The following is a 118637-nucleotide window of genomic DNA, read 5'->3' as shown; positions in this document are numbered from 1 at the left end:
TAGATACATTGCATTTGCCTCCGGCCCCTCCCCACAGTCATCTAGTCAGACCCCATCTAGTTACCCAATGTCTCAGCCATGCCCATTTGCTTGTTCTTGAAAGGGTTCCTTGGTTATACCCTCTCACCCACCCCCACGGGGGGACTCTCCTTCTGGCAAGGAGGGCTGCATGCCACCCTTCCTTTCATCAGCCACAGGGAGGCAGTTCCTGGCACATGTTGCTAAGCCTTGTCACTCCTGAGCTGTCTGCACAGCACCCCCAGCCCAGAACAGCGTGGGGCCCTTCCCTCCCTTCAGATGTAGTTTGCAGATTGAAAGGCGCTGAAAAACCATCTGCCCAGCTGTTGTCACAACCACCACCGTTGTGGTGTGAAGCGTCCCGCCTCTTCTTCAGCAAGGGCTTGTCCTCAGTGCCAGTGGCCAGGCTGCCCCGGTTACCAACGTGTGGGAGACCCACTCGACACCTGGGAGAGACCAGCGGGTGAGGCTGCCTACCCCTCAGGAGGCCGTATTCTCTAATTGCTTGGCGAACCCACGCCAGCCCCGCATTCTCAGGGGTCTAAATTGAGCTCAGCACTTGTAAAAGGTGCTGCCCAAGTGCTGGGCGGCTGTATCACCCACAACAAATAGGGCCAGTGCAAGCTTCCCCTGCACACCACCCTGCCCATATGCCTCAGCCCCGCTGCGAAGGAATGTCCTTTGGGATGAGCAGGGAGTTCCTCCTCTGTGCTCCATTCTGCCCTGGGCTTTGGAGGTAGGAATGTTAACAAGGGGGCCGATCACTGGACACAAGTCTCCCTAGGACGTGAACATTGCAGCTCATTGCCGTCCCGATGGCTGAAGTTCTCCCTTCCTGCCAGTGGGCGCCAAAGAAGGCCAGCTCAGGGTTGCACTTTAATATGTACAGACAGATGGAGAATGGCAGAGGCACTTCAAGGGATTAAAGGGGTGAACACAACCGCAGGATCCCCCCTAGACAGGGCTGTTCTAAGCCGATAACAGCTGAATGCAGCTCTGCATCTGCCTCAGTTAAGTCAAGGCTGTGTGTGCGTGTGCGTCACTGGAAAGAGATGGGTAAATGCACCAACATAGAACAGCAAAGCTGGGCCTTATCTCATGTCATCTAATTTCCGTGCAGTCTCTAGCAGCTGCAGGATGCTTTTAAGATCAACAATAGCTGATAAGTCATGTGACCACTGGGTGGCAAAGCAGCTACATTTGCAGGGTGGAGAATCCTCCTTCAGCAACAGAAAGTCCCCAGCACCTATGGGCAGGGTGACCCCAGGCAGCAGGAGGAGATGGCAAGGGGACCAGCTGGATGCAGTGACTGCCCCGTCTCCACCAGCTGTATTCTCAGATGCCCAACTTGCTTTTGGCAGGTCTGCCCTATCCCCACACTAGGCTCCATAGTGAGCTCGGTCCTGGCAAGAGGCACCAGTTCAGTGGTCTGGGGGACCTGAGAGTCCTCTCTATGCACAGCACGGGAACAGGACAAACAGCAAAACTGCCGGCTTCCCACATATATCACCCACTGTAGGGGACACGTACAGGCTAGAATGGGGAATTCACTTGAGCTCCGGCCACCTTTAATGTTTCTGCTTGGACTGTCGCTAAGGGAGGCAAGTGGGCTAAGATTTCCAAAAGTGACTAGCAATTTTGCATGCCTTGGTTAAGAGGAACCCAACTTGAGACAACTTTAGGGGGTCTGATTTTCAGAAAGTGCTGAGCACTCAGCCTCTGCAAATCAGACCCTGCTAAGATGCCACACGTCCCTAATTAGGTACCCAGAATCACAGATAACTTTGGCAGATCTTGGCCTTAGCTGGCGAATGGGGTTTACGTGGCATAGCCACCTACTGGAGGTGGACTGAGACCACCAACAGCCTTGACAACAGAGGTTGTGCATCAAGTCCCACAACTATTCCAGAGCAAACAACAAAAGAAAGAGAGGGAAAGCTGCACTTCCTAATTCATTCTCCACATAGGACACTGCCCCATGGGATGAGGGCAGCCACAGGACCCCTTCTTTACCCCCATTGCCACATGCTCCTACAACCACAAAGACAAGCTCGACCCAGCTCCCTCAGGAGGGCTTGTCGCTGGGAAGTGAGGCAAGGTTTTTCCCTGCCATACCCCCCACCCCAGCTCCTTTGAGGTTCCCATTGATCAAGAACAGAGAGATGGGTCCAGTCCAGCAGAGCCTCTCTTGAGGCACCTTCCCCAGCAAGAGGATGCTTTGCAATTTGAAAACAGCTGAAACATCTTTTAGGCAGCAGCAGTTGCCCTAACCACGACATTTGGCTTTCCTTTATCCTGTGGCCAGGGTGTCCCAGGTACTCCACAATGAGAGGAGACAGCACAACCCTCAGCAGGAGGTGGCCCCACCCTCTCCCCGGATTGCACTCTCTTAGCCACCCTTGCACACCGCTTGGCAATGCACACCAACCTCCTATATGGAGGTCAGCGCTTACGAAACTTGTCAGGCTGTCAGCACGACGACCTGGACGGCTCTGTTAATACACAGAACAGGTAGTGGCAATGCAAGCTTCCCACATGCACCCTCCTCCGCCGGCCACCATGCCTCACCCCTGTTCTGGAGGAACCATCCATCGGGCCAAGCAGGGAGTTCACACTTCATGGCCCATGCTGCTGTTGGCTTTGTGACTGATGCTGCCAATGAGGGGGCCGGTTAGGCCCAGACCCTCAAAGGTATTTAGGTGCCTAACACACTGATTTCACACAGAAGTGAGGTGCTGATATACCTTTGAGGATCTGGATCTTAGTACCTACTAAAGGGCACAAGTCTCACTAAAATGGCCACAGCTCACTGCAGTCTCAGTGACTACGATCCTGCACGTATAGCCCCTGCCCCCTGGAAACTAACCAGATGGCCCAGTAAAGAAGGCTAATTTCTGCCTAAGATCCCATTCTACTCTGTATAGACAGAGGAGTATCACCTCATGGGCTTCTAGGGGAGATTATTGGATTAAACTCCCCCAGCTCATTCTCCTGTACATGCCCATGGCTTAAAGCAACACAGGCTGGATTTTGCTCCCCAGATGCTTCAGCTGAGTGCAGGTATGTGTGCGTGCTGTCTGCATGCATTACTGCAAATGATACTGCATGACCCTCTGCATGTACAGACCCCACCAGCACCATAGAGAAAATTGAGGACCCTACCTCATAGCCCCTCTTTGCACAAAGGAGATGCTTTTTAGGTCAACAGTAGCTGTTAAATCACGAGTGGCAAAGAAAGTAACTTTGTAAAGAATCCTTTTTATATTTCAGTCCCTGTGCCTTTCGGTAGGGCGTCCCAGTTAATAAAGAGTGGGAGGAGATAGCAAAACTCCCTGCTGGGGGCAACAACTGACCTGTCCCCCTAGCCCCTATTCATCCCTCCCCTCCTCTTGCTTCCTGCAAATCTGCCCCAGCCCCATTCTCAGTGCTCCATGGTGAGTCCGGATCAGATTTATCCAAGTATTTCGCCAGCTTGAGATGCAGAGAGGCACCAGATGGGAGATACAGAAGGGCCTAAACAGATTAGGCCACTGGCTCCCATTGTTTTCCCTCTTTGCCAATCTGGCCCATTAGTTTTAAGGAAACATGCCTATTCCACAGGCTGGAGTTCTGTAGTAGAGAGCAGAGACAGAACAAACAGCAGGACTGCAAGCTTCGTCCTCGCACTGCCTGAACGGGCCACCTATAGTACCTCCCACAGGATGGCGATGAGGGCTCCAAGCTGCTACAAGAATGAACGTGAGGGAAAGAAATGTCCTCTCCCTCTGATTCTACCTCTCGCCTTTCTGCTGAGCCTGACCTCTAGGGGAACACTAGTGCGAGCAGGGTTTGTGTGTCTCACTCTGAACTGGCCTAAGATCCCCATCTCATTACCCTAGTCCAGTAACTGTACCACACTCCTAATCGTAGCAGCTGCATGCCTTGCAGCAGTGCGCTTGGTGATGTTGCTGCCATCTGTCATGCAGGCTGATTTCCCTCCTCCTCTCCTTCCTTCCCCAGGGGAAGTTGCAGGTGGAATTAAAATAACCTTTTCTCTTAGTCTGAGCTATGCGCGAGGATGATGAAAGGCAGGGTTAAAGCAGCAGTGCACTTTCTGCTTGGAGTGGAAAGTGCAGAGGCTTGTGGTGAATGCATTAGCCTTGATAACACCACTCCCCGCTCCTCTCCACAACTATCCTCATGTAAACACAGGAGATAGCAGGAGAATACCACCTGATGTATCCTCTGCGTGGAGAGCCAAAGTACAGGGTACACAGGGTGCATGTGACCAAAGGACCCAGTCTCTTATCCATCTTCCCATGCCCCAGCCCTTGGAGACTCGATGCAACTCACTCAGGGCCTCATCCACCCTGCTCCTTCAGTTGGCCAAAGGAGGGTTTGTCAGTGGAAAGGCACATGAGGCTCCTCCACTCTGCATGCACAGCTCCCACTGAGTCAGGGGAGCAAATTGGGTTCTTTAACACAGAGCCTCCTTTGGGGCCACAGCAGGAGGATGCTTTGCAGGTTGCAAACAGATACCCCATCTCAACAACAGCTGTCACAACAACCAGATGTGTCTCAAGAATCCCCTCCCTCCTTCAACAGTGGAAAGGCTGCAACACCTCTGGCCACAGCATCCCCATTAGCCAAAGACAGCATGACAGGTTGAGCCCTGCAGCTAGTCTGTCCCTGCACTGGAAAAGGGCAAGCATCCTACACACACCACGCCCTGGGGTCTGGAACCACCCTTCCAGAAGAGAAAGGAGACCCTTCTCCCTAGGGCACTGGTGGTAGCTTTGGTACTAACAAGAAAAGGGCTGCTTAGCACCAAGGGGTATCAGTCCTACTAGCAACTACACCAAAGCCATCAGCTCATGTCATTTCCGAAATGTAAATCCTCCATGTGCCCACATAACTGTCTCTGTGGAAACCCCTGCAATGGCAGAATAGGAAAAAAAGGTCTGACACAGTCACCCTTATTCTGTACAGAAAGATGGTGTCAGAGAAACAAGCACCGAAACAGAGGGTTGAATTCCTCAACCTCCTCCTTCCCCACCATACACATCCCTGCCCTGAAGCTGAATGCAGGTCCCTGAAGGCTTCATTAACAGTGCTGCTGCCAATGCCTGGGGATGGGTAACTTGAAAGCCTTCCTACTGTAGCTGACTATGGAGCAGATGTGATGAGCCCTGGGAAAGTGGTGCAAGGCATCTCCAGCCTACCAGGCTCTCACTCATCACCTCAGCAGCCCAAGCGCTGACCAAGAATCCTTAGAGTCAAAGCTCCATAGCAAGAGACTGCTTTGTGAATCAAAAGTAGTTGTAAAGCCTTGGGAAGTGCTGGTGGCCCAGCAACCACACGCAGTGGACATCTTCACACCTGGGAGCAAGGCACCCCTGTCACTGCAGGGGAGGGAGACATCAGTAGCTCCAGAGGGTTTCAGCCACTCTTTACACTCCTTGGGTTTCCTCCTTCCCTTTGCTTGCCCCTCTCATTTACAAGAATGCAGGCTGCATGCCGGACACCTGTTTATCCACAGAAGAGGTGCAGCACACAAGGCATCCTAGGACAATGCTGAAGAAGCCACCTCCCCTCCAGGGGACAGATGGAGGTTTATACTTCATGTCCTCTCCAGTGCTTGAGATTTAGAGTAGATAAGGATAAAATGTTAAAAGCTTTATTCAAAAGGTGCTTTAAGTCTTTTCTTGAGAGAGATCAGTGCTTCAGAGCTGTGGTTCTCAACCCGCAGGAAGCCCAATCAGCCTACAGCGGCAGCCCACGTGACATCCTCAGGGCCACACCAGTAGTATACATAGTGTGGTTGCAGCCCACATAACAGAGAGAGCTGCATGTAAACGGTAAATAGGTTGAGAACCACTTCTTCAGAGTCACGTTCCATTAACCTTAGCTCTCAGCGCACAAGAGCCTGGAACAATTTGGGAGACCCTGATGAGTTGCTACAGATGCCTGACAGATACGAAACCATTTGATTAGCAGCTAGCTCAGCATCCACGCATGTGAGGCAGAGTCATGCTTCCTCAGCCAGAGCCCTGAAGATCTGTGGCCAAGACATCGCTCTCATTCCAGCGTGGAAAGGAAACAGGCAGTGGAATCACATGGCCAATCCACTGAGCTTGGGTTGTATTCTTGTAGCCACCCTCAGATGCAAGCCAACCAAGCCTAATTCAGACACCTAGCATGTGCGTGTGCAATTAAAGGTGCCAGATAGCCACACCAACCGGAGGCCATCATCGCGCCAGGCAGCAGTAGCATAAGCTTCCAATACGCCCCACCCCATGTCCTAGGGCAAGAAAGGGATTCCCGTTACATAATCCATTCAGTCCTCAAATGGGGAAGGACCAACAACTCCTGCCCCCTAGAAACTTGACTAAGACCTCCTAATTTCAGTCCTACATTCGTCATGTTTCTCTCCCTCCCGCCCCTCCGCCCACCAGAGATGGGGGAATGAAGGAGGCCAATTCCAGCTCACGCTTGCACTTTATTATATGCTGAAAAATGGCGAGTGTCAAAGAACCACAACAATATAGGACAGAAGCAGCGAGAGGGGCCCAAAAGCACCGTCCCCACCCCCGGCACAGCCAATCAGCAATAATTTATACAAACACTTCCATAAATAAGTTAATTCATAAATAAAATTGTAAAAAGACAAAGCAGCAAGGAATGATTTCTGGGGCTGTGGCATGTTCACAGCACTGACAATACCAACGCTATCCCGCACACAGCCACACAACAGCAGCGAGGTAGGGACACATCCCTTTCCCACTGTAGTCGTGGGATCACAACCCATCAGACACAGGCAAAAGCTACACAGTTTGTTACTGATACACTTCACTGGTCTGGCCAGAAGAGCCTTTTCCCTACACTTTCCTCCACGCACAGGAAAGGGTGTTTGGAGGTTGTTCCCATCAGAGGTGAACTGTAAGAGTTACAGCAGGTCTGGGTCATTACAGCAGAGTCACTAGGACAGTCTCTCTCCCCTCACCCATCCAAGACACCAAACTAAGTTAGTGTTATGGCAGAAGCGTCAGGGATACTGGATAATTCAGGACAAGAGACAATCCTTCCCTTCAGGGCAGGAGATCTACGCGCCTCCTCTGTTCATCATTCTCAGAGGAAAAACAAGCTCCAGATGCCCTCCCAACCCCTTTTGAGGCCTGGGTGGGGGGGATCCTGGCACTGGCATGGGGTAGGGACAGGAAAGGGAATAAGACAACAGCAGTGACTACTCCCCTTGCAGGGGCTCATTGGCCCATTTCTGCTTGGAAACAGCAGACCCCACGGGGAGCACAAGAGCTGCAGCTCAGAAAAGAGAATGAAGGGCATAGCAGTAAAAGGCCGCCACTGGTTATATACAAAAGAAAAATAAGACAGCCTGCCCTCATCCCACAGGGGAGGGGGAGCAAACAGACAATGGTTAGGCTTGTACATGCCCCCGCCCTGCTTTTAACACAAGGCTTCCAGTTCTCCTTTAGAGTCAGTGGTAGCAGGTTTAACTGAAGAGGAAGGGTTCTATCAGGAAAGTTTTGTTTTTGGCAGGAAAAAGAAGGAAAGACAACTACTCACACCCTGCCCCCCCACCCCCCTGCAGAATAAATGAATAAATACTGGACTGGGTAGAGCCAGAAATTGAGAAAGACGGGAGAGAAGAATGGGAAAGGGTGGAGATCTGGACTGGGACTCAGATTGGGAAACCCCCCCCCCCCCACTTCACCTCACCCTCTACTCATCCAGGCCTGGTATCAAGTCTGCAATGCTGTCTACATAGTAGTTGGGCACCAGGTCCTTTGCAGCAGGGTTCTCGCTGGCCATGTAGGCCTGTGCCTCCTCCAGACGGGACACACCAGTCAGAGTCAGGACCGTGGCAAGCCCACAATTCTTGCCGAACAGGATATCCGTCTCCAGCCTATCGCCCACCATGAGGATGCGGGAAGGGTCCACATGAAAGCGCTCTACAATGCAGTCAAACATATACGTGTTCGGCTTCCCCACCACCATCGCCTTGCGCCCCGAGGCTGTTTCCACTGCAGCTGTGAGACTCCCTGTCCCTGGGAAGGAGAGAAACAGGCATTCACAAATCAATAGGAGATTTTAGCTACTATGGGACTCAGCCACCAGACACAAGGGAGAAACTCAAGAAGAAATGCTTGTTATCCAAGAACAGACAGCGAGTTAGCAGCCCTGCCAGTCAGTGGAATTCAAAGGTCTCCTGCCTGCCTCTTTGAGGCTCGGAGCACTTTATATCCAGAGACTCAGGGGTAGCACTGTCCCTCTTATTCAAGATGGGCCCTTATGGTCAGGGGCAGGCACCAGCTTTTTGTTGTCTGTTTGTGAACCACCAAGCACCATGGGGTCTTGGCTCATGAATGGCACTTCTAGGCACCGTCACTAAAACAAATAAAACTATTGGTGGTTCAGTGGTGTTTAAGGATTAGATTTGTCTTTTCTAGATAAAGAGAGGGAGAACCACTGTCAGTCATCACCATCTGAAGGGGCATGGCACCTCTCACATAAAGGTCCCTGGCCCAGTCCAGCCACTGGCTGTGGGAAGTGAAATTAAAGCTCTGGGTGCAGTTTCTAGTGGGATAGGTGGCTTTTTGTAACATGGCCCCATCACCACAGAAACCAGGCCTCCTTGGCTGTGTCTCTCTCAAGAAGGGACCGAGCCATTCAACCCTCTTCTGGCCCACGGGGCTAGTCCCAGAGATCAGGGCAACTGCTGCAGCTGCCCAGGGAACACCCTGGGGCTCAGCCCAGCAGCGTCAGTGTGGCAAGAGAAGCAGCAGCGCCCAGGCAGCCCCCCACGAGCAGAGGGCAGGCCTGAGTCTCTGGGGGCCCGGAAGCCGTAGCGGCCGCGGAGGGGGGGGGGAGGCCCGGAGACCCGCCCCCGCCCTCCCCAACTGGAGATCGCAGCCCCCGGGCCTCTCACCCGGGGTGCGCTGCCCGTCGCTGAGCGGGTGCCAGGGGTCGGGGTCGGTGGCCACCAGCAGGCACTGTGGGTCGCGCAGGTAGCCGCAGGCCTCAGACAGCTTAGCGAAGGTGAACTGATCATCGTAGCCGACCAGCACGGCGCGCACCGGCGGCTCGTCCTTCCCGCCGGCCGGGCCGCCCTCAGCGGCCAGGCGCAGCCCGGCCTCCCGCAGCTCCCCGCGCAGCCCCTCCCCGCCCAGCACGAAGACCCGGCCGGGCCCGGGGCAGGCGTCGCCGCCGCCGCCGCCGGCCCCCAGCAGGCGCTGGCGCAGGTAGAGTGCGGAGCAGAGCGCGGAGCTGAAGACCTGCTCGGCCCGCACGCCGCGGAAGCCCAGGCGGCTGAAGCGCCGCTCCAGCTCGGAGACCGAGCGCCGGCTGTTGTTGCTGACGAAGAACGAGGCCTTCCCGCTGCGGCTCAGCCGCTCCAGCAGCTCGGGCGCGCCGGGCACCGCCCGCTCGCCGGCCCACAGCACCCCGTCGCAATCGAACAGCAGCCCCTGCGCCGGGCCCAGCACCTCCCGCGCGCTCGCCCCGCTCAGCCGCCGGCAGGCCGCCATGCCGCTTTCTCCCGCGGGAATGACCTCAGCGCCGGGCGGGGCGCCGCCGCCGCCTATCAGCGCGCGCCCTCGGCCCGATGGGCAAGCCCGCGCCCCGCCCACCTGGAAGGGGCCGGCCAGTGCAGCCCAATCGCCGCGGGAGGTGGGGGAAGCGTGACGGATAAATGCGACAGCCCCGCCGCAAATCGGGGGCGAGGCCTCAGCGTCCAATCAGTAGTGCGGACAGGGTTGACAGGCAGGGAGAATTAACCACGCCCATGCAAGGGGAAAAGCGAGTGGGGACAGGAGGGCGAGATTCTGTTTGAGTTTCTTCGAGGGCCAATGAGAGGAAAGATAGGGAAGAATTGATAGGTGTTCTGAGCCAATCAACGTCCGTCCACACGCCGCTCTGACCGAGAAGCCGGAAAGAACCCCAGCCGCCATAGCCTATTACAGGGGGAGAAAGTTCTAGGAAGGCGGGCAAAACGAAAATGGCGGCTACATTAGCCTCTCAAATAGTAGGAAATAAACGAGAGGGCGCGGCAGTAAAGATTGACAGACTCATGAGCCTATCAAATATTGCAAAATGCGCAGCCGGTGGAGAATGGGAGGAACGACAGTTACCGGTGGGGCTTTCAGTGACAGTGGCCAATGAGATGCTCGTACCATTGAATGGGGGTGGGGCTAAGAGAGTGACAGGCTCACGGGCCTGTTTAATTTCATAATACCCGAAACAATGGAGAGGCGGGGTAAGGGGAGATGATTGGCAGGCGGACGGTGCGGCCGAAGCGGGAGTCGAGGCCGGAGGCCCGCCGCAGCCAAATAGGGCTGGGCCCGGGGGGCGGGGCCACGTGCGGGGCTGGCCGTGGCTGCAGAGCTGCGGGTGCGAGGCTTCCCTGCGCTCAGCCGACCCGCCTGGGCACCGGCCCCCAGCGTCTGCCCGGGTCGGAGGACCCGCCCCCCAAAGCAGCAGGGCCCGCCTGGCTGCAGCCGGGAGAGGGGACCCCTGTGCCAGGCGCTGTACAAATACCGTGGGGGGCAGCCTCTGCCCACAAGAATAGCCAAGTCAGCAGAGCAAGGGGGAGGGGGGGTGTCCTACATGCTAGCAGCTGTGGCCCCCGCCCCACCCCAGCTCATTACAGCCCCCAGTGGGCCGCAGGGTGCTCAGAGCTACTACAGGGAGGGCCGCGGAAGGAGCTAGACGTGGAGGTGGACAGATATGCTCCTGCCCGGGCGGCTGCTTGGCCACAATGGTGCAACCACAAGTGGTAAAATCCATAGACTAAAGTGGCCAGTTCCCTTGGCCGGGGACATAGCGAAAGCAGCCGGAAGGAAACAAGTGCTCTTTGGGGGCTGAGAGAGAGTTGCCACAGACCTCAAACCAGGGTGTCGGGGCAGCCCCGCAGAAGGGATGCAGTTAACCACCCTTATGGAACCCAGTGAGAAGTCACCTCTCACCTTTTTGTTCCCTTGCCTCCATCGGCCAAGCACCCACGCCTACTGTGATTTCCCACCCCCTAGAACCATGGGCCCTCTCAGAGGTGGTGGCTGCTGGCCCATATACAAAAAGGCAGAAAGAAACCTGTTAGGAGTAGGGAATGTGAGGTTGCAGGAGGCTGGGACCTGCCCCCATTAGTCATCTAACAGTTCTAACCCATGGTGACTGTAATAGTACCCAAGCTGCCCAGCTGGTACCTTCCAGGTCCATGCTTAGGGTGCACTGCCCATCTCAATTCTTATGGGTCAGTCCTGTATCCTGCACTTTAAACAGGATTTTCCACCACCACCCCGCCTACCCCAAGAGTTGTAATAATTTCGGGCTTGCCTGGGAGGAGAGAAAACCCAGAGCTTATGTGATTTTCATGCACTGTAGAGAACTAAATGCTGTTGTATTCTCAGAGGCTAGGGGAAAACCGCAAGTGGGGATAGGGGAACCCATTGTTAACTCAGTGCTGGGATGGTCCCCTACCTCCAAATATTGTCCGTGAAGAGCGGTGGAGAAGCAAAGGAAAGGAAGGGATCAGCCCTGCAAGCATTCAGTGTGACAAAGTTGAGACTTTTTCTTTAAAATATATGTACATATATATTTGTAAAAGTACATTACCAAAGGAAACCGTGAGATACCGCAAAACACAACAGACAGAAAGCAGCAATTATTTTACTGGGTTTTCTCACATACAATCCCAGGACCAAATTCAGACTTGATGAGTGCAGACTTGATCAACCCACTGAAGTTAGTTAAGTCGTACTTGCTTATACCAACTAGAAATTTGGCCCCAAGTCTTTAAATAACTTATCAGCAACATATTAAAAAAATAGTCCTACCCCAAACCTCACCATGTCAATGTCAGAGATTCTTAGTGGGAGGATTCAGAATAGCAGCCGTGTTAGTCTGTATTCGCAAAAAGAAAAGGAGTCCTTGTGGCACCTTAGAGACTAACCAATTTATTTGAGCATAAGCTTTCGTGAGCTACAGCTCACTTGCTTATGCTCAAATAAATTGGTTAGTCTCTAAGGTGCCACAAGTACTCCTTTTCTTTTTAGTGGGAGGAGTTTATCAGAACTCATTTGAAGGCAAGGTTGGTCCCAAAGGTAGAGAATTATTGCATTGCGTACGTAGAAAACGTCAGAACAACCCTGTGTATCCAAACCTCATCAATTGACGACTCATCTCCGTCATGGCCTCTGCTGTGTGAATCAATTGCAATTCAGTGCATACACTCCATTTCTCTGAATATGCGTTGAATGGTTCCAAACCATTTTGGATACAGACAAGTTTCCTGTAACTGAAATCCAGTCTTTAAAAGAAGGAAGAGCCGTGAACTCCTTGCTCTCTAGAGTCTGCAGGGTCCTTTGAAAGTGCGAGAGGGGATTTATGAAACCTGAGATTAGTTGAATGAAGCAGAATCATTTGGGAAGGCTAGGAGGGGAATGCTAGATAAACATCTAATGATCCCCTATCTCCTTAGATTGTGGCAGGATCCTAGAACTCCAGGAGCTGGAGTTCGTGTCTTCCTATGGAAAGTTTCTGGTAGCTGGAGGGGAAAGAGAAAGTCCACTGGTACTTTTGCGAAGGCATAGGTAATGAGGTGCCAATAAGGAGAGACGAGGGAAGCAGTGGGAAGAGTCGGGTTCCCCATTTCAAGGGAGAGATTGGAAAACACAGAGACGCACATGCAGGGAGTGTTGGGAAGAGAGATAAGGGAAGCACATGGAGGAGAGGGGAACACTTTCAAGGCTGGAGACTTGTGAACTACCTTCCAGGAAACATAATCCCATGGATCATCCTGGTCCATCTTCACAAGGTCCCATCCGAGCTGCTAGATAGATTTTTGCCATATGTGGTGTGCCAGACTCTGGAGGAGCACCAGTCCATCTTCCCACCTCCTCCCTGGATCCTTGGCAGGCAAGCAGGCAGAACTGATGCCTTCAAAGCTTCCAGTGGGTCTCAGTCATTTTCTGGGGACTGGACCATTGCCTGGGGTATGGCTGAAGAGCGTGACCCTCCTGGAGATGATGGCTCCTTCGGCCCTTCTATCTCTGGGGTGCAGTTTGCAGCAGTTTCTGTACTGTAGCTATGTGCAGGAGGTTGGCCAGCTGCAGAGCCCTCATCCCTCATGGTGTCTGGAGGCATCTTGGGGGTCACTGTAGGCTTGGGGGACAGCGGAGCACCTCGACTCTGGCGTCTGGCAGGCTGGGGTGGAAGCGGAGGTGGGACAGTGGGAGCTCGCATGCACCCACTCACCATTCGGCGAGGGAAGACTTTGGGGTTGGCAGTGCTCTCAGGCACAGGTGGGTTCTGAGGTGTGGGAGTTTGGGTTCGAGGCTGCACCTGTGGCGGGGGCACCATGGGTCGGACTGGGGCAGCTCGCTTCACTGCAAAGCAAACAGGGAAACAAAACTCCTTTTACCAGCTTGTTTTCCATCCCTACGGTCCCTACATGGCAGGCCTGCAGCCTGACTCCTGGCTCTCCCATCCTGTACTCCCATGCCCAAGTCCCATGGCGCAGCTCCTTGCCTTCCAGCCAGGCTGAACTGGACAAGGCAGGGTCCAGCTCTCCATGATGCATTCATACAGTGCCCAGCCCAATGGGGCCTAATCCCTGACAGGGACCCCACAAATAATTACGGGACTGCCCGTAGCAGCTTTGGCCAAAGGCACCAGTGCAGAGTGCCAAGACCTTCCCCATGGCCAGGGGATGAGCTTGCTGCCTCCACAGAAGGGGCAGGATGGGTAAATTGAGAGGCTTATAGGCATTAATGCCCCACAATGGTGTTCTGTTTGCACTAGATGGGCCACAAGTCAAACTGCATTAGAGACGTCTGTGGCATGACAGAGGCTGGTCCTATGGCAGGGGAGAAGCCCAACAGCCAGAGAGGCCAGAGGTCACCTGCCCCAGCTCGATAAATGCTCCCACGTCCATATTGCGTGTTATATCCCAATATGTCCAGCCAGGACCAGCTCAAGTCCCCGGGCCAGTGCCCCTTTCCCCACAGCTCTGGGTCATAGCCTTCCTTAGAGACAGTCCCCAACATTATCACCTGCTAGCATCCCCTTCACTCACAGAACAAGCAGGGCTGGTGAGGGGAAGCCAACCTTGGAACAGGGCAAGATGGGAGCCAGCACTGGTGGGGCCACTCAGGCAGGTCCCTGATACCAATGTACCCCAGTGTGGGCCTCGCCCAGCTGAGGCATACCCCTCAGCAGACTGGTGAGCCCACTGAGCTGCAGTTCCATCGGCAGCATGTCGGTGCCTGGGCCATGCACCAGAAGCGGGACAGATTTTTGTACGCATCGAGGTGTGGCAGCCCGCCAGACTTACTTTTGCGTGCGGTGTCATCAGCCGAGGGGCCCGCAGCCTCAGGAGAAGTTCTGCTCGCCTTTGGGGAGACTGGTCCAGAGGACATTTCGGGGTCTCTTCTGCTGTGGGAAAAGGGCAAGTCAGGTCTCTGTAATCACATCAGCCGGAGACATGAACTATGAGCCTCAAATACGTGTGTCTGCCAGAGACACTTGGTGTGACTGTGGCCGGCACATGGGGTGACACACCTATCATCTGATCATGCTGTTAGCTGCATGGGGTTGTAAATGCGCATGTGCAGAGTTCCGGGATGAATTGTACAGATCGGGAGGTGGGATGGGGTGAGCAGTTACTGGTGCAGGGTGACTGTGCTAAAGACATGTGTCACTGGGGAAACAGATGGAGCTCTCCTCTTGTGACACTGGTGGCAAGGGGTTCCCCTCTCAGACACCCGGGTGGGATATGGCTAGAAGACAATGGTGTTCGATGCAGAGGCAGCTATACAACTGACATAGGTCAGCAGTGCAGCTTATCCAGGATGCTGAGGAAGGGGGACAGAGAAAAAAGGAGAAGATACTGAACATCACTGTTGTAGGATCTATTTATATGGCCTCCTTTACCATAGCATTTGAGTGCCTTTGTAATCGTCAATGTACTGAGCCTCACTGCACCCCTATGAGATAGGGCACTACCATTATCCCCACTTTGCAGACAAAGTGAGGTGCCCATGGTCATACAGGGAGTCTATGGCAGAACAAGGAATTGAACCCACATTTCCTGAATCCCAGGCTAGAACGCTAACGCTGGACCATCCTTCCTCTTGCTCTACCTCAAGAGAAAGCACATATCAGGGCACTGTGAAGCACTCTCTCTTCTGGTGGTGGGCTGTGTGTGCCAAACCTCAAGGTAAGGGAGGAAGATTCAGTTCATATCTAGAGTCTCCTACAGAAGATGACACTGTCTATGATGTGGGGACCCCATCTCTCTGCAGCGGGCAGGGAACAGACAGAACAGCACAGCCTCACTCACTGCCAGACACTTACGCTTCTCCAGCTGTTAGAGAGGGAGTGCTGGCAGGAAGGGGCTGAGGCGACGGCTCTTCCACTGGAGGGGCTTCGCTGGATTTGATTTCCGTGGGGGGAATGAACATGCCCGAAACATTGAAGACTATCTCTTTAAAAAAATAAAGGGAATTAATGCAGCACAGAAGCATCCTCCTCTGTGTCTGCACAGACACTCCCCACACCCAAAGCAAAGCCACCCCATGCAGAGTTCTAGGGGCCTGATCCAAAGGTCACTGGGAGAATCCTAATAACCCTAATGGGCTTTGGATTGTGTTCTGGGAGAGGGCAGCCAACACAGACCATCCTTCAGAACCCACTCACCTACCCACAGGAACCCCTCACTCTCTTCTTCTCGAGTTACTCACAGGGGAATTCTGCGACACTGCACACATGCAAAATTCATGTCCCCTGCAGAAAATACATTTTGCCAGGGAGGCACTGCAATTACACCTTTTGCCCACCAGTGGCTGCTGTGACACCAGAAGAGAGGGCAGCTGGCTCAGAGCTGGAGCAGCCAGCTATGGAGAGGGAGTGAGCAGTGGCTGCCTTCCTCTCAGTGCCCTACCTGTGGGGCCAGGTGAGGAAGCACAGGATATGGTGGGGACACGAACACTGTGGGGCACCTGCTGGGAGGGTCACATAGATTGGGGTTCAGAAGGGCTAGTGTGGGGACAGAATGGGGCTGGGACACAGAAGCTAGTAGGGTGACAGCATTGAGCTGGAATGGGATTGGGGGTGCTGGGTCAGATGGGGACAGCTGGTAGAGGGGTGCAGGGCCACATAGAGACGGGAAGGAGGGGTGGCTGACAGGTGTTTTGAAACAAATTACGAAAATAATTGAAACTCATGATTACGTTGTGTTATTTTGACAAATAAGATATGCGGAATTTTAAAATATTGTGCGCAGAATTTTTAAATTTTTGATGTAGAATTCCCCGAGGAGTATTGAGTATATTGGCCTCAAGTCTGGGAGCAGGCAGCGCCCCCATCACAATGCACCGAGCTTCCAGAGAACAGCTACCCCCTTATCCTCTCTCAGCCTGGAGGCAGACAGCTCCCATCAATATAGACTCTCCAGACCCTGCATGACATCATTCTCCAAGAGCCCCACAGCCCTCCAAAAGCATGCACAGCAGGTCCCGGGAGCTGGTGCCTCGAGTGTGGAGTGGCTGACAGAAGGACGCCACCTGCCAGAAGGCAGGTCACTGCCAATGTCACTACGTTAGCTCGACCGTGGAGCCCCTGGGCAGCCTTTTGTCACTATATGAGGTTCCCAAGGGTTTCTCCTTGTTCTCACCTGTCCACTTCTGAAACCAGGATCCCAAATTTCACAGTGAGCCATTTGGATTTCCAAGCCCCTGAGGGAAGGCCTGGGTGGGGAGCCCAGCTGTACCGCCTCAGAGATCTCCCTCTTGCCCAGCTTTAAACCATTCTTCATATTCGGCACTGCAGCCGCCAGCCTACCAGTGAGGGCCGGGGAGGAGAAGGGAACCACCCTGGACAGGACACCCCTTCATGTCAGCGTGGCTCACTCCTTTGAATTTGTACCCTTCTCATCTCAGACTCTGAGCATGCAGGGCCTGATTCTGAATAGCACTCAGTCCTACCTGTTCGACTCTGGTGTCACAGCACTGGCTCCACTGGACTTGCCCTAAGAGAAGCCAGGATCAAGACGAGCATTGCCTTACCTCCAGGGAAGAGGGTGTTGGCATTCTGTATCAGGGCCTCCACGATGCCCACCACCTGGATGGAGGACACGGAGGCCATGTCTAGCTGCAACGGGTCTCTGAGGGATAGAAAGAGAGAGAGAGAGAGAGAGAGAGAGAGAGAAGCCATTAGGATGGAGCTAGAGATGGACAGTTAATGCAGCTGTTGCTCCTCCTCTGGCAACAGCGCTTGCGACTGTCTGTCTGCTGAACATGGGCCCTGTTTGGAGGTGAATCATGGAAGGCAGCAGGATGAACCCATTTTATAGCTAGTCAAAAACTTGTGGGGTGCTATTAGCACCAGGGGTTCGCAGCAGAAAGCACAGCCAAGGGGTGCAGCTCTGAGGTTGGGCTACGTGGTGCTGTGTGCAATGAGCACACTGCCCCTTTCACCTTGAAAAACCTGGATTCAAGCCCTGTCATAGGTCACACGTGCCACGAGTGTGCTGGGTCTCAGCCACTGCCCAATAGATATTTGCCCCCCTTGCATAAACTCCCTGTGGATTGGCAGAGCTATGTGCTGGGGGACGAGACTTGGCAGAGGGGCGCAGGTCAGCAGGGAGTTGAATCTGTAGAGCTGATCCTCGCAGTGGAACAGTGGGGGGTGTTTGCAGATCAGGACAGGTGAAGGGGCTGAGGTGTGGGATGGGGGCAAGATAAAGAAAGGCCAGGATTGAAGTACATTATCACAGCTGGCTGGTGGGGCAGGACTGGAATAGAAAGAGGTGCATCCAGTAAGGATTGGGGTGCAGTTGCAGAGCTGGGGCAGCGGCCTAGAACTGGAACAGCGGGGTGTGGGTGAGATCAGGAGTGCGGTACTTTAGTGGAATTTAGGATGGGAATAGCAGCAGGTGCTGCTGGTCAATACTAAGCTCTATGGACCATTGCGGTTAAAAAAAATCCCTTTCTTTAAAAGTTCTCAAACTGCCCTTGATGGTTAATAAATCCCAGCCAGGGCTGGTTGCTTCCCAGTCACAGCTCTTGTTTTGTGGGGAGGCTGGTAGAGGAAACATTCAGAGGTGGTGGTGGGGAGGTTCGTGCCCTGGATCACCCCCAGCTGCTGACACCCTGGGGAGTCCTGTGCATTACCCTTTGCTCTGCTGTGACCACAGCAGGTTGGGGCCCAGGACGATGGCAATGTTGCTAGGGGTCATTTTATTCACTTCCTGATGTTCAGCCAGCTTGGCTAAAAACCTGATCAAATACCTGTTGAAAAAGGCAGGGGGTTAGTAAATATCAGGGGAATGCCGCTCCTCCTGGCCCTAGGAATCAGTGCTCTGCATAGCCACATGGGGAGACGGGGATTCCCAACTGAGTCTCTCTCTCCCTCAGAACAAGTGGGGATGCCAGTAGCGTGGAGACCAGGCCCTGGTCTCAGTGTGAGTGCTGTGCAGGAGAGCAGGGTTCCACTCCTGGGGTTAGCAGGGGACATGGCAAAGGCTGTGCCCACTGTCAGAGGGGTTGGCATTGTCCACTGTAACACACCAAACGTCATCTTAGGAGTACCCCCCCATCCTGGTCTCTGACTGCCGGGGAGACATCCAGAGGCTGAGGCCAGGATGCTTTGAGGACCGTAGCCCCTTGGTCTCAGGACAGGGGATTGCTCACCAGCTGAGGCACTGCAATACCACAGAGATGGGCAGAATGTAAAGCCTAGAGACTGATGGATCCCTGCCCCCTACCTCAGATTGTTGTAGTTGTCCTGGGGGAGCCGGCTGCAGGTGTCTTGGAGGCTCTGTAGGCGACCCTCTGGCTCCTTAAAACTGAGAGAGGAGAGAGAAAAGAAGAGATTCAATCTGGCCTGAGAGAAGGAAGGACGGAGGCAGTGTCAGAGGGAGAGGTGAGAACCCTGTTTCCCTCTCCATTCCAATACAGGCTGAAGAACAGGGGATCAGACTCATTTGGGGAGAGGGCTGAACTTATTCCTATGTGCTCTGCACATGTGGAAAGCCCTCTGGTGTCAGCTGGGGCTTGCAAAGGGATCAAGGGGAGAATACAGCTGTTTATTAGTTATTCAATGCATTCTTGTTGCATTCACTACGAAGAAAATCTGCTTCTATTTAGATCACTGCTATTCCTGCCCTTTGTCTCTCTCCCTTCCCTGTCTTTGTGAGTCTCCTCTGTTCCTTCCTCTGCATTTCCTTCCCTGCAGCAATTCCCAAATGCCAACCCAACTTGCTTCACTCTCACCACCCCACCCCCATTCCATTCCCTAAAATGACCAGCCATTAAATAGCTAATGTTGACAAAGCATCATCATCACTGCACTTTAAAATTGATACTCCAATCAGATGAATAGGGGCCAGCAGATTTCAATCCCGAGTCCTTGGCTCTCTGCACACTCAGGCAGACAGCACTGCATGCCTTCAACTCAGTTCACATGTGGAACATTCTCTCCGCAATCAAGGGGGCTAGAAACATATTTTTCTTTTTTAAAAGGAAAGCTTAGACTTTGGGCAATAGGAATATAGCGCTGCCCTCTTTCAACCTGAGCAGCTAGTCAAGTCTGGGGCCCCGGGGACGTTCCAGCTGTGAGCAGGAACTGGTATGTGCAGTGATGTCACAGCCCTGTCAGTCCCAAGATATTAGAGAGACAAGGTGGGTGCCGCGCTATAGTGCTTCTGGTGAAGATGCCTTGCGGAGGTGGAATTATTAAGCCAATGGCAGAGCTGCCCCAGTGCAAGTTGGTAGTGTGGACCTGCCCTGTCAGTAGGTTTCCCAGCCCCGAAGAAGAGCTCTGTGTAAGCTGGAGAGCTTGTCTCTCTCACCAACAGAAGTTGGTCCAATAAAAGCTATTACCTCTCCCACCTTGTCTCTCTCTTATGCTGGGACTGACATGGCTACAACATAACTGCACAGCTCCAAGTCACAGGGAGGAAAGGAAGGTGGGGTGGGGAAGAAAAAAGCAGCTGGGGTGTGTGTTGTTAGTGGGTTCCAGATTGTTGCAATAATCCAGTGTCTCTGTTCAGTCCATGATTTTTTGTGTCTAGCAGAGTAGTGAATGTAAGCTCCCAGGCTCGTCTTTTGAAGGTGTTGGGCAGGTTTCCTTTGAGGGTGAGAACTGATAGGTCAGATATTGAGTCACCGCTCTTAGAAAAATGTTCACTCACCAGTGATGTGGTGTGTTTATCCTTTATCTTTTTCCCGTGTGAGTTCATGACAGAGTGTAGTGATTGTCCGGTATCACCCACATAGTTGTTATTGGGGCAGTTAGTGCACTGGATGAGGTACACCACATTTTGTGACAGGCATGTGTAGGACCCATGGATGGCAATAGGTGTGTTATGAGGGGTGTTGATCGTTGTAGCAATGGAGACATGTCTGCAGGTTTTGCATCTATTGTTCTGGCAAGTCTGATACCACTTTGAATTGGTGCGTCCTGGTCAGAGGGGAGCTTGCTTCTGATGATGAGCTTGGAGAGGTTGGGGGGATTGTTTGAAGGCCAGAAGAGGGGATTCAGGAAAGATTTCTTTCAGGATGGGGTCTCCATCGAGTATGGTTGTAGTTGTTTGATTATACCCTGTATGGTTTCCTCCATTGTGGGGTGATTGGTGACAGTTAGGGGTGGGAGGGAATTTTATTTCTGTATTGAAGCAGGTTCTCTCGAGGTATTTAGGTGGCTTGTTTCATGATGCAATCTACTTCTCTGGTGGAGTGTCCTTGTTCGGTGAAGGTGGTTTTGAGTGTATTAAGGTGCATATCCCAGAGCATATTCTGCGGTATGCGAGTGCCTGGCAGTAGAGAACAGCTTTCTTAGTGTGTTGGGGTGGTTACTGGATCTGTGAAGGTAGGTGTGGCAATCTGTCGGTTTTTTGTATCTAGCTGTCTGTAGGGTTCCATTGCTGAAGCTGATTGTCGTGTCCAGCAAGTGGACTAGCGTGGGAGCATCCCAGAGAGGGTTTAATGGACGGATGCTGGTAGTCGTAGTTGTGGTAGAAATCTGTGAGAGAGTTCAAATGGTCTGTCCAGAGGATGAAAATATCATCCATGTAGAAACTGGTGACAGTCAGGGATTTCTTTGGTGCAGTTTTGCTTATTTACAAAGAATTTACAAAGTTCTGTGTCTCTGAACGCAGAAGGAATCAGATAGCAGGACACAGCTTCTTTTGCTCACAGCACCAAGAACATTTTTTTCAGCCTGCCCCTCCTCCCCCAAAAGTCCTCCACCCACTTAGTCCAAACTCCCGGGTGGGTTCACAAACCCCTTTTTGTGTTAGGTGGGGGAGCTTCTGATTAACTCATCCTGACAGTTATGTTAACTGAAGAGTGTATTCACACTCAAAGAGGTTTGTGATGGAAGCCACCAGTACCTCTCAGCATAACACTCCCCCCATTTTAGCTCTGCCCATCATCCTGATGATGCGCCAAATGGTGACACCCTGTATGACCCATCCCAAACAGAAAGTAAATAAACAGTTTAGCAAATTAAAAATTATACAAGGTGAATGATTTATATAGGTACAGTGGCCTTCTGTCCAGGCGTTTTCACATCACCAGCCCAAATTGCTTTTTATTCCCATCCAGTAGCCCTCTCAGATTTTTCGCTCCCCGCACTATGGACTTTCTTTAAACAACCGGGGAGAGGGCCCCTTTCAGTCAGCCCCGGAGGGATGCCTGTTGTCTCTGTGGAATTTTCTGGCTGAACCAGCCCCTGCTTATTGTTTGAATGGGGGATTCACCTCTGTAATAGCTTTTCCAGCCTCAACTTCCATAGCTACATTCTCAGATTTGAGGGGATGGGGGAGGGAAGAGCCAAACTGAAGCTCTGTCCCCCATACCATAAGCCCTAGCATCTGTGTCCAGCATGAAAGGGGTTTTGAAACATGGATAGGCCAAGACAGGAGCAGTCATCACCAGAGCCTTTCTCAGCTGTGAAAATGCTAAATCACACCCTGAGGGCCAATTAAACGGTTTCCCTTCTTCACTGTTTGCTACTTGTCAGAAACATTCAGCAAATGAACAGAAATCAATTGCTGTTTCAGATTCACAAGAGCTTGAGCAGCTAAGAATTCCCTGAGATTCTGGGTCTCAGAACAGGTTTCAACCACTCCCTTGCTGGAAAGCTACTGCAACATGTACTTGTAATAATGGTTGCTGCCCCTGGGGGCAGGATAGTTCACTCACTGTAAATCAATTGCCTACATACCATTTGTCTCACCTGCCTGGCCCATACCTTTAAAGGGCAATTGCCACAAGACTGACTTTGTAAGGCACCTTTCCTGGCACTGATTCCACAGGCATTAGCCATAATGAAATCCAAGCCAATTCTGAGTTCATGCACTATGTCAGCCACCCAGACTTCTTGCTCGAATTCCAGAGGTCCATTCTTCAAACCCAGTTTGGGACAGGTGCCCTTGCCCCAGTCATTGTCTCCACTTGAAACCAGTTAGGTGGTTCGGTTTGGGAACCCCGGTCCCCAAGATGTTTTAGTGTATCTGGTTTAATAAGCAGCTGTGTCTGAGCCAGTGTCAATCACCGCTGTGCATTCTGCAGATCCTACTGTAGTCAAACTCCCATGATTGTTGTTCAAATGCCCACATATAAACAAAAATGGTGGGGCTGATCCTGGTACCTCCACCAAGCTTTGCCCTTTCAGCTTGGGGTACCCCCATTTCCCAAACTGGGAGAGAGAGAGACTTTCACTAGCCACTTGTGGCAGTCTGTGATGGCCTACCTGACATTTATAACAATCCTTTTTGTGGCCAGTGTTGTCACAGTACCAGCGTTTAACTGAACCGTTTCCTTTAATTTTTACGTACAGGTCAATTTCTCTTCTTTTACAAATCAAATGTGTCAGTTTTTGCCATCATTCAATACGGTCACAAACCAGATTAAAATCCCCTCTTTCATCACACACATCAGACGCAGAGCTGTACTTACAGGGCTCATGGCAAGCAGTTTCCCTCTTCCTCACTAGCAGATGCTTCCTTCCTTGCCTGGTGAACTGCTGCAAGAAAATATTCAAATTCTGCGGCCAATTCCCCCAACCTCTCAGTGTGTCTTTGGCGTCCTTTCGCTGATCTTGATCTTGATCTGCAAGTCCAAGTCCCACTGCAAGTCCAAGTCCCCTTGGTGTTATCTGGGTATGCCATGAACACAAGTCTCTGCAGGCCCTCTGCCAGTTCAGATGGAGTTTCTTCTTTCCCTCTCTTTCTAGCTCTTAGCTGTGCCCTGGCCAGCTCAGGTTGATGACTAGCTCCAAACCACATGTTAAGGGCTTGTACCAGGTCTGGATTACACAGTCTGTTTTCTAGGGGTAAGATCTGCAGCACAATCAGAGCTGGGCCACCCATGTGGGCTGTGAGTAACACCCCTTCCTGTCCTTCCTCCCAGCCATTTATTGGCACTATAATGTTGAGTTGAACCACATAAGCTTCCCAGGAAGTTTTTCCCTGAACGATAGTGGGGTTTTGCCTCATTTGAGTTGGGACAGACCAACCTCTCCCCTCTGGGCCGCTGTGGATTACAAACTGGGTAGAAACCTTGTAAATGTCCGGTCTTCCCCACATCCTCTGGCTGCCTCAATTCCTCATACAGGCGGTGGCCTTCCTCTGTGGTCAGCAACCCTTTGGGTTCCTCTGGACCTGAATTTTCAGCTCCTTAAGTCCTTGCTGCAGCTCATCTCAGTTAGCCCATTCCCGGTTGGCTAAAACTTTCTTGGCTCCGCTGTTTTGTGGGAAAACTTCTGGCCTATGGCAGTCCGATTGTTGGTCACCTCATCAATCTGTTTCATTCCAGCCTGGGTGTGTTTCAGCCGGGTTTGCCAACCTGCCCGGGCACTTCGTCGTTGGTGCTCCAACAGGGATCTCATCTTGGCCTGCAAGTCATCTCTGAGCCCTTTCTGGGAAACCTCCAGCTCTTGTCTTAATGCCTTTTGCAACGTCTCCAGCTCCTGTTTGAGGGCTTGTTTTATATCCTGCTGGCCATTTTTGATTTCTGCAAGCTCTTCCAGGATTTGTTCCATCTTGGTTCCAAGCTCACAGGCTCTCTCCTTGGAAACCAGATCCCACGCCTGACATGAGTGTTGCCCCTTTTCAACCCAAAATCTGAGGCCCTGGGCATGGTTCAGTTGAGAGGAGAAGTTGGTGGTAGTCAGGTATTTCTCCAAGGTAGTTTTGTTTAGTTACAACAAAGAATGTACAAAATCCTGTGCCTCTGAAAGCAGAAGGAATCAAATAGCAGGAAACAGCACCTTTTGCTCACCATACTAAGAACACCCTTTTCAGCCTGCCGCCTGACCCGAAAAACCTCTCCCCAGGCTTCTTCCAAGGTCAGACTGTCTAGACACCGTGCTTTCAGTTGCTCCTTTCGTCACAGACACGCACAAAACACAACAATACTCAGCAAAAGCCCTCTGCCCACTCAGTCCAAACTCCCAGGGCTGATTCACAACCCCCGTTTGTGTTGGTGGGGGGCTTTGGATTAACTCATCCTGGCAGTCACGTTAATGGAAGAGTGCGTTCTGCTCAGTCTCAGAGAGGTTTGTGACCGATGCAGTCACCAGTACCTCTCGGCAGAATGCTATCCATGCATCATGCGGGCCAGATCTAACCTGCGGACCCCTATGTTTGACACCCCTGCTGAAGAGTCCATAATCAGAGCGGTCCTTTTAATAATTTAGCCTGCTTAAGAATGTCCATCTCTCTGGTTCTTTCTTACCAGGCTACTTTAAACCAGTCATCGTAGAGTTCATAGGTCATCAAGGGTTGGGGCAGCTCTCGCAGGTAGGATTTCAGTGCACCTGAGATGGAGGCAAAGGGTCATGCTTTACAGAAGGGGTTCTCAAACTTTTTTTTGCTTGGAACCCCTTTGAAATTATTTCAGGCTTTGATGACCCTCCCATACCATGCCACCCTTACTTTTGCACTGCTGCTGGGGCCAGTGCTGCCTTCAGAGCTGGGCACCTGGCCAGCAGCCGCTGCTCTCTGGCCGCCCAGGCTGTGAAGGGCTCTGGCTGTCAGCTCTGTGCATGGCTGACAGCCAGAGCCCCAGCATGTGCGGGGGCTGACAGCTTGCCACCTCCCCATAATAACCTCATGACCCCACCCCCAGTTTGAGAACTGCTGCTTTAAAGATAATACCATGCTTCTGGGGCTGCCACTCGTCCAGTCAGTGTCTCCGGGGCCCTTACCTTGGGCCTCCAGCACGTACCTGCAACAGCGTGTGGGTCAGAGTAGAATTCCTCCAGTGCGTTGGAGCCACTGGCCAAGCTGCACTTCAGCTTCCTGAGCACCGAGGCCCCCGCTGCCAACCTGAAGAGCCCCTAGAGGAGGGAGGTGAGAGACAGCGTGACAGCAGGACGGACTGGCTGTGGTTGGGGGAAGGAGTTGGGCAGCAAGCGGCACCTACCTCCTCCCTCATGCCTGACGCCAGCAGCATCATGACACAAGCTTCAATGGGAAGGGCAATCTCCCGACCCAAAGTCCTCAGGTGCGTCTCCAAAGGCACCCCATAATACCCCGACACTGGGGTATCCACGGAGAAAGGGGGCTCTGGAAAAGAGAAGAGAGATCAGGAGGGGGTGGAGGACAAACCCCCAGTGGAGAGGGTGCTTGAGTCTCTCTCCTAGTCCTCTGGTTCTAGGCCAGGCTCAGGCTGGGGAGGGATCAGTGCTCATCACCATCCAACAGCCAGCTCTGTGGTAAATGAGGTGAGAGGGGTCAACCCATTTCCTAGCAGGACAGGGACTCCAAACCGCCATCATCACGCCTGGTTGTAAATTGCCCTCCGATCAGCAGTCCCAGCAGGGAGGCCGAGGACCAAATGAGCTGTGGGAGCCAAATTCTCCTCTCACTCCAAGCTCCGGTCTCTCCAGTGAGGACTGAGGTACATTGGCAGGGGTCAGTTTGGTGCACAAAGCTTGCCCTGCTGCATTCATACAATCCCAGGATAACTGGGTGAGGAAGAGAGCTGCCCAGCAAACAGGCTCAGTGGGAGCTTGGAGACACCCTGAGGAAGCAGTAGAGAGAATTGACCCCTTCTGCCTACATTCCATGTGTAGTTACTCACACTGTCATCCACAAAACCCTGCCCCAGCCCGGCTCGTCCCACCCACCTGCCTGGCTGTGGGTCTCCTTCAGCTCTGCCAAGACTGTATCCAGGGATTCCAGAGACTTCCGGTGGTACTGAGCTTGGATTTCCAGCAGCTGCCAGACAGATCACAGGCAAATCGCAAACCTTTACTCTGCACAGTATCTCTCAGAGACACCGGATCTTGGGGGATTTGACAGGGATGGGTGCTTTCAGATGGGACGTGCAATGCAAAGGAGAGTGGCGAAGACAGAGTGGGAACAGCAGGGGAGAAGCCTCTTTTGCCAGTAGCGGCGGGGCAGTGGGATGGGACCGAGAAGAGGCCAGTGCAACATGGAGATCCTAGGGGACTTGTACACAATGGGAATGAGCTGGGGTGAGGGAACAGCACGGAGGGGTGGGACTTACTTTGATGAAGTAGTTAGCATAGCTGTCCTCCTTGGTAGAGAAGTGATAGAGGTCAGCCATGTATTCATCCTGGAAATGACATAGAGCGAACATTAACCTTCTCCTCAGCACCACCACAATGAAGGGGGCCCCCCATCAGCCCTCATCATTAATCCCACCAGTCCCCCAGACAGTGCTCCCATCGCCAGATCTGGGCCATGAACACACAGCAGGCTACATCAAGAGATGCAGGGGGTCTTACTGGCATTTGGAGCAGAGGCAAATGAAGACAGCAGCCCAGAGGAGCTGGCTCGTTAGATTTGGGGTTACACTGGTCAGCATTCGCATTCTCCCTTCAGCCCCCCAGGAAATAAGTCTATGCTTCCTCTTTGTTATTAGGATTGGGGTTGAGGCCCCAGCGAATATCAGGGTCCCGTTGTGCTGGGTGCTGCATGAGAAACAGTCCTTGCATGGAGGAGCTCACCGTCTGGGCCAACAAGACAGACACAGGCAGGGAGGAAGGCAGAGTTGTCACCCCCAGGGACCAGAGGCACAGAGAACTGAAGCGACTTACCCAAGGTCCCCCAAGGAGTCTGTGGCAGAACTGGGAGCTGAATTCAGATCTGCTGAGTGCCAGGCCTGTTTCTGAGCCACAAGACGGACCTTCTGTTCTACAATATGTTCCTCTTTGCTGCAGGTTTCTCAGCTCCGTGGTGAGCACCCCACCAAGCTCTCCTGCAGTGGCTTTACTCTCGGACCACCACACTGCTGCTCTAAACCCTTTCCTACTCGATTACACTGGAGCCTGGGGCTGGCATTGGAGTTCGCCAGCTGTCTATCCCTTCTGGAGTTTGGGACACAGCCATCTTACCAAGGCCAGCATACCACTGGTGCTGGCTGCATCTGGACCAACCCTCTCACTCTAGACAGAGCTCTAGCCTGTAACTAGTGACTGACTCCTGAGGCCTCCCGGGACACAACCGCTAACGATGAGTGGATTGGTGCCCAGCTCTCAGAATGAACCCAGACCTGGCCTCCTTTCCCCCACTTCGTGTCATCAGCTTCCCCTCCCCAAAGAGGGCGGACTCATTTTCCACTTGCCTTACACTGCTCCACCCTTCGCTTCACCTCCTCTTCCTCTTCCTTCAGGTTCTCCAGTTTGATGGCAGCGGACGACCCCCCCGGGCCAGGGCCAGCACCAGCACTGTTACTGGAGTTCTTGACAGCTTGGTTCAGCCTTTGGGTTGCAAAAGAAGAATCAGGCCGACATCCTGGAAGCCTGATGGCATTTAATACCAGGGATGCTGACACTTTAAATGGAGAGGCACAGACCCTCCAGCCCTCTCCTCCATCCACATCAGAACTCTGGCCGATATGTAAATACGCCTAGAAGCGGGAGGGTTGCCTCTCTCCTTCCCCTTGGCAGAGCATTTACTTGTGGGTTAAACCCTCCATTTCTGCCCCAGCACAGGATTTGCTCATTCAGAATGTGTGAACATAGATAAACCTCCCCCCACCCCTGGTACCAGGACCTGCCCTAGGGGCATGGGCATACAGGCCAATAATCCCTGCACCAGCTGGAGTCACCCACACGAAGAAGAACTGAGCATTTTGCTGCCCCAGGTGACTGCCTGTTCTGCTTGTATAGCAGAATCCACAGTGTCTTTAACAGGAAGGGACTTCACGAGTGCACACTGCATCTGGACTCATCCTTGTGTGTCAGGGACTTAGATCCTTTCTGATCTGAGGGTGCAGCTGTCAGCTCCCCCCGCCCTCAATCCCCACTCTCAAGGGGCAATCATCTGGATCACAGCTGCAACCCACCACTCTCCCCCTCGCTCAGTACCTGCTTTTGATGGAGTTCCAGTCTGAGATCAGCTTCTGAAGATTCTTCTTATGTTTCAGGATGACAGGCAGCTCCTCCTAGCCGAGATTGGGATGAGGGAGTTAGTTACAGATCCTACCCCTGTGCTGCCAGGAATGGCTGCGTTTATGCTGCATTTTGTGCAATCACAAAGAGAGAGAGGCAAGAAGGTTGGGGAGAGAGCAGAGGTGGGCCAGAGAGCACAAGCAGGCAGGAGAGATGGAGGGAGAGTGAGCAAAGAGGGGATGGGGAAAGCAAAGATAAGAAAGAGAAAGATCAGGGCTACCTCACTCAGTTTATTCAGAGGCTGTAGGACGTCTCTCTCTAAGGTGATTTCAAACTCAGACAGGACTTTGGCCAGCATGCTTTGTATGAAGCAGCTCATCTCTAGAGCTCTCCTATAGGAATGGAAGGGGAGAATCACAGCAGGTCTCAAACACCCTCCCCTCTCCCTGCAGGGTAGTGCATCAGGGAGGCAGGCAGTGCCCATCCTACTGCACTCAGAGATGGAGAGCACAAACCCCCCAGCGCGCGTGCTCAGGGGTGGGGTGCCGCCCTGTGGCTGGCAGCGTTAACCTTGATGCAAGTGCTCAGAGGCTCAGTCTGGGAGCATGAACCCCTGAACCAGTGCCCTGGGGATAGGGTGACCAGGCAGCAAATGTGAAAAATCAGGACAGGGCGGATAATAGGAGCCTATATAAGAAAAAGACCCAAAAATTGGGAAAATTAACAGGAGTACTTGTGGCACCTTAGAGACTAACAAATTTATTAGAGCATAAGCTTTCGTGGGCTACAGCCCACTTCATCAGATGCATAGAATGGAACATATAGTAAGATTATATATATACAGATAAGTTGGAAGTTGCCATTCAAACTGTGAGAGGCTAATTAGTTAAGATGAGCTATTATCAGCAGGAGAAAAAAACTGGGACTGTCCCTATAAAATTGGGACATCTGGTCACCCTACCTGGGGAGTGTGTGCTGATTGTACCATATGCACTGATACTTTTCAGGGCACTTACCCGAGGCTGGAATCGGTGTCTAGTTCTTTGAAGCTCTCAGCCATAGTCATGGAAAGAGCCATCAAGGGAAGCTTCTTCTGCACAGAACCAAGGGGTGGGGACGGAGGGGGGGAGAGAGGAAACAATGAGCAGACAGGTCAGATCCTCCCTCCCCCTCCAGTGTGGGAGTGACACCTTCAGCACCACAACCTGCTGATGGCAGGGCCAGCCAAGGAAGTGCCACCTCACACAGGACACATTTCACATCCGTCCCCACCTCACAGTCCCTCCTCAGAATCCTCCTCACCAGCCTGAGAATCAAAGCAGAAGCAAAGGAGATACACGGGAGGGGTTATGATGCAAATGGCTACTATGGTCTTTAAGGCTCCATGACCCTGCCTCACTCTCTCCAACTAATCCCCACCCTGCACAGATCAGACCCTCCACGGTGGAGGGGAATAAATGTGCCGCTGTAACACTCAGGTCTCAGGCGCTTTGCACCCTTGAAGCATCTTCCACCCAGCAGAGTCTCGCATGGAGCAGCTGGGCTTGGCTGCTGGGGGAGGGGCTGACAACCACTTCATGGGTAGGCTGAAGAGGCAGCTTGCCAGGGAGCGGAGCCAGGGACAGAGGCACTTACCACTCGTTTGTCCATGTCGGCCCCGCACTGCCCCTGCAGGCATGCCTGGAGCTTCTTGGATACATTGTGCGCTGCCCGTTTGGCTGGCTCAATTCTCTGCTCTATCTAGAGAGAGGGAAGAGACTGGGAAGTCAGTGGGGCTGGGCTGGGGGATTCCCTTCCCCAGCCACCCCCCAGTGTATCAGGTTCCAGGGTTGCCTTGGGGTCTCTCTGCTGGGGTTTCCTAGCTGGGAAGGCAGCTGTGTGTTGAGGGAAGAGAACTTCCGTTCTTCCAGTGTGGAGGGTATGGGGTGACCCCCTCTGCCTATTGACATCCATCCATGTCCCTCTGGTGCCTCCCCTGTGTGTGCGAGATCTGGTGGGGTGTTGTGTCCCCATCCCACACCACTGCCAGAGAGGGCTGGACTCTGAAGCCTTGCCTACACTATAGGTACAGCCTGTTTGCATGCTGACCCTGTTCTACCACCGCTTGATTTTGCCTGTGTAGACTGGACCCATGTCACATAGTTTCCTTAATGTGGTTATAACACGGTTTTGTCTGGTCTACACGGGAAAAAAACAACCCACGTTCCAGTGTGGCTAGGCTGTGTTGTAACTGGGGTCCCTAATGTGGCTAGAGACATAGTGTAGACAAGGTCTCAGCAGCAGAACTAGCATGGGAAGCAGGGCTCAGGCTTGAGGTTAGCTCTGTCCCCCACTGATGTAATCAGGGAGGCTTGTCAGAGGTCTATCACCCAGTACTGCACCTAGGTACCATTCCAGGATGCAGAAAAATCCAGGCTGAGGCTTCCCTGTAACTTTGTTATAAACATGGAGAGAGAGTAACTCATACACAGACACACCAGATGTTCGCCCCACATGCAGGCACAGGCCCACACATGCCCATGGACCGAACCCATGCCTTACCTGCAGCAAGTCTTCAGTCAGGAACTCTGCTGTTTCTTGGGCTCTGGTGAAGAGGGCGTGGGAGGGAGAGAGAGAGAGAGAGACTTATTACAGTTGGTGACCTCCAGCCAGCCTCCTCCGGAGGGAGGGCTTTGAACCACAGCGGCTCTGGGTGGGTCCAGGGGGATGGGAGATGGTGGGTCCTGAGTCATCCCGTCTAAGGCTGGGCTTGACTAAGAGGAGCTTTCAGGTGGGCCCACAGGAAGTGGATGTGAAGCATGAGAATGGCTCCCAACCTGAGAGCAGAGGGGGCTGGGACTCAGGCACAGGGCAGAGTGATAGCACTGGAGGTCCACGCTGGCTCCTTCTCAGCTGAACAAGGGATCTAGGTCAAGATTTTCAGAAGTGTCTAGTGATTTGGGGCACCCCATCAGAGACACTTGATTGTCAGGAGGCGCTGAGCTCCCGCCCTCTAGTGATCAGGGCCCTTCAAGACATGTTGGGGTTGGGCACCCAAAATCACTAGGCACTTGAGCAGCTCTTGGCCCCAGTTCTGGTTCTTCTCCTCCTCCTCGTACCAGGGGCTGCCAGCAGAGTCCATCCAATCCAGGGGCTTCTTCTTTCAGGGGCTGTGCCCAGTGTGAAGGGCAGGTGAAGAGGAGAAGACCACTTTAATGCAGAGGATATGGGGAGAAAAGAGCCGCTGCAAGTGCCCTAGTCCTTACACAGGGGGAAGGGGAATTGAGGGAGGGGACTGCTTTGGGGTAAGGGGAAGACCCTGCAGCAGCATAACCTATTGCTCCCAGTGAAAGACCCACTCGCCTGGCCTGGGGGCTCAGGCAAACAGTGAGATGAGTTCAAGCCATTCTCAGCCTCCTGACATTAGAAAAACCAACGTGGGTGTGTGGGTGAGAACTGAGACAGGAGAGCCCAGCCCTGCCAGGGCTTTCAAGGTTTTGCAAGAGGAACAATTAGAAAGAAAAACAATCAAGCAGAGGTGGCACTGGGCTGGGGAATGGCAGGAATGGAAATATAGTTAGAGACCCAGAGAGGAAAGGTGAGCAGGGCATACGCCCAGAGCCCCCTCCCCTCTCATCAGCCTACCGAGACACTCCCCGCGCCCCTCTCCACCTCAGGCAGGCTTTTCTGAGACACTGGGGGATACAAGAGGAAGCTCCCATGGTACCGTGTGGAGGATTTAGCTCCAAATGGGGCCTCCAGCCCAGGAGGGAGAGCAGCTCTGGTAGGGAATGTTCCTGTAGTCTTGTTACTCCTTTTCCTGCATCTTTGTTCCTCTCTACCCCAATGGGGCCTGGGGAATTCCCTCTGCTGCGGACTTCTACACTTCCCTGGCCCCAACCCCGGCTGCCATCCTGCCGCACAGAGGGGCACAATGCGACAGGCCCTCCCTGCCTAGCCTGTCAGGCTTAGGGTCGCCCCCTGGCCTGATTTTCATGGGGCTGAACCACACCATCGAAGCTGAGCTTACAGGGCAATTCGGGGCCTGGCTGGACGGAGGGGCCCTGCTGCTTGGTCCAGCAGGACAAGTGGAGCCAGCCAGCTGCTCTTGGTTAACCTGGCTTTATAAACGACCAGAGGGAGTCGCTACTGAGCACCATTGCTGTGCCCCTCCAGCTCTCCCAGCCAAGAGGGCCGAGTTAATCAAGCCCCCCGGGGGTTAGCTAAAGCTTCCCCAGAACTGGGGCTGCTCCGAGCAACCCCGGCCCCCTTCCTCGGTCGCTCAACCGCAGGGCCTCAGTGGTCGTCACAGCTTCTCCCCCGGCTCCTGGCCCGGCATGCATCCGGCCTACGACCTGCTGCAAGGCTAGGGGGTGGCGGTGGCGGTTGGGCAACGCTCTCCGGTGCAGCTTCCTGCCCTCCCTGGCAGCCCCACCAGCGGGGAGCTGGCGGGCTCGAGGCTGGGTCCTTACCGTCCCGTGATGCTGGGATGGGAGAGCTGCTGCCGCATCCGATTGAACTGCCTCTTCATCATCTTGGGAGCGGAGAAGAGAGCGTGGCACCGACCGCCCCCACGAGTGGCTTCCCCCACTCAGCACCAGCCAGCTGCACTTGTCATCGGAGGAGCCAGAGCCCACTGCCTCTTCCTCCCCGCTGCGCTTCTCGGTACTTCCCTCTCTCCTCTCCTCCCTCCCCGCTCGGTTCTTTCGCTCCGCTCTGACTTCGCTTTGGACTCCCGCCCTTTTCTCTCCTCCCTCCTCCGGTGCCCTCACTCCTTCTTGCTCATGGATTTCCTGCCTTGCTTTTCTCCTCTAGCCCTTTCTCTCACTTCTCCTTCCCTCCTCAGTTTCCTCTCTGGTCTGGTTCCCACCCTCCCCCCTCCCCCGTCACTGCTGAGCAGGTAAGAGCTGTCAGTGCTCCTGTTGCTGCTCTCTGTTCCTGTCACCACCCCGCAAGTATAAATAATTTCAGCCAAGCCTTAAAGGGGAAATCTTTTTACAGCAAACACATAACAAGGCAGAACAAGCATCCGCCACCGCCTAACCAGAGCGCAGGACCCACATGCTCTCCCTCTCGTTTCCCACGCGCTCTCTCCACCGGCGCTTACTCTGCCTTCCTTACGCCTTGTCAAACTCGCTTGGGGAGCCAGGCGATTGATCCCACTAGCTAGAGGCAGGGACGGAGCAGGCAGGAGGCACGCTAGTGTCCCAGCAGCTCTGCCAACGCACCTCAGTCGTGACCCACAGCCTCCCTGGCCAGCTCTGCCAATGCCCTTCATTCCTGGCTTTTGGTCAGATGAAGAGTTTATTTGCCAAAAAATGCAGTTTTGTTTGACCCAAAACCATTTGTGAATTTGACACAAATTAACCAAAACATTTTGGCCATTTTTTTTCAAGACTGAGGTGCTATTCATAAAATGGGGGGACCCCAGTGTCTTCTAGCTCTGTGGTCAAGGTGCTCCCCTGGGATTTGGGAGGTTCAACCCCCCCTCGGCCCGAGGTGAAGAAAGGATTCAAACTTAGCGCTCCCACCCTGCAAGTGAACACCCTAGCTGCAGAGCTATGGGATAATCTCTGCTCCAGCTCCTCTGTTGAAACTGTTCCTCTTTGTATAAATAATGTGCCATCAGAGAAGGGACTTGAACTTGGTTCTCCCATTACCTAGGTGAGTACCCTAACCCCCACGCTGTTCCCTCCTCCTCCTCCTCCTCCTGCCTGATGACTAGTCATTGTTATTCATTATAGCAACTCATGGTCATTCATAATGACAATGACTAGCCATACTGAGGGAGGATGACTCTGCAATCTGGTGGTTAGGGTCTTCCCACAGGATACGGGAGACCATAATTCAAATCCCTTCTCCACATAAGGGGGTGGAGGGGGGCGGAATTGAACCTGGCTCTCTCACCTCCCAGATAAATGCCCTCACCCCTGAAAGTTATAAACGGGTGAAAGTTATAAGGAGGGCACTTTCTTCTCCTGTTTTGTGAAGCCTTCTAAAGGCCTGAACCAAAATGTGTTGGGTCCCACACTGTGCGTTGGTCACCCCAAATGGATTTGGTTTCAATTTGCTGACTTTTTCTGTGATTGCTATTTTCAGATTTGATTCAAGCCAAACCATCGTTTTCCCTGAAACTATCAGCAAACCAGCGCATCAGTTATGCACCCAGCTCCACTCCGGACCTGCTGCACTTCCTGCTATTCCAGTCCAGCCCCACACTGCGACCACAGGGCTTTTGGTGTGTTGCCCTCCTGCCCTGACCTAGCTGCTATTCCTGTCCTGCCCTTGCAGCATCGCCACTCTGCCAACACACCCCAGTCCTGGCCAACAGAAGTCCCTCCTGCTCCAACCATGATCTCCTCCCCACCTCACTCCTGTTGTACGGCCCGTCTAACAAGGCAGGGATGGTCATTTTCTATGTACAGCACCTTGCACAATGAGACACCAGCTTTGCTGGCCTCTAGGTGCGGCTGCAATAATAAATTATAGCCCATTGCAGTCCTGGGAGCTCTCCCCCAACAGCTGTCAGCGTACCTCATGCCTGATCTGCAGCCCAGGCTGCGATTCCTGTCCCGAGACCCCCACCCCAGTCCTGATCTGCAAGCCCCTTGCCATTGCAGCAAAAAGATTCTAATCTGCACCCCCAGGGTGATAACAGCGGTGCTGCCGGCTTAGGCTGGGTCCCTAGGTGTTGCTTGTGCACCCTGTAGAGAGGCTGTGGCAGTGGGCTCACCACCGCTTTATCCGTAAGGTGCACTGCAGCACCTCCCACGCACACGTCTGCAGCGAACCACTGGCAGGGGACCGCAGTGTTGCAAAAGCCCTGCTCCAAGCACAGTGGGCATTTCAGCACTTAGCTATCAACTCTGCAACCTCCCTTGGTGCCTTCCTCTGCAGAGCCCAGCCTCCCTAGCCACAGCCCGCAGCTGCAGGGCTCTGAGACATGCGGCACCTGGGCCCAGCTCTTGCCCTCCCATTGGCTTTATTCACATGCTAGAGGGAGACAATCTGTCAGATTTCTTTCCCTGCTGCGAGATCATCCCCAAGCCCCTCACAGCCAAGAGCAGCCTGTCGAGAAAGAGAACTAGGGAGGAAGTGTGGTCAGCCTGCAAGGTCAGTGGGAAAGCTCAAAAGCTGGGACAGGAAGTGGTCAGAGTGTGTGTGTGTGTGTGTGTATAAAGAAATACACTGTATAATTGTCAAGGAGGGAGAGAGGCAGGAAGAAGTGGCCCATCGGACGGAGCACCGTTCCATGTATGGCCCACAACTGAAATAAACAGCGCCCCTGAGCCCTTATATGGTACTCTGCACCCAGAGATCTCATCAAGGTAGTTATCACCCCCATTTCACAGATGGGAAAACTGAGGGGTAGTCACCCAGTACCCCAGGGCTCCTCGCTTGCAATTCAGTGCCCTAGAGCCCGGACCATACTTGATTCACCGCGATTAGAATATAGGCAAACAAGAGTGAAGTTCACGGGCAACAGTGGCCAGACACCGAGGCAAGGCAACCCCAAGAGGGAGTCTCTGTGCTACTCTGTGGGACTAAGCTGCGTGGTACTAGCGTGACTACCCCTTTCCTCCCCTGACTCCTTAGCCAGACTCCACAGGGATCGAACCCAAAGCCCAGAAAGCTGCTTGCTGAGCTTCTGCACTCAGAGGCCCTAGGTGTAGGGGCAGTAGCGGAAGCTGTTGCACAGAGGGTGGAAACCCCCAGCAGGGGGCACTCCTGACTGCTATGGGATCCATTTAACGAGACCTCCCTGCCACTCCTGGCCTGGGATTGAGGACCCAAACAACCTGTGCACCATGGACTTTGGTAGCCACCCGAGCTGGCATTTAGTGGCGGGAGTTGGCAGCAGAGACACAGCCCGCAGGCCAACCCCGCTATCTCAGAGACACAGGGCTACAGCAGGGATTGGGATGGGAAAACCCCTCCCTCATGTTGCAGCCGACCGTTACTGCTACTTCCCAAAACCAACCATCTTCCCCGGCCCCCTGGGAGGCCGGCGGGGCCTCGCAGAGCAGCTTGTGACACACCATGCTGCAGCAGCCGCTGCAGAGGCTCCCACAGAAAACCCCAGGGGAAGAGGAAGTGGGGACAGTTACTACCAGTCAGCCGAGCCGCTTGGCTGCAAACAGCACTTGAACTTGGACCAAGACTGTTCAGTCAGGGGCCCCAGGAGTTCCTAGCAATCCCCTCCAGGGTGAGAAGGCTCAGCCCCGCACAGTCCCCTCCCGCCATCCTCCTTCAGCCTAGGAGCAGCAGGGGTGGCAGGCAGCACTTCCTGACATCAGCCTTGCACAGAAAAAGGAATTGAGAGAACGGGGAGGGGCATTCCAGTCCAAAACAGCTCCCAGTCCAGTGAGCCAAGACCATGAAATCCAGAGCAGCCCCTGCTAGGCAGCAAGAGGATTCGCTGCTCTCATTTGCACTGGAACTTGGTTCCTGCAGGGCAGTTCAGTGAAGGAGGTCCAGGGAGGCTCCTGAGTTTCATGGCTAGGCTAACTGAGCGTCAAGGCCAGGTTTGGGTTTGACTGCAGGTTTGGCTGTCGTAGACAGAGCTCAAAGCGGGTGGAGGGCACCATCCAGCCCCTGCCTCCCCGTTACTGGGGATCCAGGCTGTATTTGTCTAGGCTGTAGTGTGCTGACATGGGCAGAGGGAACGGGGACATTTCCAGCACGTTAGCACAGTGTTCTCCTCAGGTCCGGCTGCACTGAGAAGAATCCCCACATTAGGGATGGAAAAGTCTCCCTGGCACCAACAGGGGGCACTCACCTCAGCTGGGAGGGCGTAGGGACACTGACAGTGCAGGGGGCGGAGTCCCCATGGCTTACAGGTGTGGGACTCGCTGGTGACAGCAGGGGACGCTCTGCCCAAGCCTGGCTCAGGAAACACAGACATCAGGAAAGAACACTCTTTATTTCCCATAAATACAGCAGATTTCGCGCCGGGCGGTTTTTTTTAAATCCTTTTCCATGTACAGAATTTGCACCGAAAAAATATATATACAAGTCTGTTCGAGAACCAACAAGATCTGCAAAGAAAATCCATACAAAACCCCTGAAAGAGACCAGAAAAGAAAATAAGACACAGCAGAGCCCCACCTCACAGAGGCCTTCCCTCCCACTCCATGCTCCATCCCCCAAGCAATTCTGGTTCCCCCAAGACAGGAGCACAGCCCCACTGGTTGGCCTCTGACATTTGGATCCAGCCCTCACTCCTGGGCAAGGTCCCTATGCCGGAGCCCTCTTTCCAAAGCATCTCCAGGGAGAGGTTTTACCTATGACATGCAGGTCAGTTGGAAATAGACAGAGCCCTCCCAGCATAGGGCCTGAAACCTGCCTGGGGGTGGGCAGGGGAAGAGGGGTTAGTGCAGCCTGCAAGCTGATCAGCAAGGTGAGGGTGTGGAGGGCAAGGACGCTGCTTGCAGCTCAACTATTAATCCATCCGCTTCCCTCCGTACCAGCATCATGGTCCAGCAGATACCAGTTTTGTGTCACAGTGATTGAACTGCTGGAATCCCTGATGCACGGAGACAGACCTGCCCCTTATGTCAGTCAGACAGATCAGGAGTTTCCCATCTCCCTCCAAAGAGCCCACTGGAAGCTGTGCTCCCTCATCACTAACCTGCACTGAGTCAGCCCCTCCGGGAACAGTGCCGAGAAATGCCCCCTTCCCTTTCTCCCGTACCAACAAGTGGGGCTCTACCAGCAGGGAAGCAGGGTCCCCCTTTGCATTCCTCAGACAACTGCCTGCACTCTCCCAGGTAAGAAGCGGGTTGCGGGGGGACTCCCCTGCTGGCCCATCCTCACAAGAGGAAGGAAATAAAACCCTCAACCCAAGGAGTTCACATGGCGAGGTGGAAGAAGGGCCTTTAGCTGCTTCTCACCCCAGGCTCCTGCAACAGGTGGGGAGGGGAGCCTGCGGGTTAGAACAGCCTGGCCCAAGCGCAGGGGTGGAGACATGCTTAATACCCGCTCCTTTTCCTCACCGCTGTCCAAAAAGGCCACGCTGCTTTCTTGCTAGTCTTTCTCGCATATGGCATATTGCCCCCCTGCCCCATCACGCCCCTGACCACTCGCTGCAGTGGGACAGGGTCTGACGGGGCACGACCAGTTCAGAACCCCCTTCCCCTGCTCGAGTCAGCGGCTGGGAGCCAGGATGCAGCCCAGGTGCCATGGAACTGAAGAACTCCCTGCCGGCATTACACAGCCTCCATGTCACAGAGCAGCCAGCCTCCCCAGCACAGCTCTGCCCCTGGGCGGGAGCCAAGGACTCTGGGAAACCTGCCCCCAGCAGGGACGGATGCCTGCTCTGCAGTGAAGGGTGGTCAGGGCCCCTCGCCCAGCCCGCTCAGCCTGCTCCACATGGATTCTTGGGGTGATCCCATCGTGGGTAGGGAATCATGACGGGGTAGGGAGAGACAACTTGGGGCCCAGCGGCAAATGGGGAGCCCCCAAAGAGTTACCCCAAGAGGTACCAGAGCAGAGTTTGCTAGGAGTAGGGACTGGTTGGAGAATCTGAAGCAGCTCCAGGGTGGGGAGCAGCAAAGGCCCTATATGAGAAGAGGAAGGAGGATCTCTGGATTCTGCCTCCAGGCCAGGGTTCGTTAGTGTTACTCTCAGCTGATCGCTACGCCTGCTGCTGAAGGGGAAGCGGGGTTAGAAGAGGAGCAAGATGGAAGGCTGGATTACAAGAGCAGGGAAGATGATCAGAGCAGCTTCTTGCTCCATCCCCCACCCCCACCCTGTACTGAGCCGACACCCTCCTCCTCTTGGCTCTGCTCTCATCCGCCGGCCTTCACGCACACTGCTGCTGCCCTGGTCCCCAGTGGCTAGTTCCAGAGTCAACGCGCCAGCCCCAGGGGACTCCAGTCCTGCAGGCATGCGGAGTCCTTGGGATTCGGGAAAAGCACCCTAGCCGTGGCCCTAGAGGCTGCCCCAGGACTCTGGAGGGGGGAACTGGTCCACGTCCCCCATTTCATTGTAGGTTTGCTCCCCCATGGTGAAAGTCAGCTTGTATCGTAGTCTCACTTTCTCCTGGGAAGAGAAGGGAAACGCGGTCAGGAGGTGGGGCTGCGGGGTGTGGTTTGAGAGACCCACACACAGGAGGGCACAAGGGGCTCGGGAGAGCTGGCGTGAGCATGGGAATGAGAGAGGGAGCTGCAGGTCAGGGAGAGAGGCGTCAGCCCTACCCGGCACAGGGAGATGCTCGCCCCAGGGGGCTGTGTGCAGCAGGCGAGGTACCCTTACCTTCTGCGGGTTGGCGAGCAGCAGGACTTGGGTGATGGCAGTCGGGTGGACAATGGGGTTAAATGCTGGGAGCTCTGTCCCCGAGGGCGGCTGCAACTTGACCTTCATCACCTGTAGTGAGAGGCCGGGGGTGTCACCATCCGATACCTCCAGAGGAGGGCGATAGGGCCCAGCAGTCTAAACCCAAGTGTAGACACTGCCCCATGAGGGCAGGCACCCCCACCCGAGCCAGAAACTCCCCAGAGGGCACTCAGTCACTCCCAGCCCTCACTGGTAACCTAGCTGCCCCACAGCTCTCCCTGCCCACTGATCTCAAAGCGCTTCCCAGAGGACGCGACACATCGTCGCCCTGCTTTACAGAGAGAGATGCTGAGGGGAAGTGACTTGCCAAGGTCACCCAACAGGTCAGTGGCAGAGCTGGGACTAGAGTCCGGATCTCCTGGCCCTCTTCACTGGATCATGCTTGGCCCCTGGACCAGAGATTTCCATCCACCGGGTGCGGAGGAACACAGCTATTAGCCGTGGGGTGGGGAGAGGAGAAGGAATGAACTCAGCCCCTAGCTTGGAGCCCTCCCCACCCCAAATCTGCCTTCATTACAGCGTGCAGAAACAGACTGAGGATCTAGGGTTTTGCCCACCCACCCCGGAGCAGCCAAGCACCGAGATCACTTGGTTAGTGACCTGTCCAGACTCCTTCCTGAGAGAGATGGGCTGGTTCACTGACTACGAGCAGTGTGTGGACCATTCCCATTGCTGTGGGAGGGGCGGGGCGGGGTGGGGCAGCAGAAACACAGCCTTTGCAGGCTCCCAAGATTGGGTCAGGAGCAGTAAGAACTTCCCGACCCCACCCCCCAAGGGGATCCAGCCTTCTCCTCCCCCTGTCCTGGGGACGCTACCTTGGGGACAGCAGACTGAAAGACGATGTTGCGGATGGGCAGTGGGGCCGTGCTGAGCATGGAGATCACCACCACCAGCATGTCAGGCCGCTCGGGCAGAGAGTCTCGGGCAAAGTGGAAGAGGACCCGGAAGCCGTGCTGGTCGTAGACCGTCACTGGGAGGATGCTGCCTGCAGGGAGGGGAGGCCAGGGAACAGCATCAGTAGGAGCAGAGAGATGGGCACTGGGCGGAGCCTATTATGCTACACAGATGTGGGATTAATGGAAACCCCCAAACGGGACACCCAACACCCTGGGCCCTCTCCTACACCCAGTCAGGGGAGGATTCCTTATAACCCTGCTGCCCTCAGGCAGCAGTCCCCTCCCGCTCACTCACTCGGTTTGATGGACTCCAGAGGCACTGTGATGTTCGCCAGCGAGATCTCCTGGGGGGATGTGGGAGTGGGGAGCCCCAGCGGGGGAGGCATAGCTCCGGCCGGCGTGGGAGTGGTTCTCGGAAGCGTGGCAGGGGCAGGCTGCTCCAAGGGAGGGGGTAGGGGGGCTGCAGGGCTTGAGGAGACGCTCCGGAGCAGGGTGGGGGTGCCGCTGGTGGCAGCCACTGAGGTACCAGAGCTGGTCTTGTTCTGGAGGTCCCGTAATGTGAGCCGGGGGGGCGGCTGCTTCTCCCTGGCGGTGGAAGAGATAAGGGAGCAGGCCATCGGAACAAGCGCATGGTGCTTGGAAGAGGGCAAAGGAAAGGCCGGCTGATCCCGTCCGTTCCTCACCCCCGACCCTGGCCCTGGCTCTTACCATCGGACTTGCTGCGACTCTGGAGGCAGGGACTGTTGTAACAGAGTCTTCCCCAGCAGGTCCAGGTCATCCAGGCCACTGGTGACAGGGGAAGGGCCCGGGGCGGATGTTCCTGCCTCTGCTCTACGTGCAGGAGCAGCTGGGATGGAGGGCAGGCTGGGCTCACTGCTATCCTGCAACGAGAGCCAGAGGGCACTACAGCAAGGGATACGCCTGGCTCAACAGCCAGCCTGTACCTGGGATTTGTACAACACTGCTCCCCAGCACTCTGGGCCTCTGCTCCCTACACAGGCCCTCCGCCCCCACGCCACCGTCCGCGTCACACACACGCCAGCCCCCCCTTTTGCCACACACGCCACCGTCCGCGTCACATACACCACACCCCCCTTGTGCACCACACACCACCATCCAATTCACACATGCTGCATCCTGTGCCCCACACGCCGCCATCCCCATCACACACCACCGTCTGCGTCACACATGCTTCACCCCCCTCTGCCCCACACACCGCCATCCGTGTCACACAGGCTGCATTCTCTGTGCCCCACACGCTGCCATCACCTTCACACATGCCGCCCCCCCACACCACTGTCCACATCACACATGCCGCTCCCCCCTTGCCCCACACACCGCCATCTGTGTCACACATGCCGCTCCCCCCTCTACTCCACACGCCGCTGTCCCCATCACACATGCCGCACCCCCCTCTGCCAACACACTGCCATCCTGACCACATACGCCACACCTGTGCCCCACACACCGCCATCCACATCACACATGCCACACCCCAGTGCCCCATATACTTCCAACCCCGTCACACATGGGGCTCCCCACTCTGCCCCACGCACACCACCGTCCCCGTCACACACGTCACACCCCCATGCTGCCGTCCCCGTCACACACGCCGCTCCCTGGTGCCCCATACGCCGCACTCCCTCTGCCCCACACACTGCCGTCCCCGTCACACACGCCGCTCCCTGGTGCCCCATACGCCGCACTCCCTCTGCCCCACACACTGCCGTCCCCGTCACACATGCCACACCCCGTGCCCCACACGCCGCCGTCCACATCATACATGCTGCCATCCGCGTCACACACGCTGCACCCCCCTTTTGCCACACACGCCACCATTCCTGTCACATACGCCACACCCCCCTTGTGCACCACACACCACCATCCAATTCACACATGCCACACTTCCTGTGCCCCACACACCGCCATCCCCATCTCACACACATGCCGCTCCCCCCCGCCCCACACACCGCCATCCACATCACGCATGCCGCACCCCCTTCTGCCCCATGCACTGCTGTCCAGGTCACACACACATACACACTGCTCCCCCCTCTGCCCCACACCACTGTCCACTTCACCCATGCCGCTCCCCTCTCTGCCCCACACGCCGCCATCCCTGTCACACATGCCACACCCCAGTGCCCCATATACTTCCATCCCTGTCACACACGGGGCTCCCCACTCTGGCCCACGCACACTGCTGTCCGTGTCACACAAGCCACACCCCCGTGGCCCACACGCCGCCGTCCCTGTCACACCCCGCACACATTCCTTCCGTCCCCATCACATATGCAGCACCACCCCCTCTACCCCACCATTCCCAGTGCGTATACATCAGCGCCCCATGTAACCATAATGCCTCATCTTGACGGTCTCCTCCTCCCTTTCTCACTAACTACTGCCCCTCTGCGCTAAGGCCATTACCTGGAAACTGTTCCAGCCACTGCTGTCCACAGCCTGGGGGGACGGGTCATTCAGCCCTGTGAGAAGGAAAGAGCCAACGTGAGAAAAGAGTCCGTGGGTAACTGAAGCGGGGGCTAACAGCCTGAGAGGTGGGCAGCTGACAATCAGAGCTGTGTGGGGTGGAGAAGACATGCACAGATGGAGGGCCAGAAAGAAAGCAAAGTGCCCCTAGTTTCCAGCCCTATCAGGTCTGGTCACTCCCCACTCTCTATCACCTTCTTTCTCTGGTTCCAGGCTACTCAGTCGGCCTTCAGCACAGAGGGGACAGGCAGGGACCCAAGAGAGCCAATGGCACAAGGTGGCCCCTCAAAAGGAGAGTGCTAACGTCACTTAACGATCCTACCCGCCAAGGCAGACGGAGGACAATCACTAAAGGAACATCTTCAAAGCCCCTAAGTGATTTAGGAGCCTATGTCCCATAGCAGCCTCCTTGGGAGCAGCATTCCCTGGGATCTACTCTGCTTCAGCAGCCTGCAGTGTCTGTTGGCAACATATCAGGACAAGGCAGCTCCCCGGGACAACGTCAGCAGCCCCAGCGACAGAGTGCGGGGCCCTGGGGCAGAGATCCCCACCCCTCTGGGTTCGTAACCATTAGCTCCTGTGCTACGCTGGTGTTTGTGCTCTAGAGGTTTATTTCACTCTAGGAAACAAGAGCTGCTTGTGAAGGGCCCAGGTGCTTGCAAGGCATGAAGACTCAGAAGCGAACAGGGGCAGTGCAGAGCAGTAACCTCTCAGCCTGCCAGGACAGGTCTACACTCCCAGGCTGGGTAGACAGATTTGTGCTCGTGGGGCCGAGCTCGGGCGCTAACAGTAGCGGTGTGGATGTTGCCGATCAGGCTCTCACGCCCACGTGACCCCTGGGTCTGAGCTCGGGGCGCCAGCCTGAGTCTCTGCTGGAGCCACAACGTCCCCACTGCTATTTGCAGTTAGCTCGAGCCCCGCTAGCGCGAGTCTGACTGCCCTGCCCAGGTGGGGCGGCTTGCTGCCAGCTGCAGTGCAGACATATCCCCCTGCCCCCCCAAAACACTCTCAGCCTTTTGCACCAGCAGCTCTCCCTCCTCGAGGTGCTGCTCGTCTCCAAACCACTCAGTAACAGCTGAGCGTTTTCTCCCTCCTCACCGAGAGACATGAGCTCGTCATCCAGCAAGGAGACGGAGCTGGCTGGGTCAGGCACAGGGAGCATGGAGCCACCCGACAGGGTAGGTAAGGCTGGGTAGGAGGGGCCCGGAGCTGGCATGTCCAGTCCTGACAGGTCCAGGAGTGCTGAGGTGCTGCCTGTAGGGAGGACACAGAGGCTTTGACCACTGAGCAGCTGTAAGAGAGAAGTCCTGTCCCCCCCTTTCCCCCCCGAATCTTCTCACTCTGCTGGGAGCTGGCTTGGTCACCAATCCGCCTTCTTACCCCCGCACCCCTCTCCGCTCCCCCTTCTGGATTCAGCCTCACCCTGAATCTCAGTCTCTGATCTCCCCCTCCCAAAGCACTTCCTGCATGTCATCTGGCTCATCAAGTGTCTTCCTCATCCCAGCTTCCCAGTTACCCTGCTCCAGGCCCCCGACCGCACCCTTCCACCTCCTCTGGGGCCGCACGACTGCCACCTCCCCTGGCTGGATATCGCCCTTAACTCCCCTCCCTCCTTGAGGGCTCCTCACCTTGGAGGGGGCCGGCCACAGTCTCTCCATTGATCTCCTCTCCTCTCACAAGCTGTTTGTACAGGTTGATCACCTGGGTCAGGTTGTCATTGGCCTGCAGGATTTCCGCTGCAATAGAAGGGGAGGGGGATTTGAAGGCAGAAGAGGAGGTGGGGTGTCAAGTGGCAGCCCAGCCACATGCCCTGTCCCTCTACAGATTGGGGCAGAGGAGAGCCAGGGAACTGACTCTTTGCTTTGGCAAAGAAATCTTTGTTATCGCAGCCCCGTGACCCAGAGCAATCGCTCATTGCCCAGGTTATCCTCCAATCTGCCACACACCCCTCCACCATTGCACTTTCAATGGCATGTTCTTAAGGGGTGAACGTAGGTTCCCCTGATTCACTGTGTGGCAACGCACCACGCACAGCTGGGCTTCCCCCAGCACGCGCTTGCAGATCAGCCCCCCTCATCCCAGGGGGGTGGCACAGCGGAAAGGGTGGGGACGGGGTGCAGGCTGCCTAGCAATGCAATGTCAGCCACAGCTGAAGGGGAGGTTCACTGGGGCCCGGCGGAAGGGTAAGCGAGGGAGGCCGTGCTGCGCTGGTGGGTGGCTCAGCTTACCTAGCGCCTCGTCGTTGTCCTCTGTGTCGCTGGCGAGCCGGAAGAGCATGGGCCTCATGCGCTCGCAGCGCTGGTACAGCTCCTGGGGGAGAGAAAGGGGGCGGAGGTGGGCGGCGGGGAAGCGCTTGGGAGGGGAAGGGGAAAGGGAGATGGCAGGAGCTGCAGAGTAAAAACCCACTTCACCCTAGGGCTCCTCTACCTCACCCTGGTGTGAGACACCGAGGGAAGGGACTCTGGGGCAGCCCCCGCCCTCACCTTCATGAGGTCCTCGCTGCTCTCCGTCGTCTCCCCCTTGCTGTAGCTGGTTACCATCTCTGTCAGCAGCTTCACGTTGTTGTTCACCTCCTCGATGGCATTCGTACGCTTGGAGATCTTCTCCATTCGCTTCTGGTCCTGGAGCGGGAGGAGCAGATGGGTGAGGGGGGTCTGACGTCCTCCCTCCCCACAGGTTGGGACTGGGACGGCTACGATAGCGGGCACAGAGCGGCTTCCCCCTTCGAACAACATCTGGAGAGAGCAGGGGTGGGAGGGGCTCCTCCTGGAATGGTTTCAGCTTGGGTGGAGAGATTCAGTTTACACTGGTGACTATCCAGCACTCACTGCATGGCACAGGGGCTGGGACTGCACCAGCAGAAGGCGCCAGAGCAGGGTATGTGCTCCAGGAACGCCCTCTGTGCCCATGTCCCATGCTCCCCTCCACCTGATTGGGAAGAGCAGAATTTACTTCCAAATACCAGGGATCTCTCTCCTCACCCCCCTATTGGCCCCCGCCCCCTTTGTCATGGGAATTGGGATCCCTTGCTTGTCAGGTCAATATGGGGATGCAAGCACACTGGCCATATCCTCCACCCCATCCCAGGACCTCTTTGCATCCTGTGCCAGGCTTCTGCTCCCTGGGGGGTGGGCGGAGGATAAATCGTCAGAGCCCCTTCCCTGGTGAGAGCCTGTACGAGGAAATTCACCTCCTGAACCATTTCCTTGATGAGCTTGTTGGCAGCCCGGAGGTCCTCAGAATGGGAGCTTTTCAGCAGGCGAGCCAGCATCTGCAAGAGAGAGAGGAAGGCATGTGGACTGGGGCAGAGAAGGCAATTCCAAGCCTAGGTCGCTGGCAGCAGGGGTCACTCGAAAGCAGATGGTTCCCAGACAGACTGTTCTGTTAACCCAGAACTAAGGCTGGGGGATCGCTGGTAAATGGAACTCCCAGGCCCTCAGCACAGGGAAGACCCTGAACGTTTGAGAGTCCAGTTAAAGGGCCACAAATGACCTCAAAGGCGAGCAGCAAAGGGAAACATAACTGGGCTTGTGCCTTTGTTTGTGTGCTTTTTTCTGGTACATACCAAAGAACCTCAAAGATCACCCAACACGCCACACAAACACATTTTTTTTCCGGCTTGTTTTACTACATTAGAAATTCCGGTCTTGTCTGTCCCGGCAGATGGTATGGGGAGCTGGAGAACGACTTCCCCAGCACAGAGAAAGTGAAACCCGATTAACAGAGAAAAGTGACACCTGACAGAAGGGATTTTCCCTCAGGCCCAGTCTACACACAGTTTTGGTCCTAGTGCAGCTATGCTGGCTGGGGGAGTGTTTTCCCTAGTACCAGGAATGGCAGCACAACCCCCTAGAGTGGCATTTATACCATGTTAAAGGCTCTTACAGTGGCCTACCTTACTCCCCATCCCATACGAGACTAGCCATACAGGTCAGCACACAGCACAGTTACACTGGTATAACTACATCCACGCTGGGGGGGAGTGGGAGCGAGAGTGAGTGAGAGCATGTGTGTGTTTGTGGTTCAGCTTTAACTCTACCAGTATCGGCAAAATACCACAACTCGTGTGTTTAGCCATGCCCCAGACTCGTTAAAGCATTGCTTTCGTCAATGCCAATGAATAACCCCCTGGGAGTAAAGCTCTCTCTGTTAGCTTCCGACCCAGTGCCCTTCCCATAGGGACTCTGAAAGCTCCTGGCACACCCATCCACTCACCCTCACACCCACACTTTGGAGTCATCACCAAGTAGTTGTTCCAACAAGAGGTGACTTTCAGGAAAAGGGAGAAGGCCACTTTTCCAGACACTTCTCTACAAACTTTGTCTGATCAACACTGGACCCTCCCGCCAAGTCTTCGGTGCAGGGCGCTGCACAGTGAAGAGCTGGGATCCCGGCCTGGCTGCCACTGGAAATGGCAGGACCGCCTTGACTATGGAGTTGCTGCCAGAGGAGCCTGATTCCAGCTCTCCCCGTTTTAAGAGCATTGGCACTGCCAGAGCGGAAGAGAGCCGTGGCTTATCCGTCTGGTATCCCAGCTGTGAGGGAGCCAATGCTGGATGGTTCAAGGAAGGGTTAAACAATTGGGCCAGAAGTGTCCTGGGGGGAGGGAGAGGAAGAGTGTCTGCGCTCTGAGCTGCAATCAGTTTATGCCACGTGGCAAGAGGAGCCATCTCCCCGGTAATATTAGGGTGGCTGCTATTCATTCATACGAGTGTCAATGCTAGGTCATACTAGTCCCCTTGCTATTGCCCTACTCACTATCCAGTGGCATCAAGTTCAATAGGTCAAACAGCAAGTCTCTCTCTTTCTAAGGGCCCAATTCAGAGCCCACTGACATCCGTGGGAATCTCTCTACTGGTTTCTTTTGGATCACGCCCTAAGTCTGTTCCCTTCCTGAGCACAGCACACAGCAGGAGAACGAGCTCCTGGTCTTGTTGCTGCGCCAGCCTGCCCCACGGGTGGAGATGCAGGAAAGATGCACAGATGCAGGAAAGCCAGGCCTTCTGCTCCTCCTCCCACAGAGCCCTCACCTTGGACTTCTCCTCGTCATCAAAGATGATGTTCTTGGGCCGGGGGGGAGGCAGGGGCAACGGAGCCTCGTCCGGCAGCTTCGGGTCGCACTTCACGATTCCTGCAGGGGAGAGGAGCAGAGACATCAGCAGGCCCAGCCCTCACCTTACTGGGGCAGTGCTGGAGTTACCAGATGGCTCTTCTGCTACCCATTCTCCAGGAAGCCCTGCTCTAGGTCTCACACAATGGACATCTTCTTTCACTCTGGCTGGGCCAATCCAGCTCTGAGTCAGGTTTAGGGGTGGGGGGCATGCTCCACCCACCCCCTGCTCCAGCTGTGCATTGTCTGCAGCATCTCCAAGTCCCCACTAGCAGGAAATCATCCCAGTCATTCCATGCATCACATGTCCTGGTCTGCCATAACCCTATTATTCCTATGGCCCTACCTCTTATGAAGCCATATCTGCTGAGGGCTGGTGAGGAAGAAAGATGTCACATCTCCCTTCACCCCACACAGAGGTCAGACCACCAGTGACTTTCAGGAAAAAATCCCTCTTGTTGGGATTGCTCCCTCCGGCCTCTGAACTGCACAGCCCATACAGCAGCTAGACCAGGCCCGAGCACGGAGAAGGCTAGAATCCAGCCTGGACCCAGCTTCTGCCACAGCAGAGGAAGGCCCTTGCCCCAAAGGAGATACCTGGCTCTCACCTTGTTTCTTCAGCATCTGATAGGCCTCTGTGATCTTCACTTCCTGAGGCAGCCCCAGTGTCCAGCTGTACATAAGCTCCAGGATTTTCAACTTCACTTTCTCAGGAGTCCGGCTGCCTAGGTACTGAGGGGAGAGGTGGGCAGAGCTGATCCACACACGGCCAACCTCTCAGGGAGAAGTGAGATGGCTCCCAACGGACAATGGAAGGGAAGGAGGAAGTGAGTAACGGCCCTTGCAACATGCCCCTTACTGTGGCTGGCCTCCAGCACAGGGGGGCTGGGAGGGTGGGTTAGGCCCTGAGGGCCAGAGTTTATATGAGATCCCAGTCAGTACCAGCCAGTGTGGGGCAGCCCTCAGACACAGTGAGATGAAGGGCCAGTTTAAGTCCCATCTGCCCGGCAGGGGGAAGGTGCATACGGGGAGATTCCTCTGTAGAGGAGAGTTTATAGTGGCCAACAAGAAGCTGCCTTGCTATGTCCCAATGGATCACAGAGGGAGGTAAACTGAGTCCCCCTCCACCAATACATTCACTCCCAGCAATGGCCTCCTTTGGGAGCACACAGAGAACGTAGATCTGCACAGGTTGGGGATGGGGGAGTTGGGAAATCCCTACCCCAGCTCCACCTCTCTCTATGTCCTGCGCTGGCTCCTCCCAGCCTGACACCCAGCCCTGCCAATGGGGTGCTGGCACCCACCTTGGGTGACACCACCTTGATGAGCTCGTTGAGGAAGCGGAACTTGCCCACCTCGTCGTGGAAGCGCTTGCCGCAGTTCTTCATGCAGGTCTCCAGCACCTGAGAGAGCAGAGGCCGAGTCCCAGTCAGCAGGTGGAGGAGCCAGCTCCCCTTGGCAGGACTGACCCCGCAGAACGAGGGAAAGGGAAAACAGGCCCCACATCCTGGCTCGTGGGGTCAGGGTCACCGGGGAGGGACCCCCTGGGTGCCTCTGTTGCTCCCTTCCATTTCATATCACAGGTGCCAGCCTTCTGACTGAGGGGAACAATCTGTCCCCACAAAGGGTGGGTGCAGAGGCGGACATGGTTGCCTGAAACACACAGCAGACCATGGGAGGGGAGAAACAGCTGGTGGGAATGTCCTCCGGGCTCCCTCCCCCACCACAGAGAGACAAACAGTGAACCTCCATGCTCACGTGTGTGTGTATCCATCAGAGACACGGAAAACACGGGCACTCACAGCAGAGGCATTCACAGCACTAGCTCGGACTAGTCTATGAGGGGCCTGATCCAAGGCCCTTTTAAGCCGCGCCCACTAATTCCCTCTGGGGTAAGATTCCCGCACTTCACCCATGCGCAGAGCTCTACCAGCCCTCCCTGACAGCCTGGGCGCACCAGGGCTTTAGCTGAGCAATACGGGAGAGTCCCCACAGCCCAAAGAGCAAAACAGGGCACCCCCCACCCTGGCCTTTAATGTGTCTAACCCGTCTGGAGAGCCTCTCCCTTACCGTTAAGGCCTGGATGGCTTCCCATTCCTGCGGAGACTGGATCTTGTGAGCTAAAAGTCGGGTGGCAAGCGGGGGACTGGAAGAGGAAAAAGCACAGTGGTTGTAGGGAGACAGCGTGACCTAAAGGATACAGCTCTGGACTGGGACTCAGGAGACTGGATTAATATCCTGGCTGTGCCACTGGCCTGCTAGGTGACCTTAGGGGAAGTCACTTTCCCAGTCTGTGCCTCAGTTTCCCCATCTGTAAAATGGGGGCAATAATACTGGTTTCTATTGTAAAGCACTTTGAGATCTACTGATGAAAAACCTCTATATAAAAGCTAGGTATTATTATTATTAATGAGAACTGGACCTGCATCTCTCCAGGGTACACAGGTCTTGCTCGTACCACTGGGTATTCACCAAGTCCTTACGGGGCCCCTGAATGTGCTTGGGGCAAAGGGGCTAGTTTTAGCACACGACAACTTCATTAATTAACTGGATCTCAAAGTCCTATACAAATCTCTGTAGGAATCCTTCCCTGCCCCACTAATGCAGCTGCGATTCCGCACAAGCAAAGCTACACAGCAATGTCATAATTGGGGGGGAGGGGGGGAAGGCGGGGGAAAAGAGTGATCTCCCAGTGTGAAACTTTAAAGGCACTTTCAGGTTGGCAGAATGTAACTATCTTTGTAGGAATTTGGCCAGGACTCCTGTTCTAGCAAAAAGAGCCATGGGCCAGAAGCAACCAGGACCTCAGTTTTACATCTCATCAAGTAGCAACATCCCCCCTCTGCTCCCCCAAACACCATGGCAAGCGGAAGTGCTTGAAAGATATACTGAAAGTACACCTTAAAAAGGGAGGCATCAATCCAACAAACTGGGAGGATTTGGCGCAGAACAGAATACAGCGGTGCCACACCATACCACAAGCCACAGCTCACTTTGAGGAGAGCAGGCGTGCTCATGAGACAGAGAAGCGACAAAGGAGGAAAGAAAAATTATGTCTCCTCCAAAATTACACCTGTCACTTCTGTGGGAAAATCTGCAGGGCACCAATTGGGCTCCTCAGCCACCTAAAAACCCACCAATGAACCCCCTTGGCACCAAGGGGCAGCCAAAGAGGAGCAAGGCACAGTACCGCCTCAGAGAGAAGAAAGAGTGCCACGTACTGGGCTTTTATGCCATTTCCTGAAGCAGAAGGACTTTTACCTGAGAGGTTCTCCCTGATTCAAGCACAGACTCGGAAGGACCCTGCTTAGCTTATAAGATTGTGCATTTGGAATCTAGGTGCGTAACCTGGAGCTGTTAGAGCAGTGGTTCTCAACCAGGGGCACACGTACCCCTGGGGGTACGCAGAGATCTTTCAGGGGTACATCAACTCATCTAGATATTTGTCTAGTTTTACAACAGGCTACATAGAGAGCCACGGCCTTCCCTAGCGTGGTGTGGGGCCCAGGGCAGAAGTGACGAATCTCTGGCCAATCCCAAAGCGCAGGGCCCGGAGCAGTCGCCCTCATTCGCCATACCCAAGGGACGGCTCTGTAGAGAGCACTAGCAAAGTCACTACAAACTAAAATGTCATATAGACAATGATTTGTTTATACTGCTCTATCTGCTATACACTGAAATGTAAGTACAACATTTATATTCCAAGTGATTTATTTTATAATTACATGGTAAACATGAGAAAGCGAGCAATTATTCAGTAATAGTGGCTGTGACACTTTTGTATTTTTAGGTCTGATTTTGTAAGCAAGTAGTTTTTAAGTGAGGTGTAACTTGTGGGTACCCAAGACAAATCAGACTTCTGAAAGGGGTACAATCGTCTGGAAAGGTTGAGAGCCACTGTGTTAGCGGGAGGAAAGAGAAAGAGTGTACTCACCCTTCTAGCTCCTTATTCAGCTGCTCACAGAAAGCATTGATGCTGTCCCAGTCCAGATCCTTGTTGAGAGGATTCGTAGCCCTGTCTGGATGTGAGAGAGAAGAAAAGAGAGTATCCTGTCAGAAAGAGAATCTCCCACCCAGTGAGCATCAGCCACACAGGTTGTAAGGGTGGGGTGTAATATCAACTCCACCCACTAACTCATGAGTCTGGCCTTTCACAAGCTGCATTAACAGAGGCTCACACTGAGGGGAGAGCAGACCCTCCGCATGCCTCCCCCAAAGGGGTCAAAACTGGAACTGAGATGGAAGTTCGTGAAATACCATGGCAGGAAGTTTGCAAACATTACCTGCAGATGAAGTCAAGGTGGGGGAGGGGATCAGAGCCACCTCACAGAGAATCACTGAGGTGTAGGGCTAGAAGGTACCTTGAGAAGTTATCAACTTCAGCCCCCTGCACTGAGACAGGCCCAAGTAAACCTAGACCATCCCAGACAGGTGTTTGTCCAGCCTGTTCTTAAACTTCCCAAAGTGGGGATTCCACAACCGCCCTTGGAAGCCTGTTCCAGAGCTTACCTACCCTTCCAGTTAGAAAGTTTTTCCTCATATCGAACCTAAATCTCCCTTGCTACAGATTAAGCCCCATTATTTCTTGTCCTACCTTCAGTGGACATAGAGGACAAGTGGTCACCATCTGCTTTATAACAGCCCTTAATATATTGGAAGACTATTATCAGGTCTCCCCTCAGTCTTCTGTTCTCTAGTATAAACATGCCCAGGTTTTTTAACCTTTCCTCATAAGTCAGGTTTTCAAAACCTTTTATAATTTTTGTTGCTCTCCTTCCTGGCTATCCAATTGGTCCACATCCCTCCTAAAGTATGGTACCCAAAATTGGACCCAGTACTCCAGCTGAGGCCTCACCTGTGCAGAGTACAGCAGTACAATTACTTCCTGTGTCTAAGGGCTTGCCTACACTTAGTGATGTGTGGTGATCAATGCATCGGCGGTGGATTTAGTGGGTCTAGTGAATAAGAAGCACAAGGGGATTCGATGGGAGAGTGTCTCCCTTTGACATAGCGTAGTGTGGACCCTGAGGTACGTAGATCTAAATATGTCAACTTCAACTACGTTAGTCATGTAACTTAGATTGATCTCCCCCCCGTAGTGTAGACAAGGCCTTACATACGACACTCTTGTTCATACACCCCAAATGACATTAGCTCTTTTCACAACTGCATCACCTTGTTGACTCATTCAATTTGTGATCCCCCAGAGCCCCCCAGATCCTTTTCAGTAGTGCTACCACCTAGTTTCTCCCTATTTTGTAGTTGTGCACTTGATTTTTTCTTCCTGAGGTACTTTGTACTTGTCTTTATGGAATTTCATCTTGTTGGTTTCAGACAAATTCTCTACTTTGCCAAGGTCCTTTTGAATTCTAATCCTGTTCTGCAGCATGCTTGGAACCCCTCCCAATTTGGCGTAATCCACAATTTTTATAGCATACTGTCCACTCCATTATCCTTCATTAATAGAGCATAAATGAATGATGGGACTGGATCTGGATCAGAGTGTGGGTGGCAGGTGGAGCTGTATTGTGGCAGTACAGAGGCCCCAACCAGACATCAAGGCCCCACTGCACTAGGCACTGCACACACAAATATGAAAGGAGAGACCCTGCTCCAAAGAGTTTATAATCTAAAAATCTAAAATGTATGATTGAGAGACAACAGGTGCACACACCAAAGAGATAGAGGAGCACAAGTTAACATCAACAGGATAACAAACTGTGTATCTGAGCGTGCAGTAACTTGAGAACAAGCCTAAAAAGAAAAGGAGTCCTTGTGGCACCTTAGAGACTAACCCATTTATTTGAGCATATGCTCAAATAAATGGGTTAGTCTCTAAGGTGCCACAAGGACTCCTTTTCTTTTTGCGAATACAGACTAACACGGCTGTTACTCTGAAGCCTAAGAGAGAGGGACACTGACACCCCACAGATCAGAGTTGGGGGCGGAACTGGTCACGGCAGGGGTGGGCGCGTTTGGGGGAGTAGGGGCCAGGTGGCGGGGGGCAGGCGGCAAGGTGGGCTCTCTGGCTTGGCAGGGGTGGGGGCGATCGGCAGGGGTGGATGGCCTACGGCCCAGCTGAACTGGAACGTGCTGTGGAAGCGATCAGAGAGTGGGAGGGGTTTGATCCGGATCACACGGAGGCGCCGACGGAGGGACGCTGGGGGGGGTTGATCCGGATCATACGGAGGCGCCGACGGAGGGACGCTGAGGGGGGTTGATCCGGATCACACGGAGGCGCCGACGGAGGGACGCTGGGGGGGGGGGTTGATCCGGATCCCCGGGAGGCCGGGGCCGCAGGTGTCCGCGCGGAAGGCCCCGTTGCCCCCCAGCCCCACTCACTGATCCACGACTCCAGCGTGTCCGGCTCCATGGCGGCTCGTGCGGCCCCCGCCGCCCCTTGGCTTAAAAGGGCAACGTCCCTTCCGCCCTCCCCGCCCGGCGGCGCGGAACCATCGAGATCGGGGAGAACCGTCTAGAGCGCCGCTACGGAGACCATGGAGCTCCCCACGTCCGCATAGAGCGTCTCAGGAATCACAAAGCCGCGCGACCTTCCGCTAGAGCGCCGCCGCCTGAACAATAGAGTTGCCACCTCCCCATAGCGCGTCAGCGCCGCAAACCATAGAGCTCGGGACGGGAGGAGTCCGCCGCGCCACGGGCCAACAGAAGAGACGAAGCGGAAGAACTGTCTGGAAGCCGTTGCGGTTGTGCCATAGAGACCACGTGGCGGCGCCAGAGCGTCGGGAACAGGACGGCGCCGTGGAGCCCAACTTCCGGGAGGGCTTTTGTCCCGGTGGCTGGCTGGCTGCCGGAGACTGGGGCCGGAAGGGCACGGGAGAGGAGAAACGGGAGAGGAAGGGGAACTTCCGCCTCGGGGCGCGTGTCCTTTAAAAGGGCGTTGGAGGGGTAGCGGGTGGCGATGTAGGGCCCTTGGTACCGTCCACCCCGACCCCCTCGGGGAAATGGACTCCTCCTCCTCCTCCTCCCCCCCCCCCGCTGCCTGGGCCAGGCGTGGTGGGGGGAGGGGGCGGCGGCTGCCGGGGAGTTCTGCGCAGGTGAAGAGCAAACCCGCCCCGGGAAGCGGCAGCCTGGGGAACTACCGGCCACAAGGCGGGTCCGGGTCAAGCGCTGGGGTTGGCTTGTGGAGCCACAGCTCACCCTGAAACAAGGGGCTGACAGGGCTGCACGTTCTTGTGCTCTGGGGGTCTCGCCGGTCTGTGGCTACTGGGGGGTGGGGGCCCCCATCACAGCCTGCGGGGAAGGGCCTCGTATCTTCACCGGGATGTTCCTGCTCTCCTTATACATATCCTTTTCCCCCCCCACCACCTTAACTCTTACCCTGTTCTTGGGTCTCAGCGGTGTCATGTGGCAGTGAGTTCCACAGGCTATGGTGGTTTGTCTGGGTGTTAAATAAATTAATCAGTATTTACATTTTCCTTTGGAATGTCCCACATTTTAATTTCAGCGAGTGGCCCCTTGTTCTTGTGTTATAAGACAGGGGTGATAGAAGCTTTCAATCCCATCCACCTTTGCTATGCCATTCATTATTTGATATACTTCTGTCATGTTCTCTTTCTAAGGTGAACATCCTCAAGCTTTTCATTCTCTTTATACGGAATTTGTCCAGGTCTTTGATCATTCTCGTCGCTCTTCTCTGAAACCCTTCCGGCTTTGCGCTATCCTTTGTGAGATAAGGTGCCCAGCACTGCACTATTCAGGGTGAGGTTGACTTATATAAAGGTATCATTATGATTTTTGGTAATACTTTCCATCCCATTCCTTACTAACCCTGTTAGCTGTTTTTGACCACAGTTATGCATTGGGCAGAAGTTTTCATTGAGTTGTCTGTGATAATGTCCAGTTCCTTTCTTGGGTTAATGAGTGAATTTAGAATCCTGTGAAGTATATTTCCCCTGCAATGTGCAGGTATTTCTCCTGCAATGTGTGCCTTTTAACACCAGAGTTTGTTTGCTCATTCATCTAGCTTGGTTAGCTCTCTGGTCCTGACTAACCTAAATAACTTTCCTTGCAACAAAGCGTGTTGCCAACTGTCCACATATCTGTTCAGGGGACACCATCATAGGGCCTAATCACATCAGCCACACTATTAGAGGCTCGTTCACCTGCACATCTGCCAATGTGATATATGCCATCATGCGCCAGCAATGCCCCTCTGCCATGTACATTGGCCAAACTGGACAGTCTCTACGTAAAAGAATAAATGGACACAAACTAGACGTCAAGAATTATAACATTCAAAAACCAGTTGGAGAACACTTCAATCTCTTTGGTCACTCAATTACAGACCTAAAAGTTGGTTTCAGAGTAACAGCCGTGTTAGTCTGTATTCGCAAAAAGAAAAGGAGGACTTGTGGCACCTTAGAGACTAACCAATTTATTAGAGCATAAGCTTTCGTGAGCTACAGCTCACTTCCTCAGATGCATATCGTGGAAACTGCAGCAGGCTTTATATATACACAGAGAATATGAAACAATACCTATTCCCACCCCACTGTCCTGCTGGTAATAGCTTATCTAAAGTGATTTCCAGCACAAATCCAGGTTTTCTCACCCTCCACCCCCCCACACAAATTCACTCTCCTGCTGGTGATAGCCCATCCAAAGTGACAACTCTTTACACAATGTGCATGACAATCAAGCTGGGCTATTTCCTGCATAAATCCAGGTTCTCACATCCCCCCCACCCCCATACACACACAAACTCACTCTCCTGCTGGTAATAGCTCATCCAAACTGACCACTCTTCAAGTTAAAATCCAAGTTAAACGAGAACATCTGGGGGGGGGGGTAGGAAAAAACAAGAGGAAACAGGCTACCTTGCATAATGACTTAGCCACTCCCAGTCTCTATTTAAGCCTAAATTAATAGTATCCAATTTGCAAATGAATTCCAATTCAGCAGTTTCTCGCTGGAGTCTGGATTTGAAGTTTTTTTGTTTTAAGATAGCGACCTTCATGTCTGTGATCGCGTGACCAGAGAGATTGAAGTGTTCTCCGACTGGTTTATGAATGTTATAATTCTTGACATCTGATTTGTGTCCATTTATTCTTTTACGTAGAGACTGTCCAGTTTGACCAATGTACATGGCAGAGGGGCATTGCTGGCACATGATGGCATATATCACATTGGTGGATGTGCAGGTGAACGAGCCTCTGATAGTGTGGCTGATGTTATTAGGCCCTGTGATGGTGTCCCCTGAATAGATATGTGGGCACAGTTGGCAACGGGCTTTGTTGCAAGGATAAGTTCCTGGGTTAGTGGTTCTGTTGTGTGGTATGTGGTTGTTGGTGAGTATTTGCTTCAGGTTGCGGGGCTGTCCGTAGGCAAGGACTGGCCTGTCTCCCAAGATTTGTGAGAGTGTTGGGTCATCCTTTAGGATAGGTTGTAGATCCTTAATAATGCGTTGGAGGGGTTTTAGTTGGGGGCTGAAGGTGACGGCTAGTGGCGTTCTGTTATTTTCTTTGTTAGGCCTGTCCTGTAGCAGGTAACTTCTGGGAACTCTTCTGGCTCTATCAATCTGTTTCTTTACTTCTGCAGGTGGGTATTGTAGTTGTAAGAAAGCTTGACAGAGATCTTGTAGGTGTTTGTCTCTGTCTGAGGGGTTGGAGCAAATGCGGTTGTATCGCAGAGCTTGGCTGTAGACGATGGATCGTGTGGTGTGGTCAGGGTGAAAGCTGGAGGCATGCAGGTAGGAATAGCGGTCAGTAGGTTTCCGGTATAGGGTGGTGTTTATGTGACCATTGTTTATTAGCACTGTAGTGTCCAGGAAGTGGATCTCTTGTGTGGACTGGACCAGGCTGAGGTTGGTGGTGGGATGGAAATTGTTGAAATCATGGTGGAATTCCTCAAGGGCTTCTTTTCCATGGGTCCAGATGATGAAGATGTCATCAATATAGCGCAAGTAGAGTAGGGGCTTTAGGGGACGAGAGCTGAGGAAGCGTTGTTCTAAATCAGCCATAAAAATGTTGGCATACTGTGGGGCCATGCGGGTACCCATAGCAGTGCCGCTGATCTGAAGGTATACATTGTCCCCAAATGTGAAGTAGTTATGGGTAAGGACAAAGTCACAAAGTTCAGCCACCAGGTTAGCCGTGACATTATCGGGGATAGTGTTCTTGACGGCTTGTAGTCCATCTTTGTGTGGAATGTTGGTGTAGAGGGCTTCTACATCCATAGTGGCCAGGATGGTGTTATCAGGAAGATCACCGATGGATTGTAGTTTCCTCAGGAAGTCAGTGGTGTCTCGAAGGTAGCTGGGAGTGCTGGTAGCGTAGGGCCTGAGGAGGGAGTCTACATAGCCAGACAATCCTGCTGTCAGGGTGCCAATGCCTGAGATGATGGGGCGCCCAGGATTTCCAGGTTTATGGATCTTGGGTAGTAGATAGAATATCCCAGGTCGGGGTTCCAGGGGTGTGTCTGTGCGGATTTGATCTTGTGCTTTTTCAGGAAGTTTCTTGAGCAAACGCTGTAGTTGCTTTTGGTAACTCTCAGTGGGATCAGAGGGTAATGGCTTGTAGAAACTCGTGTTGGAGAGCTGCCGAGCAGCCTCTTGTTCATATTCCGACCTATTCACCTAAAAGTTGCAATTCTTCAACAAAAAAACTTCAAAAACAGACTCCAGCGAGAGACTGCTGAATTGGAATTAATTTTCAAATTGGATACAATTAAATTAGGCTTGAATAAAGACTGGGAGTGGATGTGTCATTACACAAAGTAAAACTATTTCCCCATGCTTATTCCGTTCCTCCCCACCACCCCTGGTTCCTCACACATTCTTGGCAACTGCTGGAAATGGCCCACCTTGATTATCACTACAAAAGGTTCCTTCTCTCCCCCCCACCACCCCGCTCTCCTGCTGGTAATAGCTCACCTTACCTAATCTCTCTTGTTACAGTCTGTATGATAACACCCATTATTTCATGTTATCTGTGTATATAAAATCTCCCCACTGTATTTTCCACTACATGCATCCGATGAAGTGAGCTGTAGCTCACGAAAGCTTATGCTCAAATAAATTTGTTAGTCTCTAAGGTGCCAGAAGTACTCCTTTTTGCAGATACAGACTAACACGGCTGCTACTCTGAAACCTAAATAACTTTGTCATCTGCCAGTGTTGCTACCTCACTTCTCACCCCATTTCTAGACCATCAATAAAAATATTAAACAATAAAGGACCTAGTACAGAATTTTGAGGTGCCCCACTGTTAACCTTCTGCCATGATGAAAATCAATAATTTAATCCTAATCCTTGCTTTCTGGCTCTTAGCCAGGTTTTTAACCAGGACTATATTTTACCCCTTATCCAATGACTGCTTTGCTTCTTTAGTAACCTCGTGCTGAAGTCTAAATAAATCGACAACTGGTTCTTCTTTTTTTCACTGCTTTATTAAGAAGAATTCTGGTAGAAATTTTAGAGGCAAGGTATTGGAGTGGTTTGACATCATGTTTGATCCAAAAGGGCAATTCCAATATTTGTTCTCAATGTCTCTGGTTGCTGGTAGGCCAATCTTTTTAGTGATGTGGGCCGCAGGCATAGCTGTGTGGCACTTCCACAGGCAACATACAAAAGCAAAATGGCATCCTCCATGTGGTTTGACCTCACATTTAATGTGCGAGGTCACACTTTGCAGAGGATGCTATTTTGCTTTACAAAATGGTGACCTCCATACAGCATGATCATGCAGTACAGTGTGTGTGTGTGAGGTGATGCTGCATGGAGGATCCCATCTTGTAGAGCAAAATCATGTGGGGCTGTACAGAATCATCCCATGGGCTGGATTTGGACCACAGGCTGCCAGTTGAACCACTCATAGCTAATGTACCCTCTCCTCTCTCTTGGGCTCAGAAAACATTGTGTGTTACTTATTGCACAGATCTGAAATGATGCAGGTGCAGCTTTAGCATTTCCTTCCTCTGGTTTATTTAAAGTACACACTCCAGGAGCAATGCCAGTTTGGCCACACTGAGCCTGAATATTAAGATATTAGAGTTCACACCATCTGCAGGGCTGTAAAATGACATCTACTGTAATGTATGTGCAAGGGGCTGAGTCACAGATGCTGCTGGAAGCTTAAAGGGATACTGACCTGAAATCTAATCAACTTAAAATGAGTTAGCAGTAATTTCAGCTACTAAACTTGCCTGAGTTCCCCTGGAAACTGGCTTTCTGAGGACATTTTTCTATCTCAGTATTTTCCTTCTGTTTCTGTGGAGACACACAAGGAAGTTAAATCCACAACTGATTGAATATAGAGAGGGAAAACTGAAACTGACTGCCCACAAAATGCTGCCAAATGTGTAAAAGAAGCAGAATGAGGGAGACATTCTTTTCTCCTCCCCTTTCCCCTTAACAAAAATTATTTGTAACCTATTAAGTATAAAATTTTCAAACTGAGTTTTTTAAGTGAATGGTTTCCCTTTCCCTTTGAATTTTTTGAGGTCTTCAGTCTCACTGCAGTTCTCTTACATTTAATTTACTGTAAAGAGTGAGAGCTCGTTGTAGGAAATGAAGGTTTAAAAATATAAAAACCGGAATGTGAGCTGCTTCCCGTCCTGGTTTACTTTAAAGTGGCTGGATACATCATTAAACAGCATTCCTTTCTCTTTTAATTTGGAATGTACTTTTTCCTCCTTGTTTGAACAGCTGCTGGGAAAAATCCTGGAAAAAGCCAAATCAAATTCAATGTGTCCTTACTGCTTCAATAATCCAGTATGGCTCTGATTATGACACTTAGTAAGTGCTGGTTGTATTTTCTGGGCTCTTGTGGTCTTGGAGGGAACATTCTCTACACAGTGCCTTTTTAAAAAAATGTCATGCTGGCGAAAGATGCCAACTTGATGACTTTGGAAAGTAAAGACCTCAGCTTAGTTGTAGAACGGATACTGCACAGTATGGGCTGGGGTACTCCGAGCATCATCTCCGCTCACCAGCATGTCGGGACTTGAAGAACCACCTGTAGCACTAAGAAGAATCCAGTAATCCTACCTGGTCCATTCAGTTATAAAAGTCCAATCCCACAGGCTCCCACAGAGCCAATTTACTTGTGTATGGGATTACAGAGGGGTACGGTGATTCCTGTGAAAGTGCCTGCAGAATTGGGCCCACAGGTGCTAGAGAGGGAAATGACCTATTAGGTCACATTTAGTCTGTCTCACCCCACTGTTCTCACATTCTGTCAGGCTGATCTTAAATGCCTCTAGCCACGAAGGAGACTAATCTGCCTTATTGTTAGGAAGTAGTTCCTGGTGTTCAACCTTCATATTTTCTTAATTTTATCCCATTACACCATTGCACCATTTCTCCCTTATTATGCCCTTCACAGATACCTGACAGCTGCCATATCCTCCCCGCAACTGGGTTCCAGTACGTTATACATTAGCTAGTGTAATCTTTCCTTATGAGTCAGTCTTTTGGGCCCCTTATGCCTCTTGTTGCATTTCTGAGGATCTTTTACATCTTTATGGTATCCAGAGTGGAACCTGGTATTCTAGATACAGTTACATCGGAGCTTTATAGAAAGGGTGTATCCTCTCCCTGCTCCATGAGGTGATGCTTCTGTCTATGCAGCTCAAATTTACTGACACTCTTGGTGCAGGGATCACATCGGTTCAAGTCCATATCTGATAGGCTGTTGATTGTCTCTAGCTTTAGCATTTTGGCATTACTGCTTTGCTCAAGTGTGCACAGGTCGTTAGGACAGCCATGCCTCTCAACCAGTGCTCTCCTGGACCAGATTTGAACTGATGATGAGCGGAAAAGCTCCATATTATTACTAACTCCAACCCAGAAAACATTCCCTCTTACAAACTAGTATTATGATGTATAACCATTGGCTTGCGGTTGCTAGCCGGGGATGTCACCACATGCAAACTGGAGCACTTTGTTGTTTGTGCACTAGTAGGAACAGAGAAAATACTTCAGAGTTAGGACTGATAGCGGGAGCAGGGCGCACAGCTTTGAGCAGCTCTGATGCTTTCCATCCAGCAGAGGGCAGTGGTGGGAAGGCAGGAGAAAGGCGATTGAATGTTCGTCAGTTTTGAAAGATCTGTGAAGTTGTGCAGTTGAATCACAGACCCGCAGGATTACATGCACAGCAATCAGAAAGAAAGAGAATGTTTGCAACTGGGATTTCCTCAGCTGACTCCAAAGATCATGTGGAAGAAAGTTCTAGCAGCCAGGGCTCAGCTGTGGTTTATCTGTGCATCTCCCCGGGAACACATCAGTCCTTCCTCTCCTCCTGCCCCACCCACAGGCTCTTTTGGTTTTGAATAGTTGTCTATGTACAATCCAAGCAGTATTGCTTGTCGCCATCTTCTGACACCTCCTACCAAGCATTTCACCACACTGGGTGCTAGATCTTCAGCTGTAGCCTGTAAGGGTGGATTCTGTTTTACCAGCTAGGTTACTCCTTGATCTGTGATGCGTTATGCTGTACCACTCACTTTTGCAGACGCTGTACTGCTGTGCCTTTGTTCTCTTGCCATTTGCCTCCTTTAGCTGACGGCAGCAGACGGTTCCTGGATTTCTAGCTGAGTTGCTGCTGCCACTTTCCCTTGAAACAGAGCCAGCATCTCCTCTTCTGACATCACCTCTGCCCATGCGTTTTACACAGTCTTCTGGATTTGAAGCCCCACTATTCCCTGACCTCGGCTGTGCCCCACCTCTGGAAGAGTTTTCAATGCTTTTCCCCGTGGAGGGTTGCTATTTAAGAGCCAGCGACCGAGTTGAAGGTTTCAGGCTTTTCCCTGTTAATCTAATAGGAGTTTCTGTCAGCAGCTCCTAGGGGACTGATGTGCAATAAGGAGCATGTTCCGAAGCTGTCCAGTCCCTTTTCTTCCACACTGTAAATTCTTAATGCAGCAGGTTCCTTTTTACTGTAGGATGATGGGTCCCTTATGATCAGGGAAACCATGCTGCAGTCATACTAGCATGAGTCTGCTGAGTAGCTAGGGAACTGGCCTGGGAATCAGGAGCTGCTACTGTCCTGCTGGGTGACTTTGGGCAAGCCATTTCCCCTCTCTGTGCCTAGATGAGATAATTACACTTATCGCCTTTCTTAAAGTGCTTTCAGATCTCTGGATTGAAAACCTTTTCAGAGAAGTATCCTAGCAGCAGATGGGCCAGAGAGACAGGGAAGCAGAGGAAATGAATGTTATGGGCCTTTGGAGGTGAACATCAGCATCTGCTCTCCCCCTCTCCTGTGCAAACCCTCCCGCCGAGTCATCCGCCCAAGGGGTCCCCTGGTGCCTTTGAAGAATCCCCGTCAGTACCCTTCTTTCTGCCTCTCAGCCGCGTACTCTAGGAGAAGATGGTGCATACAGTGGGAAAGAGGACAATTGAATTTGCTCTTGCAGAGGGGCGAGAGTTAGTGACCTTTACGAAGGATGGAAGACTTTAACATGGTAACAAAGAGATAGTAACAGGCTGAAGAGTACAGCAAGGAGACTTGTTGAAAGCCCAGATCACAGACTCGGCCTGGAGACTGAGGAGCAGGGATGGGTTGTGTTCCTCTAAACCAGAAACGAAACGGGGAGGGTGAAACTCTTGTCAGGTTAAGCGGAGAAGCGCAGGTGTTCACGAGGGCTAAGTGAGCCTCTTTTAAGAGCAGAAATCCTGTGTACAAAGCCAGGCCTGGATCCTGACAGGGGAACCTCATTGAAGTTGCTGAAGCACGGAGCAGCTTGCAGGATTGGAGGCCCCAGTTGGGACAAATGCTCTGCTGGTGAAGTGCCCACGGCAAATGATAAAGGCAGAGGGAGGCTATTGAAAAGGTGAAATGGATTCTCTGTTAGAAACCAGATGGCTTGAGTCATGGCTTTCATCCCTGCCACTGCCAGAGAGGGGAGGGAGGGGTTGGAGAAGGGGGGAAGTAGAAGAGAGGTTAAATGCATTTCTTTGATTTATTGCTATCCATTTTTGCCATAAAGGGTGATGGGGGGAGGGTGTGGGGGGGAATTCCTATTGAAAAAGCATATTCCATGAGCAAAGTCTGGCCCTAGCACAGAGTACAACCTCCAAGGTGGAAGTTACAGAGCAGCATAAGAAAACCAAGCGCAGTGACTCACCGGGGCTGGATGGTAAATACCTCTACGGGTCGCGGTGGCAATCAAGTGTGAAATAGCAAAGCTACTCTTGGGGATGCTTGGGGATGCTAGTCCCACAGCCGTCTGGGAAGCTTGGAAAGTCAGACCTATGCAGTCTGGCTTTAACATGGAGCTAAGGGAGGTCCTAGGAGTTACCGCCTCTAAATGCCCCATTGCTCGAATACGGTCTCAGCTGTGCATCTGATACAGGGCTAGTTTGAGTTTGACTGGCAGTCCTCGGCCCCAGCTGAAAATCCCATACCTGCTATCCTGCCCGAGGCTCCCTGAGAAACTTCAGGCCTGGCCTAAGTCAGGACTGGGAAGCAGCTGGAGGAGGCTGTTCCGCTGCTGCCGGCACTATCTATCCTGGCTGCACTAGAGCCTCACCCCCTTCCATTTGCCACATGCTGCCAGCTGCAGCCCTGGCTGCCTGCTGCTAAGGGACAGCGGGGGTGTGGCTGCTGGCTGAAGAGGAAGCAGCCCAGCAGCTGGGGGATGCAAGAGAGCTGGGCGTGGGGCACAAAAAAAAAAAAAAAAAAAGGCAGAGAAGCCTTAAAGGAGGAGAGACCTGAAATGTACCTGCATAGGTGCACGCTTCTCTCCAGGTGGGGTTCGGTGGCCCCCAGCTTCCTGCCTTTGGAGAACTGTTGTGGACCATATTTATCCTAGACCCCCTCCAGCCCCCCAGGCAGGACTTTGAGTGAATCTCCCACGGAGGCCTTCTGGGGCAGCTGTAGTTTGTGTGTCCATGTGCATGGTGTTTCCTGCGTAGGCTCTCCGGCAGCTGGCCCAATCAGAACTAGAAGCCCTTTGTATTTCCCAGCAAGCAAGCTGCTATTCCTTCAGCTGCTCCCAGGGGAGCTGTGACATGGGGGTGTCTGTTCCTACCTGCCCTAGCAACCCCCAAAAAGGGTCGCTCTGTGTGAGCGGGGATAGGTGAGTAATTGTTGTGTCTAGTGTGCGGGTGGTGGGTGGTGTTGGTGGTCCATGATTTACAGGAGGTCGCACTAGATGATCTGGTGGTCCCTTCTGGCCTTAAGCCCTATGACGCTGTGAGTAGTGGGGTGCCCCCCCCGTGAGTTGGGGGTGGGGGTGAGAGTGATGGAATCTGTTGGTTTATATCTCAGGTGACACCTAAAGCTGGGGGATCCCCAAGAGCATGACAAACTATAAATCCTCCCTAGCCACAAATGTAGGGCCAGATCTGCAGCTGGGGTAAAGCACCATAACTCTGCTGCTGTCAGTGGAGCCACACTGGTTCACAGCCGAGAAGGATCTGGCCCATGATTAATACGATTATTTATTTGTATTGCCATGGTGCCTAGCAGCCCCACTCCTAGCCTGCACCCCGTTGTGCAAGGTGCTGTACGAACACAGTCTCTGTGCCAATTAAACCCTCGCGCCACAAAATCTCCATGACACCGTACTGTACTTCAGATGATGCTGGCACAGCCTAGAAATCATTTCAGCCTGTACGCTTCCTGTTCTGATTTCTTATCTGTATCACCTAGGAGCCCCAGCCTTGGCCCAGGACCCCGCTGTGCCAGGCTCTGTGCAAACACAACACAAAGAGATGGTCCCTGCCCCAACCAGCTTACCATCTAAGTAGCCCCGGGGCTGTTTATTCCTTTCCCAACAGCTTGTGCTTTGTTTCTTCCCACTGGGGCCTTTCCTTGCTGGTGCTATGGCAGGGGTTAAAATGAGGTGAGTGCCAGTGGAGCAGCACAACCCCCTCCCCTGCTAAAAACAGAGGGCCCGCCCCCTGGCACAGCCCCTCCTTTCCCCCTGCCCTTTGGCTGGTACAGCAAGGTGGGGTTCGGTGGCCCCCAGCTTCCTGCCTTCCCCTCTGCTGTTTCAATCTCCCGTAGCCACTGTGCTCTGTTACTGCAGCGGGGTAATCTGATGTCATTTAGTCTGTGTCCAGATTAGATGGCAGCATGTTTTAGTAATTTCTGGTCCCTGATCCACAGGGAGCTGGTACCATGGAGCTGTTCAGTGACTATTCACTCCCTTGTTTTAACAAGATGCAGTGAGTCATAGAGATGCCCCTGTGCTGTACTAAGGGGCTACATGCAGGCTCAGGAACAGAGAACAGGCTTCCACGGGCCTTGCACTGCTGTTGTGTAGTAGATGGGGATGCATGTCCCATCTTGGCAGCTGAGGAGATAAGGCTATCTCTGCACTGACAGGTACTGCCTTGCAGTTAGTGTTGCCAGCTGTCCCACTGCTTTTATCAGATCTCCTGGCTGGGTGAGTTTGTTTGTTCCTGGGTGGATGGCAATATGTTTTGGCTTGTTCAGCCTGGTACTTGATAAAACTTGTCTGGCCTGATCTGCATTCAGGCATTTAACTTGTAGTACTCTTTCCCTCTTGTGGGAATGAGTGTTTCCCAGCCAGCAATCTGAAGCCAATAGAAGGAACGGATTGCTTGTGGTGGCTTGTCTCCCAAGAAACCTGGGGGTAGGCGTAGACGTAAGGCCGGATTCAGCCGGGAGTGTAGAGTGGCTCCTGCAGGTATAGCACGTAGGGCAGAAAGTCCACTCAAGGGAGGAATTGTAGCAGGCCAAAGCAGCCCCAATCCCCCTGCTGTAGGGAGGCTGGCATGGGGCAGCTCCGCCGAAAGAGCCAAGGGCTCTTGTCAGGACAGTTAGGCAGTTTCTTGGCACAGCCGACTGCTGGTGGTTTCGAAAGCTGCCCTGCCCTGATGGAAACCCTGGGGGAGCGCACGGGGAGTTGCTGTCACCTGTCCTTCCTTGGGGAACAAGGAGGATGTAATGAATGCAGAGTCTGCCATATGCTCTCAAGATCCCCCTCTGATCTGCAATAACTATGTGGTTGTTGTCTGAGGCCTGGTCTGCGCTAGAAAAGTAGGTCAGGTTAACGACATTGGTCGGGGTGTGAAACCTCTGAGCAGCGTTGTTAAGCCGACCTAAGTCCTGGTGTACGCAGCACTGGGTCAATGCAAGAATTCTTCCGTTGACCTAGGTACTGCCTCTCGGGGAGGTGGATTACCTATGCCAACAGGCCAATCCCTGCTGTCAGCAGAGGTAGTGTCTACACTGAAGTGCTACAGCTGTGCCACTGTAGTGTTTTAAGTGTAGACAAGCCCTTAGTTATCCCCTGGGGTTTGCAGCTGAGGTTCAGCTCCATTCCCAGTAGCTTCATTTATTTTTGGTGTTTCTCTTGGCAGCACGCTCATTGCATCGACCTGGGCTTCTCTTAGTTCTCTTTTGGCTATCTGAGGTTCCCTTTTTTAGAGGTCTGTTTCCCAGCGCTGAACTCAGTCATTTGGGGATTTCAGTTCCCTTTTCTAGCAGGCTTTTATTTTCAGTTTTCATCCGGTTCAGTTTTGCCGTTTCATTCCGTAGGCAATCAAAGGGAATTTGTTCTAGTTAATTTCATAGTAACATATGGTTTCAACGTGACATCCTCTCCTGCCGATCTAAGCCGTCATTTAAGCCCTGGATCCTGCCAGGCGCTGAGTGCCTTCAGGCCCCGTTGAAGCTGGTGGGAATTGAGGATGCTTGGCATTTTTCTGCATGCTCTCAGCACCTTGCAGGATCTGTCCCCTTGGACTCTGGCGCTTTGATGACCAGGGAACAGACATTGTTTGCTCTCCCTCTTGGTGGCTCATGAGCTACAGAGACTTGTGGCTTTTCTCAACGTGTTATTTGAACTTTAGAACCTTTTCCTTTTTTTTCCAGTTGATGAGTCACCCTTGGCATTTCTGTCACACGTGTGACTCAGACAGACACTTTCTGCCTGGCTTAGGGATTTCTGTGCGTCTTCAGATTTGACTAGGCTGCCTTGGATTATTGCTGCCCCTTTCTGATGAATAGCCCCAGTCACTGATAAATGTGCTATCAGCATTGGCTGCATCTGGCTGGATGTAATGTGCGTGCCGTGATTTGTCTGTCACCACCATCACGTTTCGGGTGAGTGTTTGTGAAGGATGTGGAAATGGGCGGATGCTGCTCTGGTTACAACGCTAGGGCGGGGCCCAATCCACAGCCTGCTCAGCAATTGCAGATGTGTTTTTACTGCATTGAGCTCAGTCCTGCAGCCTTACGCAGTCCTTTCTACGGGAGAAGCTCCCCTCAAAATCAGTGGGAGTTTGGCCTGTTAGACCCTGGCCTCAATTTTGAAGAGTAGCCACTAACTTTGAATGCCTCTGTTTTTGGAGGCCCATTTTGAGACACCAAGGGACTGATCTTCAGAGGCAGTGAGCATCTCCAATTCCTGTTGGCCTCTACTCTGAACGCCAGGTTGTCTAGGCCAGATTTTCAAAAGAGTTCAGCTCACGTTTAGGCTCCTAGGGCAGATTTGCAAAACCAGACCACTCAGCACGTGGGAGATGCTGGGGGCTGAGCTCTTTGGACAGGCTGGCCTGGTGTGTCTCAAGTGGAGCACCCCAAATCCCTGGGCACGTTTCAGACTGTAGGCTTGACATTGTCATGTGCCTCAGTTTCCCCCATCTGCTAAAGAGGAGACTAATATTTCCCTTCCAGCAGGGCTGCGGTGACAGTGCCTTAACCTTTGTACAGAGATCTGATGAAAGGTGCTAGGGAAGTGCAGGGTCTCACAAGGCTTCCCCTCCTCCTGGAGCCCTGTGAATAGGTTTCTTCTCCCCTCCGTTTGCCTGGCAGTGTCGCATCCCATCTAAGTGGGTGAGGCAGAGCGAGAGAGCCATGGAGCAACCTCTGCATTCTCCCCTTTGCCAGTGGGAAGGCCTGAGGACAAGCATTCCTCTTACCAGGCCCTGGGAGAGGCCTTGTTGAGAACCTACCCGGTGCTAGTGCTGACAAGCACCTGCAGCCATTTCCTCCAAACTTGCAGTGTGCATGCCACTGCACCCGGTCCCTGGAGAGGCCTTGTACCACCCCAGCAGCAGGGCCGCTGTGAATGAAGGGGATGGGCTGCTGGTTGCACTCCGCTCTCCAGTGTCTTGTCTAGTCCAGTTGGCAATGAGCCAGGTGATGGGACCGGCACCCCTGCCCTGAGGTCCACAGCCTGATGCATCTTCCCTGCAGGAGCTGTTTCCTCGCCAGATTTCTCCTAGTTCTGCCACCCTGCACGATCCCCTTCGGTTGTTGGTGTTCACCCCCCCAAGATGCATGGGCCTGGTTAGCCAACCAAATGTATTTAGATAAGCCGACCCAGCTCCTGCCATCTTTTGGCTTATCTAAATCCGGTTTTTGCTTCTAGTCCTCCCCGTCCATCCCTCCCCCCTTATCAAATTGGCTGATCTGTAGGGTTTAGGGCTGGGCTGGCTGAAGGTAGGAGTCTAATCTGATTGGAATCAAACCCATACCGCTCTGCAAAGGAAAAATTTTTCCCGTCTTACCTGTTCGGGGAAGTTTTGTGAAGGGGGGGAGGAACTTACGACAATCTTAGATGAGGTGGTGAGATAATAGCATTGATTTTAAGCCTTTGCATAGCACCTTTCCTCTTCCCAGCGTTACCCATTCTAATGTGCAGGTGCTCAGATAGTACGACCAGAAAGGATCTATTCTCAACAGAGTAGTAGGGCCTGAACGAATCTCCCATCAATCTCAGCTGAAGTTGTGCAAGCTTAGCTCTTCTGCAAACCAGGATCCTCTCACTGAAATCCTCACCATGCCCTGGTGAGACAAGAGAGCAATACTGTCCCAGTTTTATACTAGGGGAAACTGAGGCCGCATCTGTACTATGCCCTGGTCTACACTAGGAGTTGAGGTTGAATTTAGCAGTGTTAAAATCGATTTAACCCTGAACCCATCCACACGACGAAGCCCTTTTTTCGACTTAAAGGGCTCTTAAAATCGATTTCCTTACTCCACCCCCGACAAGGGGATTAGTGCTGAAATCGGCCTTGCTGAGTCAAATTTGGGGTACTGTGGATGCAATTAGACGGTACTGGCCTCCCGGAGCTATCCCAGAGTGCTCCATTGTGACCGCTCTGGACAGCACTCTCAACTCAGATGCACTGGCCAGGTAGACAGGAAAAGGCCTGCGAACTTTTGAATTTCAATTTCCTGTTTGGTCAGCATAGCAAGCTGCAGGTGACCATGCAGAGCTCATCAGCAGAGGTGACCATGATGGAATCCCAGAATCGCAAAAGAGCTCCAGCATGGACCGAATGGGAGGTATGGGATCTGATCGCTGTATGGGGAGAGGAATCCGTGCTATCAGAACTCCGTTCCAGTTTTCGAAATGCCAAAACATTTGTCAAAATCTCCCAGGGCATGAAGGACAGAGGCCATAACAGGGACCCGAAGCAGTGCCGCTTGAAACTTAAGGAGCGGAGGCAAGCCTACCAGAAAACCAGAGAGGCAAACGGCCGCTCCGGGTCCAAGCCCCAGACATGCCGCTTCTATGATGAGCTGCATGCCATTTTAGGGGGTTCAGCCACCAGTACCCCACCCGTGTTGTTTGACTCCTTCAATGGAGATGGAGGCAACACGGAAGCAGGTTTTGGGGACGAGGAAGATGATGATGATGAGGTTGTAGATAGTTCACAGCAAGCAAGCGGAGAAACCAGTTTTCCCGACAGCCAGGAACTGTTTCTAACCCTGGACCTGGAGCCAGTCCCCCCCGAACCCACCCAAGGCTGCCTCCCGGACTCGCCAGGTGGAGAAGGGACCTCTGGTGAGTGTACCTTTTAAAATACCATACATGGTTTAAAAGCAAGCATGTTTAATGATTAATTTGCCCTGGCATTCGTGGCTCTCCTGGATATACTCCCAAAGCCTTTGCAAAAGGTTTCTGGGGAGGGCAGCCTTATTCCACCCACCACGGTAGGACACTTTACCACACCAGGCCAGTAGCACATACTCAGGAATCATTGTAGAACAAAGCATTACAGTGTATGTTTGCTGGCGTTCAAACAACATCCGTTCTTTATCTCTCTGTGTTATCCTCAGGAGAGTGATATCATTCATGGTCACCTGGTTGAAATAGGGTGCTTTTCTTAAGGGGACATTCAGAGGTGCCTGTTCCTGCTGGGCTGTTTGCCTGTGGCTGAACAGAAATGTTCCCCGCTGTTAGCCGCGGGGAGGGGGTAGGGGCTAGCCACACACTAGGGAGAGGCAAAATGCGACCTTGGAACGAAAGCACATGTGCTATGTATGTAATGTTAACAGCAAGGTTTACTGTGAAAGAGTGTACCCATTGTTCTATAAAATGTGTCTTTTAAAATACCACTGTCCCTTTTTTTTTCTCCACCAGCTGCATGTGTTTCAAGGATCACAGGATCTTCTCCTTCCCAGAGGCTAGCGAAGATTAGAAGGCGAAAAAAATGCACTCACGATGAAATGTTCTCTGAGCTCATGCTGTCCTCCCACACTGACAGAGCACAGACGAATGCGTGGAGGCAGACAACGTCAGAGTACAGGAAAGCACAAAATGACCGGGAGGAGAGGTGGCGGGCTGAAGAGAGTAAGTGGCGGCCTGAAGAGAGGGCTGAAGCTGAAAGGTGGCGGCAGCATGATGAGAGGAGGCAGGATTCAATGCTGAGGCTGCTGGAGGATCAAACCTACATGCTCCAGCATATGGTTGAGCTGCAGGAAAGGCAGCAGGAGCACAGACCGCTGCTACAACCCCTGTGTAACCAACCACCCTCCTCCCCAAATTCCATAGCCTCCTCACCCGGACGCCCAAGAACGCGGTGGGGGGCCTCCGGCTATCCAGCCACTCCACCCCAGAGGATTGCCCAAGCAACAGAAGGCTGGCATTCAATAAGTTTTAAAGTTTTAAACTTTTAAAGTGCTGTGTGGCCTTGTCCTTCCCTCCTCCACCACCCCTCCTGGTGCTTCTCTCCTCCACCACCCCTCCTGGGCTACCTTGGTAGTTATCCCCCTATTTGTGTGATGAATTAAAGAATGCATGAATGTGAAGCAACAATTACTTTATTGCCTCTGCAAGCGGTGATCGAAGGGAGGATGGTTAGCTTACAGGGAAGTAGAGTGAACCAAAAGGCGGGGGGTTTCATCAAGGAGAAACAAACAGAACTTTCACACCGTAGCCTGGCCAGTCATGAAACTGGTTTTCAAAGCTTCTCTGATGCACACCGTGCCCTCCTGTGCTCTTCTAACCGCCCTGGTGTCTGGCTGTGCATAACCAGCAGCCAGGCAATTTGTCTTAACCTCCCACCCCGCCATAAATGTCTCCCCCTTACTCTCACAGATATTGTGGAGCGCACAGCAAACAGAAATAACAGTGGGAATATTGATTTCGCCGAGGTCTAACCGAGTCAGTAAACTGCACCAGCGTGCTTTTAAACATCCAAATGCACATTCTACCACCATTCTGCACTTGCTCAGCCTGTCGTTGAACAGCTCCTGACTACTGTCCAGGCTGCCTATGTATGGCTTCATGAGCCATGGCATTAAGGGGTAGGCTGGGTCCCCAAGGATAACTATAGGCATTTCAACATCCCCAACGGTTATTTTCTGGTCTGGGAATAAAGTCCATTCCTGCAGCTTTTGAAACAGACCAGAGTTCCTGAAGATGCGAGCGTCATGTACCTTTCCCGGCCATCCCACGTTGATGTTGGTGAAACATCCCTTGTGATCCACCAGTGCTTGCAGCACTATTGAAAAGTACCCCTTGCGGTTTATGTACTCACCGGCTTGGTGCTCCGGTGCCAAGATAGGGATATGGGTTCCGTCTATGGCCCCACCGCAGTTAGGGAATCCCATTGCAGCAAAGGCATCCACTATGACCTGCACATTTCCCAGGGTCACTACCCTTGATATCAGCAGATCTTTGATTGCATTGGCTACTTGCATCACAGCAGCCCCCACAGTAGATTTGCCCACTCCAAATTGATTCCCAACAGACAGGTAGCTGTCTGGCATTGCAAGCTTCCACAGCACTATTGTCACTCGCTTCTCAACTGTGAGGGCTGCTCTCATCTTGGTATTCTTGCGCCTCAAGGCAGGGGAAAGGAAGTCACAAAGTTCCATGAAAGTGCCCTTATGCATGTGTAACCCTTCTGCCTGTCAGAGTTAGCAGCAACAAGGGCCGGGTTCAGTATCTAGGGGTTCCGTTCCAATAACACAATGCAAAACTGGCTTGAGCCCCCACCCAGTGACCTGGGACAAATACATACCACCCCCGCTGGGCGCCTCCAAGAGGCAATACTTCCCCTCTCGCAAGCACATAGTCTGAGTGTAGCAAAAAGCCCTTTAATAACAGAGAGAAACAATGTGGCATTATGTTGGGGAAACACCACCAACAGGATTCATAACACAACCCATGAGCAAAACCCACCCCAAGCAAACTGGGGCATGTCCTTTGCCTTTGGTTCTTGAATCCTGCAACCCAAAATCACCCAGAGTCCCAAAAGTCCAACGACCCAAAAGTCTTTGTCCTTGGTCAGGGCAGCCCCAGAGTTCAAAAGTTTATCTGCAGAGTTTTACCTCCCAACCTGGGTGGAGATGGGGGGGAAAGGGGGTTAAGGGGCACCTTACGTGGTCCAAAGCTAATGGCCCCACCTCTCCATGGGGCTCCGCTCTGCCAGCTACCCCATGAGCTGCTCTAGGCATCCGACAAACTGCTCTGCTAGCCGCTCTGCTCGCCGTCCCACAAACTGCTCTGCTCTGCCAGCCGCTCTGCTCACCGTCCCGCAAACTGCTCCACCATATAGCTTCAGGCTCTCCCACTACTTAATACAACACTCAGTGAATTCAGCTTTCAGTAAATTTAGCTCTTTTGTGATTTCAGCTTGTAGTAGAGGAGCCTCAGTGCTGGTGCACCATTAGCCCAAAGTGAATTCAGCCCAGCAGCCTGTAACTAGACTCCTAATAGAATCAAAATTAGCTCTGATATTCTACAGTGGAGAGAGGAGGAAGTGCAATTAACGGGGGGGGGGCCTGCCACCAAGTATTAATACCTGTCCCCAACCTCTCTCAATTCACAGAGTTTTGGAACCCATGTCCCTTGCCTAGCGAGTGCTACTTAGTTGATGGCGACTCCCTCCATCATAACAAAAGGCCAAGTACAGTTCCACTGTCCTTGATTCCCATAATCAGGGTAATAATTTATTCTTCCTGCCCCAATAACAGAGACACTGGGGATCCCACAGCAGCCAAAGTGACCATTTGGGCAGCTATGGCCTCATTCTAGGCGGGGTGGGTGTGCCTATGCAAATGAGATCGGCCCCTGAAGTTCTTTTCCACAACTTGCCACACCTCATCACCAGATGTCAGGGTGGAGCTCATCCTGACTCTGCTTACACATGCAAAAGTTTTGCAGCCACTGGGAATTGTCCCAGACCTGCAACACTATGCGGTCCCACCAGTCTGTGCTTGTTTCCCGAGCCCAGAATCGGTGTTCCACCGCATGAACCTGCCCCATTAGCACCATGATGCATGCATTGTCAGGGCCCGTGCTTTGAGAGAAGTCTGTGTCCATGTCCTCATCACTGACGTCGCCTACTCGCCCGGTTTCGCTTTGCCTGGTTCTGGTGCTGCATATACTGCTGGATAATGCGTGTGGTGTTTAATGTGCTCCTAATTGCCAAAGTGATCTGAGCGGGCTCCATGCTTGCTGTGGTATGGCATCTGCACAGAAAAAAGGCACAGAACAATTGTCTGCCGTGGCCCTGATGGACAGGGAATTAAAATCAACAAAGGGGGTGGCTTTGCGAGAAACTGAATGGCCCCCTCAAGGATAGAACTCAAAACTTCAAGGATAGAACTCAAAACTGGGTTTAGCAGGCCGTTGATTTCACAGAGGGAGGGAGGAGAAAATGAATACAAAACAAATCTGGTCTATTTCTTATTTTGAGCCACTTCATCTATCTTTATACATCTTGCTGGCAACAGACTGTGCAGTCAGACTGCTAGCCATCGTCATCTGCTGGGTGCTCGGCAGAAAACGGTGCAGTATGATTACTGGCCATCGTCTTCTGCTAGCTGCAGATTAAAAGACAGCGCACTGCCGATAGGATTCAATCGCCACGAGATGAATGGGAAATGACCTGGCTGAGTCACTCCCATGTTTGCCCAGGCACCTGATTAAAAGAGCACCCAGGACTACGTCGACGACGGCTACCAGTCATGCTGCACTGTCTGCTGCCAAAAGGCAATGGGTTGCTGCTGCTGTGTAGCAATGCAGTACCACGTCTGCCAGCACCCAGGAGACATACGGTGACGGTTACCTGAGCGGGCTCCATGCTTGCCGTGGTATGGCGTCTGCACAGGTAACTCAAGAAAAAAGGCGCAAAACGATTGTCTGCCCTTGCTTTCACGGAAGGAGGGAGGGAACGGGGGCCTGACGATATGTACCCAGAACCACCCGCGACAATGTTTTAGCCCCATCAGGCACTGGGATTTCTACCCAGAATTCAAATGGGCGGCGGAGACTGTGGGAACTGTGGGATAGCCACCCACAGTGCAATGCTCCGGAAGTCGACGGTTGCCTCGGTACTGTGGACACACTCCGCCGACTACATGCACTTTTAGAGCACTTGTGTGGGGACACACACAATCAACTGTATAAAACCGCTTTCTACAAAACCGACTTCTATAAATTCGACCTAATTTCATACCGTAGACATACCCTATGGGTGCTATAGCGGCATAGCTACTGCGCTACAATCCCATAGTGTAGACATTGACTCCAGTGACAGAAGGGGTTTTTCTGTTGCTGTAGGAACTTCACCTTCCTGAGTGACGGTAGCTAGGTTGATGGAAGCATTCTTCCACTGCCCTAACAGTGTCTACACCCGGGGTTCGGTCAGCTTAGCTGCAGTGCTCGGGGTGGGCTGGGGGTGGATTTTTCACACCCCTGAACGCCATAGCTATGTTGACCTACATTTTAAGTGGAGATCAGTTCCTGCAGAGAAGAGAAGTGACTTGCCCAAGGCCATCGCAGGGAATCACTGTGTGTGCCAGGCTCAGAACTGAGCCTTCTGGCTCCCAGGCCTTGCTTAATACATGTGGCTTCTTGATTTTTATTTGGGTTTTTAAAAATCGCTTGCTGAAATCCTTCCCAAGAGCCTATTCAGGGAAATAAATAGTTGTTGGGTAAGGGGCAGCATCTTGTCAGGGAGTAAAAATTATTTTAAGCGCTAGAAAATAATGTCATATGAATGGCTGGGACTCCAAGCAAGAGTGTGTCTTCTCTCCAGCTCTTTTAGTATCTTGAACAGGCACTTAGGCCTGGTCCACACACAGCCTGGCACCGAAATAATGAAACCGGGTTTCAGTCACAAGTTTTGTGATTTCAGTGCAAGTTTGTTTGGAGACCAGGCCGTGCAGAGGAAATGGTGCTGGTGATTTACTAGGGGGCACTGTTCCCCCTGAGTCTGCACTGACCCAGTCCCCAGCATAGTGCTAGGAAGATGCTGCAGGTGCTGCCATTTGGATGAGCTGGGAAACTGAGGTCCGGATCACTTGTGATCATTAAAAGCCCCCAGACGCTTTTCACACATGTAGGGATCATACCGGCCTAGAGTGAGAAACTGAAAAGCCTTGGATGTCCCTCTTGGCTCCATGCTCACCTGGTCTTTCTCTCCCATTAAGAAACAAATGCACCTAATAATGTCCATCTCTTTGTCTGAAATCCATGTAACAATCTCTCCCCTGTTTTAAATGAGCTCTGACAACAGCGAGGGATCAAGGATTAAAGAGCTGTTGTCTTTGCAGCCCGTCAGGGCAGGACTGAACTCTCTATTCCTTCTCTAAAACTATTGAATGCCATGTTCAAGGTTGTGGTTGCTACAGCCGGGACATGTATGTGACACTGGCAGCTGTGTCCACCTCAAGAGGTCTGAGATTTTGAAAGCACTCCCAAGGGCCTAAGAGATCTCCTCGAAGCAAGGGGTTAGGTAGCCTTATAGGGATGTTAATCTCAGTGCCCTTGTCAAATTCCAATTTAGTAAATGCATTCTCTGCTTTTCTCTTTAGAAATGGTATTCTCCTCCCCTTCCTGGCCAGAACTGTTGCTGCCATACACTGTTAATCAGCTGCCCTGTTCCATCCCAGAGGTGTCTGCCTCTCAGTGTTGTGATTCCTATGTACAGTTTGTAAAGCCCTTTGGGATGAACAGGACTATAAATGTAAATTGTGGTCATTAGTAAGGTGTTAACTCCCATGCTCTTCTCCATATGACAGTTAGGTCCCCCACCTCTCATCTGATTGTCTCATTTTAGCTGTGCTGAATTGCAGCCTCACATCCTGTTGAAAGCCTGGCTCATCCTCGCGAGGCGTGTATGGCTGCTGGTGACAGTTAGTCACTCTGGGGTGAGGGCTCCGCATGGTGCTGCACAGCGCCCCCTACTGTCCTTGACCATACATGGAGCTGCAAAGCGCACATTTGGTTAGGGTAGAGCGGGGCGGGCACACTGTTTGGTGTGAGGGCCACATCGGGTTTTGGAAATTGTATGGAGGGCCGGTTAGGGGAGGCTGTGCCAGGCTGTGCCCCCACCCCCATCCGCCCCCACTTGCATCTCGCCCCCGATGGCCCCCCCGGACTCCTGCCCCATCCAACCCCCCCCGTTCCCTGACGGCCTCCCAAGGACCCCTGCCCCATCCACCCCCCCCACACTCCCTGTCCCCTGACCGCCCCCGGAATCCCTGCCCCTGACTGCCCCCCACCGCCCCATCCAACCCCCCCACCCTCTGACTGCCCCGACCCCATCCACACCCCCGCCCCCCTGACCACCACCCTGAACTCCCCTGCCCTCTATCCAACCCCCCCCCGCTCCCTGCCCCCCAGAGCGTTGCGCCGGTGTAGTGCAGTAAATTGCTCCCCGTAACTGCTACCAGCAGCACGTTCCTACGCGGAGCCGTTTAATACACGACACCGGCAGCACAACGCGCTGAGGCTGTGGGGGAGGGGGAACAGCGGGGGAGGGGCCGGGTTTCTTGGGCCAGGAGCTCCGGGGCCAGGCAGGAGGGTCCCACGGGCCGCAGTTTGCCCACCTCTGGGATAGAGGCTTCCCGTGGCTCAAGTGGGTTAAACGCTTCCTGCCATTTGTGGGGTCTCCCTTCAGGCATGATTCCCACAGGGTGGGGCTGCATTCACCCGCACCTGGGTGCAGTTTGCATGCCCCCTCTGTGTCCAGGGAGGGGGCATCCACCACCACCAGGAGAGGGCAGCCAGTGGTAGGCCCATTGCCCTCCACCAGGCATCCAAGAGGATGTGGCCTGGAGGAGGCTGATCCAGGCACTGGTGGAGCTAGGTGTATGGGCAGCTCGGGTTGCTGGATCCCCACCATTGGGGGCTGCAGCCTGGTTTGTGCTGGCCGACAGAGCTGCTTCCTCCTTTCCCCCACAAGCTCTCCTCCTCCCTTCTTCCCCCCTCAGCTCACTGCACAGACCATCTTCCTCCTTTGCAGATGCCCTTCAGCGGCGATTCCTCTGTGACTCACCTTCACAAACCTAGAAAGAACCAGAACAAGATTATCATGTGCTGGGACTTCTTTTGGGGCCTGAGACTTGATTCTTCACCAACCTGATCTCCAGCTAAAGGGGAGACTACACCCTGCATCCCAGTCTTCAGATGCAAGTCAGCAGTGTGGAGATGCTATGTTGCAGAGACAAGCCAGAGATCCACCTGTAGTCTCTCCATCAAACACCGTGGAGGCCTCCCTGCAGTTACAAGCTCTGCTGACACATGGCGGGATTCATTCCGAGCCCGGCGCAGGGACCAAGAGGGCAGGCAATGCACCTCCCCTAACTTGGGGCTGATTTCGCCCTTTACTGTCAGTCAGGGCAGCTATAATTTACACAATGGTTGCAACAATCTCTGTAGACCACTGCACCACTGCCAAATAGCTGGCATTCGGGAGTGCCCTGTCCTCTCCTGCTCCTCCACCAATGCCCCTGCTCCAGGGTTACGGAGCTGGCTACACTGACTGTGTGCCCATTGGAGACGCCTGCTACGCTGCGGGTTTTCCCTGAATCTATATGGCACATGGCAGGGATGAATTCCCCCCTCCCCAATGCACCACGAAAAGGGCTCTCTCTATGTGTATATATATGTTTCAGTTGTGGTGCTGAAAGGCCTCTTGTTCTGGTCCAGGGCCCCACAAAACCTTAATCTGCCTCTGTGTGGAGGGAGCAGAGACTGTCCCTTACCATCTGCTTTGCAAGGACAGTGTGAATTTGCATGCAGCCGCTATCTGAAGTGAGAAGGAAGAGGGGGATTTCTGGAGTAACTTCTGTCTTTCGAGCTCTTGCTCCCTTTTTTGGGGAAACCCCCATCCTCTCCCATCGACCACATCGGAGCGTCCCCTCTGCGCCTCGACAAGATCATTTCCCTCCATGAAATCTGACAGTCCCAGTTTCCCACTGAATTGTAGCTGTTACTGGGGGAGGGGAGGCTAAAGAGATCAGCCAGGCCAATGCTCCCTCCTGGGAGGAGAGCAGCTAGGACATTACTTTTTTGTGGGGTGGGAGTGGGAAGGAGCAGATGGGGTGATGGTCCTGTGACGTTGACAGACCAGGTGCCAGCTCTTGTCAAGGCCCCTAGGCCTCACTGAACACTGACAAATGCATAGCTGGATTAGTCTAGGTGTTAGTATTGTTAAAATAGGTATTAGATTTATAAAAACGTATTTCGTGTTTAGACATTATGAAATGCTTGTGAGTTGCTGCATGTGTTAATCTCACTTACAGTAGCTGTATCCCGTATTAGACAATATTAAAGAGTTGGCTCTGAAATTCTAAATCTGGAGAGCAGCATTACCAAGTGTGAAATACTAGTTTGCCACAAGAGGTCTCATCTCCTGTCCAACAAAAGAAGGCCCATAGACACCAGACAAGTCATTGTGGAACATCAGAGGACAAAATACTTTGCTGATTGTTTCCCCCTTCAGCCATGAACCGGGGACATGCATGTGGACTCGTCCCATCAGCTTGAACTCTGAGGGAAGCGAATAAAAATTCCTGACAAGGAGAAACTGTATCTTTATGCTGCTTATGCATCCGATGAAGTGAGCTGTAGCTCACGAAATCTTATGCTCAGATAAATTGGTTCGTCTCTAAGGTGCCACTAGTCCTCCTTTTCTTTTTATGCTGCTCGGATTCTGAGGGGAAAGGATTACTAAGCATAAGCAAAAGATCCCCAGCGCTTGGCCTGGGTTAGCCCTTAAGGACATATAGAGCTTGCTTATTATAGATGCTTCTGCCACCGGTTGGAACCTAAGACTGTAACTCGTGTGTGTGTGTGTTTACCTGCTTTAACCTTGTCAATAACTCCCTTACTTCTTTTTCTTAGTTAATACATTTGTAATTAGTTTATTATAGGCTAGTTTATTCTACAAGTGTCATCTTTGGAGTCAAATCTTAAGTGCAGTTGTCCTGGGGTAAGTGACTGGTCCTTTGAATATTATGATTTTTGGTGTGAGGGACTGGGAGCTCTCTAGGAGTGTGGGGGGCCACCGGCACCTGGACTGTGGCCCTGCCCACAAGGTCCCACCTCTGCTTGGCCTCTCCCTCCCAAAGCTCCATCATCACTCCACCTCTTCCCGCCTCTTCCCCTGAGGGCCCCCCCGCCACTCGCTCCTCTCCGTTCCCTCCCTTGAGGTCCCCCTGCCCACCACTTGCTCCTCTCTACCCCCTTCCCAGAACGGGGAGCAGGGGGCCACAGCCCCATCACTTTTTCCTGCCCCAGATGAGTGACAGAGGGGAGGGGGCAGAGAGAAGCGAGCGGCGGGTGGGGGGAGCCTCGGGGGAAGAGGTGGCGTGAGGGCGGGGCCTTGGGGGAAGAGGCGGCGTGGGGGCAGGGTGGAGTGCAGGCGGGGTCATGGTTCGGGTGCTGGTGCCGCCTCCCCACTTCTGTGGAGCTTCGCTTCCGGTGCTCCGAAGGCGGTGGCAGGCCAGTGTGCCTTCGGAGGGGTGACCCACGCTGCCGCGGCATTTCCCCCCCGCATGGCCAGCTGTTTTGGGGTAGGCTTAACCTCCCCTGGCCTCTTCTACACGCCGCCCATGGGGGTCTCCACCCCCTCACAAGACTTGGATGGCAGTTGGGCCAGTGAACTCCCCAGACTTCACCTGCAGGAGGTGCCAGGGAGCAGGGATTAATTAGATGAGACTCAGCTGGGCAGGAACAGGAGGGGCCTGTATAAAGCCCGGGAGTGGGGAGCAGAAAGGGGCTACAGGGAAGTAGGCTGCAGTCACTGCCTGGCAGAAGGGCGGCATGGTTGGGACTATAGAGGCTAGTCCACAGTTACTCCCTGGGAGGTGGGAGTTTGGGCTGGCAAACCCAGGGAGGTGGGGAGAGCCAGCAAGGTAGGAGAGGCTTGGGGGAAAGGCAGCAAAGTCTGGGATAGGTCAGAGAGCCCCTGAGCTGGAGCCAGGAGTAGAGGGAGGCCTGGGTTCCCCTCACAGCCACTGGGGAAACGGATCTGATGAGGTAGTGCAAAGCAGGCTGCCTGGAACAGTTTGCCCCAAAAGCCTTTGATATCCCAGAAGGGGAGGACCATAGTGGCCTGGCCGCAGGACCAAGTCACAAACAGGAAGCTGCAGCTCCTGGAGCAAGAAGGGCTGAAGGGTGAGAGAATGAGATGAGCTGAAAGACTGCCAGAAGAGGCCACAGCACCTGGGAAGTGCTAATCCCTGGAGTGGCCAGGAGGAGGCTCCTCTAGTGGTGAGTGTAATGTCAATGTCCCTTAGTGATTAAACCCCCTTGGGGTCAGGCAACTGGAGTAACTTTCCTGAGTCATTAGAGCACTGATCCCTTATCAGGGAACTGGGCCGGGGCTGGGGCAGGGTATTGATCAAGACCCGTCCATTCTTGGTCAGAGGAAGTTGTGGAGCTGATAATTCTTGGGGTCAAAGTCTCCTGGTTTACAGCCTTCCTCTATGGCTTGGAGGGGTGGGAGAGAGCTGTTAATGTGTAACTCTTGGCGACACTAGGCCTATAAGATCTCCTGTGGGGAGGTGTACCTGAGCCAGATCCTCTGTAGCTCCCAGCCGCGTCTGTCCAGCACCAGCAAGGAGGATGTCTGTAAGGATTGCGGTGTCTCTCCATCTTTCCTTTTCTTGCTCTCAGCTATTCTCCTGTATCGGTGGGCTCTCACATTCTGCCTTTGTGTTTGCTGTCATCACACCCGCTCAGTCGTTCATTTCCCCTCCCCTTGCCAGTTCTCTGGTTTCCATGCCCAATCCCACCTCTTCCTCTTGCCAAGCAAGGAGTGCAGGCTACCAGGATGGTCCTGGCTCGGGGCCATGAGGTGGCAACTGGAGGGCAGGGGACCTGCTCCTGGCCTTTGTCCCTGCTTAGGTGGAATTGCTGAGCTTCATTCCCTTTCATTTGGGTCAGGGGGCGGGCATGGGTCACCCAGGGAGTCTTATGACGTCAGGTCTCTCTGCTGCAGGAGAAATTTGAAATCTTCAACCTGGACTTGAAAGCAGGGAGCACCCTGAAGATAAAGGGCAAGGTCTCCAGTGATGCTGAGAAGTGAGTGTGAGAGAGCTGTCTCAGATGAGGGGGGCATGGGCTACAGAGATGGGGGCAGCATGCCAGTTTCCCTGGCTGTACCAGGATTTTGCTGTCTGATGCAGAGATTAGTCCTTCAGTCCGTCTCTCTGTCTTATACAGCCCCCATCACCCTAGTAATTGAGTGCTCAACAAATGTCCTGGCCCTGTCTGTGGATGGGGAAACTGAGGCACAGAGGTTAAAGTGACTTGCCTGTGGTCAGCCAAGGTGTCTGCAGCAGAGCTGGGAGCTGAGCCCAGCTCTCCTGAGTCCCAGGCTGGTGTCTGAGCCACAGGCCTGACCTTCCTTCAGGGAAAGTGGCACTTGGGCCAGAAGTCCCAGCTCTCCCTAAAACTGGCAGGGCGGAGCCCTCTGCCTGCCATGAAGTTGGTAAAAGGAGAGGTGGGTGTAACTGATTCAACTGCCCTCCTTCGGGCATGGGTGGGGCTCCTGTAGCAGCAAGTCTGGCTCCGTGGGGGGATTCTCCAATGCCTGCTCTGCTCCCACCCTGCAGCTTTGCGATTAACCTTGGCAAGAGCACTAATGAGCTGGGGCTGCACTTCAACCCTCGCTTCAATGAATCCACCATCGTCTGCAACTCCAAATGTGCCAACTGCTGGCAGTCGGAGTACCGCGACAGCCACCTGCCCTTCTCCAGGGGCTCGGAGGTCAAGGTGAGGGGGCTCCTGGGAAAGCGGGGCGGGGTTGGCTGGATGAGCTGCCAGGTGCTTACTCGGTCCCCCCTTCTTCCCCTCCTGGCTGGCGTCTGCAGGTGTTGTTTCTCCCCACCAGCGTCTCTGGCTCCTGCGACCCTGAACCCTCCTCATCGGGCTGCTCGGAGTCCCAATCCCCACAGACCCTGTTCTCTCGCCATTTAACCCTGCCCTTGCTGGAGGCCTCCTAGAGGCTGCCTGTGACCTGCCTTCAAGACCCCTGTGCCTCTGCCCAGCAGGTGCTCATGCCTTCGCTGGGGGAGGGAGAGGGCTGTGGGGAGCAGATCCCTCTTCCCTCTCAGATTAGTATCAATCATTCTCTCCCTGCTCCCACCCCTTATTTTCTTCCCTCCAGTGCTTTGTGGAATGAGACTCTTGGGCCCCTATTTATAACCTCCCTTTGCCTTGGCCAGCTCTTTGTTTGCCTCTTAGCATTGCACAGTTCGATCACCCTGTTTCTCTGTGGCTTGGAAACGGTTCCTTCTCCTTGCTCAGTGCTCCCTGGGCTGGGCTGGGCTGGGTGGAGCAGGGGAGTACCCGTGGGAAGGAGATGATTCATTTCCAGTGATCAGTTATTAGTTTTGTTCTTTAAAGAGACCCAGGTCTGTCCTGTCCCCTCACACTGTCTGCGCTGGGGGCTAGAAGTGGCATTTTCCCACTGTTGGTAACCCCAAGTCAGATCCACTGGTGGGGTAATAGTGGGCGAGCCAGTGGGGCAAAGCTCCCGCAGCCGCTGGTATTTCATGTGCTGTCCCGCCCGGTCCAGAGCAGGCCTAAGCAACGCAGTGCTTTAAAACAGTGGCGGGTGCAGGAGCCTTGACTACACTAGGGCTCCCTGTATTGCCACCGCCCGTGCAGCTGAACCAGAGTTAGCAGCTGTGGGGGAGACGTTGTCCCCAGTCTCCCGGTGTAGGCAAGAGCTCAACTTCCTGAGAGACAAGCTGGTCGCTCTGATTTCAATGGGAGTTAGGTGCTTAAATACCTCTGAGGGTCTGGGCCTCTGGCACGCAACCCTGCAAGGCATTTACTGAGCTCAGTTCCCAGCACCTTGCCTAAGGCCAGCAGAATCGGGGCCTCTCCACCCAGGCAGTAGGGACAGGTGCTTGCTGTTGCCAGCCAGTTGTTTGCATTTGATGCTAACTCCCCTTCCCATTCCTGTTCTTGCTCCCTGCTCTCACAGTTTATCATCAGCTTCCTGGGAGACAAGTTCAGGGTGAAGCTGCCAGACGGGCACGAGGTGGAGTTCCCCAACAGGCACAACTACGACAAGATCAGCTATCTGAGTGTGAAGGGCGGGTTCAAAGTCATCTCTTTCAAACAAGATTGATGGGACCTGCTTCCCTCCTCTAATAAAAACCCCACAGGAGGGGTCGTTTTGTCCCAACTGTGCTGGCTCCTGTGATGTCCTTGGCCTTGACCTTTCAGCACCCAGTGCAGGAAAGGTTCTCATGGGAACGCCCCAAACCAGGCTCCCCATCTGCTGGGAAGAGGCGGCTGTCCACTATTCTGGTAGGACATCTTCTCTAGGCACCAGTGGGTGTGATTAGTGGAGTGGGAGACGGTGGCTGGGATGAAAATGTCTCCAGGGCACCAGAAGGGGGCGCTGCCCTGGGGTGCACTGAAAGAGTGGAGAGGAGCTCCCAAGCCTGAGTGTGCAAAGGAGGGAAATGATTCTTTGGCAAGGTTAGGGTGCGCTTTCACCAGGCTGGGGTGAAGTGATGGCCCTGTGGGAGACCAAGCCCAAGGCTTAGCTCAGTAGGAGGATGGTAATGTCCTGCACCTGCAGAACGCTCGGTCTCAAGGCTGGGGAACCCTGCCAGTGCAGGGGGAGATTGTCTCTCCTTGGTACTAACAGGGGATGCTGTCCCTAACCATGGAATTTCCCCACCAGCTGGTGTCAGAGGTAGCTTGGCCTTCCCCCTGGTACCAGGCACAGCATCCAGGATGAAACTGCACAGGTGTTAATAAGCCTTGTATCCAGCAAGAGATAAGGAGACTATTCCTCTATCACCTCCCTTCTTATCACTGCAGTCTCTTATCTGCTGGAAAATTCCAGCCAAGTTATCCATTGCCCAGCCTTTCCCATGTCTTATCTCAGTGTGGGCAGGAGAGAGGGGAAGGCTTTGGAATTGCCAAGGAATGAAACCTGTGTCCACTTGAGTCCTTCACATGGGCTGGCACTACCTAAATGTCTGGTGAAACTGCTCTGGTTAAAGTTACAGTGACTCACTCTAGAGGTCCATATGCCACAGGGGGACTGGCTCTGGAGAAAAACTGGCTCTGAGCATTATGGGTAACTTCCTCCTCCCCTCCCCCCCATACACCTGAAATATAGGAACAGTCTTTGGTACCAGCAGGGGGCAGACTTACCCTCTGACAGTACAGGACAAGGGGTTCCCAGCACAGGGAAAACAAAGACATTAGATGTGACCCCCCCAGCCCCACAAAGGGACATGCCTCACCAGGTTTAAAGTGGCTTCAGAGAAGAGCCAACTTCTAACAATGAGGGGTCAGGAAGGGCTCATCCATAGCTGACTAGTGCAGGGTTCTTACCCCTTCCTCTCCAGCATCTGCTGCTGGCCACGGTCAGGGACAGGATACTGGGCTAGATTGCCCTCGGGTCGGATCCAGTCTGGCAATGCATACAGCTAATGCTATGCTCAGGATATACAGATGGCAAATGTTAAGGTTATTTAGTCGGCTAAGGCCAAGCACTGAAGAGGCTGATATTTAGAGAGATTCTAATGAAGGAGCATACACTGCTCCTTCCCTTCTACTTCCACCATGCTCCAGTGTCTGAGAGAATCATTCAGCAAAATGCAGAACAAATAACTTTCATAAAATATGTTGTCAGCCTGTGGAACTCACTGCTGTAGGCTCAAGCGCTAGGGCTGATTGATAACATTTGTAGCCAGGCTGGCTATGAGCAGGGTAATCAGGGCTCTAGATGTGAGGTGTAAACTGGTCTCTGCGGGGGTCAAGATGGAATCTCCTCACCCTGGCCAGCGTTACTGGGGTTTTGCTTTCCTCTGATGCAACACGTATGGGTGATGGCAGGAGTGTAGGGACCAAAATGGCTGGTCCAGTGATCTGAGATGGGGTAGCAAATCCTATTTTCCCTGGAGTCCCAGAACTAGAAGTGCAGAGCATACCAATGCAGGGAGGGGGTTCAGGCACTTGGTGCTGGGAGTTGATTCCTCCCTGGAGTCTGAAAGTGCAGAGAGAGTAGACCGATGTGCTGCTGTTCTGCAGGCTGAAATCCTGGGGCTGGCTGGGGAACAGGGAAGAACCACCAGAGGAGAGGCTAGTATCAAAAACAGTTTTAATAAGATCAATCATAAGTGCACAGGCTGCAGAGGGAGACAGCTGGGACGTTCCTTGTGGGTGGATCTTTGGTATGAAGCTTCTGTGACAAGCTGGAATGAGCAGGGCAAGGGGCCGAGCCTGAGGAAGACCCTGGGTGGGGGCAGTGAGGGGTAACAATGGTTGCAGGCTCTGAACTCTACACTCAAGAGCCCTGCTGGGCATCTGTAGTTCCCGTTCACTTCAGCTTCAGCCCGCTCCTAGGGGCAGCCTCCCCCCACAGCGGAGCAGCTGCCTGCAATATGGCTGAGGGTGCTGGATGAGATCAGTCAGCTGGCAGCTCCAGGGCCTGTGTGGGAAGCAGCATGGGCTGCTAGGATTCTTTCTCCCCCTCCCCCTGGGGCATCCAAGCTTGGTTGTTATGCTCTCATGTGTTCCCTGACAGATACAGACCCCGGGGCGACTGGGCAGCGGGCGTGTGGGCCACAGGCTCGCGGGCCCTGGGTGAACAATGGGCACGCTGTGCGGGCTGGCAGAATGACCTCATCCCCCAGTCATTCCTGCCGTGGCACAAAGACCCCTCTGTGTGAGCGTGGCCACATGCAGGACAGCATGGGGAGTGGCTACTTCCAAAGAGGCTGTGTTGCCCAGAGACAGAAGGAGCACAGTGAGCAGCCCCCACCCCCCGCCGGCAAAAGGATACCGGAAGAGAGAAGTGTGTTGGAGGGGGGTGAGTTTAGACCCTCTAAATAGTGTCAGCGGGAGCCCATTCCTGGAACAGCTGCCCAGACCAAGGGCAGCCCCTATTTCAGCTCCCTGGGCTGAACGCTATAGCACAGAGAAAATGTTCTTGTTCTAAGAGGGGGTGAAAGGGAGTATTGGGAGTTTGGGAGTGTCCCCTCTGGGGTCTACAGGGGACAAGGGCAGCTGGACCCCGGCATCTCCCTTATTCTGCCTGATTACTGGAGTCACAGCATTGCCAACGCTAACGACTTTGTTGCAACTCTTGCGCAATTTGGTGTTTCCCCTGAAGGCCCACCTCCCAAAGCCACTTACTGCCTGAGCCTCCCAGCTCTCATTACACAACAACAGGAAGTGTCTAGCTCTCCCGGTTGTGGGAGAAACCTTGAAAACCGGCCCCCTGCACAGTTCAGCACCGGAGGGCAAATGGAAAGAACCCACCAGTTACATCTTTGAAAAATCACGACTTTTGGCACCTGACTCTGGCAGGGCTCCTTGGTGCCCAGGTTAAGGGTCATGGCATGATTTCCCCAGCTGTGCTGCATTCGGATACCGAGTCATTGCTGGCTGCACCCCTGCCGAGCCACCTGTATTGCTGCTCTGAACACCTCCCTGAGGACAGTGTGGCAGGAACTTGGGGGGTGGGACAGTGGGCGCTCCTCCCCAAAGCTGGCTCTCTGGAGCCAGCCTCAGAGCCTCCAGCTCACCTCAGTGCTGGACGATAGGAGCCACACCTGCCATTCTCCTGGAGCACAGCCCTGCATCAGCTCTAGGAAGGAGGGCTCCCCACTCTGCTGTCTGCTCCCTGGGGAGGGGAGGAGAGGGGAGAGGAACCGGATTGCTGTGCCCCTCGAATGGCCTCTGGGGGCAGGGGAGGCCCCTGAACTGGATGGCTAGGGCAGGCCTTGGCAGGAGGGAACAAGGAATTAGCTAGCCCAGCTGGCATGGCAGCTGGCTGAAGGCAACAGAACTGGTGAGGGCTGGTACGAGCTGCGTGAGACTTGCGGACAGTGCTGTGTGGTGCTGCATGGCAGAACCAGGTTCAGTACCCAGGCCCAGCCTTGCGCTGGGAGAACGGCCAAGAGCGCTCAGGCCCCAGGGAGAGGGAGAATGCTGTCTTGCTCCAGCCCGGGGTGGTTGACTTAGAAAGCAAACCTGCCCCAGGCCTCTAGCTCAGGGGGACACGGGGGAGCGAGCCGTGCGGCTGGAGTGCTCTCTCTGATCAGCTCCTCTTCCTTGCTTGCTGGGGGCTCGGTGACCTGACAGGAGCATTCCCTTACCAGCCCAGCCTCCCAGGGGGACGGGCACCTCATTTCGAATGACAGCAAGCAGTGGGGGGAAGGAACATGTGATCATTGCGATTTCCCCATTAGCACGACCTGCCTTTTTGGGAAAGGCAGGGCCTGCCCAGGGTGCTGGGCGGATCAAAGAGCTGCTTCCCCTGCTTCCATCCCCACCAACCTTCTGCGGCAGGAGGGTTCACAGCTCCCAAGGGGCACTGGCCCCCAGACAACTGACATCTCTTGGGGAGGGCTGGGGAGTCCCAAGGCCACAGGAGACGGTGGCTGTTCAGACCTTCACTTCATCATCCTCTTCCTCCTCGTCGGCATACTCAAAGGAGTCGCTGCGGCCCTCCCTAGCTATGGCCTCCCCTTCCTGCACAGCTGAGAGTGCGGCCTCCTCTTCCTCCTCGCTGTGACCCCACCCAGACTCGGCCGCCCGCCATGAGCCGACAGCTGGGCTCTCCCGGGGACCCTCCTCCTCCTCCAGGCTGCAATGTGCACCTCTCGTGCTGTAGTGGCGAGCCAGGACCTGGGCAGCCCGGTGAAACTCTCCCGCCTCCATGCTGCAGTCATTCCAGTGCCCCTGCCACAGGCTGTCTTTTGGGAGCGCCCCCGGCTCCTCAGCGGGTGCTGAGCCCCATGCAGGGCTCTGGTGCCCGCTCCCAGCATAGGCAGGCCCCTCCTCAGCATGCTCTAGGGCATAAGCATCTCCATTGGCATGCACCAAGTGTCCTGATGGGGAGCTGGCCCCCTGCCTGGAGCGGCCCCAGAGGCTTTCTGCCATGTCGCCCTCTATACACCTGGCATGGGGTGTCCCTGATCTCCGAGGGACACCGGCCTCAACCCATTCGCCATGCAGGGCAAGGGGCGATGCAGCCTGGCTGCCAACCACGGCTCTGTCTTCCTCCCTCTCCTCCCACTTGACACTGCTGTCCATGGCTTCTGTGAAGCTGATGACCTGGAGGAGCTCGCTCATCAGGGAGGGCCCAAGGTCCAGGCGAAAGGACAGTAGGGAGTCCGAGCGCTGGAGCTCCGCTTCTGTGGGGAAGGAGCTCTCCCGGGCCTTCTCCGAGCGCGGCACACGTGGGATGGTGCAGAACCCGGACTCCAGCCCTGAAAGGACAAGGAGCCTTTGGTGAGAGGGAAACCTCTGGCACCGCGCAAGAGCCAGGGGGAGGCAGCGACAGTCACACGGGGTGGGGATGGACTGGGCTGTACTATGGGAGACTGGGACCGGTGACTGTATGTGAACGGGGATAGACAAGAGCCAGGGAGAGGCAGCGACTGTCACACGGGGTGGGGACGGACTGGGCTGTACTATGGGAGACTGGGACCGGTGACTGTATGTGAACGGGGATAGACAAGTCATGTCAGCTGGGGTACACTGGGATCATTCACTCTCATATGGACCACTTTGCTAGACAGCCTAGAACCAGTTTCACCAGTGAGTGACTGCTCTGTATTGGGAAAGTCTGGCCTGTACTAGTGAAAACTAGCACCAGTTACATTCCATTGTAACGTGACTAGCCTGTACTGGGGAAGATGGGAATCGGTCCCACTGTTAAAGGACTGTTCAGTGCTGGACACCCATGGCCCAGTCAAATCGGAAGAGAACAGCACAGTGCTAGAACTGGTCTCTGCCAAGAGTTGAGAGGGTGATGGGTGATCAGCTCTATAACCTGTGACCAGCAGGTGGCAGCATTGCACCATGCCACCTTCGCTGCCCCCTCGGCTCAGGCTCTGTTCCTCCCTGGCCCAGGCCCAGCCACGCCCGCACCGGTCACACTGACCTGAGCATTACTGCCCCGGGAAATGCTGAGCTTGGAGAACGTGGCCTTTGTGCTAAAGAACCCAGCCCCCGGCACCCGCCAGAGCCTCCCTCAGACATAGCCAGGACTGAGGGGCCTGGGCAGAGAACCAGGGCTGGAACAGGACAACCGGGAGGGGCATCAGCAGAGCCACAGGGGCATGGAGGGGAGGCACTGGATAAGCAGGGGGAGCTGCAGGCCTGGAAATAGTAACAACGCTGAGCTCTTACGCCATGCATTTCCTCAGCAGATGTTAAAGCGTTTTACATCATCCCCATTTTACAGGCGGGGAAACGGAGGCATGGGACAGGGAAGTGACTTGCCCAAGGCCACCCAGCAGGCCAGCGACAGAGTTGGGAAATAGAGCCCAGGTCTCCCGACTCCCAGTCCAGGGCTCTAACCATGAGGCCACTGCCTCCCACCGGGCTGTGTGGGCAGAGCTGGCTGGGGGGGCATCGCCTGCTGCCTACTCTTGGGAGCAGTGAAGTTCACCTAAAGCACCCCCCCCCCTTTCTTCACTGTGCTGCTGGAGATGGCCCTTCTGTGTGAACGCCAGCAGCTCAGCCTCTCCCACGGGGCTTCCCCTCCACACCGGACAGACCAGTCCCAGAGGGGCACGCAGGCTCGGTGACCATTCTCACCCTGAGGCTGCCAGGGGGACAGTGAGTCTCCCTTGCTGTCTGTGAACACGTTTCTCTTATAGGAGGTGGCTCAAGACCTGCCCCCACCCACCGACTCATTTCCCACAGGCCACCAATTGGCCATCGGATGGGAACGATCTTGGTTACTACCATCCCAGCACTGGACTGGAGCTGGTGGATCAGAGGTGAGAAACTATATCCCACCCATAATGGCTTGAGCTCTCCAGGGCCTTTAACAGGTGAAGTCGAAGGGGAAGTGGGTGCGGGGGAGGAACAACTGGGGGGCTAGGGGTGTATCTCAGAAAGCATCATTCTGGGATTCATTGGGACCAGGAACTCCATTGATCATAGCTCTTAAATAGTCCGGTCCATCCAGAGATGGAGATTGTACAGATGGGGAAACTGAGGCACGGGGGGGCAGGGCAGGGACTTGCTCTGGATTCAGTGACACAGCCGGGAATAGCACTGAAGCCTCCGAAGCCCATGCCCCCCCACAGGACCACTCACCGTAAGCATAGTGTGTATCAGACACGTTGTTTGGAGTGCTCTTGAAGGCGAACTTTCCAGCCGGGCTGCTGCCCCCGTAGGTCCCCTCGTTGAGCTGCGGCAGCGACACGGCGTTCTTGATGATGGGCGAGATGTCTGGGGGGGCGGGTGAGGCTTCGGCTTTGCCCCCGCTGCCCCGGTTCCTCAGTGGCGTCCTCCGCACGTGCCGCAGGGTCCGGGCGAAGAAGTTGTTGGCTTTGGCCGTCTCGGTGCCGCCATGGTTGCTGAGGAAGGAGGTGTCCCCGAAGACGTCCCCGCCGCGCCCCACGTGCATGGTGTGCCGGAAGTCCCCCAGAGGTGGGCTGATCATGTCCGGCGTCAGCTCCGATTTCAACCGGCGTTTGCCGTGGGAGCCCGATACCCAGCCGAGCACCGGTAGCTTCCCAAGACTCATGTCACACCCCGTTGTTACTCCACACCCTCTCCCCTAAAACACAGGAAACCGACCTTCAGTGGGGAGGGGTGCAAATTCCAGAGGGGTCACAGTGGCTTGTCACGCCCCCGGACTCCCCATCACTCATGCTACCCCCTCCTTTTGGCTGTGTCGTGTCTTGGGCCGGGCAGCTGCTCCCGATCTTTGGAGATGCCTCCGAGCTGCTGAGGGGGAGTGTGGGCCTGTCTTTTCTCTGGTTCAGCGTTCCTTCTGGATAATTGCTCTCCACAGCACTCATTAAACTGCCCAGGGGAGGCTTTTCCGAACCGGCTCACCGCTGGCAGCTTTTGCTATTGTGTGCAGGCCTCTGGATCCTCATATCTCCAGGAAGAGCCCCAGGGTGGGTGCAGGGAGTCCCACTTGGCCCTGGGCAGGTCGGACAGCAGGGCTGGGGCAAAGGTATCTCCAAGAAGTCAGTCGTCACCCTGGCTGCTGCCGTTGGAGCTCTCGTGCGGCTGGAAGTAAGCAAAGCTGGGGATTAATGTTAATCTGCCGTCCTCCGTCTCCCTGCTTCCGCCCCCTCCGCCTGCTCGCGTGGGAGCGGCTCGCAGACAGGACAACAGGTCACAGCCGAAGGGGGGATCTCAGGGCAAACTCCTTGATCCTGATGTAAGATGGCCTAAAAATGACAACAGCAAAGGTGAAGGCTCAGGCTGAGATTTTCTGACTGTTTTGGCTGCAGGAGCGAGTTACCAGGATGCTCCGCAGGGTTCCTGCCCTGAATGGGTAATGCCAACGCCAGGGGAGGGCTGGGCCAGGTGAAATACGAATGGACACTCTGGACTTGTGCCCGACCCCACCACTGTGATTGCACTTCCCTCTGAACCTGTGTTCAACCCCCAACCTGCCCCCGACCCCGCATCTGCCCCCGCCTTCGAACCTGCGACCAACCCCACCCCGACCCTGCATCTGCCCCCGCCTTCGAACCTGCGCCCAGTCCCACCCCCAACCCCGCATCTGCACCCGCCTTCGAACCTGCGACTGATCCCACCCCGACCCCGCATCTGCACCCGCCTTCGAACCTGCGACCGATCCCACCCCGACCCCGCATCTGCACCCGCCTTCGAACCTGCGACCGATCCCACCCCGACCCCGCATCTGCCCCTGCCTTCGAACCTGCGACCGATCCAACTCCGACCCCGCATCTGCCCCCGCCTTCGAACCTGCGACCGATCCAACTCCGACCCCGCATCTGCCCCCGCCTTCGAACCTGTGACCGATCCAACTCCGACCCTGCATCTGCCCCCGCCTTCGAACCTGCGACCGATCCAACTCCGACCCCGCATCTGCCCCCGCCTTCGAACCTGCGACCGATCCAACTCCGACCCCGCATCTGCCCCCGCCTTCGAACCTGTGACCGATCCAACTCCGACCCTGCATCTGCCCCCGCCTTCGAACCTGCGACCGATCCAACTCCGACCCTGCATCTGCACCCGCCTTTGAACCTGTGACCGATCCAACCCCGACCCCGCACCTGCCCCCACCTTCGAACCTGCGCCAGGTCCCACCCCTGATCCTGCATCTGCACCCGCCTTTGAACCTGTGACCGATCCAACCCTGACCCTGCACCTGCCCCCGCCTTCGAACCTGCGCCAGGTCCCACCCCCAACCCTGCACCTGCGCCCGGTCCCACCCCTGACCCCAAACCTGCGCCCGGTCCCACCCCCGACCCCACACCTGCACCTGCCTTCGAACCTGTGACCGATCCCACTCCGACCCCGCATCTGCACCTGCCTTCGAACCTGCGACCGATCCAACCCCGACCCCGCATCTGCGCCTGTCTTCGAACTTGTGACCGATCCAATCCTGACCCCACATCTGCCCCCGCCTTCGAACCTGCGACTGATCCAACCCCGACCCCACACCTGCCCCCGACCCCGAACCTGCACCCGGTCCCACCCCCAACCCCGAACCTGTGCCCAGTCCCACCCCTGACCCCACATCTGCACCCGCCTTCGAACCTGCGCCCGATCCCACCCCGACCCTGCATTTGCCCCTGTAGCCACCCCCGACCCTATGCCTGCCCACCCTCGTACCTGCGCCTGACCTATGTCCAACCCCACTGCTGAACTTCTAACCACCCAGACCTGTGCCTGAGCCCAACCAGGAGGGTAGCTAGCAGGGAAAAGAAATACATTTATTATGATTACTAGGGAATTTGTTTGCATTTCTACAGCAACTTCTCTCCAAGGATCACAAAGCTCTTCACCAATGCTACTGTATTAAACATCAGCTCCTGGGGCCCCCATTCTGGAGGCAGGGAAACTGAGTCACAGAGAGGCAATGTGACTTGTCCAAGGTCAGCAAGCCAGCCAGTGGCCAAGCTGGGATTGGAAGCCAGCTCTCAGTCTGTGCACAGATCTGTCCCTAAATATTACAGCGATAGGCATGCTGGAAATAAGTAGGGAGACTGTATCAGTAGGTCAGGTTGTCTCTGGACTCCCGGTCCCAGGTTAAGCCATGTTTCTCTCCTAGCAGACTCCCAGTCTTGCTTTCCAGACCTGAATGGGTCGGGGTAGCTGTTCAGATCCGCTTTGCATTGCGGGGTATTGCCATCTCAGAATCTCCTGGAGGCTGCTCCACTCCTTACGTGGGCAGTGGGCTCCACTCCAGGCCTCCACTGAGCAGTCCTCTGCCAACACAGCAAGCGCATATTCAATGGGTCAAAGGCCACTGGCACTTTGGCATGTTCCCCCTGCCCAGGTAAGCTTAGCCCCGGGGCCAGAGGTTGAAGACACCTTGGTTCCTACACTGAGGGGCAGGGCTGGGTCCTTTCAGCAGGATTAGCGGCAGGGAGATCACGCTGCCTTGAGAGCGAGCCAGACAGGCTGCTGGCTGGGCTGGGGTCTGGAGGACTCTTGGAGCGTTGGGGGTGAGATTACCTACAGCCCAGCCCCTGAGGTTCTGCCTTGCAGCTGGAAAGCACAGATACCCTCTGTGGCTGTGTGTGTATGGGACGGGGGCGGGGGGTGGTGATGGTGCGGAGGAAGTAGGGTGGAGGAGGAGGAGGAATGCCAGCCGAGACTCCAGGAGATCAATGATAAACCCAGCTGATACCCCCCACCAGTGGCATTTCCAGTGCTCTTTGGCCCCCGTCCCCAACAGAGCCACCCTTTGTCCTGTCCCCAGCCGCGCTCCCAGCCCATTTCAGCCTCCCGCTTTGTGCTCCCCTCCCCGCCACGTGCCTCTGTGCTGCCACCCGCAAGTCACCTTGACGGGGAGCAGGTGCCAGAGAGGGCCATGCTCCGGGAACACTGGCCATGAGTCTCCGTCAACGCTGGCGCCACGTGTCCTTCCCTACCCCAGCCTTGTTTGCTCACCCAGGGCCCCTCTTATCTGCCAGGGGGTAGAGGTAGGCAAATGGAAAACAAAACTCCCCTTGAAATCCACTGCAACCATTGGCTGTTTCCCTGGGGATGGGTGGGGGGGCAGGGAGCCTGTTTCCCAGGGTCCTCTATCCCCATGGCTCCCAGGGCCCTGCCTCCTTGCTAATGGAAAAACTGGGGGAGCTCTCCCTTCTCAGCTGAGACCTGCCAGGCATGTGGTGTGGGTGGGTTTGAGGATCAGCCAGGCTTGGCTACAATGGGGATCCAGGCTTCCCCTCTGGGCTGGGCTCTTACAGGGCTGGGCTGTGTGAATTTCCCACTGCCTCCAGCTGGGGGGGTTGGCTCCGCCCCTCCCCCCATGAAGACCCCCCTCACCCCATCCACAGCTTGCACCTGCTGGGCCAGGCAAGAAAAGGATGGGGGTGGGGAGAGCAGGGGAATTTGCCGGGGCCCTGCCTGCCCCCTGCAGCCTCGCTGAGCTATCCAGGGCCAGGAAGAGCCGAGCCCCCCGTGCAGAGCAGGCAGTGGGGCAGCTGAGACGGTTCCCAGCACTCCAGCTCCCCTGGCCTTGGGCCAGGCTCAGAGAACAGGGAGAGGGGATGAGCTGTGCCCCTGCATTCCCCACCCAGGAGTCTCCCTCTCCTTGGGGCACACGGTGCCCAGATGCTCAAGGCTACAGCGGGACTCAGATCAGAAAGAAGAGGGAAAGGGGGCAGGAGAGAGGTGGTGTTCAGCAAAAGGCCCATCTGGGCTGGGGGTTGTGGGCCCATTCCCTGCTTGGCGGGATCCTTGGAGGGGGAGGCGGGTCCTTTTCTCCCCTTCGTTCTTTCCCTCACTACCACAAAAATGACTAGCCCACAACCACAGTCTGGATTTCAGCAGCTCCCACTGCCTCTAGCTGGCACTGCCCTCCCCTGCAATGCCAAACCCAGGCTGCAGGGCAGGCCTTCTGTCTCCTGCCTGTCCCCGTCACCCCTTTCCTTCTTGCCTGTCAGCCCCCGCTGGTGTGTGGCCGCCCAAAGTCAACAGAAGCTCTCAGAACCCTGCCCGCCCACCCGGTCTCTCTCGTTTTCAGCTCCACTCCATTTATTCTTTCATCCAAGTGAAACTCGTGATTCTCTGAGCAAAGGGTCAGCCAGGGCATACGTTCTATTCCTCCTACTGTCTCTGTGTTACAGCCCATCACTGCAACGGCTGGGCCCTTTCCCTCGCCAACAGCCCCGCTTCTCCTTAATCCTCCCCCCATCTTCCCTTCCCTCAAGAGGCCCCAAAAGGCAAGCCACCATCAGACTGCCAACATCTTTCCCCCTCTCAAGCCTCCCCACTCCCTAATTTCAGCTGGTTTCCACTGGTTTATCTCCCCAGGAAGGAACTGTTATTCTCGCTGGGATGGGCAGAAAGCAGAGAGGGGAAAAGTGATCCAGATGGGCAGGACTGCCAAACGCAGACTCCCCCACCACATGCCCGCCCCAAGGGCGTAAAGGCCCAAGAGGGAGAGAAGATGTCTAGGGTGATCTGAGGAACAATGGGATGGGGAGGAGCAAAGGGAAATTTGGGCTGGAGACTGGGAGAACATTCCTAGCCGTGAGGGTCTACCAAGCTGTGGAAGAGTCTCCCAGAGGAAATGTTAGCAGCCCCATTGCTTGGGTCACGTAGAGCCAGACCGGACCACGCTATAGGGGATGCTATAGGGGACATGCTAGACAGGACCATCTCCAGCTCCTCTGAGTGCAGGAGAAATGCAGGCTGCCGTGTGCTGGAATAAAGCGACTCAGCTCCCGGGCTGCCTGCTGCTATACGTATAGAGCACCTAGGGGGTTTTCCGAACAGACCCACTTTGAGGCTGAGGCTGGAATTCCAAACGCAGCACTTTTTGGCCCCCCCTGCCCCAAAATTCTCCCTTTCCTGTTAGGAGAAAAAAAGTCTCTCTCACACCCTGCAAGAATGGGTGGTCATAGGAAGGCAGAGAGAACCCTACAACCCTCCCAGCTCTCCTGCTGCCTCAGTGCCCTTTCTTCCCCCTCTTCTTCTGCACCCCTCCCTCTACCCCCCCATCCAATCTCTTTTGCCATATCCCCCTGCCTCTCCTCCCGCCTCCTTCCACGTTCCCCTCTTCCCTTCTCCTGCCATATTTCCCTTTCCCCCATTCCCTACCCCCTCCTTCAAGCCCCCTGTTCTCCAGCACCCCCAGATGCGCTTTCCTTCACTTGCCCTCTGCTCCACTGAATGTTCCCCCCATGCCCGTCAAGTCTTAACTTTAGCTTTTACCTTTTTGAAAAAAAAAAGTTTTTTAAAAAGAAAAAGTTCCCAGAGGTTTCAAATGTTCCCCATGGCTCTCGGTGAAGTGCTGCCCGCGTCGTCGCTCCCAGGGGAGGGGACCCCCTTTTCCCACTACTTGAGGGCTGGCTCCTCAGCAGTCTCCCCCTTCTCTGCGCTGTTCCTTGGCCGCTGTGCAGGAGCCCTGGTGCCAGTGGAGGGAGGGAGAAGGGAATGGGGAGGGGATGTGGGAGCAGTGGGTGGGGTCTCCGCATTTACTGACCAATCCCCAGCTGTCTGGGAAAGGAGGCCAGAGAAAAAGAGGGAGTTAGTCCAATTGTCCAGGAGAAAAGATTGCAGTAGCTCCTGTTCTGCCCTCCCACTACCCCTTCTGCCTGGGTCGGCAGCACCTCACCCTCATCAAGAGGGCAGCCTCAGAGAACGCCAGTCTCCAGTTGAGTCTGTCTATCAGGAAGCCATGGTTGGGTGGGAGGTTCCTTGCCCCAGCCTGTATGTGCCGTGGGACAGCACTGCCCACAGGTGACTGGGTGTGGCCAGCAAGGCTAAGAATTGCGACAAGATGCACACCTCACTAAGAACATGTCTGAGGGCGTCCCAGTCCTCGAGAACTCTGAGATTCACCTCCCCCACCACTCTTTTACTCCAGGATCGCCCCTGCCACACACATCCCCTTCTTACCAGCAAGGAGTGGGGAGAGCTCTGGCTGGCTTGGAGGGAGGGTCCCATTAGTAGAATTGAGCAGGATCTCTGGGTAGGGTTGGAAGGAAGGTCTTGTTAGGCGCACTGAGCAGGGTGGGGACGGAGGGTTTCACTGGCAGCAGTGTGCAGGGTCAGGAAAGATGGTGTTATGGAGCGGGACATAGGCAATCTTGCCTAGAGGTCAGAGCAGGAGTCCAGGTTGGGGAACAAAGCCAAGAGTCTGCACGAGAGTCAACTGCCAGAGCTGGGGCCAAGTCAGAGTTGGGTCCGAAGTCAGAACTTGGACTGGTCACTGGAGGCGAGGCATAAGGACAGGAACGGGAGGACAGACAAGGATCAGGCACAGAGCAGGAGCACCCCCGTGGGAACAGGAGCCGAACAGGAACCAGGTTGGAGGCAGGCACAAATAGGGACCAACACAGCCACAACAGGAAATCATCTTGTCACTCAGACAAACTTCCTGTGCCTCCTTCTGGCTTAAAAAGTGTGGTTGGACCAATCAGTGGAGCTGGGGGATCCTCCATTCAGGGCTCCTGTGGGTGGTGCCTTGCCTGAGACTATAGTCCTCTAGCTTCTCAGTCCACCAGGTTTTGACAGACCTTGGGAGGCCAGGACATGGCAGCTGTCTGGGGTGGCCCAGGCCTGAGTTCAAGACCTGGGACATCACCGAGGGTCTCGTTAGTGGTCCTGTGCAGGGTAAGGCTGGAGGGTCTCATTGGTGGCACTGTGTAGGGTGGGGATGGAGGGTCTTATTGGGGGTACTGCGTAGGGTTTCTGCACCTGTATGGATCATCTCCATCGCTAGGGGTTTTTCCTTTTACAGGAGTGTGGTGGAAAATCCTGCTGGAGGGAATGTTGCATTAATGTCACCATGAGGGGAGTCTCCTGGGAGAGGTAGGGCGGAATGTCTATAGGAAGTACAAGGTAGAGGTGGGATGAGATACTGTGGCTCTGTGTGGGAGCTCTGGGCCAGAATGGAATGGTGGGTCCCATTGCTGGCACAATATGGGACCTGTAGTTAGAGGAGGGGAAATGGGGCTCTCTGGCACTGAGTAGGCCAGGCATGAAAAAATCGCTACACAGCTGCTAGCCAGAGGGAGAAATGGAAGATGGGAATGAAGCTCAGACCCTTGGCATCTCCACCTGGGTGCTGCTGAGATTATGCCAGGGTGCTGACCTTGGACTCTGCTTGGGAAACTCCATCTTTGATATGGGTCTCTGTCTACAAAGTGTCTGATCAGTTTGAAGCTCTACCCTCTTCTAGTTCCTGGTAGGGGAAGATGTCTATCTCTTTTACACTCTCCAGAGCCTCTGCTGCTACCACTTCTTCACCCCTTCCTGGGCCTCTGCTCTTTGGTTCCCCTTTCCACATGACTAGCGCCAATGCATGAGCTGCTTGGGGAAGTTAGGAGCTGTATCACCTTCCAGAGTCTGCAGACTACCCTGAGTGCCTCTATAGCTGCTCTGAATTTTTCCAAGCAGCAGCACAAAATTGATAGGATTCTGGGGAGTTTCACTGTTATGGCTGCTTTCTGCTGAAGTTTGGATAGGCTACTTGTGGCCCCATGTAATATCATGGGCCTGGGATGGGATGGAGAGTCCTACCAATAGCACTGTGTGTGAGTACATTCTCATGGGGCAGTGAGACCTGGGTTAGTGGGGGAGGATAGCCTTGGGGCTAAAACACAGTGTGGAGAGTTAGATTCCATTCCTGGTTCTGCCACAGACCTGGGCAAATCAGCCTCAGTTTCCCCATCTGTAAAACAAGGATATTTTTTTCTGTCTCATGGGGGTGAGGGGAGATCAGATTCATTAGTGCAACATATTATTAACATGCAAAGCCTGCGTTCCTGGAATAGTTATTAGGGGGGCAGCAAACCTGCCAGCCCTATAGATTTGAGGGGTGGGAGGTGATGTCTGAAACACCTCTTTCTCCCTGGCAGAGGAACTGCCCCACTAGAGGAAGCCATCTGAAGTGGGGAGAGGGGCTGGATAGGCCCTCTCATCAGATCTCATTCATCCCCAGAGGGATCTGGGAATCCTATTCCCTGTCATGGTGCATCCCCTTCAGTCTGCATCTCTCCCAAGCTGGAGCCACTCAGCCAAAGTTGGCTTTGGCTGGATGGGTACTTCCACGCCTACATTGTGGTCTCAGGGCCCCCCAACTCACCCCGGTGCTGGCTGTGCTGGGGAGCACTGATTCCAGATGAGTGGCAATCATCTCTGCTTGGGAATGCAGAACAAATCTCTTCCAGATGGGGGTGAGGGCAACACTCCACAGGGAGGGGCTGCAGGGAGTCCACTCTCTCTTCTTCCTGCTCTCCGTCCCCTCCCCCACCACGCTCTAAGCATCTCTGAGCTCCAGGGCAGCAGGATCCACTATGTTTCCAGGAAAGTGAGTGGAAATCCAGCTGGTGGTTTTGCAGCCAAACCACCCATCAACTGAGCAGGATTAGGTGGGGTGCAACTGGGCTAGGAGACTTCCAAGGAACATGCAGGCTGCCGCAACCAGAGGCCCTGGCCATTCAGTGGGGTCACTCTGAATCAGAACTGAACCCAGGCCCAGCACAGTGGAAGGGGTGCTGTGCTGTGGAAAGTGCCTTAAAAGGGATCCAGGACATTTGATCCCTGGCACAAACACAGGGGTGTTAGCCCAGGTAGCCCCATTCCAAAGTGGGTAATTACATTCCACCTCCATACAGTCCTCCCTCCACCTCTAGCCACCTGGAAAATGGGGACACAATCCTTCCTTTCCTGTACCCTTTGTCTGTCTTGCCTATTTAGACTGTAAGCTCTTTGGAGTAGGGACAGTCTCTCACTATGATACGTGCAGCACCTAGCGCAAAGGAGCCCTGATCGCAGCTGGCACCTCCAGGCACTCCTATAATACAAATAAATAATAATATTAATAATAATTAATAATCAATAGGCATTTCTACCCTGCCTTTCAGGTGTCCCCACAGTTTCAGCTGGAGATGTCATTATTAGCTCTGATTTCTGTGGCATCGAAAGCATGGAGAAAACGAGGAGACACGGTCCCTGCCCCAAGGAGTTTACAATCTAATGCACAGGTGAGGGGTGAGGATGCTATGAAAAGCCAAGTGACTGGGCAGCAGAACTCAGAGTGTGTCTTGCTAGATCCCCATCTGGCTTTGAGTTTTCGTTGCCCTATGTCTCCTCCCTCTCCTCATGTCTGCTGTGGCCGCACGCCTAGGGTTTGGTGGAGGTGCTTGTTGAAAGATGGGATTTGAAGGAGGCTAGGGTGCTGGACCTGATCAGGAAGGAGATTCCAGTTATTCTTCTCTTCCTTGTCACAGAGATCTGCTGGGTGCAGGATGGCTGCTGAAGCTATGCTTAAGGGTAATTGCCTTTCAATGGCTGGGTATCCGCCTGCTCTCCATCCACAGTGCAGTCTGTAAAATGCTTTAGGCTCCCGGATGCTGGAAAGTGCTCTCCGATGGTAGAGGAAAAATCATTTATTAGTGGCCTTTGGCCTCTCTGGGATGCCCCTTGTCTCTCCACCTGGCCTCCTTTCCTCCCTCCATGTCTGGCCAGTGGCCCTTCCCTGACCCATGTCTGTGAGCCAAGGAGGGCCGTGGGTGTGTGCCAGGAGCCCACGCATAGGTGACAGAGCGTGTTGTGATAGTGCTCTCTGCATGGCCAGGGCTGGAGGGGATCTCCCTCTCCTGCGAGCGATGCTTCTTTTTGGGCTTGCTGCTCTCCTTGGCTGCTTTGAGGGTGGGCCGTGCTGGGGGCTCCAGGGCTCCATCCACACATAGGCGGAGTGGGGTCTCTGAGCGCCTGGTCCCTGAACAGTTATTTGGGAGGCCGGAAGAGAGATGGTGGGGGCAGGGGCAGGCGTCTGGTTCGGCACACGAGAAGCAGATATCCTGTTGCTGCCCAGGCTCTTTGGCTCATGTTTCCTCATTAACTGGGAGTGCCGTTCATTTGCGGGCGACTTCCAGATGTTTCCATTCTCCTCGCAGTGGCTGTGAGGTCGCATACCACACGGTCTGGGAATAACTGCAGGCATCTGGGCAGAGACAGCCCCCTGCCACAAGTGGAGGGGAGGGGGCCTTCCTCCCCACACCCTGCCTAGGGTTATCCAGCTTCCTTCTCCCCCCTCCCCGCCAGGGCCAGTCTGTCAGGCCCTCTCCTAAGCCTCTGACACTGGGAACTTGCCCCCTCTCTGTGTGTCTCACGGAGTGACAGTAGGACTTTTTTTTGGAGGGAGGGAGGTGACTTCTAACCTTTCCTTCACACACACAAACCCCCCCCACCCCAGCTTCTAGATCTTGGGGCCATTGAATAGCAGAAGCTAGAGTAATTCCAGGGCTTTATTCTCCCATCTTCCTCTTCCCAATGATCAGAGTTTTTGGCCACGTTCCTCTTGTGGCCAGGGGGTTAATGGGGGAGGAGGTGCCTTTCCCCTGGGAGTTAGGGAGAGATGTTGAGAACTCAGGCATCACTGTCTGCCAGATGCCAGCGGAGGGCTGAGTTCCCAGGCTCCCTCCCGCCCCCTGCCCAACCTTTATATCTTGGTCTCTTCCTCTCCCACCCATCCTTGCTTCCTACCAGCTCTGGTTGCATGGTGGAGGGGAATGTGCTGCAATGCTGGTGTGCCTGCTGTGGGGGATGGGCATGGGTGTGGTGAGGGCAGAGGTGGGCTCAGAGGGCTGGAGGGAGTGAGGTGCAGAGGAAGGGGCAATGGAAAGCCCTGGGCAGGGGCACTCTCTGCTTGCCCCCTCTAGAGGGGAGGGTGGGGTTGTGTCCATGGGGTGGGGGGCTGTAGTATAAACTAGAGACAGTAAGTGGAGATCAGGAACAGCGGCCGGGGGGCCCGGAAACGCCTCTGGAATTCCAGGCGCCAGGAAAGGATTTTTTTCTTCGTCTTCTTCTCACCCCACCCCCCACCCCCCAAAATCCCTCTTAATTCTCAGGTTCCTGTTCACAGGCCCTTGAGGGGCCAGGAGGGGCAGAGGGGGGGGCTCAGATATCAGCTTTCTTTCCTGCAGGAGCCTGTGTAGTAACAGAGTGGGGGGTGGGGGGCATTTCTGGGTCCACTTCCCCGCCCCCGAATGTATTCCCTGAGCAGAAGATGTGGGGGGGGGGGGGTTTGCACATCTGCAGGAGTTTAAAGCCTGTCTGTGCTGGCAGGAGGAAGGGGGTGGGGGACTGCTAGGGGGTGGGCAGGGGGAGACTGCAAGAATAGGAGAGATGGGGGGAGAATGAGGGAGACTAGGGGGGCAGGGAGGGGGAGATTAAGGGGCGGATGAGAACAGGGAAGAGGGGACATGGAGACTGCCTGGGCATGGGGAGGAAGGGGGAAAAGGGGAGATCGAGCCGGAAGACTGGAGGAGAGAGATAGTGAGAGGGAGGTAGACTGAGGGGAGGGTGCCTGAAGGGAAGGTTGGGGGTTGGCAGTGGGTGCCTGTAGGTAAGGCAGTGAGACGGAGATGGAGGGGGGAGATGTGTGTGGGGACAGGGGGACTGGGGTGGAAGTGCAGGAGGCAGGGGAGGCTGGGAGGCAGGCAGCTACGGAGGGGCTGGATGGCTATTTTATCCTAATTGCTCTGCCTGTCCCTCCTGCTTGGGTATTTTTGGCCTGGGGAAGGGGGGAGGCAGCTAAAAATAGGGGTCTCCCCACCCACCCCCTGAGGCGTCTGCCTGCCTGCAGGGATGCTGCAGGGTCTGGAGGAGGGGAGCAGACCCGGTCTCCTCCCCGAACTGTCTGGCTCTGCCTTTGTTTGTGTCTCAGGCTTATGAGGACAGGAAGAGGCCGTGAGGCTGGGAAACAATGGCTCATTCTCCTGGAGTTGGTGCCTGCGGAGCAGCGATAGGGATGCGGGCGGGCGGCCAGCAGGCGGGCAGAGCCTTTGACCGCCTCTCCGGCGGGTGGACACGGGCTGCGGTCAGGGGAAGGGGGGATGAACAAACAGTTGCCTTGGGGCCTTGTGCAGCGCTGCGCTGGATCCCGCCGCCCCAAAGGGGTGCCCTCAAACCAGACAGTGTTCTGGGAGGGGCAAACAGCTCGTTATGAGATACACGGCCAGTAGGTGGTGCTCAAGAAAGCGCCTCAAGTGGGGCTGTGGCACATGGTGCCCCTTTCCCTGTACCTGCAGAAGGTGGGAAATGTAGCCAGAGGTGGGAGAGGGAGCTCTCCTATGGGAATGAACCCAACAGGACTGTCTGTAAGGGGATGATAGAGCCTTTCCCCCAAACTGCGTGCCTCCTAGTGCTACTAAGGAGACCTTTCCAGTTTGTGTAGACTCAGAGCTGACGACTCCACGCCCCTTGAGCTGTCCTGTACCCAGCGTCTATTGAGCATTTCCCTGGTTGGAGTCATAGGCAAGCGTCCATTCTTCTCTTATGCTGAGTCCTGGTTTCTCAGGTTCTTCTCCCTCAGATCCAGCCTGTTCGGACTACCCCCTGGGGAGGGCAGGGGGGTAGGTGGCACAATAGAGGCTCTTCTAACACCCAGTCCTGGGGACTCCTCTCCCCATGTGCACGCTAACCCCAGCTTGTGGCAGAGTCTCTCCCAGAATCCTGCTCGGCATTTCTTTCTGGGCCTCACTGGGGTCCCCTGAGCTGGGCTGTGCCAGGTCAGATCCCAGAGGCCTTAGCTGGAATGGCCTAAATAGCCCCCAGCCATGGCAAGTGTGTGGGTCATATGTCCCTGGCAGCTCCCTTCAGGGCCTGACCTGATGGGGTTAAAAGGGTGCGGGGACTAGTGCTTGAGCCTCGGGAGAGGTTTGTAGACTTTGTGCGGGGGCTCTCCACCCCTCCATGAGGTCTCTGACTGTGGGGCTGAATGCCTGCCAGAGTGCCTCTTGTTTACTTAGCTGGGAACTGACACATCCAAGGTCTCTGCTGATTCCAGTTTCCCACGTGCAGCTTGCTGCTGCATTCCTGGGGAGAGTGGGAAGGGGTGGAGAGAGGAATGCGAGGGGGTTTCGACTGGGGACCCACCCCTTTTCTTCCTACACCAGACAGGCAGGGAAGAGCACCACAGCCAGTGAGTGTCCTGTGGGTGGCATAGAGCACTGTGGGAGAGAGGATGGTACCTGTGGAGTGGTGCCCCGGACCTGCAGAACTGGGGGCTCAACTGAGCCCTGCCTTATGAGCTGAAGTTACTACACAGCAAGGTGGGTTGGGCTGTGCTTGTTCCTTCCTGCTCAGGGTTAGTGCTCTGCACTGCCATGTGAGAGACCCAGATCCCAGTCCCACTCTCGGGGTCCTGGAAGTCCTGTGGCCATTGGGCCTGGTGCCCAAGGAGTTAACACACACATGGGAGACCCAGGTTCCACTCACAGTCTTGTGTCTTGGTCCCCTGAGCTGGATCGTGCTGAGGAGGCCCAGGCTAGTCTCACTCTATAGTGGCTTGGCAGGGGCTGGGACAAGCTGCGCGGGCCAGTGCCTTCGGGATCAGCGCTCCATGCTGCCAGGCAGGAGACCCAGCTTTGGTCTCAGCCCTGAATCCTTTGCCTGCACCACGGTGCAGTGAGCCAAGGGTTAAAAGTTTTGGTCTCCGAGAGCCAAGGACAATCCAGCTCCAGCTTGGCAGCATGAGGAAATGAGCCCCTCCCTTGAGGGCACCCTCTGCAGCTCTCCAGGCCCTGCCGTGCACGCCCTCCTCGGCAGCTGCCAGGCCTGGCACTGGCCCGGACGCCTTTGGTTTTGGGAGGGAACACCACAGAGCTTTTAAAAATAAGCCTGGGAGCAAATGAGGCTCTTTGGAGTCGACTCTGGCCCCGTGGCTGGAGAGGAGCCCTTGCCCTTTTGTGCTCTGTGCTCCCTTTCACTATGACAGGTTTCAGAGTAACAGCTGTGTTAGTCTGTATTCGCAAAAAGAAAAGGAGTACTTGTGGTACCTTAGAGACTAACCAATGCATCTGATGAAGTGAGCTGTAGCTCACGAAAGCTCATGCTTAAATAAATTAGTTAGTCTCTAAGGTGCCACAAGTCCTCCTTTTCCCTTTCACTATGTGCCAGTAACCTCCCTTCCTAAGGTGGAGCACCCAAGTGAGGCTCAGGGCATGCTGCCCTCTGGGCTGGGGACAGCCACGGGCACATGCAGTGTTGTAGGGCCCCCCCTTCTCCCCTAGGTGGTCACTAGGGGTAACAGAGAGGGGCTGGGAGAGCCTGGGGTGACCTCCTTTCTCCCTGCATCTGTCTCACGTAGGCCCTTTTACACTGAGACATGCTCTGTGTTGAGAATAAGGGGCTTAGTCTCCCGCTGAAGCGGCCACGGGAAATGCAGAGACTGAGGTCGGGGCAGCCAACAGCCCTCCCCCAGGAGGCCAGGCGCACAGAATACAGGGACTTGTTTAGCTCTGAAGCGGGGGGAGGGCCAGGCTCTTCCTGTTTATGTGATTAACAGACCCCCCAAAAAGGGAGGGAGCCAGGGAAGGAGCGCTCACAGCTCTTCGTCTGTCGGTATATCTGTGGCTAGAAAGACAGGCTGGGGCATGACTCCCTGGGGTAGGGCTGTAGTCCTGCGCTGCTGAGACTGGGCTTTGATTTGTAAGGCCATGAAGCTGACTGTGCCAGGGAGTCTGGGGTTAGATTGCTCAGCCAGGGCTGAGCATAGATCTTATTGGGGCAGGGAAGCTGGGGTTAGTTTCCCAGGGGCTGTGGCATAGATCTGACTGGACCAGAGACTGGGGTTAGATTCCTAGGGGCTGAGCATAAATCCTCCCCATGTGGGGAATTTGGGGTTAGATTCTTGGGACCTGAGGCATAACTCCTGCTGCACCGGGGGCTGGGCCTTTGATGTGTCTTGTTTTGTTTGTCTGTGCTGAATGCGATCTTGTCTGTGTCCTTGGCTGGTGTTGGTCTCTGTGGGATGGCCACGGGGGGGGTGGGGTGGATAGATTGGCTCAGGACACAGGAATGAGAAGCCTTGGGAATGGTCAGGAATGTGGGAGTCGAATATTTAAAGGAATTGTACAGTGAGTTAGCAATGAGGACGCCAAAGCTGACCCTCTGCAGCCCACAGAAGAGCTTCAAGAACCCCCTCATTATCTAGGGTCACTTCCCAAGGGACAGTTGGGAGGGGGCCTGGGAAGATGGATGTAAGGGATGAAAGCACTGGCTTATCCCTCGAAAGACCTGAGCCCCAATTCTGGCTTATGTCAGCAGTGTAGTGAGTTTGATGGGTCTCAGTCTAGGGCTTTACAAGTTGCCACACGGTCCTCTGGAGAGGCCTAGAGACAGTAAGGTCAGGAGTGGATGAGTGTGCACATGCAGAGCCCAAGGCTGAAATAACAGGGGGTGTTGCAGGTCAGGAGTGAGAGGCACCGCCAGACGCTTGCACAGCACTTGGCTGCACTTTCCAGCCCTGGCTTTCATGAGCAATCCAAATTCTTCCCTTCCAAGAAGATCAAAAGCTATTGCACCAGCCCTTGCTTGCCACAGGCTTTCCCCTCTTTGCCTACAGCTACATGAACTCCCCATGCCACTTAGCAGCAAGCCAGCCAACATCCTGCGGGACACCCCCTCCTCCCTTCCTGTCCGAGTGCCGGACAGAGAGAGGGTGACACCACCCTGTGGCTCGGTGATGGCAGTGCAGATGTTTATTGTGTTGGCTCCCTTTGATCTCTTCAGAGAAAGCAGATTGGGGTCCGCCCCATGGCTAATTGCAGAGAGTGCCTTACATCCTAGGCAGGAGATTTGGCTTTACCCCATCTGTGTCATGGGTAGTTTGAGCTCTGACGCAAAGAGGGCAGGTCACTCTCCCCTTTGTGCCTTTCCGTGCCGTAGCGGAGTCTTGATACTCCTGCCCTCCCCTGAAGCTGCATCTCCCATCTCTCCAGGGTGACCAGATTTTCCAAGTGCAAAAACATAGCCCAGTGCACAGGGAGGTGGGGGACAGGGGGCACATGGGTGAGAGTTCAGGAGGGGAGTCAGCAAGGTACATGAGGGAGGGTTGGGCAGCTTTGGGAGAGTGGACAGGTGCCTCCTTCTTCCTCTTCTCCTGTAGCAGCACAGCAGGGCTAGGAGGGTCTCTGACGTGGGTTTACCAGCCTCACTGCTCAGACCCTGGGCTTACAGCCGTAAACCCTTGAGGGAAAAGTGCTATAGGTTGTAATGGGCACGTATACTGTCCTCTTCTGGTTGGGCTGCCTGACCTGCTCAGGTGCTGTGGTTACGTCACCCTCTAGTGGCTGCAACTTTTGGCAGCTATAGCCTCTGCTATGACTACAGTTAAGAGACCCTCCTGCCAGACGCCTGTGTGTTCTGGGAGCAGGACATCAGAAGCAATGTCTCCTCTTATGATCATGAGACCAGGGGATAACTGTGTATCTTGCTAAATGTATACAGCCCCATTAAAGATGGCCCCCATGTATACATTTAGGAAGATACGTTTCCACAGCCTCAGAACTTATATGAGCAAATTCCTTTTTCAGCGAATTGAAATTTTTTTGTTAACACTGTGACACTCAAGCAAGATTTGGGAACATTTATACTAGGGCTTTGCGCAACCTGTGTGTCCAGTTTCACCACCAATCTCAAAACGGCACCAGTGGGTCATGAATCTGTCTCGAGTGGCCATGAGCAGGAGTTTGAATTAGAGGGACTGACAAAAACATTGGGAGCCAGACCTCAAAAAGCTGAGAGCTGACACTCCATGTGAGGAGGCTGAGTTACCTCTTATCTTCTGTTTGTACTTGCAACTCCATTGGGGCTCAGCCATTAAGTTAGGCTGAGGCTTGGTCTGTACTCGGATGAAACTCCACCAAATAAAGCCTAGCTATCTTCAGGCGGTGGTGGCATTGGCTCAGTAGGCAGTGCTCTTCCCTCACACTAGGTATTGAGCCCAGTGCCCGAGCAGAGCCTTGAAATGGGGAGATGCTGTTCTGCTGGATGTGCTGCCTTTCAGCCAAAATGGAAAGGTGACACTGACTGCTGGAGTCAAGTGGAAGAAAGAGGTGCTGTACCTTGGGAAAAGTATTTACAGGCCTGAGTGTAAGGCCTATGGACACTAGCATCCTGGAAGGGATGGGAGTAAGTGTGGCTTAGCTGGAGCGGAGGACTGAGTGACCAAAGCAGCTGAAAGGTGCTGGTGGCTGGGTGGAGCTAAGGGAGACCAAGGGGAAATGAAAGCAGAGCTGCTCCGCTGCCCTATTGTGTTGTAAGGAGGTGCTCGAGGCCAGAGAGTTTTGTAACACACACTTATTAATCAAATACATCAGAATATATTCTTTCTTCCACTGCTAGTCTGCTCACCTGTTATGAACTAGGCATGCCAACCTCTTGTACTCTGTCTTACCTTCAATTTTCAGGCTGGAGACCTGACTTGACCTTCCTGCAGTCCCACTCTGCTGCTGCTGCTATGGGCAAGTGGCCATATCCTTCCTAAAAGGTCCAGAGATTACATCCTAGACCACCCTCCATCCAGCAATGAGCTAGAGAGCCAAGGCTGTTTTCTCTGTGTATAGACTAGTAACCACAGTGTAGCCCTCTCATTCACCCTCCCAGTGTGGCTTTGAGACCCCCTCCCTCTGGATATGGGTCAGATATGTGCCTTTATCCCATTCATTCTACATGGATTGGCTGCAGACACGAGAGAAACCTATTCAGAGAGATAGGCCTTTCTTAGTTCCCATGGAGGAGAGATGGGAGCCCGCATCTGTAGAACATCCCTTTTCATCTGTAGCTAATGGGTCAGATCCTCAGCTGGTGTGAATCAGCATAGCTCCATTGAAATCAATGATAGGAAACATATCTAAAGTTGTTGGACTAGCAATGATATTCCTGTATCTATTAGGAGGGTTACGGGCATCAGAGTTTAGGTTGGGGAACCTTAGCTTTGAATGTTCTCACTTTCAAATATTTGTATTTTATAAATACAATGTTCTATGGTGATATTATTTTAATGGCATGAATATTCATTTACCTGCAACCTTAAATCTATCTCAAAGTTGTTTTCTAGGGGGAGAAATTACAAACTACATCTGTATGTCTGTTTTTCCATAATGTTGCATATCGGTGCCTGGAACATCTGGTTTGCACAAGTTGATGTGGCCATGTTACCCTCTAGTGGCTATAGCCTACCACAGAAGAGTACTACTACACAGGCATGAAAGTTTGAGGGGATACTGCTTGTAGTAGGGATTACCAACCCCATACAGACCAGCACCTTTCCTGCTTATAGGCAACCAGGCTGACCCTACCTCAGCTGGTATGAGGTATGACCCTACCTCAGCTGCTCGAACCACCATTTACGGAGACAAGTACCCTTAGCTGGGACCAACAAGGAGAACAAGCCCAGCGATAAAAGGAGGAGAACTGAACAAGGAAGGAAGGCAGAAAGAAAGGCCTGGGATGATAATGTGGAAACAGCCCCATGCAAGGCTATCTCCAGGAAACTAATAGGGAGGTGGACTGCAAGCCCTGGAATTTAAGGTTGGATTGATTTGTTTTATCTTAAGTTGATTGACTGGGCTGATTTGACTTTACTAGAGGAAAAGCCAGTCAGGTGAAAGTTGGGCTATAATAAAAGGGACTGTACACATAACAGTTGACAATGCTACTATGTTAATAGTGTGTGGCAATGTCATCTTTGATCTGTTGCAGCCTGCAGTTAGTGTACAAACTGGATTTGCCCTAAATTCTGTGGGTTTGCTTTGCTGTCACCTTGCCCGTTATGCAATGATATATAAATAAATAAAATGAGAGAGATTCTGTAGCACAGTGCTCAGAGCACCCCCATGGGAGACCCGGCATCCAGTCCCCCTACTCCAATCACTTTCATCACTTATCCACAGTGGAACAGCTTCACCAGGGGTGACTGAAGTAACCCCCACATCAGAATATCCCATACCTCTGAGGGCGGAGCCCACACCTGAGAGATGGGAGACCCCTGATCAATCCTTACCCCCTCCCCACAATCAGGCAGAGGGGGAACTTGGGTCTTCCCCATCCCAGATGAGTGCTCTACCCACTCAGCTAAAAGTTGTAAGGTGGGCACTGGCACCAGCATCGCTTCCTTCTCTGGGCCATTTTGTGTAGTGCAAGGTAGGCACCGAACCCATTCCTTCAAGAAACCGCTTAGGTACCTACACCACCTGACTCCAGGTGGCAGGTTCCCACTTATGGATCGCTAAGCAGAGCGGGGCATCTCCACACAGCCTGGATTCAGGTGCCTATCTCCAGGAGAGGGGTGGGGTTTAGCACACACCCCTCTCCTTGGCATCTCCTGTTGGCTCGCTTGGGCAGCTCCCCCTCTAACTCACTGACTTTTTTGTGGATCATGTTCTAGGCACCTGGCTCTCCCCATTCATTGCAGAAGAGCCCTGGCGCTTAACTCAGGCTTTGTGGATCACCGTGTTGTTCCTGGGATTTTCTAGGTGCCTAAAAGTTGGGCACCGCCATCCTCGGCACTGCAGCGCCGGTCCATTTGTGGATCTGTGCCTTAAGTTCATTCAGGTCTGTAAAGTACTAATTATACAGTACCCCTATGAGGTGGTATTATTAGCCTTGTTTTGCACACGGGGGAACTGAGGCATGGAGGCTTAAGCCAAAATGGTCATGTCAATTCATTTTGGGTGCCCAATTTGAAATGCCTAGGGCCTGATCATTCCAGGTCAGGCCTGCTGATGGAGGGAGGGGGCAATTGCCCAGGCTGCTGCCGCAGTATCAGCAGCCGGGAGCCCTGGGCCCTTTTAAATCACCTGGGCAGGCCGCAGGGCTCCTAGGCTTGGGTGACTGGCCCGGGAACTGCACTTTGGGGGGCCCTATGGGCTGGCATGGGGTGGCCTGGAAGTGACTGAGTCATCACTTCCACCCCGGGCCCTGCCCACCCAAGGATAACCCTGGCCCTGGGGCCCAGAATTTCTGTCGGTAGGCCTGTTCAGGGTACTTTGCATGTACAGCACTTTATTCAGAGAGGAACTCCCCTTGACTTCTGTGAGTGCCCAGCACTTCTGCAAATCAGACCCAGGTGTCCCAAGTTGGGTGCCCAGAAAATGAGGAACACACAGCGGCTACCTGGGAAAATGTTAGTTTATGTGACTCACCCCATGTCTCACAGGAACTCAGAGGCAAAATCAGGGAGATAATCCATCTCCCCAGGATGTCACTCAGCTGCTTTAGCTATGAGACTATCCTGCCTCTTCCTGCAGCCCCTGCCTCTTTCAATACACACCTTCCAACCCACTCAGCAAATGAGGCAGGGCTCCTATAGACAACAGCCTCCTTCACTACACAGCCCTGATTCATCCTTGGAGCACCATCCATCCTGTAAAACTGAGTAAGACAGGGCTCTTATGGAAAAAACAGTATGTAATCATGTAATTAAAGACTGTTTCATAATGCATAACACAAAGGGGCCAAACGAAGGTTTCATGGGCATCTTCAATTCTGCTATTTCCTAGAGTTGGAGTGCTTGACTTTGCAACCTTCATGTTTTCTTCCCAGAATTTTTTAGATATAACTTCCTAATTTTGTAACAAAATCTTACAAAAATTTAAAACCCAAAAATTTCAGCACCTTGAACCATGCTGACGCCACACACCGGTCATCTGCAGGGGTGGGATCTTTAGATCCACAGCACAGTCATCTTCCATGTGAGCTAATGGAGTAACCGGTAGCAGTGGACAGCTGTTATCTTCTACATGGACCTGCTACTAGAAGAGCATGGACATAGGTGCCAACTCACCACTCACTGGCACGCACTACTGATCAGCTCCTCCCCCTCCCCCACCACCTCCCACCTGCTGCTGATCTGCTATTCAGCAGAAGGCACTGGCTGGGAAAGGGGAGGAGTGAGGGCAGGAAGAGGTGGAGTGAGGGTGGAGCTTGCTTTGGGGAGGGGGCAGAATGGGGTGGGGAAGAGGTGGGGCTTTGGGGGAAGGAGTAGGGTGCGGGCGGGGCCTGGGGCAGAGGAGGGGGGTGTCGAGCACCCCTGAAGAAATGAGAAAGTCCGTGCCTCTGAGTGTGGAGACAAACACTCTGCCAGTAGTTTTCACAGCTGTTTGCCGCACACTAGAGAATGCGGAGATTCAGGAATGCTAGGTTCTATTCCAGATTCTGTAGGGAAATTTTCTCTAGTGGTTACAGACCTTCCGCCCCCCCACCTCTTCTTGTCCCTTTCTGCTCCTATCTCCTTCTCCCCAGCTCCTGCCCCCATCTTCCCCTCTTCTGCAACCCCCCTGGTTCGTGCCCCCTGTTCCTTCTCCTCTCTAGGGTCCTGCTTCTTAACCCTTCCCTCCTCCCACCCTGACCACCCCACACTTCTTCCCTTCCATGCTGCCTGGGCAACAGGGGAGCACTGAGTGCATAGGGGAGATTACCACAGCAGTCCCTGGCAGCTAGGAGGAGTTATTTCAAGGAAAGTCCTGCTCAGCCCCAGGATGGATAGAACATTGCTTAGTTGCTCTGTGATGACCGTGCATGTGCAATCCTGTCACAGGTGGGAGATGTGAATGGATGACGCATGCTCCATTGCTCTGTGTGGATGGCACATGGGCAGTCTGCTGGTCATGGGAAAGCTGTGAGGCAATGGAGCGTGCTCTGTGAGGATGGAATCTTCAGAGAACCTAGCTAGTAAAACTGAAGTCTCCACTGAGCATGTGCAAACTGAGATTTTTCCGATGCTGATAAATTGGCCCAGTGTGGCGGAGTTTTCACAAGGACAGCGAAAGGCGCATCTCTCATACCAGAAAAACTCCCCGCTAAATTTCAAGTTTGTGGTCCAAAGCTTGGAGGTGCTAGAGCTTCTCATCTAGATGGTTGTAAGGATTTTTTTTTTTTTAACATGGCAAAACAATGTATTTTCCCCTGACTTCATTTTTGGAAAGGGCTGAGCTGTTTGAGCTGAAACTTTCCCAGAATATTCAGCCTAATGCATACACCCCAGTGTGGAAAATTTTCAGCCCAAACGGTTAAAGTTTGGTAAAGTTATGAGTAAGACTAAGATTTCTGTCATGGATATTTTTAGTAAAAGTCATGGACAGGTCACGGGCAGTAAACAAAAATTCACGGAAACTCCTGGCCTGTCTCTGACTTTTACTAAATATCCCTGACAAAATGGGGAGCCCAGCTGTGGGGTCGCACACCGCCTGCAGAGGTTGGGCAGCTGTGGGGGCTGCTCCAAGCTCTGGGGCCCCCCACCACGTGTGATGGCTTGGAGCTCCAGGGTTCACCGGCCTGGAGCTCAGGGTACCCCTGCCATCTGTGTCGGCTGGGAGCTTTGAAGAATCCCAGCCCCTGTGGCAGCTTGGAATTCCAGGGAACCCCTGGCCCCTGCAGCAGCTCAGAACTCTGGGATACCCTCGAGGCAGCTGGGAGCTCTGGGGGGCCCCTGCCGCTCTCATTGACTGGGAGCTGCAGGGGGGCCTTGCTGCGGCCAGGAGCCATGGCCTGTGTCGGCTGAGAACTGCAGGGGATGGCAGGGGGGCCACCACGGCAACTCAGCTGCAGGGGGCTGTCGCCCCCTGCTGCAGCCAGGAGCTGCGGCCCTGCTGTCCATGGTGGCTGGGAACTCTGGGGATTCCATGACTTCCACGACCTCTGTGGAAAAAATCATAGCCTTAGTTATGAGCAATTGAAAACAGGGTCTTATCATGGAAAGTGTTGGGCAGCCTTAACTGTAGGCTTCTCTACCAACTCTGCCTACTTTACTCCACAGTTTCTTTGTTTCTGAATTGGGACTCAGGAGATCTGGAAAGAGAGTCTGAATTCAGTGTTAATTTATTCAATCATTTGTTTCTTTTCTCTTTTGAAACTGGGCCAAATTTGCTCCCACTAAAAATTGGGAGTAACTCCATTGATTCTGGGTTGAATTTGGCTTCAAATTTGTAAAGACTATGGGTCAAATTCAGACCTGGAGTAAGCAGGTGCAACTCCACTGAAGTTGGTGGACTTGCTGTGTGGTCAGTATTTGGCCATATGTGACCCCTTTTTTCTTTTTTTTTTTTTGCAGAGGATGAAGTACTTTTATAGTATCTTTATAAAGCTAGACATAGGCTATGTCTATACTAGAGATCTTAGCGCTGCACAGCTGTATCAATGCAGCGGCACCACTGTAAGATCTCTCGTGTAGCTGCTCTATGCCAACAGGAGAGAAGTCTCCCATCGACATAATTAAACTACCTCCAATGAGCGGTGGTAACTATGGAGGCGGGAGAAGCTCTGGCGCTGACATAACGCGGTCCGCACTACCATTTATGCTGGTGAAACTTATGTCGTTCAGGGGGTGTGGGTTTTTTTTTTCCCCCATGTCCCCTGGGTGACAAACTTTGCCGACATAAGTGGCAGTGTAGACATGGCCATAGACTCCAAATATACTCTAAAATGGGTTGAGAGGTAGAGGCCTTAGCTTATGTGTGAGTGAGAGAGAGAGAGAGAGGAAGTTTTACAGTGATAAAAGCATTTGTGTCATTTTTAATAACTGTTTATTTAGGAAGTTTGAACAAGTTCACAGATCCTTGCCGGGTAAATATCGGAAACACAATCATTAGCTTTTGTTTAAAGAGACATACAGCAATATAGTCATCAGATCTTTCTATTTAATACACTGTTACCATATTACAAAGTGAGCATCATTACAACTCCTATAATATGTCATTTCTAGTGATTTTAAGTTGAGTGAAATCTCACTATACATGTTTAAGAGGCCAAGCATGGCTACTAAATGTTAATAATAAAAAACTGGACAAGTGTGCTGGTTTGTTTTTTGTTTGCAGCGAATGTACTTTGTTTGAGTATTGATTGAAAAGCAACCAAAGGGATAAGAGCATTTTAAGCATATTAAGACAGTTCAGAAGCAGGGTTGGGTTAGGATATCTATCTGAGGAGATTTATGGTCTAATTCCCATTCTCATGGATTCATCAGTGGGGTGGGAATGGCTTTAGAATGACATAGTATACATTCCAGATCTGATTCCTTCATACATACTCTCTAGTTTGAATGTGATGAGCTCCAGAGTTTATAGATATAGATCAGAAGCTAAGAATTGTAAAAAATTGATAAGGGAAGCAAAGGGCCATAAGGAGAAATCTATGGCTGCAGAGTTAAGAAAAATATGGAGGAGTTTTTAAAGTATATTGTGAACAAAAGGAATCCTAGTAATGGTACTGGTCATTAGATGGAAATGCTAGAATTATCAACATTAATGCAGAAAAGGCAGACGTGTTCAATAAATATTTCTGTTCCATGTTTGAGAAAAACAGATGATGTAATCATATCATGAAGACAACACTCCTTCCATTCTACTGGTAGCTTGGGAGGATATTAAACAGTGGCTACTAAAGTTAGACGTTTTAAAATCAGCAGGTCAAGATAACTTGTCTCCAGGAGTTTTTAAAGAGTTGGCTGAGGAGCTCACTGGACCATTAATGATGATTTTCAATGAGTGTTGGAACTCTGAGGAAGTTCCAGAAAACTGGAAGAAAGCGAACGTTGTGCCAATATTAAAAAAGGGAAAATGGGATGACCTGGTAATTATAGGGCTGTCAGTCTGACATTGAGCCTGGGCAAGATAATGGAGTGGTTAATACAGGACTCAATAAAGAATTAAAGGAGGGTAATATAATTAATGCCAGTCAACATGGTGTGATGGGTTCCCCAGGGTGCAACCTGGAACTGGGGTACTGCTGAGCCCTCTGGCTTACCAAAGTGGACTCCCTCTTACCCTGTAACGTGTGACAAGCTGCAAACCTCTCCCCATACCTCACTTACACAGACATCCACAGGCAGGGATACTCCCAGCTGAATTAAATGAATGCTTGTCATGAACCAACAACAGACCAGCTTCAGCCAATTCCCCACAGCTTCCCAGCCTAGGACCCCAGAGCTCTACCATTTTGCCATGATCAGAAGCCTGACTAATGTAAGTTTATAACCCAGTCTGCCCCTCCCTCGATGTGGAGAAGACATGCAGCAGCTTTTGTTCCTGAGCTGAAATTTCCCAAGAACTTCAAGCAAAATACACTGTTTTAAGTAGATTTTAAGTGGTTCTAAGTGGTAGGCATGAAAGGACAGAGATGGTCACCAAAGAAAATAAAAATAAGCTTCCAATCTATATTCTATAAACTAAACAGGATTTGAATCAAGCACTATTCTCACCCTACTGTATGCTACAGGCCTTAATGCAGACTTCCTTCCTGTGGTCTGGACTAGTCTCCTCAGATGATCTTTGTCTTCTTGGTGTTCTGGTTGTTTCCAGTGTAGGTGGTAGAGGAAAAAGGCCCTGGCCTGCTGCAGCTGTCCTTTATTTTATACCCTTGGCCCATGTGCCTGGCAGATGCTAGCCCAGGCATGTCCTGGTGGGCTTTGCTGAGTCACAGTGAACAAGCAGTTCCTGGTGTGTGGTGCTTGCCTAATTTTGTCACAAAGTTGATTAATGGGTGGTCAACACCCACCTGGGAAGGGATCCGACACATGCTACAAGCAAATTTACAGCATATTTCAGTAACAACCATACAGCACAATCTCACAACTTTATACACACTAATGATAGACATATTTGGACAGTACAGTGGGTTTCAGATCATGACCTTTCATAGGATGCCTTACATGGCATGCTTTGTATGAAATATCACAGCCATATTTGAATAATGACTATGGGCGTCACAGGGTGTTGTTTAGGCGTACAGAGTGCCACACATGGGTTTTTGGAAAATATATCTGGTCAAACTGTCTTGATATATTTTTTTGATAAGATTTCAAGTTTGGTTGGTAAAAGTAATAGTGTTGACGTAATAGACTTTTGTAAGGCATTTCACTGGGTATCACACAACATTTTGATTAAAAAACTAGAACAATATAAAATTAACATGGCACATATTAAATGGATTAAAAACTGGCTAACTGATAGGTCTCAAAATGTAATTGTAAATGGGGATTCATCATCGAATGGGTATGTTTCTAATGGGGTCCTGCAGGGATTGGTTCTTGGCCCTACGCTATTTACATTTTTATCAATGACCTGGAAGGAAACACAAAATCATCACTGCTCAGATTTGTAGATGGTACAAAAATTGGGAGAGTAGGAAGTAATGAAGAGTACAGGTCACTGATACAGAGTGATCTGTATCACTCAGTAAACTGGGTGCAAGCAAACAATATGCATTTTAATATGGTTAAGTATAAATGTATACATTTAGGAACAAAGAATATAGGCCACTCTTACAGGATGAAGGGACTGTATCCTGGG

At 53.5% G+C, this 118637-nt stretch overlaps 6 protein-coding genes across 7 annotated transcripts; 2 read left to right on the top strand and 4 right to left on the bottom strand.

Annotated features, from left to right (window-relative positions):
* Positions 1–6476: 6476 nt before the first annotated feature.
* Positions 6477–9586, bottom strand: PDXP (pyridoxal phosphatase). The gene is made up of 2 exons (XM_084621740.1): positions 8945–9586; positions 6477–8063 (listed from the first exon to the last, which is right to left on the bottom strand). The coding sequence occupies exons 1-2, from the start codon at positions 9540–9542 to the stop codon at positions 7738–7740; spliced, it is 924 nt and encodes a 307-aa protein (XP_084477866.1). The 5' UTR covers positions 9543–9586; the 3' UTR covers positions 6477–7737.
* A 2047-nt stretch (positions 9587–11633) lies between these two features.
* On the bottom strand, positions 11634–33026 carry SH3BP1 (SH3 domain binding protein 1). The gene is made up of 18 exons (XM_084631706.1): positions 32832–33026; positions 30922–30964; positions 30016–30120; positions 29397–29473; positions 28661–28772; positions 28357–28433; positions 27612–27747; positions 26532–26600; positions 26149–26239; positions 25443–25585; positions 25245–25356; positions 24753–24834; positions 18776–18856; positions 18183–18299; positions 17076–17173; positions 15367–15496; positions 14345–14445; positions 11634–13397 (listed from the first exon to the last, which is right to left on the bottom strand). Exons 1-18 carry the CDS (start codon positions 32891–32893, stop codon positions 12970–12972), a joined length of 2064 nt encoding a protein of 687 aa, XP_084487832.1. The 5' UTR covers positions 32894–33026; the 3' UTR covers positions 11634–12969.
* A 4237-nt stretch (positions 33027–37263) lies between these two features.
* On the bottom strand, positions 37264–55565 carry GGA1 (golgi associated, gamma adaptin ear containing, ARF binding protein 1). Its single transcript, XM_084631719.1, has 17 exons — positions 54532–55565; positions 52124–52208; positions 50260–50335; positions 49494–49592; positions 48798–48921; positions 48110–48210; positions 46270–46350; positions 45563–45700; positions 45308–45389; positions 44708–44815; positions 44178–44333; positions 43020–43075; positions 41301–41473; positions 40888–41177; positions 40512–40681; positions 39616–39726; positions 37264–39402 (listed from the first exon to the last, which is right to left on the bottom strand). The coding sequence occupies exons 1-17, from the start codon at positions 54560–54562 to the stop codon at positions 39292–39294; spliced, it is 1992 nt and encodes a 663-aa protein (XP_084487845.1). The 5' UTR covers positions 54563–55565; the 3' UTR covers positions 37264–39291.
* A 14952-nt stretch (positions 55566–70517) lies between these two features.
* On the top strand, positions 70518–72124 carry LOC311522562 (uncharacterized protein; the record flags this gene model as incomplete). The annotated part of the gene is made up of 2 exons (XM_084632033.1): positions 70518–70920; positions 71500–72124. The coding sequence occupies 2 exons, from the start codon at positions 70518–70520 to the stop codon at positions 72033–72035; spliced, it is 939 nt and encodes a 312-aa protein (XP_084488159.1). The 3' UTR covers positions 72036–72124.
* A 10011-nt stretch (positions 72125–82135) lies between these two features.
* LGALS2 (galectin 2) lies at positions 82136–84803 on the top strand. Its single transcript, XM_084613928.1, has 4 exons — positions 82136–82233; positions 82604–82686; positions 83220–83379; positions 84599–84803. The coding sequence occupies exons 1-4, from the start codon at positions 82228–82230 to the stop codon at positions 84743–84745; spliced, it is 396 nt and encodes a 131-aa protein (XP_084470054.1). The 5' UTR covers positions 82136–82227; the 3' UTR covers positions 84746–84803.
* A 1920-nt stretch (positions 84804–86723) lies between these two features.
* On the bottom strand, positions 86724–97989 carry CDC42EP1 (CDC42 effector protein 1). Of its 2 annotated transcripts, none has more exons than XM_084616942.1 (3): positions 97768–97989; positions 91702–92792; positions 86724–89858 (listed from the first exon to the last, which is right to left on the bottom strand). In XM_084616942.1, the coding sequence occupies exons 2-3, from the start codon at positions 92132–92134 to the stop codon at positions 89032–89034; spliced, it is 1260 nt and encodes a 419-aa protein (XP_084473068.1). In that variant the 5' UTR covers positions 92135–92792; positions 97768–97989; the 3' UTR covers positions 86724–89031. The 2 variants fall into 2 exon arrangements, with proteins under 2 accessions (XP_084473068.1, XP_084473069.1); XM_084616943.1 differs by having other exon boundaries at positions 91702–92628.
* Between the last annotated feature and the right edge of the window lie 20648 nt (positions 97990–118637).

This window comes from Lepidochelys olivacea, assembly GCF_965140295.1.
Source record: "Lepidochelys olivacea isolate rLepOli2 genome assembly, chromosome: 1".
Classification (NCBI taxonomy): Eukaryota; Metazoa; Chordata; order Testudines; family Cheloniidae; genus Lepidochelys; species Lepidochelys olivacea.
The sequence above is the reverse complement of the archived record's forward strand: the minus strand, read 5'-3'. Positions and strand labels throughout refer to the sequence as shown.

Coding starts and splice junctions, on each gene's coding strand:
- PDXP (XM_084621740.1), bottom strand. CDS start 9,542: ATGGCGGCCTGCCGGCGGCTGAGCGGGGCGAGCGCGCGGGAGGTGCTG. Junction 8,064..8,944: donor CGACGGGCAGCGCACCCCGG/GTGAGAGGCCCG, acceptor TCTCCTTCCCAG/GGACAGGGAGTCTCACAGCT.
- SH3BP1 (XM_084631706.1), bottom strand. CDS start 32,893: ATGATGAAGAGGCAGTTCAATCGGATGCGGCAGCAGCTCTCCCATCCC. Junction 24,835..25,244: donor TGACCCACACGCTGTTGCAG/GTACGTGCTGGA, acceptor CCTCCATCTCAG/GTGCACTGAAATCCTACCTG. Junction 17,174..18,182: donor TGGTCACAGCAGAGCAAAGG/GTAATGCACAGG, acceptor TCTATCCCTCAG/AGACCCGTTGCAGCTAGACA.
- GGA1 (XM_084631719.1), bottom strand. CDS start 54,562: ATGGAGCCGGACACGCTGGAGTCGTGGATCA. Junction 49,593..50,259: donor AAGCCATCCAGGCCTTAACG/GTAAGGGAGAGG, acceptor CTGCTCTCTCAG/GTGCTGGAGACCTGCATGAA. Junction 48,211..48,797: donor TCAGATGCTGAAGAAACAAG/GTGAGAGCCAGG, acceptor TCTCCCCTGCAG/GAATCGTGAAGTGCGACCCG.
- LGALS2 (XM_084613928.1), top strand. Junction 82,687..83,219: donor GTCTCCAGTGATGCTGAGAA/GTGAGTGTGAGA, acceptor CCCACCCTGCAG/CTTTGCGATTAACCTTGGCA. Junction 83,380..84,598: donor CCAGGGGCTCGGAGGTCAAG/GTGAGGGGGCTC, acceptor CTGCTCTCACAG/TTTATCATCAGCTTCCTGGG.
- CDC42EP1 (XM_084616942.1), bottom strand. CDS start 92,134: ATGAGTCTTGGGAAGCTACCGGTGCTCGGCTGGGTATCGGGCTCCCAC. Junction 89,859..91,701: donor TGATACACACTATGCTTACG/GTGAGTGGTCCT, acceptor TTGTCCTTTCAG/GGCTGGAGTCCGGGTTCTGC.